This window comes from Chrysoperla carnea, chromosome 1 (genome assembly GCF_905475395.1).
Source record: "Chrysoperla carnea chromosome 1, inChrCarn1.1, whole genome shotgun sequence".
Taxonomy (NCBI): Eukaryota; Metazoa; Arthropoda; class Insecta; order Neuroptera; family Chrysopidae; genus Chrysoperla; species Chrysoperla carnea.
In genome coordinates, this window is record NC_058337.1 from 51,153,051 (window position 1) to 51,297,229 (window position 144,179).

The following is a 144,179-nucleotide window of genomic DNA, read 5'->3' on the forward strand; positions in this document are numbered from 1 at the left end:
TATAATATAACGCAGCAGAGTTGTTTGTAAAAAATGTCTATTCTAGTTATGTTTATTTTCTATTACTAGGTTTGCAGTTATATAAATTTTTTATGTACAGTACACGCCATAAAAGTTTTTTACATTGTGGGGTTGTTAAATTTTAACCATCAACCTTCGAGCTTATGTACCCTGAAAATTGTTATTCCACTATGTTCTTATTAGCAGTGCCGGGGGGCCTTGCTCGGCGATATGAAAATCAAACGGCGCCGTTTTTTTTTAAGTCATCATAAATCATTCTGCCCCCTTGTTTGTGGCCCTTCTCATAAAAGTTTGCCTTCTTTCTTTCTTTATTTTTCGTAAATCAACTTGGCGACCCTTTTTGTGCGGCCTTTCTAATAAAAGTTTTTTTTTTTTTTTCTAAAAGGAGCCGCTCAATTTAAAATATCAAAGATGATTCGGAGCGCCTTAAGCTTTTACTAATAGATTAGTAGGAATACATCAAAGGAAAAATAATTTTTTACTTTTTAGTACAATGAAAGCTTGCTTGTTTAACGAAAAAAATTATTTTTTAAGGAACAAGCTTTGATTGTACTAAAAAGTAAAAAATTAGTTTTCTTTTGATTCACTCATACTTTAATATATGTAAAAGCTTGAGTGGTTTTTATATAAAAATTAATTTTATCATCAATTCATTGATTTAGAACGTAGGGCTTTTAGAATTGTCCGTGTAACTAACTGGCTGAATTGACGGTCAGAATAACTGACAGATACGAATAGTAGGTATCTTACTTTAAAAATTTTTTTTAAAGGTATAATAAATTTAAAAGTTAAAATTGAAATTAGATAAACACATAAAATAATAAAAATCGTCATTATATTGGCTTCATTGGAGTGTTAATTTTATATTATTTCCGTGAATATAATTAATGCGAAGTGTAATCTGTAATTCGTAATCGTGACAACATTCTAACGAGATAAAATTTAAATAAAAATTAAATACATAAATTTGATATGATTTGTGTTTAATTATGACTTTAATTATGACTCGCACATGATGCATAATTTTCGACCTTATTATCAAGGAATATCACGGTCAATGTGATTATACACAAAATTTCTGCAGAAGGAATAGTTTTCAAAATATTTAGTTAACTGAAAAAAGTTAGAGTAAGTCGCTTACTCTACTACACAAAAAAAATCCAAAACATTTTATAAATTATAAATATTAAAAATAATAATAATAATAAAATTTAAAAAAATACCTATATATATTTTTTTTATACTTTTCTTAATATTATGTCAGCCAAATATCTTGACAACTATTGCTTCCATGGATATTTTGTAAAGAACCTTTTATATGTAAAATTAACTCCCAAACAAATTTTATAAAAGCTAAAACTGCCAAAAACTTAATAGTTTCCGAGATATTTAAAAAAAAACTATTTTCACGACCTTTGATCTTGAATAATTTTTTTGCGCACATGATTCTGCAATGGGCTTTTCATAGGCCATTTCTTGCATCGAATTAAAGAAAATCTCGGTGAAAAAACTTCACTTGAATTTTTTAAGCAGCAATAATGTAGTTATTTTACAAGCGCTCCCACCATATTTTCAAATTATTTTATTATGTAAGATAGATAGAATATCAATGGTGTATTATAACCTGAATTACTTATACATAAAAACAATCAAAATATTCAAATCGATACGTAGTTGGTGAGCAATTATTTAGAATTTTTGGATTAGATTATAAATACTATATTTGATTACCCTCCAAGCAATCAGACATGACTCACCAAATATTGTGACAGAAAATAATTGTCTGGTGAAACTGCTTTTTCCTTATATTTTGTGACTACATGACCCGGTGAACTTCGTCGTCATCTAGTAACCGTTTAGTACTTCGTTTCAATAATTAATTGTGACTATTGATGAGGGATTATTAATCTTAATTAACCTGCAGCTCCAAGCTCTCCCAATGCTTAACCCCAACCGTTAGACCCAAATTTTCCTTCGGACTGGCTAAAGTCTTCGGCAGTGGAGATCTTTGCGCTCGATATAGCTCTAATAAATACCTATTCACAATACTTGAAAAATAATAAATAATATTTTAATACTATTCAAATACTTATTCACAATTCTAGATAAATATGGTGGAAGCGCAAATAAATACATGGAAGATAGAAAGATGTAATGTAATTAATCATTTTTATGCGTTTCCACCATTTAATTTATTACATTTAATATTTTTTCTTAAATTTTCTAATATTTCCGTTCAACTTCCTTAATTTTTTTCTTTCATGTAAACCTTTTCCTGGCAATAATTAACACAATAAAAAAAAATTATTAGCGAAATTGTTCCATCCGTTCTCAAGTTATAGCGTGACCTACAAAAATAGTTTTATATATATAGATAAATGACTATGATTGATCTTGTCACATCTGATATTTTTGATGAACAAATATTATTTTTTGTAGTAATTTTGAGTTTTGATAGACTTATGGTCCACAGCCACTTTTTTACACAATTTTCAACTTTTTTTTTTCAAATGATTAAATTCTAAATAAAAATGTAAATAGACAATATGATGAGTTAATAATAAAATTTTACATAGTTTTTACATTTTTTATATGTTATTATTTTACTCACAGCAATTTTTCGAAAAAGTTTTATTTAGAGATTTTATGGCGTTTTGAAGGTAAGCAGATCTTACATGGTTCCTGTACCTTATTTACAATTGCAGTGAATAAAAAGAAAGTGGTTAGTGTTATTTACGCATCGCCATTACAAAATGGCTTTTTTGATGCACTTTTATCATTAATGCAATAACTAGTTTGTTGATGTATGAGGTAAAAAAGAGCGGGGTATGAGGAGATATCTGTGTGTATATGAACGGAATTCCAATGTCATTATTACAGATCCATTCAATTGCATGTGTAAATGTGTAAAAACCTAAGTACACGAGTGTACATAAACAATACACGCATTAAACAAAGACAAATTATAATATGTTAAATAAAGATAGAATGATATATTGTATAATATACTTTATATTATATTTATTTATACCTACAATTCAAATTATTTTATAGGTATGCATTTACCAATAACTTATTACATGAATTTACTATATGTAGGGGAACATGAGGTAATTGGCACCATATAAGGAATATTATTAATAAAACTCATAATTTCTATAACTTAAATTTTTATTTGGTATGAACGTAAGGTGTACTTATCTGGTTACCAGAAAATCATAGAAAAATCTTAACAATAAGTGACATTTGGCGAAAATTTTAAAAATTCTTGATTGACTGTCTTTCGCTCCAATTACCCGAACGGTCGGGAAATAGGAGCCAATATCTTCGATTTCAGTCAGTCTCAAATAAATCTAATCTTATACATCAAATAATTAAAAAACAAAAGCAACACTTGGTGACAAAAGTGCGTCGTTTGTCCAACCATTATGGGAGCAGGTGCCATACAGCTCTCATTACCCGCTTAACCTTCAATCGAACAAATAAAATTTCAAAATTACATCTCGCAAACTATCAAAATGTCAATAGTCATACCTTAAATTAAAAACATTTAGAGATATAATTAACATAAATACAATATTAAACGTATGTATTTTAATGCTGACCTGGGACGTTTTTCTTTTGTATTTTTTATAACAGTGCAGCAATAAACAAACAATCGTCTCTTACAACTGAATGAGTGTAACTAAGTCACTGTGCGCTTTAGGCTAGCTCTATCAAACATAAACAAAGACACTCGAATTTACATAATTACGGGTATTGGGGCAGACCATTTTGGACTCGCTCCCATTACTCGCGGGCTCTTATTACCCCATGTTCCCCTACATACAGGGGGAGACATAAGTATACATACGGTTGTATAAGGCATTTATTTCGATTGTTTTAGGTTGTTTTATTATAATTGTTAATGCCCACCAATTTCTATTAAAAAATTTAATTACTTTAATAAATAATAGTTAAAAAAACACGCTTTTGTAACGGATAATCGGACAAAATTATTAAATTATTGTATTGTGATCGGTCCTTAATAATTATGCGAAGTTTCAATTCAATACGACGTTTTGAAGTGAGTGAATACAACGTACAAAGAATCTCTTACATAGATATACAATTCTGTTACACACATTCCAAGCTTATAAAAGCGTGTTTAAAAACATTTTCTTAAAAAACTTACCTTAAGGGGTTTTTTCAGTTTTTAGAAAATAATAGTTTTTTGGATTTTATTTGGAGAAATTTTATAATTTATGACAAAAAAATTACATAATGCAAGTTTATTAAAAGAGTACCAATAAAAAATTTTTTCGTCAAAACAGTTTTTTTGGTCAAAAATTGATTTAAAAATGACATTAATTACAAATAATTTGCTTATTTTTTTAAACAATTTTGGAAATTTGCGGACGGGTTTTAGCTATTTTAAACAAGTTGCACAAAGATTTATGTCACTTGGCATCAAGTACTTTGTTTTTACATAATCGTGAGAACCGTTTTGTATAACCACATTTCCAGGAAAATATTAAGTTATATTAGTATACAGGGTGGGCCATTTTAATCTATGTATCTAAATATGTCGCCAGAGATTCATCTATTAACAAATGACCTCAATAAAAATTGTAGAGTTTAATGGGGTACACCATATTCTGGTATCAAATTGGATCTAGTTCTTCGGGTGGATTTAATAACTAATTTATGTTCTAAACGGTAAGAGATAGAATAACACTTTAAATTAGAAAGTTGATCTTTACAAATAAACTTATAATTTTTGTTGTTGGTGGAAATGTAACTTAAAAATATGCAATTATTGAAGTTAATCGATTTCTGCCAAAAGTATTCTTTTTTTGAATAAATGATTCCAACAGAAATTTACTACTATTTTATAGACAATAACTGTCTAATTTAAAGTGGACCTCTAAGTCTTTCAGTAAAATGAGCCTGACAAAGTCATTTCTGTTTGGACCCGGAAGCTAAAAGTGAAACATATTCAATTGATGTACATGTTGTACAAGTGCATTTTTTGGATTTTAGTGATGGGACTTGGTCAGGCGAGTGGTCTTGGTCTTTTTTGGGAAACAAAACAAAATTATGTTGGGAAATTTTCGGTGATTTAATTTTAATTTTAATTTTGCTTTTCACTTAATTTATGCAATACATATTACGCGTCTGATATGACATTTGTATAGAAACTCAAAATATAATGTACAGTCAGATTTTTGTTTTTATTGTTCTCTTGGTTATAGAGCAGGCGCTGGCTGGAGTTGAGTGTTCAAAATCCGAGGACCACAGTTTTTCAATTGATTCTTGTTCTGGCCAGAAAAGCTTATATATTAATATTTCGGATGTTGCCAGAACCCCTATTGGTAAATTTTTGTATATCCGTCTCCCACAAAAACTCAAAAAATAAGGATTTAACAGAAAAACTCAAAAAATAAGGATAACAATTTTTAACACTTAAAAATTGAAGCTTTAGAATCAAGCAATCTGTAATTACTCTTCAGAACTTTATAAAAGCTGTTCAAAGATGATTTTAAGATTTTGAAAAGCTAAAAAATTTAATTTATTTGCACTATTTTTCATGTTTGAAAATAACTTTTTTGGAGCTTTTCCAAACTTTAAACTATAATAACTCAAAAACGGTAAACTTTAGGAAAAAATCACACGGCAGAAAATTGACATTTGACTGTTTCTGTGGAGGAGGGGATATACAAAAATTGGGCCAATAGAGTTTCTGACAACTTCCGGAATATTAATTCTTTAAACTTTTCTGAACAAGAATCAATTGACAAAATGCGGTCCTCGGATTTTGCACACTCAACTCCATCTAGCTCCTGCTCTATTATATGTATTCAAAATCAGTTTTTATTAAAAGGGGTTCTTCATATATACCTTGAACTTCTTTTACTTGATTTTAGATTACCAAAATCTATATTTATTTTATGTATCTACAAACTATCACAAATATTGTCAAGTTTTTTTGCAGTTTTTCAATAAGGGCAGTTCGACAAAGTAAGGGGTTTTCGGCGCTTCAGTTGAAATATCATTCTTAGAAACCTGTAGTTTTCCACGCACAAAATCTAGTCAAATGTGAAGTTTATTATTATTTTTTGTCTGGGAGATGTCCAAAAATATTTTAAAAAATCCCTTCTCCGAATTCGTCCATACGGTTTTATATTTGGATCATGTTCAAAGTAATAAAAAGAGAACATTCAGTACCCTATACGCCGAGCGACGTTGCCGTTTAGCTGAGTCAATTGTACATACGACAGAGACATAGAATTCTATATATCTTTTTTCATCCAGCGGAAATCGTGTCGTAATTAGTCAAGTTCTCAGAATCCTGGTAAGATATTTACTGGAAATTTTATCGTTTTTATATAAGTTGCTTACACGAAGGATTAGTTTTGCTTTATTTTTGTTAAATGTTCTAAATCGATATTTTTTTTTTAAATATTATTTAAGAATTCTCAGTATTCTGGTTTCATGATTCTGTCAGATTATATTTGATACCGCTAAGATCCAGCAACCAGATAAGTTTATATTAAAATATTTTTTGAGTGTGTGTACACAATTAGGCTGAAATAGCTGAATGGATGCAACTTCGTACACATACCTAGAATTCTTTATTTCTTTCTGAACCCAATTCTAAGCCTATGCAAGCAGATACTCTGCTCCTGGTATTGATTTCTTTTAAATAAACTTAATTTCGGAAGTAGAATGTACCCAAAATATTGAGATTGTAGAACAGCCCGTATAAAAGCTAAAATTTTAGAAAAACGTAGGTTCTCATTTTTTTCCTTGGAGATTTTACGAACGTTACAGTTCGATGACCTTTTATTAATAATTATATAATGTATGAATATTTTTGATTCGTATTGTAATATTTTTCATAATCTTTCCCAAAATTCTGGATTGTACGATTTATTTCAAATCTTTTTAATTGAAAGGGGTACTGAGAAATAATTAGAAAAGGTATCCTTTCTATTCCATGTCCAGTCAGTCAGGAGCGGTTAAATCCTGTGAATATATTCGCCAAAATTACTCGTTAACAGAATCATCAAATATCTTTATAGTACATACTGAACCCTGCAGTGTATGGTGTGACATAAGAAAGTGGCCTTTTGGTTCTAGGTTTAAAAAAATTGGAACCAAACGGTTTGTTAACCGTAAGATTATTACTCGTTGTCCATTTAAATATTCGTTATCAATTCATGTTAATTACCGAAATTCAACTGGGTCATTTTATAATACATATATAACGTTAGATATGACGTATCGTATAAAAAATATTTATTTTATATGAAAATGCTCACTAATTTTTATTCGATATATAAAATTAACATAACTTAAATGAATTATCCCGCTTCTAAGTATCGAATTACTTAAGAATTGGATACCTATAATAAAGTAGGTATGTGTGGAATTACAGTGTCCAACAGTGTCCAGAAGCTCCTACTATAACAACTTTGTCTACCTTCGTATGTACTAAACAAAGTCACTTCAACGTTTAAGCCCATATCTTGCAAACTACTGAACCAATTTTGTACTGTTCTCTAAGTATTGCAGTAACTTTGTACATTACAGTCTGCGTCAAATCCGGTAGTTCTGATTTTTCGCAGACTACTTTGTCAAAAATCAAAAAAAGATTTTGTCGATTATAATTCTAAGGGGCTAATATTTTTGAAGTATTTTTTAAGATTGTTTAAAACAGGCTGAATTTGCTACAATATGAGATTAGAATCGTTCCAGTAGACCGAATAGTTTTCGAGATAAATTCTTTCTAAGTTTATCATTTTTTCGAACATCGCAATTTTTTGAAATATTATTTCGTTCTGAAATTTTTACGGTTTTTATTCATTGGGCCAACATCATAAACAAGTAAAAATCAGAGCTACCGGATTTGACGTAATCTCTGATATAAAGATATCAATCGTAATCTCTGATATCAAAGTTTATCAAAGTTACGTTGATAAACTTTGAAAGGTTTTATCTCGGAAACTATTGGGTCTACAGAGACGATTCTTGTCTGATATTGTAGCATTCATGGAAAAAATTATAATAGGCTTATTTAAAAAAAAAAATTGCACATCCCTATGAAAATTGCAACAATGTGACCCAAGATGTAAAAAATTTTCTTATAAAATGTCATTATAAAGGTTAAACTCACAAACTACTTAACCAATTATTAAAATTCTTTCACATATAAAAAGCTACATTATTAACATAAATTATGTCTAAACTAAAACCCAAGTGTGAACAAGAGGGGGATAAGTGAGAGCAAGGGAATTGAAGACTATAAGGAGAGGTTTTTTGTTTTTGCTTTATCATTATTTCTAATCCAAAGATGTATGTATGAACCCTGGAACATTCTGTGTATAATATAAATTAGGTCAATGATAAAGTACATTGAATAATGTACTGAGAACTATATTACTCACATAAATACATATACCGTACAACAAATACACCGTCCGTTCAATCTATCCGTTTGTTCGTCCAGATTTCGTATCCTCAATAAACACACTTTAATGATAATAAAACCAGTTTCTTTTTTTTTTTTCAAATAATATTTGGGGTTCCTTTAGGTAGTTTTCTATACAACTTATTTATCACAATTCGTTTGCATTCAAAAATAGGTACAGCCAAAAAAAATAATTGACATATGTTACCTGATTTAATTCACAATTTCTTGTTCGCTTTTTTGCATGATTACATAATTTCATAACTGTTTATACATATATTACTATTTCCTATATTAAAAGAGTCAATATGTAAAAATTTGCGTGTTTTTTAGAGTTAGCTCTATCAAAAGTAAACTTACCAAAAATCGGATAATCGCAATGACATTTTTCGACCCTTTAATATAAAGAAAACTTTACATAAAGAAAACTGCATAATATCGATTGTCTCCAGTGATGGATTTAGCAGCTAGGCTGATGAGAGTCATGTCGCTCTAGAAACACCAATATTTGATAAAGCAGTTTTCTAATGATTGTATTGAAAATGATAGAAGAAGGACAAATATTTCAAGTTATCTTTCCTTCTATACTTAACCTTCAGATGAACGATTATGGTATTTTTGAATTTTGTTCACTTTTTTCTGGCCTTGCTTTTGTTTGTGTTTGTTTTTTTTAGTCAGCTCTACCTTTACTTACTCCTAGACAATTGTACTAGTTTTCCAAATTATTAATTAGCTATCCCATCTCTTTTTCAATTCTTCAAACGATATAAGCTAGGGGGAGTTCAAGTATTACGTCAACAAACTTTCGCGTCTTTGATACAAAACTCGGCTTACTTCAACCTCAACCCCTCCAAAACCACCAAAAAGTTTTGCCTGCCACTATTTTTATCGGTTATAAAAAAATGTATGCTGACTTATCGTTTCTTCCAGGCAGTTAATGTCCACATTTTTTCCCAAATTTCTACACGCTTCTCTATCTCAAAACGGACGATTTGCCACATATATGCCCTAGGAGAGAAAATGCTCCATATCGACTCAGGAGCTTATTTACTCTGCGGCAGAAAGTTAGGGTTCATGGATTTTTTACATGCTATTTCCTGGAATAATACTGCAGTCTGTTCACAATTTTTGGTAACTGTAAAAATTCCATTTGTATGACGTTTTGACGTCGCATGAAATTCGATTTTCAAAATATGAAAAGTATCGATGAGCGTATTTTCTAAAAATTTCAAATTTTTAACCCCTTGTGGTGCGTGCGTACGGGATACAACTTACCTTTTTTTAAATGATACTCCTATTATTTTTTTACAGATTTGAATCGATTATTAATTTTAAAATATGTTTTGTACCTATAAGAAAATTTTTATGTAAATACAGAATTGACAAAGTTAGAGCTAGTTGAACTTTGAAATAACGTATGATCAGGATCTAAACGAAATCGAATGATATTAAATTTAGGAGCCAAGCTGGCTGGCTATGAATCTGTCAAAATTTTGCATTAAAATGAATAACAGTTAAAAAGTGGACCTTTCTTAATTTTCGATGAATGCCACCTTAATTCTCGACAAACAGCTCGAGCTTGCGCAGTTCAGTATCCTGATAGAAATCACCCACATCATAATTATGTGGTTGGACTTGTAAATGAATTAACTGAGTACGGTCAATTTCCTGGACATGAACAGCGACACCTTGTGCAAAATGCCACACGTTCTTCTATAGGACATATCCCAAGAATTTGGTAAATCTGTTGTGTAGTGGCATTGTGTAGTGCAGATTTTGACGAAGTACAAAATGCATCAGTACAAGCCTGATTTTGTCCAGCATTTACAAATTGGAGATACTGAATGTCGGTTGCAATTTTTGGCATGGTTTGATTTTTAATACCTACTATACTGTAGTATAACAAAATATATTTAAAGAAATAAAAAATTTGAAAAAAACAAAAACAAATAAGTGAAAACAAACAATTGACTGAGTTAATTGTTGAAATATCCTGTATGTAAAGTGTTGAATTTCAGTTCTTGTATTATTTTTTTTATAAATTTGAGTTTAAGGTAGTACCAGCATGAAATCACTTTTCGACAGATTTGGCCGAATTTTGTTTCTCGGGTTTATAATAGCTTTATTTATGAATTCCTAAAATTTCATAATTTTTGACCGTTTAGATCGCGAGATATTTAAAGACAAAGTTCGCGATTTTGAGGGTCATGTCCCATTTAAAGCATGTAAAATGTCCGGTCTCTCCAACTATTTTTTATGATATTATTATATAATGAAGAAAAAGTAGAAAAAAATGTTTATACAATACAATTCTAAAAAAAAAATTTAGAAATTAATTTTCACTTTCGAGATATTAATTTTGACGTAAATTGATCGAAATTGGGACGTTGGCATAATTATTTCCCATTTTAAACGGTCAAAATTTCTGAAACTTTGGGAATTAATAGTAAGCATTATTAAATTCTTAAATTTAATTTTTCGTTAAATTCTGTCGAAAAAAAAATTGTACCATTGCTTTAACATATATTAGAAACTGCAAATACCATGCTGGAACATCCTTAAGTATTTTCTAGAATTTTTTTCGTTTTTCGATAATGTTTCACAAGATCACTAGTTGAGGCTACCTTGCAAGAAAATCTACTCTGTATCTTGTACAGTTTGGAGAAAATGAACATCAAAATTTTGTCCTACTTTGCGCCGTCACGGATAAACAGTGACGTTTACGATAAAATGTTTCAATCAAAAATTGTTTAATTTCTTAAAGGAACTTCTTTTTTTACATTTAAACTATTGTACTAATTCTAACGGTTTACAACGCGATATAAAAATATCAGTTTGATATCTCTTTTCGTTTTTGAGTTATCGTGTCCACAGACGGACAGATAGGCCCGCAACCAGAAAATGGGCTAATTAGGTGATTTTACGAACATCTATATCAAAATTTTGTTCGTATCATCAATATTTTTAGGCGTTACAAACTTGAGACTAAACTTAGTATACCTTGATATATTTTACATATTTACAGGGTATGAAGAATATATTTTATACATAGACTGTATTATCTCTATGATTTTATATGGACACCACATGACTCCCTTGAACGATAATAAGCTGGTCAAAATGGATTCAAGGAGAGGCTATTAAAACATGAAAATCGAAAATTTACGATAACGCAACGAACAAATATATATTTAAGGAGAGATCCACAATTCGATATTACCTACAATTTTCTTTAACCTAAATTTTTAACATTCTGGGGCTAATGATTTTTGATCTATTACATTATTGAAAATGTAGAAGGGTTTTGATATGTACAAGAAAGTATAAAAAGGAGGTGTATAACTAGATATTACAGCAGTACTAAACTGAAAATTTTAACAACCAATATATACTTTTCGATTTATGAGACAAACATACAGCCATCAACTGGTCAAATGGATTCAGAGATGCTCAAAGCTCAGATGCTCAAAGCTCAGATGCTCATTTCTTTAATTTGTACAATAAAGAAAAAAGAATGGAAATTTGAGCTCAATTTTATGAATTGCGTGTTAGGGAATTATACAGTGTGTCCCCGGATAAAGGTAACTATACTTGTAAATTTTCTTATTTTGCATTTTAAGAAAAAAACTCATTCTTTATAAGAATTTTTGCTTATTCTGAAAAGTATGTAGGTACATTTAACTTCTTAATAATGTATAGGGTAGCCAAAAATTTAGTATCACTATTTTTTTTTTTTTTGGTAAACTACCCTTGCCTTTTCTAAGTTGACAAAATGTTACTAAAAAAACTATGACTCTATAAAAACTTCAAGAAGAACTTTCCAACTTTGACAATTCCATTCTTAGTGAATGTTTATCCGAGAAAATAAATTTGCATTTTAATTTTCTAGCCTAGTCCACAAAAAATACACTCTCGAATAGTACATGTTCATTGATTTATTACTATTTTCTTTGTTACGATTTTTTATAATTACAGCTTTTGTTCAAATAAAAATGATGCTATAATTAAAGTACACGGATTTTCTTGATGTATAGAGTCATAACTGTTAATTGCGAGTAACTTTTCTTAGTAACATTTCTCCAATTTATAAAAAAGAAGGGTAGTTTACCAAAAATAAAAATAATGATTCCAAATTTTTGGCTACCCTGTACATTATTAAAAAGTTTTAAATATACCTACATACTTTTCAGAATAAGCAAAACTTCTTATAAAGAATGAGTTTTTTTCTTAAAATGCAAAATAAGAAAATTTACAAGTATAGTTACTACTATCCGAGGACACACTATATATCTAGGCATCTAACAGAAAAAATAAAAGAAACGTAGAATAAACGTTATTTTAAAAATCTAGTAGCCAGAAAAGTTTTAAGACTTCTGTTTTATGGTCTTTTTTCATTTGAGCAATGATTATATTAATAAATGTACGTTTTATGTAGTAAAGCTAACGATGTTTGTTTAGCATAAGCAAGTGCAGCTGCCTTACCTTACTAGTTGCCAGGTACGCAATGTATTATAGAATTATAGATATATGGATGGATACCAACTGTTTTGATAACTATTATGAGGGAGGTATTATTATTATTACTAAGCCCAAAAACAGTGAGCAACTAAAAAAGCATTAGATCAACTAACAATCAGTCTTCTTTTGACGTACATCGTTAAATGTTGTTTACTAGATATCTGGTGCAAGACTACTAATAACTGCAAGTAAACCCTTTAAAAATAACACTATAACAATTTCTTATACGAAGTTAGTGGAGATTTGCATAATTTTCCGTTGAACTTGATATTTTTTAATTAAAATTTTATATTCTATACGTATAAAAGAAGAAACTGGCAGATCGATCAACTCACAGCTAAAACCGCTGGGCCTAGAAGCGTGAAATTTTGCACAAACGTTCTTTAAATGACGTAACTGAGCACTTTGGAAGTGCTGAAAATGCTGAAAAAGAGAAAGCAATTTTGTATATGGAAACCCCATGTAAATCTATATATATAAAAAGAGAGTGTTTGTTTGTATGTCCCCGATTTTCCCTAAAACTAACTATTGACCTTCGGTAGGGGATTATGTCATTGGGTAGCCCTTAGGCTCCCATTGTGAATAAGGGAGTTTGGTGGGGGTGGAATTAAAAATGATCTAGAAATTCATAGAAAATAGATTAAAAAAATAGTTCTAATAGTACAATAGGCCCCACTGTCAATAGTACAATTTTCACTAGATGGCGCTACTGGCGCAAATGTTTTTCGATTTTTCTCGAAAATTCTGTAATGTTCCATGAATTTCTATCAAATTTTCTAGAATTTTCTCGAACATTCTGGAATGTTCTATGGATTTCTATCGAATTTTCTAGAACTTTCTCGAATATTCTCGAATGTTGTGTGGATTTTTATTGAATTTTATCAAACTTTCTCGAACAATCTGGAATGTTCCATGGGTTTCTGTCGAATTTTCTAAAATTTTCTCGAACATTCTGGAATGTTCCATGGGTTTCTGTCGAATTTTCTAGAATTTTCTCGAACATTCTGGAATGTTCTATGGATTTCTATCGAATTTTCTAGAACTTTCTCGAATATTCTGGAATGTTCCATGGGTTTCTATCGATCTTTCCCTTACTTTTCCGTACACACAGAGAGTGTAGACATAATATTGGGATCGGCCAAAAAAATCTTACTGTTCCGTACACACAGAGAGAATTAAAAAAAAAAGTCTTTCATTTAACAATTTTGATATTTAAATGTGCAAAAACAACCCAGCGAAGCGGGTTTAACAGCTAGTAATTTTATAAACAAATATAGATTATCGTTTGGTATAATGTCATTGTTACTAAGGTTTATTTAACTTCTTTGTGGTTTACAATATTTACAAAAAAGAGAGTTTTTATTATTCTGCTCACAAGCGGTATATTAGCAATGCTTCTTTATAAATCGAAAATCTGAAACTATATTTTATCGTTGTGTGTACGAAATATTTATTTAAAACAATAAAGCTATATACTTAAAGTTCAAACCGGCAGAAAAGTAGAGGGCAAAGTCATTTGTCAATTCAAACTTGGATTTAGAAAAACATTCTATACTTTTCGATAAAGTTTAGAGATAGAGTTATTATAGATATACTGTTGTGCTGAAGCTTGTTTCATACATGATTTATCATCAAAAATAACGGTATAAAATAGCACATGCTTATCAAAGACGGTTGGCGCATGTGTGGAAAGTTTTAAACTAGGAGTTCTGATATTGTTAATGTTCATTTAACATCATCAAAAAAAAAATTATTGTGAGTAACCTCGAAGTTTGCTTGCTGGCTTCTGGGGCTGATTGCACCTTTCTTTTCAATGCTTAGGCGAAGGCTGTTTTATAATGCTTTTTCTTTTGAACATTGAGGCCCTGGTGCACTGCAACTGTTGGTCCTATGATAGCTACACCACTGTATCGATATGGTATGAAACATTTATTCGAAAATTAAAGCTATTAAATTTCATATCAAAAACTTTAAACTTTATAATTGGAAGAGATTAATAAAATAAAAATAAAAATCAGTACTTTAAAGATTTTGAGCGAGTTTCAGAACTGACAATTTAGTCATTATTATGTATAATAAAACTATCCCAAATAAATAGAGAAGTGTCTTCATTGCCATCGTGGGCATAATATTTCATACTGTGGGTTATAACTAAATTGTATTTATAGCTGGTGCATGAAGCTATTTGCTTGAAAATATTAACTATTTTAACGAATCAGTAAGGTCAAAGTTCATGCGATCAAAGTAGGCATTTTAATTAATAATTTCATAGAAAAAATATAGCAATTTTATGCACCATTTTTGCCCTAGCACTAAATGATTTTTTTAATAGTTACAGTAAGTAGTATCATTTAAAAATACTTAATCCGGTAAGTCGATAGACCAGGTTTTTTGCAATGAGCTCTTGCTTTAATTGTTCAAATAAAGCTGCATTGCAAATGTAAACTGAGAATCATTACTATGTTCAATATATATTAAAAATCGGAATCGCTCAAAGTACGCTGCCCCTTAGAAGCTGCGGAGACTTCTTCAACTTCGCTTTATCTGAGAAATGACGATATTTAGGAAAAAAAAAGTGTAAGAGCAAAATTTGTAGATAATTACATGACCTACAATTTTTGTTTGATCTATATTTCTTACAAATAGTACCTACCATTTGCCAGAAAGAGCCGATAATTTCGACCCGTTACCTAGAATAAATAGTTAAGGCGATGTAGGACCGATAAGGATTGTTCAAATTTTATTTGCAATAGTGTTCCCAATATCGCATAGAGCTGAAAATTGATACATGTATCAATTTTCAGCTCTATGCGAAGCCCGCAAAATGAGCCAATCTCTCCGACTAATAGTGTTTAGAGTAAAGAAGTAATATGGAGTAATATACAGAGTGATTTTTTAAAACTTTTACATCCCAATATTTCGAAAACATAATGGATAAAAGCACAGTAAGTATTAGTATATCTACTTAATATTTTTATAGCGGGATGTCAAGATCAAACAGAAGTTAAATGGGATTTTTTTAAATGGTATTCCATATTTTTTTAACAGATTCTCATTCTTTGTCCCGATTAATAGAATTTGTTTTAAAAGTTTTCCCAACAGGTTCTTATTCTTTGTCAAAAAACGAATTACTTTTGCCTGCACAATTTTTAGCCATATTCACCATAAAATCAGCTGCTGAAAATTGAGATCTAGTAAATAATTTTACAAAAAAAAGTTGCTTTTTTGCGACAGGGAATAAGAATCTGTTGAAAGAGTTGACTTTTTTTTACCCCATTTTCAAAATAATAAACATCACTATAGAACTAAAAGTTTGCTTTTAACTCAAATTGCAGAAAATTTCAACTAACTCCTTATCGTTAATTTGTTAATTTCTTACCACTCTTGAGTCTTATCAAAGACTTGTGCCTGGTCATACTTTCTCGATAAGAAGGGAGTTAACTTTATGCTGTAAAATTAAATAAAATACCTACTTCTGTTCAGTGTTCCATAGTAGACAAATAGTCTACATATTCGATACACCTAACACAGAATACGACTCACAAATACCATAAAATAAAAAAACATTACATATGTATCTTAATTTAATACAACTAAGGCAAAGTCTGTTTTTTTTAGTATGGTGTTGTCCAATAACTTCTGATAATAATAATTAAGTAAAATCATATAATAACAGTCAACAAGACTATCTCATTTATGTACTTATGTTACTATACTAAACCGAGCTAAATAGAAAATAAAATATTTAGAACATTTCCGGTTCAATAATATTTAGTTGTTTTTGTTTTTAACGAACCTTGCTAACATTTAATAAAATAAATAATAAACGATTAGACGCTGGTAGCAGAAAAAGAAAAAAAAGTTTTACACATAGGCCCCGGCGAGATTCGAACTCGCGATCTCCTGTTTACTAGACAGGCGCTTTAACCAACTAAGCCACGGCGCCTTCTGCTTACTTCACAAATAAGCCAATATATAAATTATACACCATAAAGACGATAAAATCTTTTTTTTTTCTATTCGTTTCAATTAGTTAAAACTATTTATTTCTTCAATGTGGCAGCATTTTTAAACTAAGATGAACTGTTGTATTATATATTTTATAATAATAATTGAATTTAAATCTGTTACTAAGTAACTAAATATTGTTTCTTGTTAACAAGAATATTCATTAGAAATGTTTTAGTATTATTTAAAAATAGAGAAATAAGATTGAATTAGTGCTTAGATAAAAAAAAAACTTAAATTTTTATCAATTTTAATTTGAAAAATAATCCACCCTCATGTTTTGATTATTCCATACTATTACAATTTGCCAATCAGGAACAGAGGTGGGCGAATTCTATCACGTGGTGAGTCCATAGCCAACCCCGAGCTGGTTATTGTTTTTCAATCTTCCCGGTGAACTCTGTGTATTGAGTGCGCATGTTGGCCATGCTTGTATATGTTGTGCTGTGAGCTGTAAGCCTGGCGGGCTGTTCTGTGAAATAAAAAAAAATTAAGATTTAATATTGTTTTTGTTGATTTAGTGATTATTTTTTATTAAAAATATAAAAAAGTGTTCTATGAATACGTCGGAGCCGAAAAATCCACCGATCACCATGAGCAAATTATATATTGGTAATTTGCCATCAGAAACAAATGAATCGGGTTTACGACAATTATTCCTTGACCAAAATTTGTCCTGCACAAATATTTTAGTGAAGCGTGGTGGATATGCTTTTGTGGATTGCCCTGATCAATCATCAGCTGATAAAGCAATTGATAAATTAAATGGTAAGTACCGTAAATTGTCAGTTATTCTTATCAGTCAGGTAATGTACCGGCTTTTACATGCTAATTAGAAAAATGTGTGGGAACCAAATCAATGAATGATTTTTTCAAAAATTGTGCTGATATCTTTCTTCTACTTTGAAATTAATAAATAAAATGCCTTAAAAAAATATTTTTTGCATAAAAATCTTAATTATTATTACTATGTATAAAAATATTTTTCATTAATATAATTTGGAGGTTATGCCGGGAGAAGTGAGATAGATATATATATTTTTTGGGGAATTCATTTTTGTTGGCCCGGGTGTACTCATAGTATTTGCAGCTGCATTCCGATTATTTCTTTATACTATACTCCTCTCTACTTTTTTATCTTCTTTGTTCAATAGACATCTGCGCTACCAACATTGTCAAATTTTTTTTTTTGGTACTATCTGCTAATTTTTTAATTTAAATAAAGTAAAAAATTTTTAACTTTTTAAGATACTTTTTTTTAGAAAGTACTTGTCAAAATTTATCCTTGATACATGAAATAAAATGAAATTTGTACGCACTTTCAAACATAAAATTTGAAGTTTATAAATTTATAGATATATCCAAATTATTATGCCCTTGAAGGATTCTTATTTATATAAGTCCTAATAAACTTGATAAAAATTCTAGCTTTTTACATTGCCTTAAACAGTATAAATAATTTTTCATTAGAAACATTCATCTCCTGATTTCAAAATATTTTTATTTACAGGGTTTAACTATCAAGGAGCAACACTTGTAGTTGAACCTTCTGTTGCATCAGGAAAGAAAAGGTGAGTTATTTTTAAAATTATTCCCTTGCATTAAGTTTAAATTAAGTTATTATTACTATGAATATGTAAGAGATTCTCTGATCTGATTTGATCCTTTAAATACTTCACTAGGGCCAGTCCTGTTTTCCAAAAATTTTCCATGTTACGTTTTACATTCTTTGTTTATAGCAACCATAGTATCAACCATAATTACGTCATGCAATTGACCCCTTCCACCTGATTGATATAGAATTGATGTCAACAAAATTTGATGCCGAAACAATTTTCATTATTAAACATTTCAAAATTATACCTAATGTGAAGTCAGGGTAATTAAAGAGACAGTTCTATTTGATTGCTCCCCCCACCTCTTTTTGAGTACGTACTTTAAGCAAATTTGATTAATCTCTATCTGCTCCAATCTCATGAACAAAAATTTGGCTAGCTCCAAAAAAGGTCCCCTTCACACTCCCGCCATATGAAATTCATACCTTCCATCTTCTGTGTAGTCTTAAGAACCAACCAATCGATCGATTACATTTTTTTATCATAGTTGAAGAGACAATATCCTTTCAAATGAAGTATCACAAGGTAGGGGATGCCATATGAAACATAAAGTTGGGATGGCTGGGTTGAAGGGTTGAAACCTGAAATTCTTCTCTAGGTACCATTTTTTAACTTTCTTCTCGATATCTAAATCGACGTCTTTTCACTCAAAACAATAATATCAAGAGCTCTTAAGAGTGGACACCACCTGAGGTGGCTAGAGGAGAAGGGGTGAAACATAAAATTATCTAGGTACTATTTTTGACCCTTCCCACTCGATATATCTAAATCGACGTGTTTTCACTCAAAACAATTATCACATCAGTTGCAAGAGTTATTAAGGGTGGGTACTTTGAAACACACTGTATAAAACCTATGATATAAGAGCGCATAATAGAAAAAGGCACCCATCAAACACCTTAAAATTATATAGAGAAAATGGCTGAAAAACATGTTCAGCCAGCCAGATTATTAAAAATTTATTATTGTTATTTTTTATAACGTTTTAAATTTACCCAAAAGAAAAAAGATTTTATTTCCAAAATATCTGCTTAAAATTTACACAACTTATAGTAAATAATGAACCATTTTTGAAAAAATTTGTCTGGCTGTCAATTTTTGTTAATTAACTTCTGATAGACCTTTTGTGATAAATTATTTGTTTATAAAAATACACTTCATAACAACTCCTTGGTTTATAAAAAAAATAATTTTAAGATATCTTTTATCTGTTACAATTTGTCTGGCTGATAATTTTTGTAATAAATTTGTCAGACTTAAAGCTTAAATAAATTTGTCAGAAAATGAAGCGTAAAAAATGAAGTCTGTTATAGTAAAAAATATTTTTTCGCTTACAAACCAACTTTTATGCATACAATAGATGCCATATCTTCTTGTAGAAAAAAATTAAGGTGGTATTTTGACATGACCCCCTTATAAAAGCTTCTTTTTTTTTTAATCAGCTAAATTCTTGTGAACAGCCTAGAGGTTTGCTAGCTTCGGGAGTTTTCCTTTCTTTTCTCCGCTCCTTTCTTTTCAATACTTAGACAGCCCTCTGAGCTTCGAGACTCTGGTGCATTGCACCACTTAGCCCTATGATAGCCACGTCACTGCTCGCTGACTGAACAGGTAAATGAAACTGCCATTCCAGTTGAAGGACCGTTCTTTGGAAAATTTTATAACAGATCTTCCGACTGCAATGATAATTTATTTTATCTGTTCAGTCAGCGAGTCAAATAAGTGACCTTTCGCTTGGTACATACAGATTAACTGATAAAACTTTCTTTTCTTTTTTCCATGAATCCAAATCTGTTCAGGTATTTAGAAGTTAGGGTGGTACAAAGAAAGTCAAATATACACATGAAACATAAACACTCATACTTACAACTCATTTTTTTTTTGCCACTTTTGTAATAAATATGAATAAACAGGGCTTAGGCAAGTATTGTTTGCCTAGATTCAATTTATTGGCCTTGGCCAAGGAATTGACAAAAACTAAGAATAATATATGCATATAGAAGCATCCTTTTCAACATGATTCCTGGTGAGTCATTTCACCCGAAAATTTTTAGCATGGACGAGTAGTCTATTTGGACCCATATTCGTACGTAATATACAAAGTCACTATTAGTCTATTTCTAACAGCCTCTGTCACGTATTAGTCTATATCTTAAAAACTACTTAACCGATTTTGATGAAACAATTATGGGACAATCTGGAGAGTAAAGCACCCTTTCAAAAATTTCAAATTCGGTCCTCAGTTGGCGAAGAAATCGATCAACAAACATAAGAATCGGTTCACAGATGAAAACCATTTATAACAACAATCAATCACTGTCTATTTTTCTACTCTTAATGGGGAAATATCCGATCTGAAAAATAACTAATATCAATACCAACATGATGTGAATATGATTAACTTTCATCAGAGAAGAAAATTAGCTTTTGTGAATTGGGTTGAGTGAGGGAAGGAGGGGGTAGCGAAGGCCGTGTCTCAAAAGTTGGTGATTGCAACAAAAACCATAATTACACTTTATCAATAATAGGGTATAACAGAAGAAATAAAATTAAATTCTGCATTTTTTAGGGGATTTCAAGCCCAAATCCCTATTGATATCTGACTCATGCGGTAAAAAATTTCCTCGATCGCTCATTGAGCAATAAATTTCATGGTCTAAAAGACTGTATAAGGTCGATCTTCACCCATCGGATAACCAGATGACATATTTTTATGAAAAATATCTATCGAAAAATGTTCATGGCTATGTCTAATTAAATTTTTTTAATCAATTTTTTCCATGAATCCATTATTTTCGTAATGAAATTATCTTTCTTCGAATACCAATTACGATTGGTTAACAGATTGGCGTGGTTACCTATATTGACGGAACTGATATGGTATGAACAGATCTACACCGATCTATTAATCAATCGAAATTGGTATCAGAAGAAAGATAATTTAATTACGAAAATATAAGCTTGCCTGAAAAAACCGTTCATGGAAAAAATGGATTAAATTAAATTTAGTTTAAAATAGCCATGAACACTTTTCGATAGAAAAACTATGATAGGAGTGTTTATAAATCAATAAAGTTTCATGAGATATATGCATCATCTGGTTATCAGATGGGTGAAGATCGACCTTATAATCGTCTCACAGTGGAGTGTGGAGTATTTATATCAAACTGGTCAAAAGTCAGAAAACTCAAACTATTTTTTTTTCATTGAAAATCGTTCTTTTGGTGTAGTTAGATAACCACTCCATCACAAACAGACCTCGCTCGATTTACCTTATTGCCGCGCTCGATTTACCGTGTCATTCAATTTATGTTTACTCGTGTTTGTTAGTGCATTTATGTAAAGATATATATTGGATATTGACGAGGAAGGTTTGTGCTAGTATTTAATTTGAATGTTTTTATTAACATAATTAAATATTTGTGATTCATATTTGCAGTTAAAAAAAGGTAATTTTTATACCATGTATATATGAAATATTATATTAAGTTTCGTCCCAAGTTTGTAACGCTTAAAAATATTGATGGTACGAAAAAAATTTTGGTATAGGTGTTCATAGAATCACCTAATTAATCCATTTCCGGTTGTCCGTCCGTCCGTCTGTAGACACGATAACTCAAAAACGAAAAAAGATATCGAGCTGAAATTTTTACAGCGTACTCAGGACGTAAAAAGTGAGGTGAAGTTCGTAAATGAGCATCATAGGTCAATTGGATCTTCAAACCGTTAGAGATAGAACAAAAGTTTAAATGTAAAAAATGTTCCTTATAAAAAATAAAATACTTTTGTTTGAAACATTTTTTTGTAAACATCACTGTTTACCCACGAGGGCGTTAATTAGGTGCAAATTTTATAGTATGTATTAATATAGGAATATCAGTTGTTTGTGTGTCTATTTAAAAGTGAATATCTTTTGTTATTTATGTGACGTCAAAAAAACGATTGCGCATCAACACTGTCTATATATATAGACAGTATATATATAGACAGTGTTGCACACAAACATGGTATTTCAACAATTAACTCAGTCAATTGTTTGTTTTCACTTGTTTTCATTAAATTTATCCTATTCAAAGCTTTTTATATCGTGTATATATGAAATATATCATAGTATATTAAGTTTAGTCCCAAGTTTGTAACGCTTGAAAATATTGATGCTACCAACAAAACTTTGGTATAGGTGTTCATAAAATCACCCAAAGAGTCCATTTCCGGTTGTCTGTCCGTCTGTGTACACTATAACTCAAAAACGAAAAAAAGATATCAAGTTGAAATTTTTATAGCGTGTTCAGGACATTAGAAGTGAGGTCGAGTTCGTAAATGAGCAACTTACGTCAATTGGGTCTTGGGTCCATAGGACCCATCTTGTAAACCGTTAGAGATAGAACAAAAGCTTAAATGTAAAAATTGTTTTTCATAAAAAAATAAACAACTTTTGTTTTAAACATTTATTTTTTTTTGTAAACCTCAATGTTTACCCACGAAGCGAAGGCGCAAATTAAGTGCAAATTTTATAGTATATACTATATGGGAATATCAGTTATGAATGTGTGGCTATCTGGATATATTTCTTTACTTAAGTGACGTCAAAAAACAAACGATTGCGTCATTAGCACAGTCAATTATTTGTTTTCACTTGTTGTTTGTGTCAGATTTTGTTGGGCAAAATTTTTTGTAAAGCAAAGTTTAATTATTCTATAATAGGTTTATGAAAGAAAATTTTACGCGAACTTGCGCCTTTTCTTTTAAGACTAAAATGAGAATATATTAAGACAGCTTAAGGCAAAAGTCCAAAAATAGGAGCAAGCAGTTTCTTAGTGAAACTTTACAAGTAATATTTCCAGAATCACGTTAAGTGGAAACAAAATCAAGCACGGATAAGATAAAAAGTGGCTCAAGTGACTTTTCTTTGTAGGATGTTTTCCGTTGGGAATTCAATGAATTTCTCATTTTATTCTGCCTTTACTTATCTGGGACATCCTGTATATGCAGCCCGTATGAAAAAAACTAAAACGCAATTGCTCAGAATCCAAAAATTTTTAAAATTTAAGATTTGGTGCTAGTTCTGAAGAAGAATCCCTCTTTACAATTAACTTGTTAAAATATTTTAATCTCTTTATTTTCATAGTTCTCATCATTACAAACGCCTTTGTTTTCACTTAAGTTAATGCAATCTTATTGCCTTCTCCTGTCATCATCAAATATCCTATTATGCAAACCGCACTAGCCTTGCCAAAAAAGTAAACTTGATCCAATTGTTATACTGGAATAGTAGCTTACTGTCCTGCTTAAAAAATTTGCCTTGTGTATAGTCTATAATCAAAGTTTCGTAAATAGGTTAATTTTTACTGAAGATTCCAGTGAAATATCTTAGGCTGCGAAAATACAGCACGAATTTCTTATATGCAATTCTTATTAGAAAGAATTGCTCTGCCAGTCTGCGGTAGACATCTATAGATGTTTTGATCATAGAAAATGATCTATATTTTGATATGGTGAGCAGTGTATATTGCGTCTCCCTCTGAATTTCTTATACAAATTACTTATGGTGTGCGCATGAGCAAACGCAGGTTTTTCAACAACGGGGGGGGGGGTATGCCTAAACCAAAATTTTAGTCTAACAGTTTTTTGGGTATAAACATATACTTAGACAAGTTGCAAACCATCCCCCCTGGAGCGAGGGGGTTTGTTGCTCTGCCCTGACAAGACCAGGATTATAAGAATTTCGTATCAGTTATTCTTATCGATTGTTCGCAGCTATTATCGCAAACAAATTTGGTTATTATTTTAAACGAATTTACTATCTTAGCTAAGGTTAGTTTAGGTTGGCGAGATTTTTTAATGCTGTCATTCACCCGGAGACTGGAGGTTCATTGTATTCTTGTTTCTCTTAAACCTTTGCTTCGAAACATTTCCAGTCCGTAGCAAAGCTCATTATTTTCTTCATACCACTTTTGTTACTTCCTCCAGACAATTTACATATTTGTAAGGTAATTATATGTATTAAACTGGTGACCTGCGGGTTCGCTTAACTGCTGCTTCATTTTGTCACTTCTTAAAAAAATGTTATTGTCTAAGTTAATTAAGGTATGATATCGTGAATTTGTGGGACCCTAACACTACTCAAGGGCTTGCCTAATTACTCAACTAATTGTCATTTTTTCAAAAAACGGTTTTCTATAGTAATGTAGATATACGATGTAGGAAAAAATAAGACAATACAATATTTTAATTTGACTAAGTGTTATAACAGCAACTTTATGACATTTATTTCAAAATAAATGACAGGTTATATGTATATAGTTATCCCTATGTATTATAAATGTGAAAGTAAGGATGTTGGTTTGTTTCGCTTTCACGCAAAAACTAATGAATGGATTTGAATGAAACTGAACAATAATGTATCTCATACCTCAGAATAACACATGAGCTATAATTTATAAAGATATATTTAAAAAAAAATTAATTTAATGACATTTTACTGCTCCATGTTGGGTCATCATTTTGAACCATAAATTTAAAATTGTAAATGCCAAAAAATTCATGGCCATCTTTTTGATATACTCAATGAATTATGACTATTTTACACTTTAAAAAATTGAAAACTGCATATATTTAAGCTGCGTAAAACAATCCTTTTGAGTGTTATGAAAAGGGAATAAGTGAGAGATAAGTGGAGGCTATAAAGGTTTTTACTAAGCCCAGTGAGGCGGGTGGGTATCAAGCTAGTGAAATATAAGTTAAAATGCAACCTTTCTGCATTTTTGTGCTGCAAATTTCTTTATTTCTCTAGTCGCAATTTATGGAAAGAACTTATAAATGATTTAGTCGATAGTTTGACATTGTTTTCTTATATTTGTTTCCTATATATGACATCCTGGAGAAGCTCCGCTTTACACCTAGTGATTGGCAACATAAAAAAATCTTTAAGAATGGTATTAGACCGTGGCACAGAAAAGATGCTTTGTTAAATGATTAATACCTACTTGAAATTTTGTGAGAGGCTTCCTTTTGGCGAGCTATCAAACTTCTCTCTACGGCTTTTTTCGGAAGTGTTCCGTTTTCAAATGAGCATGATAACAGTATATTTAAGATATCTGTCTGAAAAAACGTGGCATGGAATTTCGCAGACAATATAACCACTTGATAACATTAATAATTTCTAAACAATTCAGCAAAAGTGAACCATGTTTGTATTCAAAACCAAAAAAACGGCATAAGTACGGCATGTTCGAGGTGGTAGGCAAACTCATCGGTGTAGTATTTTTGTTGGACAAAATATTTTATTGTTGAAAACACAAAACTTTCGAAAAAAGTTGTAGAGAAGTTGAATCGCCAAAAGGAAAGCTTCTCACGAAGATTCAAGTATGTATTAATCATTAAACAAAGCACTCTTTCTGTCCCACGAACTACATAGCAATATTAAAAATTATTGGGAAAACATCAACAAGTTTCTTTCTTTACACCAACATCAATATCGTTCTCAGAGGGATCAGTTTGCCAACCTTATGATAGGTTTTTTTTTATACCATGCATATATGTAATATGCAAAGTATATTAAGTTTAGTCCCAAGTTTGTAACGCTTAAAAATATTGATGCTATGAACATAATTTTGGTATAGGTGTTCATAAAATCAGCTCAAAAAGCCCTTAAGTAGATCCTCTTTTGATGATTAGAATCAGCAAATAAAACAGCGATAAAATCTCACACCTCATCGAAATTTCTGATTATTCTATTGATGTTAGATACTTGTTAGTTGAACTGTGAATAACGTTAGAAAAAGTTTGAATGCATGAAATGAATATGTTGCATGTTTAAAAAAAAAAATATTTCCTGTCCCTGCCTCCATCTCTCCTATATATTAGATATAATCGTCGCCATTTTCGAATAAGTTGATTTTATTTTAATATATAAATATACATATATTTAAGAGGGTGAGGGTCCCGATCTTTTTTTTGTTGTTGTATTGAAATGAAACAGTAAGGTATGGGGCGAGGTTAAGGTGAACTGCTTTTATTCTTCTTAGAAGTACTTGACAGAAACAGAAAAAAAATCTATTTTTAATTTAAAATTTTTATTAAAAAAGCTAACTGTTTAATTTTATAAAATAAAATATCTTGAATTTCGACGAAAGTAATTATTTCGAAATATTTCTGTTACAGAAGCTCCACCGGTGTGCTTCCGGATTCACCAGGTGATCAAGTCCAGGGTAATGGATGGTCGTAAGTATTTTTTCTGATTTTGTTCATGAATTTTTATTTTTCATGGCTTTTCCTTTTTTTTTTTTAAATATTTTCAGCTAATTGTAAGTCAAGTGTAGCTATTTACGAAGTTTTTGAAATTTTGTCGGTTTTTATATTAAATTATTGGTCTCTATTTCTAAATAAAAGGTATTGCGGTAAATATCTTTATTTTCTTTACCCAATGTTCGTTTTTTTAAATATTTTTTTATTGCAATAGGATTGTAAAAAATTAATTATATGAAAATGGTTTCCTACCAACAGAAAATATTCCAACTTATCGTAGAAACAATGTACAATGAAACTGAATATCGAAAGGGAAAAAAGTGTTGCATCTTTAAAATTATCCACAGTTGTTTAATTAGGTTGTAAAAACTTCGTACCAAAAATCAGCCACTCAGGGGGGGGGGTGCTTAACCATCTTTTGAGGGGGAGAGTAGCTGAGAAAGTGGTTAATATTTTTTTTTACAAATTACTAAAAAGAAATCTACTATCAAATAAAAAAAGGTCAAATAAAAGTTTTAGGTGATTTTAATTGTGAAATTTTCGAAGGTATTTTCTAGAATTGTTTTTCGTTTTTCGAGAATGTTTCAAGAGGCCACTAGTTGAAGTTACATACAAATTTTCAATTCCCTATCTTTTATAGTTTTGGATCTCTAACGGTTTACAAGATAGATACTTTTTCATTTGATAGAATGAGCAAAAAAAAATCAACATATTTACTTAGACAACTGGATTTATAGTCGAGCTCCGGGCCAGGAGGAGGGGTGATTGGTCCGCCCTGATAGAACCTCATAAGAATTTCGTATAAGTTATTCTTATCGCTTGTTCCTAGTCATTATCGCAAACAAATTTGCTTATTATTTTAAAATAATTAACTAGGCTAGTTTAGGTTCGCGAGATTTTTCAGTGCTGTCATTCACCTGGAGACCTGAGACTTATTTTATTCTTGTCTCTTAAACTTTTGCTTCGAAACATGAGTCCGTGGCAAAGCTCATTATTTCCTCCAGGCTACTTTCGTTACTTCCTCCAGACAATTTACATATTTGTAAGGTAATTACGTGTATTAAACTGGCGACCTGTGGGTCGTATTCGCTTAACTGCTGCTTTATTTTAAGACTTCTTACAAAATATTTTGGTTTTTATAAGTTAATTTAGGTATGATATCGTGAATTTGTGGGACCCTAATACTTCTTAGGGGCTTGCCTTGCATTTTGACTAGAAATTCGTGATCAGCGACCCCAAAAACTCTTGTATACGTCATTAAAATTATTATTTTGCAAAAAAAAAGGCCTTTTCATTTTGCGAGCCTTTCAGACCTTCGAAAGGGGAGAGGGAGCATAAAGGAGGAAAGGTGCATAAAGGAGGAGTTTATTTATAAAAATATCTTTAATTTCGGGTTACTTTAGCATTTTGACCTTTTAAAAGTTATTTTATTCTGATTTACTTTATTACGTAATAAACATTTTTTTCAATGGGGATTTAAATCATATAGACTTTTTTTAGGATAATTTTCTGAAGCCAATGCAAAAAATCGCAAGTCGATTTTTTCGTAGGAATCAAAAAATTATAGGTTCGTTTATTTTACCATTTAAGCAAGTGTCATTTGAAATAATTTTCCCCAAGAAATTCCAACCTCTTACTTGTATGTAGAATTGATTTTTATTTTGTAAAAACGTTAAAAAATCAAACTAGAATATGTATCACAAAATCAGAAAATTTAACTCACGTAGTTTGAATGATATATGCTCAGGATAAAGGAGTATTAGCCTGTGAATTCTTTAATTTAGAAATGCCTACTTTGCTTTAAGTAAATGTTCAAAAACTGAGTATGAAGTTTTGTATTTGTAAATTGAATTTTAGGTTTAAATTTACTTTTTTTTTTAATTTAAAATAATATTTACAAACGTGTATCATTGTTAAATAGAAAAAGGGTCGTATACTCATAAAAACATCACAGAGTTTTAAAATAGCAGGTAGTAAGTAATACAATAATTGCAAGCTATATATATTGTGCACAAAAACCTTTATTAGTTCCGTGTATTGAAAAGTCCATGTTTTTATCAACCACCTAAAAAGTACTGTTTTGACAAAAATATTTTTATTTTAATGGTAGTAATCTCTATAAACTAAAAATATTCCAAATTAGTGCAATGTTTAGATTCTTTTTCGAAAGCAATATTTATTGCGGTCAGCAGCAACATATTGAGCTGAAATTTTTTTAAATACTGATTAGCCACAAACCGATAAGAATCGAGAATTTATAGAAATTTTTTATCAGCCGGTCAATAATCATGGAAATATAAGGGAAATTTAAGAAATATTGGATGAATCACCAACGTATGACAAAAGACTAAGTGAATACAATTTTGGAGAATCGAAAAAAAGTGTGTGTACAACAATTCTTTATCATTCAAAAATTTATTTTTTTTCATTCATTCTAAGCATCATTTTCGCATCTTTTAACTCTCTAAAAATTTTGCATATAACAAATTTCCATTCAATGGATCAAGATTGAATCATAAGTTCTTTAAAGGATTTAATATTGTATATTTCAATTAGATCTAGGCCAATCTCCAGTGTCGTTTTGAGCGTTTTTGACTAAAAGTCGATTTCGGTATTCTAGTTTCTTGATTTTTAACTCCGGCTAAAAAGAAATGAGTTTAAGGTATTTGTGTAACTCCTAAACGGATGAACAGATTTTTTTTAAAAATATGAGAGTGGTTTTAGTTATGTTTTAAGTGCGAGTTTAGGATTCCGTATCCGATAATGACTAGAATACCTTCCAAACAAAACTAAAATCGGTTCATCCGTTTAAGATCAGACCGGATTTTATTGCATAGTTCCTAAACAGATAAATAGTTTTTGTTATATTACTGGAGTAAATCTAAGCAAAAAAAGGCTGTTATATGGATTAAAAGTTCGAGCAGCGAAACTTTGGGGTTTTTCTTTTCACATCAAAATAAGTATTTTTTGAAATTTTTTACTTTCCCGGAGTGGTGCAACATGTTTAAAAAACAAAATGGCGTCAAAAATGGAATTTTTTTCAGAAATTTTATCATTTTTATTTTATATTCGCAAAAGGGGACATCGGTGGATATCCAAATTTGGTAGGTTTGCAGTCAATGTTAAGAACTACTCCTCATATTTTTTTGGGGTGGTTTCATCCCTTCCCCTCCCAGTTATATATATATGTATACATACATATGGTAAAACAGTTCATTTGACTGTAACTTGAAAAATATTTGATTGATTTTAATGAAACTAATATCAATAGTAGGTTTCATTACTTAAAACTTTCGGTTAAAATTTTAGCGAAATCCGTTACATAGTTCGGCCAAAATTTCCAATTTAGTAAATTGTTTAAAATGGCTGCCATTTTATGCCATTTTGTCCTACGAGGTTAAATTTTTTTTTAAATTGTAGCATTTTTTATTATTTTTCGATTTTATAATAAGTGGCTTACCCGTAAAATGACTCGTTGATCCATATTTTTGCGAAAAACGGAAAATTTAACACTTTCTGGAAATAATTGTTTGGGGGGTGTATGGACTGGCTTTGGGGAGTATTTTTTGCTTTGGCTTCAGAAAACTATTTTTAAAAGAGGTCTATATGGTTTAAAGCAAAATTTTTAAGTTTTAACCCCCGCGCTGTTAGGGGGAAGGGGTGTATGGAATAAATGTATCTTAAAAGATTTTAAAAAGAGGTCAAAATAGTTTAAAATGCTAAAGTAACCCAAAACTAGATATTTTTATTAATATAGCCCTTTTTTCAACATCCACCCCTCCCCGTCTCGCTTTCATATTTTTGCAAATTCAAAATTTTTATGACGTATAAAGGGGTTTTTGGGGTCGCTGATCTCGATTTTTTGGCCCAAATAAGTACACCCCCTAAAATATTACTATTTTTTCTTGATAACCTAGTGCAAAATTCGAGATCAGCGACCCCAAAAACCCCTTTATACGTCATAAAAATTTTGAATTTGCAAAAATATGAAAGCGAGACGGGGAGGGGTGGATGTTGAAAAAAGGGCTATATTAATAAAAATATCTAAAGTTTTGGGTTACTTTAGCATTTTAAACTATTTTGACCTCTTTTTAAAATCTTTTAAGATACATTTATTCCATACACCCCTTCCCCCTAACAGCGCGGGGGTTAAAACTTAAAAATTTTGCTTTAAACCATATAGACCTCTTTTAAAAATAGTTTTCTGAAGCCAAAGCAAAAAATACTCCCCAAAGCCAGTCCATACACCCCCCAAACAATTATTTCCAGAAAGTGTTAAATTTTCCGTTTTTCGCAAAAATATGGATCAACGAGTCATTTTACGGGTAAGCCACTTATTATAAAATCGAAAAATAATAAAAAATGCTACAATTTAAAAAAAAATTTAACCTCGTAGGACAAAATGGCATAAAATGGCAGCCATTTTAAACAATTTACTAAATTGGAAATTTTGGCCGAACTATGTAACGGATTTCGCTAAAATTTTAACCGAAAGTTTTAAGTAATGAAACCTACTATTGATATTAGTTTCATTAAAATCAATCAAATATTTTTCAAGTTACAGTCAAATGAACTGTTTTACCATATGTATGTATACATATATATATAACTGGGAGGGGAAGGGATGAAACCACCCCAAAAAATTATGAGGAGTAGTTCTTAACATTGACTGCAAACCTACCAAATTTGGATATCCACCGATGTCCCCTTTTGCGAATATAAAATAAAAATGATAAAATTTCTGAAAAAAATTCCATTTTTGACGCCATTTTGTTTTTTAAACATGTTGCACCACTCCGGGAAAGTAAAAAATTTCAAAAAATACTTATTTTGATGTGAAAAGAAAAACCCCAAAGTTTCGCTGCTCGAACTTTTAATCCATACACAAGGCGTAATTTCACTCTACTATATCTTGTTTGTTTGTTTAAAAGGTAATTTAAACGAGAGTGTTTTACACTACGATATTAAGGCCATAAATTAAACTAAGTTTTTTTTTCTTGCCTAGGAGACATTATCTTATTTTACCAAAATTTTATTATAAAAATCATTCCCAGAATTAGTCCTCGGGGTTTTACATCAGGATCAAACGACGTTGTCGTTCAGCTGAGTCAATTTTACATACGAAAAAGACAAAGAATACGACCTATATTTTTTTACTTAGTGTTGTAAAATCAGACCGGCACAATCAGTGCAGGAAAACGCGTTAAATCCAATCGATCTCTCAAAACCCTGACAAGATATAAACTTGCTAAATAAAAATATGGATAATTTTAGTGTTTTGATATGTAAGTTTCTTACAGGAAGGCTTAGTGCTGCTTAATTTTTGTTTGAATGTTCTAAATCGATGTTTATATAAATTCTCAGGATCCGACTCAACCATGCGCAATTATTGCCCAAACTATCTGTATTTTGTAGTAGCAGTTACGAAACACATAAATTGATTATGAAATAAATTTTAAAAATTTCCTTATGAAGTTATTTTTTTCTGGTTTAATATTGAAATTTTGAAAAATCACTACCATTAAGGCCTTCCACTTGCTAGAGAGAGTTATCTATTTCAAGTTATTGATCACTGGTATCAATATCTTTAAATAGTATCACTAATTATGAAGTAACGGGTTCTTACACCAACGAATAATGGAAATATACTCCATCGGAGTTTGTCCGGAATTTTTAATCATCTTGAAGAAACTAAATTCAGGGCTTTATTATCAAAATATAAGTTAGTCTCAATAAGAGTCACAAAAAGAGTTCTTTAGAAAAAAATTCAGGAAGTCGCTTTTTAGAAAATTTGAAAAAATTCAAACATTATTGTTAATCCATTTAAATGCGTCTCTTTTCCCCTCAAATATTTTCTAGGTTCGCCTATATAGGGTATCACATTTAACGAATAATTTCTTGTAATTTGCCTGCTACCAAATTATAGTATTAGTATATAGGCATGTTCTTTTGATATTCCAGTTGTACACTGGAAAAATATGCAATATTTTTGAAAAAGTGTACTACTTTGTATGGATATTCAACATTCACGTTGATATAACTACAATAAACTTTTCAGTGTATTAATTTTACACTCAGTGTATTACACCAGGATAAAAGAAACAAACTTTATGAATAAATTTATATGAGAGTTCGTTTTGTACAAAAAAAAAATAGTGGGGCTGTTGAAGGTCATTTAAATTTCGTTTTGTGAACCACCAGACCTTCATAAAATACATAGGTGTACATTTGTATATATATGTGTATTAAAATGTTTGATAGGTATATTATAATAGATTAAGAGCTACTATATGCACTTGAAAATCGACCTATCGCATAAATGGGAGCTAAATGAACTTTAAATTCTTATAAGAAATATATACAAAAACCTTCTTAATCGTAATTCCAATGTTGTTGAACTCTGAAAATCAATTAGTTTTATTATTTGAATTGAAAATTTCAAGGTTAAATTTTCTAAGGTCAATCAATTATCTGTTTCCAGATTGTTGAAAACTTTTTTACTTTTTAAGGTGTATTTTAAAGCTTAGTGCATTACTTTTTAAACTAATGTAAAAATAGGTCATTTGTTACCTTATTGTTTATGTCTAATATTTATAACGCTTTCAAATATTGATGAGAACTGTCGTCCGCGAATGAGCGAAATCTAGTTAAAGATTTATTGGACACACAAAAATCTATCTAAATTGAAAAATTATATTGGTTTTAAAAAAAAATTATGTTTGTAAAATCTTTTCATAAACTCTTAAGGACGCTCCTCGGAAATGACCAAAAATATATATGCATTATTTTTAATTCCCTTTATATACAGATAAATTTTTTAATATCCCGTAAAAAGGCAAACTAATATTCATTTTTTAAAAGCATGGCAAATATTTTCCTATAAAGAAAGTTATAGCAAGCGGCACTTTTTTTCCATAAAATTCATTTAAAGTGATGAAATTGCATGCATTTGTGGGCTATTTTTCTTCTATAAATGATCTTTTCTAATGATCTATAATATTTAAGTTCGTTTAATTTTTTCAAGTTCTAATAGAATCCATCCTCAAAAGAAACAGAAGTTTCAAGTATGATCATACATTCACTTTTTGAGGAATCACTTTAAGCTTTAAGTTATAAAATCGATTTAGTCCAATCAAAAGATATAGCCTGTAAATGTTTTCGTACAAGAGAATCGTCACGAAAAAGTTGACTTGAAGACGGCTAGATTTTTGATATTTTTTATTGAAATTACGTAAGAATGACACATCTGGCACCCCAGAGCGATTTAACTAAAACTTTACGTTTTCTGTGTTTACTAGAGCCCATTCCCATGAAAAGGTGCGAAAATTGCTGATTTTAAAATAATTTTTTAATCATTTTTGCTATCACCGCGGCAGGTATTAATAAATTGAATAATTGAAGTTATTAAACTTGCCAGATACAAATAAGGGTGCTTAACAAACGCGCATCCTATACGCGTTTAAAAATTCCCTTTACGATGCACAAATATTAACAACAGTTTATACATGGGCGCCGCCAGGATTACATTTAGAAGTGTGGGTCAAAACAATCATCTTTTTTTAAACTTTGGATACGGAAAAATTGATTGCTATGCATCTCTAGAAAATTATCTCCAAATATGAGCTTTTAATTTTAATAGGAATGTCCTATACATATTAAAGTTTTCCGTTTATAATTCAGTTCCATATGAAAAAATTTCTTATATTGGCATTAATTGAATCTTAACACATATTTTTGTATGAAATTGAACGCTCTACAAAAAAGTCTCTTAACTTTTCTGCTAATCTAACCATTTAAAAGAACTTGTTAATTTAATAAAAATAAATTTTGTTAAGTCATGATCTACAAAAATAGTCTCTAATAATAGTAATATTTTGTTTCGTAACCAATGCTCGAAAAAGTATACCGATTTTCGAAGTTTTTATTAATTAATTTAGAAAATATGATTTTAACTCATCTATTTTTTATTTAAAAGCCCTACAGTTCCTTTGAATAAATGTAAGCCTTCTTTTGTAGTAGGTACAATATAATATAGTGGTGACAAATTAACCTATTATCATATAATTTTTGCGACAAGCAAAAGGATTCATTAAAAGCTGGATCAGATTCGATTTTGAAGTTCATTTGTTAAGCAGTTTCAACCTCATTATGTCGAGATCTATGGAGAATTCGATTTTTAGAAATCGAATTGAAACCAATATAACTTTCTTTTCCTTTTCTGTTTATTCGCCCAACAGTTTAAAGTTACGTTTTTAAAGAAATTAATGGTAATTTTCATGAGTTTAATTTTCAAGAATATAATTTAATTTTAAAATATGACAAATATTTTAATTTTTTTCCCCAATTTCATAGATCAATTTTGTATTCTAAAATACGTATTTCGACTATCAATGTCGCACATCAATGACTAGAAAATAATTACACGATCTGAATATAAAAATGAAGGATTAGGCGTAGTTTTTGTGAGCAAAATTTTTTTTAACAGATTTAAGATTCTAATACGTTCGCTATTAACCAATCATAATAATTTTCTGAAAAAATAAATATAATTGCTTCTAAAATTATATATTTAAACAAAACTTAAAATTGCCTCTGTAATATGTTAAAAAATATTGCAATTATACTACACGCAATAACTTACAAATCGGTTCGCCATTTTGTGTATTACGTTAAGTGACTTTTTGCAAACAAGTAAGGCAGTATAGAGGGGAGAAACACAATTATAAGTATATACAATTTGTTATGTGCACCGTGGACAGTGTAATATTATATTCAAGTACTTACATCAGTAAGATATTATATCAGCGAAGGAAGGAAAAGCTATGAATAATCATAAAAACTCCTTCATCTTATTTAGTTAGCATCGAAAATAAAAAAGGAATTCATATTTTATTGTTGTAGGTCATGGGTTAAACGTAGGAATAAAAATTGGAAAAGTGGTGTAACCCATACTCAATTTCAAGAATTAAAAGGAAAAAAGGGCATTATTAGTGGAAATATTTAAATTATAATTGTTTTTTTAATTTTTTTTTTTATTAAATATATTAATTTTTTTTTTATATTTTTAATTTTGAAAAAAATATATATTATTAAATAATCTTAAAAAAAGTCATATAATTTTCATTAATTAGTTTATCGATCAATCAATCGTTTTGTTGATTAATAGGTATAAACCACTTTTAACCAATTTATATTCCTAAAATTTATTAGTCTGACATTTTGTGTATAAAAGTCGTATCATGTACCTACTCAATTATTTCTACAAAACGTACAAGGAATAATTTCTTGTGTACTTATTAATGTTAATTTTAATTAATTTAGCTAGCAGCTATGTATTAGACTAGTAAAATCTTACAAAAAAACCACTAAAATCGCAAAACGCGATGTAAAGCAGCTTTTTTTAATGTTATTTGGTTACCTGCTATACCTACCAACGTAATCAGTGGAAAAATACTTTCACGTTACGCAGGTGACTTTTTTTGCTTGCTAGACGTAGTTTCACAAGATTTGAGTTGTTTTTTTGTAAGATTTTACTCATTTAGCTACTAGTTAAATGAATTAAAATTGACATTAGAACACTGGAAAATGATTAGAATAATGACAACCTCATCCCGAAGTTGGTCGTTTCATATTGAAATGAAGTAAAAATACTTTCAAACAATTGCCTAACGATTGGAACAAGTACACCTAATTATTTGTATTTACAATGGAATGGGAATGATTTTAAAATATGAATTCAATGATACAAAATCACTGAAGTTAAATAAACGAAATCATTACTTCTATGAAAGAGATTGATTTTAGTTGTAAAGTCATACATTTTATTGATGGAAAATAAAATTGTACTTAGTTGGAATATATAATCGTGTAACTAAAGTAAATAAAGCGAACCGAAGAGTTAAAAGAAAATTTCTTTGCGTTTGCTTTAATTAGAGGATTTGGTTATGATGATCGCATATCTATTATGCTTAGTCCATATGTGATTGAGCCAACTACATGAATATTCTTATTGATCATTTTTATAATATATAAAGAGAAAAAAGATGAGAGAAAACAATAATGTTTACAAAAAAATGTTTCAAACAAAAGTTGTTTATTTTTTTTATAAGGAACATTTTTTTACATTTAAACTTTTGTTCTCTACCGGTTTAATTCAAATTAAACCGAATAAATAATAAGTAAATAAGCAATAAGTAAAATTCAAACTTTTAATTTAACACTTATAGTTTTTGAATTGATTGTAAAAACTTAAAAAAAAAGTCAATTTGCAGTTTTTCACGGATTACGCAGATAGCACAACTTTTTTTTTTTGCTTTCAAAACATAATTTCACACTCCTACGAGGGGTCAAAATAACATACCAAAAAAGCAACTTTACAATGCGTTTTGCGGTGTTAATGTAGAATTTGACTGGCGTAGCTAGTAGGTATGTTTTATGCTAAACAATTTACAGTTCAATAATAATTATTTTGCAATTCCAAGCAATGCAATATATATCAAAAACTAAAGTGAATTTTTAATTTTTTTTGTAAATTATACATTCAATTTTCGTCAAATATTTCTATCCACCATTATTTTTTATAAAATATTAATAATTATATGATGAGTTCTGATGGGGGAATTCTTTGTCAATAAAGTCGACTATTTTCTAAATATTTTCAATTTTTGTCGAAATTTTGTAGCCACTAAATTTTTTAAAAAATTTTATGTTTATATAGTATGATAAGGTGTTTGACAAGACACCAAGGGTGCTCCAGGGGAATAATTGGGAAACTTTCTTTTATGAAAAAATGAACTAAAGTGTTTAATTAATAGTTGTAAATCTTATAAGTTTATCTAAGTTTGGAATAAAGTCGCAGTATACGTGGATACGCGTGTATACGTAGATATTGAACGTATTTATTTGGCAACTAGCTTGATACCCTCCGCTTCACTTGGCTTAAAAGTAAAAAGCAACCTCTTTATAGCCTCTACCTCTCTTGATTCTGCTTATTCCCATTCTGTAGCATTCGAAGGAATGCTTTCAACAGCTAAAATATTTGCACAATTTTCAATTTTCTTAAGTGTAAAATAGTTATAATTGATTGAGTATATCAGAAAAGATGCCCATGGATTGTTTGACATTTACTATTATAAATTATTTCAGATTAATTTATGGTTTAAAATGATTATCAAAGATGGAGCTGTAAAATGTCAGAATAAATTTAATTTTTTTATATATATCTTTATAAATTATAGCTCATGTGTTATTCTGGTGTATGAGCTATATTGCTTTTCAGTTTCATTTAAATCCATTTGCTAGTGATTGCGTGAAAGCGTAACAAACAAACACACAAATATCCTTAATTTCACATCTATAATATAATTGGGATTCAATTTGAAAGGATCATTTAATTTTACTACAAGAACGCATTATTTTTATTATTTCCGCATCTTCTGGAAGTTGTTGCAATTCATTCTTCCGTATGTTAGTTCATATTCCTTATTCATTAAAAAATCAAGGATTCGTTTATACCTGCATTCAGAGATCCATTTACTTCAAAACACTTAAGCATACAATATGAATTGTTCATAATTAATTCTTCAAATACACGCTAGTAAAGTCAGTTCAAAATCTTTTACGGATTATCATGCACATGACTCATCGTTCACTATAATGGTCATGTGAAAGTAATACTTCGTATTAGGTATTACTCACCCTTAAAAACTTCGATTGCTCGTGTAGATTGGCTTACCTTACTATATTCAAAATTTCAGTTGTATTACCAATACCTTAAATATAAAATATTTGATTTTTTGAGAAATTTCACATTAAAAAAGCTTTGTGATTTTTAATGTAAAAATTTTGTTAAATTTACTTCTGATCTCCTCTTAAAATTACACCTAAGTTACAAATAAATTGAGAAGTTTAATTTTTGCAATTTTTTACTTAAATATTTGTATCGTATAACAAAAAAACAAGTTTCTTGCACATTTTACATAAAAGTAAAAAAAAAAATTTTGCGAGAAACTTCTTCAGGGTCAAAAACCTGTATTTGTCATCCAGATTCGGTACCTTTTCTCACTCCAACAATAGTTTTCAAAATATGTACCTAATAACTTACTTTTTTTTTTTAAAAGCCTGTTCTACAACGCATGTGCGATGTAAGTCATTTTTTACACTTATATGATATTTATTGTAGAAAACGTTGAAAGTTCGTCACACGGCTCCAATTGTAGAATAGGCTTAATGAGACCTTTCTTACAAAAATCACCAATGATAGAAGATAGACGACATTTAAGTGTAAGATTCTCACATTATGAGCTACACTGTTTAAATTTTAGTGTAGGTATTATTGACTTTGTGCGTAGTCATGGTAGGGAGAATTAGATCGACACCAGCGCTTTCAGTGGATAATTTTGGCGATAAAGTAGGCCATTATATTTCAGTTGTTTACTAGTAAATGGTATAGTAAATGTCAAATTAAAATTATTGAAAAATAACAATTCAACTTGTTGCATTATAGACCACGAGCCACCAATATGAACTATGACCTCCTCCCCCACCCCCCGGAAATTTATTATTTAAACTTTTTTTGTTGGTATTACCGACCAGGTGAAGAATTCAATTATTTGCCCTTTTTAAATTACAGCATACTCTGGAAAATAAAATATAAAACTGAAAAATTAAAAAAATTTCGTGTTTTTTCGGATATACTGTAATTGGCAAGTAGCAAACACCTAAAACCTTAAAGTACATGTCAAAAAAAAAATGGCATTAATAGTGTGTCGTTTCTATAGTAACTGCCTGAAATGGTTTTATTCAAAGCACTTAAGGATGTCCATGTGCCACCAATAGTAGGTATAGTAAAGAGTGACTGTATTTAAATCTTAAATGGATAGAAAAATTTTTAATTTTTTTCAAATTTTTGAAAAATTAGATCATTTTTCTGTGAGTTACGTATTTACCAAAGTAACTGAATTTTAGGTTGTTAGGATAAAATAAATGTTACTTTACTTGTCCAATGAACACAAAAAATTGCTAAATATGAAAGTTATTGATATAGTTTTCAAAGATTATATTCACCACTGCCTTTTTTTTTATGAACATCGTTACCAAAAAACAGCGATATTTAAAAGAATACACTCAAAAATTGACTAAACTAAAAGTACAGTTTTGTAAGTTAAATGGTTGAACGGTTGGGACCTACACCAATACACACAAAGTTAAGATGTAAAATGATGTTTTTTTTTTTTTTTTTTACAACGTTAGAAGAAGACGAAAAGAAAGAGATATCTAAAAATATTAACCCCCAAATATAAGATATAGATGGCAGGATTATATATAATTTAAAATTTGTTTAAAGTTAGATACACTTGGAGGGTTGTTGCTTGCTTAGAATATTCTCTTCGCACGCACATTACAAGGATTTTTTAGCTAGCTAACATGAGGATATACTTGGCTTGTCTTTTACTTTACATTCAAGCATATACAATACGATACGACCGATTATCTACGGTTTCAAATGGCGGGGTTTTTCATTGTTTAGTTGTATAAAAGGGGAACGGAAAGAGTATGGATAGAGGAACGCCGCAGCAATGTATAAGTCGTAGTGAATTTGGCTCTTAAGAATCAGACCAATAGTTTTCTGATAAACTATTAAATTTTAATAAAAATTATTTTCTACAACTTAACTTAAATATTTCCATTTTTCTGCTATTAACTGAAAGATTCCAAGTTTTATATTTTGCTGCATTAAAATCTCCAATATCCCCACATATTATAAATGTGAAAGTAAGGATGTTTGTTTGTTACGCTTTCACGCAAAAACTAGCAAATGGATTTGAATGAAACTGTACAACAGCTAATACATCAGAATAACACATGAGGAATAATTTATAACAATATATTTAAAAAAAAAAAAAAAAAAAAACTAAATTTATTCTGACATATTGCTGCTCCGTCTATGATCATCATTTTGAACCATAAATTAAAGATTTCTGTAAAAATTTAAAATAGTAAAACAATTTAAAAAAATACTCAATGAATTATTAATTTCGTCCACGAATACAAAAATCATAAGACTAATAAAATCTTAAGACCTCTAGATATGATCAGATAATAAATTGAATTGTTCCACTTTTTGCAATTTATGTAGCCGAAACGATTACGCTGCTTGTGAAGTCAAGGATCAGTTTATTAATGCACCATGTACTAAAATTTTGATTAGGCTAAGATTCGGTTGGAGAACTTATTCGACAATTTCGACACTCACTTAGACCCCTGATGTTCTAACTACAATACTAAATTTTGATTGACTATGGAGAAAGTCAATCAACAATATTCAAATGTACTTGCTGAATTTCCTAAAAAAGAAAAAAAAAGACTTCCGTGTTAAAAAAACAGTTCGTGATTCTTATTATGTCAACATACGGATTTCTCCAATTTATTGTGATTATTATTATGCTTACATAGTAATTATTCCGTGGAAAAACTAAGGAGTGGAAGCAATGTTTTCATATTTTTTATTACTGATTTTGTGTCGATTACGGATCCATTTATGAGTCATCTCTCAACCTAGTTAGTTTCTTCATATCTTTTTTTTATTGCCTTCAAATTGTCAGTTATAGTGGCGTTAATCGATAAAATCAACCATATATTCCATTATTTAACTAAACAGGACAAACATTAAAAAACAGTAAAAAGTAATTATAGAGCGATCATATTGTCAGTCCCCGGCTAATCTTTGTATGCTCTTTTCTCTCATTAATACTTCTTTGAATTATTCCTATGTCTTAAGAAAAACATACTTAGACTAAAATTAATATTTTTGCTACGGAACACCAAATGGCTTTTACATCACCATAAGTCTTTGTTCAACGATTAATTTGATCACGTAAAAGATATCTAGCGATAATGAGAAATAGTGATAAGCGAGACCAAGACCATAGTTATCTTAGTATTGGTCTTGCTCTTGACGATTGAATCTTGGAATGTTTCTTGCATTATTAGTTTTAATCTTGGTCTTGGTCTTAGTCAATCGAGTCTTGTTTTTGACATTGCATCAACTATGTTTTGAACTATCAAGTTTCGATTGAATCTTATTGTATTATTTCAGAATTTTTGAAGTCTATTACAAAATTAATCAATTATCTACATATACATCCTAGTTATATAAAATGATGAGAACAGATAATTAAAATCTGTCATCCAACTTGTGTTATACCGAAAGATGGGAGATTAGTTGTTGTTTTTTTATTTATTTCTCTGGTTTTACATAAAATGCGAAAAAAAAAAATTTACTCAGGTGTAATAAAAAAGCACACTGATAAATACTCTAGGGAGTTCATTAATTATTTTCAACAATAAATTTAGTATCTTGATCTAAAAAAGTCTTGGTGTAGCGCAAATAATGCTTTGTCTTGCAGGGTTAGGCCTTGGTCTTGCAGAGTTAAATCTTGGTCTTGATCTTGATTCATATAGATCGGGTTTTGGTATTGATCTTACCGAAGTGGTACTATATTTGCCAGGTCTTCAATTTGCAAGATCAAGACCAAAACTGCAAGATGTAAATAATTTTGCTCATCACTAATGAGAATTTCTAAATTTTGTACGAATTTATTTTATTAACTTAAAAAGTATTAGACTTCTAGAAAAAGTAATCTGATAAATTATTGAAAATTGATTTTCCACAGCTTTTAGCCAATGTAAGTGGAAATCTAAGGAATCAATTTCAAACAGATTACCCAAATCGGATCTTATAAAAAACGTACTAATTTACTATAACCTTACCTACAAAAATAAAAAAAACGCAATTTCAAAAATGTGTCTGAAATTTTGTTAATTAGCTAATAATTATTTTGATATAGTTTATTGTGGTTAATTATTAGCTAATTTATAAAAATGTGTGCACACTATCGCAATCGCACAGTTTTTTCTTATGTCTCTTTTTTTTTAGATGAGAATTTTGTAAAATAGCATCTTTTACAAAACGCAAATATTGATTGATTTCGATTTTCGAGGTGAAAACGATAATTTTGTATTAGAAAATTAAAAACGTGATCATGATGAAATACCATTGATTGTATGTATGGATATTACGATTATTATGATGATGATATTGAAGGGGAGAGATTTTCTAAGAGAGAGTGTGGATATATATATGTGGTGGGGATCCGACAATAGGCGTGTCAACTATATGACTTGAATGCTCTTGCCGTGATCGCGTTCCGGCTATATGAGAGAGCGGGGTATACTTTAGTACGGATTTACCTCGTATTTTGAAAGTATATGTTATAATTTTTGTTATGTAATTTTTCCATGGATTTTTACTGTTACACACTTTTTGGACCAAAAATCTTTTAAAAATATTTTTTTCTTTTGATTTTCCAAAATACTAAAAAAAAATTTTTTTTTTATTTAAAAAAATTTCCGCTGAGTGTGTTACTAAATTCGGTTTTTAATGATAATTCGAGTGTGTTGGAATATTAATGGATTGTTCATATTCGTTTTGGATAAGGATTTTATCAAAAATTACATTTTGTGATATATACACGAGTGATTTATTGTGTGATTTTTTTATTTGAGTGTGAATGATTGGGTTTTTTCGTCTACTTTTTATCCTCGAAATGCTATATTTTTAATTTATTGGAGTTTTTATTTTTAATATATTTATTGTTGTGAATTATATAAAAAAATTTTCCTTGTGTGGATAATTTATTTTTTGGTTTTGTGACACATAAATTTAAAGTGGTTGTAAAATTTTTACTTATTTAAAAAAAAAAAAAACATATTTTCGCACCAAAAAATGGATTCCAATAATCAGTTTGCAAGTCTTGGACTTACTCAAGAAGATAAAGAACAAATTTTTGAAAATCCTGAAGAAATTACTGAAACGCCAAGGTAAATATCTACAAATAATACTTTTTGAAATGTTAAAAGAGGCGTTTAATCTTATAGTCAAAAGCAGCAATCAAATGAAACTAAAAGTAATTTGTTACTACTATTGCACTCTTGTGTGTATGAAATGTACTAAAATATTTAATGTACAGAGTGGTGGGGGACTTTAATATCAATTCAATTCAGATAATTTTTAAAACTATATCTTTGTTATGACAGCTAGTGAACTCTAGTGACTATTTTTATATAGAATGCGCGCCATTTCATTTCGTTGACTGTTGAGTTATTTTCAGTTATGCGTGTGTGCGTAGGTTTCTTAGACGCGCACAAGTATTCGTATACAATATAGTAATTTGGGTATTAATTTTTTCATGGTCGAGAAAATTCAGCTTATCAATATAGAAATTATGTTTTCTATCTTATGCGTTTTAGATAGGGCATTCTACCCAGGTTGTACATATAATGAAATTTTCTAATTTGAATAGCTTACTTAATGAGCAATCTAAAGTACAGGATCTACATCGAAGGAACGTATTTCAATATTTAAATTTAATTAATTTTATTTATCGCACATTCACAGTGATTTCTTAAAAATATTTATTAATTTGCTATCTGCTAGAAATATTTCCCTTTGTGACCGATGGATATTTACGACGACGTGTGAACACTTAATCAAATTTATATCATGTAGAAGTTCTAGTTTATCTAAATTACATCGACACTCTAATGAAAAAGGAAATCTTATATTATTCCTCTGAAAGATGAAAGGAGAAGGCTGAATGAGAATAGCCTTCGAGAGAGTTTAGTTTAACTCTTCGAGGGAGGAAGAGTTAAACTAAAATAGCTCCATTAAAAAAAGGACAAGATACCTGATAGACTCTTGTTTATAATTCAAGCAAACTTAAAACAAGAGACTGAGCACAGATTAAAAATATTAACATTTTTACCTATAAAACATAAAAATTTTAATTAATCCCTCTATAATTCATTTTAATCTAAAATAAAATCTTAAAAATTGAATTAGTTTCCTATTAAAACATATAAATAATTAAATGATTCCCTCAGTTTTATTTAAAATAGTCTTAAAATTAAATTCGTTTTCAAATTAAATTTTCTTGCAACTAATACTTTATTTCCTGTGTAGATTTGCATAAACAGTTTGACTCGGGTTTCGTCTAATCTTATTCTTGTTCTTTTCATTTATTTGTATTTTATTGTACTTTTCGGTACCACAATAAGGGTCTTGGACCGTTTAGTAAAGTTCTTGCATTCAATTTGGCTTAATAAACAGGTTTTTCGTCTCTCTAGATTGCTAAATATACATTCTAATAATTTTCTTTGAGAATATTGATATCCAAATTAAATATTTTGGGTAACGAATCACTTAAACCATACGCTCTGAATTACAATTTGGATAACTCCTGAATTGCATCACTTTTAGTATATTGTGTCCACTCGCATAATGGAACTCTTTTTGAATCACTGATGTGTTCCCCCAAACATGTTTGTATTGTTAATCACTTGTTTGCGTGATTTGAAAATTTTTAATATTTATTGAAAAAACTTTTTTTTATTGGTAAAACTTTTTCCACAAAACTACATTTCCCTAAATAATAATGATCATACAATCAAAAAGATATTTATGCGATAATTTCATATACTTAATGTATTTGATGAATCATCCTGTATATAATATCTGTTTCCTGAGGAAACACCAAATATTCGAAATAATATGTCATTTGAAAAAAATTAAATGTTAATTCATTTTTGTAAATTATGTTTTTGTATTTTACGGATGTTAACAGATGTTTGTGTAAATAATTATATTTAAATCGCCTTATTTTAGAGGAATTTGGGATAAAATTGTTCATATATACAGAACATCGTGACTGGATGGCCATAGTTTAAGAGCGTATATTATTTTGACAATTTTTAGTCTAAAGTGTCTTATATACTTTTGCCCAAAACTCCTATGTGCCCTATTAAATTTAACCAATAAATTAAAGACATTATTTGGTAAAGTAGTTTAATATTTTTTATTAATTAAAAATTTGTATTGATAACACAAATGCAATTAAAATTTTGATTCAAAAAATTCCCCTGCTGCCTCTCAAAACATGATTGTTCTCATTAATTGAAGACATAAGTAGCATTCTGAAAAGTATCTAAGTTGTGGGTTTTATAAAGTTACAGCCAAAACCTGAAACTAATTTACTCAACACTAACTTTACTTTATAGGTTAAATTAAATAGTGCAAATAACTCCTTAACTATTGAGTTTTAGACAGAAAGTATGTAATGCACTTTCAACTTAAAATTATCAAAAAATACGCTCTTACACTATGAGCACCGGGACACGAGACACCCTGTATATGAAATTAAAATTTTTTTAGACTTCTTCGTCTAAATATTAAAGCTAGGACTTGATACTTTTGTGAGGATGAAATGCTTTATTATGTAGCTTGATTCTCTTATAAGCTTTAAATCAATGCACTAAGCTACTTTCCGTAGCCAATCTGTGACTAACTATTAAACATGTTAAAATATTTCTCCGAAATTACTAACACATATTCCAAGTTCAATTTTATTATTAGGATCAGTTTTCACACAATGATTTCATCATTTATGTAATAATATTGCCTGTATTTTAAAATAAATAATATTTAATATTATGAATAAACATTGATCAAACTAAATGAATAGATTAAATTAAATTAAGAGACATTAATTTTTATATGATGAGTAGACACTAAACTATGCTTCCACGATCAATTCGGCTTTGCATACAATGTTTACTACGTGTCAGATCTCTATTTCATATTTATGTCGGTAGTATTCGTTATTGATTAACAACTAATTAAAAATTAGTGAATTATGAGTATATTAAAATATATGGTTTTTTACGAGATTCCCCTATAATGTAATATTCACATCACTAGGAAATAATTTTTAGTGATGATAAAAATATGAATGAATGAATATGTGTATATTTGTCGGTGAATCATTCATAAAATTAAACATATTAAAAAAAAAAAATCTGGCGTGAATGCCACGCAACATGGCAAGTTCACACCAGATGTTTTAAAATCTGTACACAAACAAAATAATATGGTTGGTTTATGTACATAGAAGTAATATGAAAATTTTAGATAATACAAATTTTGGTGGAAGAATTCACTCCCATTAAATCGTCGTAATTATTTTCTCAAATTTTAAAACAATTAAAAAATGAGTAAAAGTATTTAAAATTAGTTGGTCTTTGGTGCAGGAAATGGCGGGAAAATGAAGTTGAGTGAGGAGTTTTATTTAATGTCCAATAATAATTAATGCATCCTTAAATCAACAAAAATAATCTGTAAAATACATTTTTTTTTATGAAAGGATGGTCACCGAATTTCAACAATTATTTTATAATTTTTAGGAAAAGGATAGAAGGATAGAGTATTTTTACAAATTATATTTAAAATAGAAATTGTACAAAAAGAAAGACACATTTGATACATGTGTAATATTATTTATTCTCTTAGTTTGTGACAATAATAATAAACATAATTAAGAAATATTTTCAATTTTATTCAATGAAATGAGAAGGTCTGCACGTCTAATCAAAACTTGGAACGGTCAGGAACAATTTGGAGCTCATTATTTTTGTGGTTTGATAAAAAGATATATTATTGTAGATGTGACGTTGTCGTTTTTGTTATTTAATTTTAGGAAATATAATATATTTTTATCCCGTAACCTTGTAGCGTTAAATTTCTATATTAATTTTATGTAGATTGCATTATTCAAAAATTATATTTAGACAATAAATAATTATTTAGATTTGTAAGTTGCCTATGCATAAAAGCCTACTCATTATAGAATACCATAAATTTATAACTAAACTATTTTCTATTTAAAATACTTAACATTTTTGTCTAAAAAACTAAAAGAAAATTGAAAGATCATTTTCATTCAAAATTAATATTATTTAATTATTCCATATCTCGATATATTTTTGACGAACGAACAAATTCTAAGTAGTGGAATTAAACTTATCTTCGACGCTCGACGACGATAATCGTACCCAACCCTTAAACTGCGGTGACATATAGGATTGATCATTTTAATCTATAATGGCTAATAGCTCAATAGTAGTTAACCAAAATGACTTAAACAAAGGTCTGATGGGTGGCATCATGTTCTGACATCAGATCCTATTTACCAATTTAGATCCTAAACGGTAAGAGATAGAACACTTCAAATTAGAAAGTTAATCCTCATAAAATAACTTTTTTCATCCAAGCCATTTTCGTCTGCTTTCGGAGGAATTGCGACTAAAAATATCGATTCGATTAAATGCAATAATGACATATGTTTTAGTCGCATTGCCTCCAAAAGCTAACGTTTTTCGAAAAAATGTTTTAAACAAAAATTGTGAGTTTTTTGATGAGGATCAACTTTCTAATTTAGTGTTGTTCTATTTCTTACTGTTTAAAATCAAAACTGGCTATTAAAGCAACCCGAAGAACTAGGTTCAATCTGATGTCAGAATATGATGCCCACCATCAAATTCTACAATTTTTGTTTAAAATAATCTTTGATTGGTTAACTACAAAACAAGATATTTGCCATTTTAGATTAAAATGACCCACTCTGTTTATTATGCGATTTTAAAAACAACGGATATTTGTGCAATTATGTTTTTTGAATTTTTTTTACCGCTTTTCAAAAAACTCAATGAATATTGTGTAGTTGCAGTAAAAATATTTCCTCTCCACTCCTCTGTTTTACCTTTCCTTTCTACTATAGTTGTAATTTAAAATGATGGCGGTGCGTATAATACGTCATCATTTACACATGCATTTACAGCTCATGACAATGCATTGAATGCAACAACATTACACAGGTAAAGTGCAATCACTTGTGAAATGACATCAACATATCATATATCTGTGTGCATTATATATACCGTTTGTATTATACAATGTGAATGCAATTGTAATATTATTACGCATGCAGTTACTGATTTGTAGTGAATATTGCAATTACGTCAACCCACAGCTTGTCGATTGCGTTATATAATAATGGACATGGTATATGGTGCAAATCCCATAACTAGAAATGCTTTTAAGGGAGGAGTTTCAAATGTAAATTGCTCTTTTAATACGAATTAAACAGTTCTATGTTTTAACTGTAGTTAAATGAAAATCTGCAGCGGGGCTATACTCAAATTGACCATACATAAATTGGAAAAATTATTGAAATTTACTAATCAAATTAATAAAGAACATTTAGATATTACGTATTTAAAATTTACTCATGATGGGAAAGAACTAAATTATAGCAGTATTTATAGTTTAGATTTGACGATTCATATCTGAACGACATTTTTATCACTGTCGTCAATACCACTGAAGTAAATAGTAACTTGTACATCGATACAATAAATTTTTTAAAGGATAAGCTTTTATTCTGCTGATAAGTAGAAAAGAATTATTTTTATTAATTATTCATATTATCTCTATCAGGTGAAGTCGTTCAATTTAAAATATTAAAGACTATTCGCAGCGCCTCAGATTTTTAGAAATAATCAAGTATGAGTGACTCATAGAAATAATTATTTTCTATTTTTCAATTCATTAAAAGCTTGTCCTTTAAAAACTTTTTTTTTTTTCAATTAACAAATTGAAACTAAAAAAGGGGTATGTATAAAATATGGTGGAAGCAGAATGAAAATCAGGTCATGCTAATCATAAAAATGCATTTTCATCAAATTTAAATATTTTATTCGTATTCTTCTAAGCGAATCCTTTCATTTGATACTCATATCATAAGAGTGCATAAAATATAACTAATTAGCTATCTTTCGCGGTACGCCATATTTGTGTATGCAAAATTCCAGCTTAATCAATTGAGGATAATTGATTAAAATTGAAAATCCAAATGCAAGATTTAATCCAACACGAAAACATTTCAAGTTAAATACAAGTTTGTAAAAAAAAAAAAAAAACAAAACAAAACAAAACAGTGGCTATGTAAATAAATGGAAACTTTTTCGCAAACCTTTTTTTATCGTATTAGACTTAATTTCAATTTTTTAAAAAATCATTTCAAAATTTTAATTTCATTGTTGAAACAAATAATACCTACTAGTTTTTTTTGGGACAAAATCTCGAATATTTTTTGAGGAGAGAGATGCCACAATTGACGTAAAGTTTGCGTGGTAATTCACCGCGACTAACAATGATGTGGAAGAAAATAAGAGAAATGAATTGGATTAACTCAAATTAATTGATTTTTTCGAGTATTTGTTCATTCGATTTAAATAAATACGAAGCTAATTTACTGTTTGTCCATTTGACACAACAATTATGTGATTTTATCAAATTTACTTGTCTTTTTTTTACTCCCTTTTTTTTGACTCGTAGTGTCTGCTTATCGTCTACTTCCAATCCAAAATAATTTTAGTTAAAAAAATTTTAAGCCAGTCGTTCTTAGCAACAACAATTGGATCATCGGGTGTGTAAATATATCAATAGTCTCTTTTTATGAACTTCAGCGATAAAAATGTCGGCTAGACAAAATACCCTAGCGTGTGTTTTAATCCATATAAAAAAAAAAGTTCCACTAACCCTGAATGAACCCCTGTCTTGTGAATTCAGCTCTGCTTATAACAAAATTCTAATAAAATACATTTATAAGAAAATTCTACACATCAAACACTGCACGTTTATCTCAATATTTTGAGAAGTGAAAATAATTTCAGTAACTTCAGATATATTATTATTTTTCAAATTTTCGTCCCGATCGGAAGGGGGTGTTCCGACCATTTAAGCGTAATGTGGTTCCAGTTATTACTTAAGGACTTCATAAGAAATCAACTTAACTCAAAAATTTTGATTTCATATTCAATGTATACCTTGCTAATTAAAACATTTTCAAAGTGACCTGTAGGGATGTTTCGTCCACTCAAACGTCCTATGCTTTTAATTATTAAATAAGGACATCATAAGAAAAGAAATCTTTTTATCCCAAAATTAGCGGGTTTTTTGAAATTTAAAAAAAAATTATTTATAGTTAATAACCAGTCGGAACTTCAGTTACATGATAATATTAGTAAATATTAAATTCAAATCTAAAAGATGGAATAAACATTAGTTTTATTTGTTGTGTATTTAGTATTGAGGGCACTGACCAATGATCAGTATAATAATCATTCATTATCACAAAATAAATACCACGTCATAACATAGCATTACCACGTTGTTGCCACACCCCACCACCGTATCACATGCAGGAGGCATCACATAATAATTACCAAGAATGCCGGTTAATTCACAACATATTTAATCAATTTTTTCCCTCAATATTCTATCCATGTAGCAAATCATTACCATCAAATCTACTGTTACCGAGACCGTATATCTTCGAAAATCTAGACATGCCGTAATACACATACTTGAAATAAAATTTATTCAAATATATTGCATTTCGGTGTATAGAAGAAACTAAAAACTGACATTTTAATTCGTAATCTTAAACCGCCTTCACCCCTTGATGTATTCACACTATTCGGAAAATAATTTTGCCTCACAATCAGTTTCTTAGGCACACATACATACCTGTCAGGTAAATTTGCAAATTTAAGTCGGAAGCTTTTAACTCAGTTAACAAATAAGCAGACAAATAAGAAGGCAACCCTATCGCTTTAGTCAGGTTATTTGTGGTTATGATGCGTAAAAAGAAATGATAACAAAACGGTTGGCTGAAAAAAAATAATTAATATCGCTCATACCAAATTACTAAAAGAGTTAAGATCAAATTCTACAGATTACAGTAATTTTTTGTGTGTGAATAAAAAAGTCTTGCCGCTGTAACTCCTCTTATATAAAAGAAAAACGTAGCTCTCTACTCAAGGTACTAGCCACAACTTATCTAAAAACTGCACGGAGTGACACACACACGCCCATGTATACACTGCCCTTGTGCCTGCAGCTAATGACACACATGCTCCGGCTTTCTTGTACAGTAACTTACAACAAAACTATTCAAATGAATTGATGAACTGTCTTATGGCCCACTATTTTAATGAGTCAGTCATACTATAGACCTTTTTTTTTATATTTAAAACTATTTATGACTTTCATATTGACTGCTTACTGTCATTAGTGACTTTTCCAATAAGCTTTGCTCTATAGTTCTTAATCCGAGCACCTTTTCTACAAGCTGTAAATAACTTGCTAATTTTGTGTGAGAAGCTTCAGTTTACCGATACGTGCGACTTCTACAAAAATTCTTGAAAAGGGGATGTTCTCAGTCACTGGGAACTCTCACCCACAAACTTAATTTTAACGTATATTACTAAGCTAATTAAATTAGGTGACTTCTTGAGCACAGTTAAGAAAGTTGGTGGGACACTTGACTGGACACTGTCGATTGTTTGTCGGTTAGATCACTGGTACTGTCGATCAGTACCAGTGCTCTAACCTTTAGCTGTAAAGTTCTTAGTACAATTGAGAAGCCAGGTGGAATAAGAGTGTAATTGTATTAACGCCATTTTTGCTCCGATTGGTTTTGTTAAATTCTTGATTTTTTGTCAACCTTTTTCAGAGCTTAAAGCTCAGGGTTCATATAAAATTTTTTGTCAAATGTCTTAGCTGTTTGTTATCGAGTATCTAATAAAAACCATATTCAAAAATTAAAAATAATTTTGAGAATAGATTTTGAGCAAACGGGGGCTAAGATACATATTAAAACGAATAACTTATGCCCTATGTCATGGGTGGAGAACTTTTAGGTACCTACGTGCCATTTTTTCTAAAGAATTATTTAATGAGGACCATAGGCGTGTCATCAAATAACTTTGACTTCGTGATTATTGGGAAAATAATAACACTAAACACTATTAACATAAAACTATTATGCTATGCGTAAACAACACATGTGACTATATTAATAACAAACGAGCGAACTTATAACATAGAGAACTTTGTGATTTGGTAGTGTGCCCAAAATATCTAGTCGCCATCTCTACCCTATGTAATAGAATTTCCAGGTATAGACACACATTTTTTTGATGCATCACAATCATAAAATTGATTTTACTTATGTATTGGTAATTTATGAAGAAACGTTTAGAAAAAAAAGTCTAGCTGTGGTTCTTAGCTGACTGTAATTGTATTTTAGCTAGCCAATATAAACATTCTTTAAACTTTAAAATTCATTCAAGTTTTTAAAAACGTTGATACTATATGTATGTGTAAGCGCATGTTATTGTAGTCTGCAGAGTGCAGAGCACTAGCTCTCATGAAGATGGTCGATACTATGGTTATAGTATGTCGAATGTTTGTTGTCTGTATGTATTCTATGAATGTGCATCATCATCACATGTTGTTGACCTTAACATTATCAATTTGTAATTATTGTTATGTCTATTTAACCAATACAACGCAACAATTTCTGTGCATGTGTTTACGTTTGGAATGTTTACTAATTCTTCTTGTAAAGTAGTGGGTTTATATTGTTTGTGATAGTGTGTAGTACATTATTTTTACTATGTTTTAATAAAATCAATTGGATTTCTCCTCCAGTTTTATTCTGTTAGTACAGTCATGCAAGATTTTTAAATCGCATTTTTTGGGGAAAGTCCGACTTTTCGGTTACGGTAGCTAACCCTTGGGGGAAGACCGTCATCTTGGCTTAAAGAGATGAGTTTGTTTGCAATAACTCCTACACTATTGATTTTAGCAAAAAAAGTACCGAAATAATTTTTGTAGAGAATAAAATTAGGAAATAAAAAGGTCCTATGCATTTCTTGGCACATACTAAACAATATACTGGAAAGTTAGTGTAGAATGTGAAACAAATAATTTTGAAATTTTACGATGCTCACATTGCAATAATTCCGTAACAGCAACATATATATGGGTATTTTATAGGCGCATACGCGGTTTTGAAAGAGCTTTTTATGCGCTTTGTGCGGATCTTTGGCGACCTCTGGCGCAAGAATAACGAGTCATAATAAACATTTGTTTAGACAAATGTTATTGCTTTTTATATGCTGTAACTTTCATTAATACTTTTTTTTTTCGCCGAAAATGCTTAAATCGCAAAAAAGAAAATTATTTCTCTTAAATTTTGCACAAACCTTTCAGTAGATTGTTTGATATGTGACGCAAAAAACGCATGGAACTTTTTTTTTGTAGAGCATGTTATTCTTTACAAAAATGTTTTCGGCACTTTTTCCCTAAAATCAATAGTGTAGCAGTTATTGAAAAAAAACTCACCCCTACAAAACAAAATGGCGGTACCGCAAAGGGTAGCATTCCGTCCTTTCAAATTTAAACTTATCTTTGACAATCCTAACCGTAACAAAAAGTAGGATCTCTATGGGGACACTCAATAATGACGTCAGTTTTAAAGTATCTTCGTCTTTGTTTAATTAGTAGTTTTAAACGTTCGTTTGTTGCATACTACTATAGATTTAAAAAAAAAAAAAAAAAAAAAACCAACTTCAATTTTCTGTTCGAGCAGTGAGAATTCTTCTCCTGAAGTAATAAAAAAATTTAGTCATCATCCCCAATCCATCAGATTGTCAAAAACACCCTTCACCCGTCTCAAAAAAGTGATGGGCTGACGAAGTAGAAAAATCTGATTCCGTGGGTCAAAAACCTTAAGAAATTATCTACATGTTGAGTATACCTTTCAGTGTTCATAGAACCCATTCCAGCGTCTGCACTAAACATTCCAATCGTGCTTGCATGTATATAAATGTGCTGTTGAATGTTCAATTATTACCACACGGTCTCTAGTGGTAAATGGAATCAAGGTATTACTATAAAATTGCGCGTCTACTACGTGCTTTTGCATTTATAGTAGCAAGCTTGAATCATTTCACCCACAAATTCCACCGTGCAAAGTGCTCTATCGATTATAGGTGGATAATTTTATACTTTTCGTTCGGTTAAGCAATCAATTTGAAAGTGATAAGCAAGCTTAAATTGTAAAATATAGCAGTGGTATCGTAGCTCTTTTTACTTTCTTTTGTTCGTAGTGTCTGCTTGTCTAATGAAAGAACTTCGGATCGATTTTTAACTCTTTTCCTGTGATCCAATTGAGCTGAAATTGGAACTGGCTCGAAAAAAATTTTTTTTTTTAAATTTATTATAATAATAACTTGGTTTTTAGGGATTATTTTTTTAAGCCACCGATTGTTGCATGGCAAAATGGTTTCAATTTGTGAATCAAATTGTGAGGTAATCCATCGAAACTTTTTCTTGTCGCAAAACTGAAGTTTGTTTTCTATCTCTTTTCTGTAAAAACGGCAATAAGAAGCTAGTGAAACTCACAAAAGGAATTTTGAATACCCTCTCCCTTCATAATCAAAGATTTTGAGTTTCAAAGTACCAAGAATTTGAAAATGCAAAAACTTTTCTTCTGCGTGCACCTTACGCTGAACTATCTCGATCTTTTACATGGACTTATACATGAAATAGAGCAACATATTAGACTAATTTTATATGAAACTGATTCCCTTCGGTTTTTTCATTTTATTAAATCTTATATTCGGCAACATTCAATGATTCAATTTTGTTTTTTGAGGACGCAAGAGATTTTTCCCGAAACTATAAAAGATTTAATGTTTCTCATAATTGGCGGTATAAAATACAGTAACCAAATATGATGGGGTCTCGTAGAGTTAGTTTGGCAAACCAAAAAATTTTCCAGAAACAAAATGGCTGGTAGGCGAAGTATTGAAAAACAGATTTCATACTTTCGTTTTCGAAACTCGAATCTGGATAAAAACAAGTTTTAAGCAAAAATTGTAAACGTTTAAAATCATCGATTAGTTATATTAGTGAATTAGCTGCGAACTACCCTCCTTGCTGGCCAACATCCCCACTTTCACCCGCTCCTCCCATATCTCCTTGTGTACGAGTTACTGTTTTGTAATGTCATGCTCTTTTATTTGATACCTCACTTGGTATATTTGAAAATATTCGATTATTCATCCCCAATTTGTCGCTACACTTTTACACTCTTTTCCGCCTCCCCCGAAGGTTAAAAATAGACAAAAACAATCCTTGAAGCTGGATGCATATCTTATCAATATTTGAGCTTAATCGATGCACAACTTTTTAAGTTTTTGAAGCACATCCCTTTCACCCTCTATTTCAACCCCTTACTCTACTATATTATGCATGTATTATACATAAAAACGTTCGTCTTGAATCACTATCTAAAACCGCATCAAAATCCAATGCGTAGTTTTAAAGATCTAAGCATACATATGGACATTATAGGTATTAGGTATAGACAGCGGGAAGCTACTTTGTTGTATACTATGTATTGATATCGCATCGAAATGTATTCTTGTGCAAACGTAAGATAGAACAATTTGATTGAGACGTCTTATTATTTTAGTCATTAGTTGGTATGAAACAGAATGCAATTTTCTACACAAAATATAATAAATATTTGTTGAACTGCTCTCCGTTTTTAGTAAAATAATTTCATGAATTTTAAATCTGCATTTTTTCAATAACCGTTAATTTTTGAAACGCCTCCTCCCCCTCCAACACTTATGTAGTTAAAATTATTGCACAAATCTTTAATATAATAACTTGTGCGCTACTGTGCGTTCATATCAGATTTTAAATATATTACGCCACTGATTAAACTCATCAAGATATTTGTTATGTCTACACAATTGAAAATGCTGCAAATATATTATTGAACATAATTCCGTAAACGTTATTCCCATAAAAATATTTTAACACAATAAAATGTTTATAAAAATATGTAGCATAACAACGAAAATAAATAATATTGAATTTCGTTAATTCAGACAAATAAAAAAAAATTATTACTTGTATAATATTTTTTGATCTCTTGTTTCTGCTTACGTTAGCAACAATGTTATCTTGGTGATAAGTTAAGCCCAGAATTAGAGCTCCAGTTATTCTAGAAATCTAATAAAAGTTGAGATTAAAACAAATAACTTGTATCCCCTAATGGGACAAAGTTGATAAATTTTCAAAACGAATCATATTTGACAATTTCTATGAATAAATTTGAGCAACAAAAATTTATTGAGCTTATTTGCTATAAAAGTGTGTAATTGATCAAATATAGATATCCCAACTGAGTAACAGTTAACAAACTCGGTGGAGCCAATGTGATATTGAGAAAGTCATGTGAAAGTCGAGGTTTGCAAGGAGGATCTAACATTTTTAACTTTAATATAAGACCGACCATCTCACGTTCTACAAAAATGCGTATTTCTATTTCATTCGATTTTGACAATGTAATTTTTTAGGGTCTTAGCAACGAAAATTCTTTTGAGCGTGAATCGAACAAAATAATTTCTTAATATTACCTCAAATGCTTCTGGCTTGTTGCAAATGGTTCGAAAAAATATAATCTCGCTACCTTTTTACCTATTACTATTAGTACATACAAAGTACAGCATTTAATTAGCTTCATAAATTTATAAAATTATTGATTAATAAATTTAAGTTTCGATAAAATACTGATAATCAATTTCGTAATTATAAACTAAAACAAATAAATTAGTTTTTAACAAGATAATTGCCAGCGTCTAAAAATAGACATTCGATAAGAGTATGACACCTTGATTAATTGGGGTAATTCTACAAACATTTCGCCGTCTAGCTAAAATATTCCAGCTAAAATATAAAGAATGATCTGTCTCCTATGTAATATTTATTTGTATCTAGTACAATAAAACTAAATATCTAAAAGGAAAAGTGTTGCATCTTTGAAATTTTCCACAGTTGTTTATTAGGTTGTAAAAACTACTAAAAATTGGCCCGCAGGGGGGAAATAATAACTTTCTTTTTAAGGGGGTTGTTGGAGGTTTTAATCAGTTTTTAACAAATTAGAAAAAAACTATCAAATTCAAAAAAAAGTTCAAATAAAAGAGAATTAATTGCTGATTTAATTGTGCACATTTTTTGTTTTTTTTTATCGACTTTCTAGCATCAAAATTTAATACCAGTTGAATTCTCAGAATCTTGATAAGATACTTACTTGCGAAATAAATAAATAAAATAGTAGAACTTCGCAACCAGAATGTAAAAAAAATGTCGGAGCAAAATCAGAAGAATATTTCCGTCCTTAATTTGTAGAACAACCCATTTAATAATTCGTATAGTATTATATTATTTTAAAGGTAATTGAATATCCTACGATTGTCAAATTATGAGTTATAATAAACTTATGCATAATGTATTCATATGCATGGAAAGTTCCAAATTGTTTAACTAGAATAGATTCCAATTAACAAGCCTTGATTTAAATGGTATTTATTTACAAAAAATATATAGACTACTCCGATCTAATTACTCATATTTATTTGCAACAAAATATTTTAATTCGCTTATATTATATATCGGGTTTTTAACTACGTAACTGTCTGTCTTCAATATATCAGCAAAATTGAAATTAATAATTTAAACAATTAGTCAAATATTTGAAAATATTTTATAATATGTAGCTTCTATTATTGTAAGAACTTACTAATCCAATCATTTTACGATAAAAAATGTCTATTCTGCGAAAAAAAAATGTCGAAAAAATCTTTACCCTTCAATTGGTCAGAAAATAATCAAATGTTTGAATGTATGAAATTGTGTATGTTAACAAAATAACGTTATGGAGTTAGCACGGCACGCGCGTATGAAAAACCGTTTCGGCATAAATTCTTTTTACCCGATAACGGCGAGGGTTATGTGTTTAACAGGTATGCATGTACGTATGTGAATATGTATGTATATAAGTACTCTGATAACTTCTAAACTACTTATCATATTTTGATAAATGAGATATCATTGATCGACCACTGATTAAAGACTTAAAAAATTATATATAATTTATTACGACAGTAAATAAATTTGAAATGAAATACTGTTCAATTGATAAATGGAAACGAACCTGGTCCAAATCCTGTTTTAATTAATAATAATCCTCCGTCTCTCTGACATATACGCCTATAACAGAAGCCACCCGTAGACAAACGATCAAAGTCTTAACGCCTTAGACCACTCGGCCACTTAGACCCTTCCTGTTTTAATTAGTACGGATTATTATCGCTTTTTGTCGATTTAAGTATTGCCATCTGGTAGTCCAAACTAGAACTACTGAAAACGGGTCCACTTTTTGTTTCAATTAGTACGAATTATTATCGCCAGTTGGCGGAGTGCAACTCCCAGCTATCAATAGACACATGTTTTCTCCATGGTACTTCGATTTACGTACAGTCTTACATTATTTGTAATTACTCCAGTCATTTTAGGATTTCACCTCGGAATCTAACGGAATAAGCTGAATTTTTCTACAAACTTTAATTTTGATAGTAAAAGTATCGTCACATAAGTTCGCGCGTGCGCGTCCTTAGATATTCAAGGTCAAAGGTTGCGAAAATCAGTTTTTTGTGAATATCTCTTTTCTTTTTCTTTTAATCGTATTAATTACTATAAAAGTTGTAGAATATAAAGGCTTCAAGACAAAATTTGTAGCAAATTTTATCCTCTCCTACTTTTATAGTATATGTCAATACGATTGAAGGCAAAAGAAACGGGATATTCAAAACTCGTGCTCAAAAGTGGTATGGAAAGGGTAACGGCTTTTTTGGGGAAAAAGTAACCGTTTTTTAGGAAACTTGATGAATTACGAAATTGATCTCTAACATTTTTGTAAAAAGTAAAACTACCTAGTTAGAAAGATATTCTATAAAACTCTTTTTTGTGATCTTTCACCTCGCGTATAATTATTATTCAGAATTATCTCGAAGTTTTTTTCGTACGAAAAATAGAAAAAACAAGAAATCAAAATTAAAAAAATTCAATACATTTAAAATAAGATTTAAATATTGTTGCTAGTTGCTTTCATTTTTTGTTATATTTCTCAATACGAGTGACAGATAGACGGACAGATAGACAGACTTATGCAGAATAAGCAACCAACCAAAAATGTGTATTTACAATGAGCGAACGTAAGTTTGCGAATACCATGGTGCGTCGTATAATATGTGTGTAGGTAGGAATATCGTATATATGTACTCTATAGTGCAGCATGTATCGGCGCAAGTGTGCGGAAAATTATCCAAAATTTTCTTGTGGGTGTTCTTAAGGCCTTAATGAAGTATACGAAAGTAAGGTCTCTCTCTCCATCTTCTTCTGATCAACTCTATTTCTAAACTCAAAAGTTCTCAAAGTTTCTTGCCTAAATTAATATGTTGTATGTAATGTAGAGGCAATAATAAATTCAAGATCACGGCAAATGACCGGGTCATTCTCAAAAATAATAAAAAGAACTCAAAAATTTTGACCTTATTTCAGTTTTTATCGATGTTAAGCCGGCTTTTTCATCAAAGAATGTCTCTTGGTTGAGGGAGATCACTTCGGAGTCCCCTGGGATCTCAAGAGAGCCAACTGAGAGGAAGAAATACCAACTCTTCAGAAACTTGAACGGTACTGAAGATGATGAAATTTTGCTTAGTTGCTAAATTATATTGAAATAAAAACATATGTATTACATCAATTTTGATAATGTAATGATTTTAATCAAACTTTGTCCTTTTAAATGAACCTAGTTGGTCCAAAACGTCGTATTTTGAAATGTCAACAGGGTTCACAAGAGTATCCAGACGGACACCGACAAATCTTCGTTTATTTCGCCGTCGTATGGTATGTCATCTGTGGAAGAGTAATCGTGTTACTTGAAAAATTGGCTAAATTTTGAAAAACTGTATCTCCGAAACTGTCGGTCTTATAAAAACTGTTCTGACCTCAAATTGTTGCCAAGGACACCGGAGGACACAATACATTGATTTTTAGTTTCAGTTAAAATTTTTCAAAAATTATGAATTAAGGTAGTTATGATCATGCTGATCAAAAGTCTGCCTATAAAAGTTTTGAGCCTTTAAATTAAACATTGTGGCCATGCTCATACATCCTTAAGAAGATACATGGAAAAAATTTTCGTCCAAAAATTAAGTGAATTTTTCGCCGCTGTATGCTGCACTACTTTGAGAATTTTATTATATTATGTGTATATATGTTGGTTGGGTGCGTATTGATTTTTTTGGAGAGGTACCCTCTCATCCCTATATTTTAATTTTAGTGACTAAGGCCTTGAATTTTGTATGTGGTCCTCTCTCGTCGATCTAGGCTGGTTCGCTTTTACTTGTTTTATTCCACTGTTTGCTTGCTATAGCAGCAGTAAACACAACTCACTACTGATTGTAGTATTTTATAATTCTAGTACACCGTTTAACTTCTATTCAAGAATATATTAAAAAGGCACCCCTATCTGCTTTTGTAAGGTTAGCCAAAAAATGAAAATATTTTACTTGTTGCTTTCTTCATACTTTTAAACTTTTTAATATTTTATTACAAAATAAAATTTTTTGAAAGTTTAAAGCTCAATATTAAAACAAAAATTTCTGCTCCAAGAAATTTTCCTTGCCACAAGTGATTTTTTTCTCGCTGCAAGTTTTTTTTTTCTTTTAAATTCTTCTTTCAAGAATAAATATTCTTCAAGCAAATATTTTTTTAATTTAATTTTTCCTGTACACTGAAAAAAAAATTATTAATATCAACCGATATGAAGTTGTCTCAACCTCATCGCGAGATCAAATATGGCGAATGGGGCGACGAATGTGATACAACTACCGTACTATTATTTGCGGTTTTGGAAACACCAATTTCTCCCCTTAATGAAAAAAAAAAAAAAAAAATTAATAAAAATTGCTACAGAAAAACAAATATTGTTGAAGTGTAATTGGCTGTAAAAATTTTATGATTTGAATAGTTATTATAATATTGATTATATTATCTAAAATATTATTAATATTTATCAACTCACTATTAAACTATTTGAATCTTCTTTGATACGGTACGAAAAATTATTTGTTTAAATATTTAAAATTTGTTTATATAGAAGACTCATGTAAAAATTGATTGAGAATTTAAAATTTATTTTTTGTAATAAAAAAACAATTCAAAAAGATGACAGTAACATGAAAATATTTTACACAATTATTTTCCTCTAGCAATCGAAGACCAAAATTAGCTATTCTCAAATTGAATAATTTTTTACGTTTCTATTTTACTCATTTGTCACAAGAATTGCCTATATAATCTTCAAAGTAGAAAAAAGGGATTTGTTTATATTCTATTTAGCAGAGATCCGTAAGGTGTAAATATGTTAAAAGCTCTGAATCCAGAGATAGTCAATGAATCTTTATAAAAACTGTTCGACTGCATTGTTTAAAGCTTACTTAAAGAAGTTAACAACAAAAATTTGTGCGATCTTACCCAGAGCAAGATTTCTTGAAATCGATAGAAGGATGAATTCTAAGCAAAAAAAGTCAGTTGTATATTTCGAAAAATCAATACTTTCCGAGTTATTGGCGATTGAAATTCGGAGTATTTAACGTCAATTAACTGAAAAAATTGTAGTTTTTTTGAGAACCCTTTACTCGCATAGCTAAGAACACTCCATTAAATTACCTTTCAAACAAAACCAAAAAAATCAATCGGTTCATCCGTTTAGGCGCTACGATGCCACAAACAGACAGACACATACATATAGCGGTCAAACTTATAACACCACTTTTTTTAGTTCGGGGATAGATGTTCTCATGACTGCATTTTTCTTTATTATTAGCGGAGTTGCAAATCACTTCATTCATCCGCAAATAATTACGATAATTTGTAGGCTCTACTCTATCTCTTTGTAAGCCAATCTTTACACCCAAATTTACGTTTTCGGTTCTTTTTACAAAACATGACCACTAACAAACCGAATAAAGCGATCGCGTCGTTGTCTTGTTTGGCTCGCTATCTCTCAACTAAGTTAAAACCTTCCGATTTACGCCTGACAGGTGCCCTGAAACATGTATACTAGTAAATTTTGAAATTTTAAATAGTGCGTTTGAATTTATCTTTATATATTGGAAGAATTTTTCTCGATAAAACCTATTATTCGAATTTCAACCGTATGTGAAGTTAAAAAAGGCACCCTATAGCATTTGCATGATTTAAAAAGGAAAACAAGATATTGTTAAAATAGCGTGACTAACAGTTACTTTTACTACTGTAGTATATCAACCAGATAATAATTTGAGTAATCGAAGAGATTAACTGGTATTATTTATTTAGTACTAAATAGCATTTTTGAAAAATAAATCATAAATATTTTCCAATAATAGTTACTGCTAAAGTTTACATAAAATATTGAATAATTTAACGGCTAAGAAATCTGTTGTAGACGCCACACAACCTCTATATATTTCGTTTAAAAGAACAGATTCTCAGATCAGCATTTGTATTACAAAATTTAGTTTTCGAGTCTTCGATTCAATAACATTGTTAATTTTTATTGTTAAAGAAAATTATTTCTAAACTTAACAAGAGTTAACAAGAGTAAGAGTAAGTTTTCGCCAAAGATATTGAAAAGATAAAATAGATCGACAATGCTGTTGTGAAAAACGGATATAGTGTGTTGATCACCATACTCTTACCATTCTATATGTTTATAAAACTAAACGATGAAGTAATAGAGTGTTATATTATGATAGATTTTTAGACAACAGAATAACTTTTGAAACTTGATCCTATAGGTAGTGTATTGTATGTAATTTCTGTGGCTCTGGTACAAAAGTTTTCTTGATTTTCACGCCATAGAAGGGTAAAAGTGCACGTAAGAAATGTGTAACAATGTTGGTATGGATCTGACGCCCATACTGTAATGACCATAGAATATTATACATAGAGAACGGGAGGGATCTGCTAGCCTGTAAGTGGTTGCGATATTATGAATGAGAGAGAAGACTACCAGTAGGTTCCCCTGCGTCCTTGTCTAATACATATACATATACTTATTATATGTATTAGTTAGTAAGTTTGGCTATGGCAAGAACACAGAGGAGCTCGCGAACAGTCTTCTCTCTCATTCATCATATCGCAAGTTTAGAGACATGGCGTTCTCCAGTTTAATATTGATAATGACTTGTCCGCCATAAGTATTGCTAATGTTACTATTCCCTCAATACAGTACACAGTATGGCGTTCACAACGATACTGTCATAGTGACATCCGCAAAAAATTTCTTACCGCGTAGTTTTTTAGTGTATCCATTATAGTTTACATCCCTCTTTTCACCAGCTTCACGAGCCTAAAGACTTTGGACTGCGTGTTGATATACCAGTCAAATAGTCAGTTATTCTTTTATATTTACAGAAATGCAATTCTAAGAAGAAATTTCATTGACGATAATCTAAACCAATGTACACTTTTAATATCTGGCAAGCAGTCAGTTATTCCTTTATATTTATAGAAATGCAATTCTAAGAAGAAATTTCATTGACGATTTTTTAAACCAAAGTACACTTTTAGGTCAAAATAAACGCAAATGTTAAACCATTCTAAGTGATATTACTATAATAGTGCATGTAATTCACATATAATGTTATAGCTAAACATTTAGAATGGTAAAAACATGCGCAGTCGGGTAAAAATGGAGGAAATTTTTTTTTAATTTAATTTAATTTTTAGTGACTGGTAAAAATGGCACGATTTTCGAAAGATGTTACAGAATCCATGTAATTTGACATCGGATTCGTAATCAGCAACCAAAAATACTACCTAGAGCACATTTTAGATGATAAAAACTTAATTTGCCGTTTTTGTGCCAAAAACTCCAAATTGGGCCACATTTGCCCCCCGCTAGAGTTTTATGTTTCTCTATGACTAGGTTAAGGTTCCTTAGAGAATGGTTACTCTTTAGAGTAACTCAGCTCTGCAGATAGAAGCAGATACTCTCAAGGAGTATCATCCATCACACTTCGGAACATACCTCTCTTGCTAAAAGTCACTCAGAGCACAACAAAGTCAAAGTCTGTCCAGCAGTGCTATAAACACTACAAAAAGTTTCATTAAAATCAGTGCTGTTTCCCAACTTTTCCAATGCCTCCCGACTTATTAATTGTACTATGAGTTTATCATTATTTATAAAGTTATTTACGTAGCACAAATTGCACGTTACGTAGTGTGTCTCATATATAGAGGTAAAATTAAATAACATGATTTTATAATATTTGAGTAAATAAAATTATCTATTTAGAGCTAAACATATTCAAGGCAATGATACTGGTATGTATTTACAGATTACAATGTTGTATAATATGGATATAATCCAGATATTATATTCATGGGATTCCAAAATCGTTCAATTCATCGCGTGTAGGCGGTGTTGTATAAGATACTTCTTTTTCAGTATCTAGATATAGATACAAAATGAAAATTCATCTAGATATAAAGTATCGAAATACAACTTTTGAGCTCAAAAATTTTAACAACGCTCTGAAAAAAACAAATTAGTTTAAAGGCAAAGAAAAGGAAAAATGAAAATAAACAGAGTTACGTCACTTTTACATTTATAACTGTTTTCAGTTAATGTAAATCTTTCAAATTGATGAAGGAAAGGTTTTTAAATAAAAACTGCACGTGACAGCAATTTTGATGTTACTTTAAATCCTATTTACTATCCATAAGCAAATTTTCGGCGAATTACTAAAAGGTTTGAGGTAAGAGCCAATTAATATCTTCCTTGCTTATGCTTACAGATACATCATCAATAATGTATCTAGATACAAACAAAAAGATACAAGGATAAAGTTAGCATTTCATAAATAACGAGCAATATTTCTCAGGCGATATTAAAAAAAAAAAGAAATGGAAGTACGAAGATGAAAAAGAACCATATGCTCAGCCATGTTCTTGGTTGTAACAAACCTACTGAAAAAGTAGAACGCCTTATATTTTAGGTTATTCTTTCTTTAATCCATGTCACGAATGAAAATATATTTCTCCAAATAATTCAATTCTGTGTTTTTAAGGGTTAAACATTTTAAAGTATCTAGATCAGGCATGGGTAAACGTGGCTTAGAGAAGTCCCTAGAGACTTTTGTATCTAAAATGCGAGTAAGACAGTGACAATCTAATCAGTGACAACCAAAAATACGAGTAAGCCAGAGAGACAACATTTTTTTTCTACCTATCTCATTACTATAAGAGAAATTGAGATAGGTAGAAGAGTCGTATACCCGTCTCGCTTCTTCCTCTATAAGCAATGCGGACTTGCATAAAGATACACGCAATAAAGTATATGGTACACAATAACCTTATAACAATGGTGACTTCGACTTAAAATAACTCGCCCATGCCTGTTATAAATGTTTATGTAAAGTACCGCTTAGTTTGTTTGACATGAATAGACGAACAGCTAGGTTGTAAATAGGGTCTGTTGCTTCGAGGAGTTAAAAAAACATTTAATAAATCTTGTCTTATCACGTGTGGATAAGTTTAAACTTATATTTATAGTAACGCTTTAATTTTACACGATGAGATTTTTCTCCAAATGACAGCTTGATTACGAAGCAAATGCATGTATTTTGGAGACTACTTACTTTTTCTGTATTATTTTATTTAAAATCTCATTACACACGTTTCCGTAACGAAAAGGAACTTTGTTTAACTTGACATCCCCTGTAGATCGATAAGAAATTTTATTAAACAATCATCATTATTTTTTGTAGTATCAATATCGCTTATTATCAATAACGCATTATCCATATGTATTTTGTTTATTAATGATAAAAGATGATTTATTTGTACATTCAATATTTCTAAACTAATAAGATTCCGGAATTTTATTATTAATACAAAAAATTATTCGACCTAAATATTTCTTTTCGATTTTTTTAGATGTGTCATTGAATTAAAAACGAATGTAATCAAAGTTGATTACCAGGAATATTTGAACAGTCTCTCATTAAAATTCCTTGTAAATAACGGGTACAGTAGTCTTTAACCTATGCTAAGTTAACCGGTGGTTCTGATTCTTCTTCGGCTGGTAACAAGTGTCAAAATGAGTTCTACCTGATACACGATCGGTTATAGCGATTTTAACAGTCGCACAAATTAACTCGAACTGACAACCATTGCTATTATCATCCCATGATATAGCATTATTTAAAGGATTCTTAACCCAAACGAATGAAGGTCAGATTCACTTTGATTAATAATTCAGCAGCCAATTAATTATTTATTAAAAACAAATCGAGATACAATGGTTTTGAGAATCAAAAAGATCTAAAACCTTGCCACGCCAAATATCTATGAAAAAGATACCTACTTAAAAAATATATATTTATCATGAATTATTTTTTTCAGATATTTTTATACATCTTCATTCTAGGATATGCTCTAAATTCATACAACTTCAAAATGCTAGATAACTTTAAAAAAATGAAAATTTCTCAATACACTTAAAGCCGAGAAAGCATCCTTTTCTAAATACAGAAAAAGTATTGTTGAAATTTCAGGAAAAAGGATATTATTATGAATATTTCAAAACGGCTGCCTAGAAAAATTGTAAATTTGCCACAGAAGGGTCCAAGCATGGGGCATCGCATAATGTTATTGTATTTGCAATAGTCAACGGTGCTAGATATTTTTAATTCATCGAAAGGGGGTGATGGCACTCCCATATTTCTACCGCAAGTTTCCTTAATATGTAACCATAATACTTAAACCATGAATCTCTTATTATCAAATATTCAAAATTAACGTTAAATCCCGACGTTATCTACAATTGGATGAAAACCTGCTGTTACAACTTGCACCACCTTGTATAAATGATAGCCACCTGAAACACTCAGTACATACATTGAAGTGTGATGATTTTTTGATGGAGTTTGTTGTTTGGTGCCAACGTATAATATTTAATGTTTATTTAACATGTTTTGTTAGAATATCTTTGGAAATTCAATATTATCAGCATAATATTTTATTTATCTGACGCGACATATAGTTTTCATAGCGTCGTCCTCATGATAAAATTTTATTATTGAATTTCGTAGTATTTAATGATGTTTGTGGAATATTTAATAAAATTAAATCTTTTTATAATTTTTAATAATTTAAATTCACCTGTTTGATCCAATACAAATAAATTATAAATTAGGTCTCGCTAAGCGATCATTAACTGAGTGGACACTTTCTGGAAACAAATTCAGGCGTAGTTGTGGAAAGTCGTAAAAAATGTGCCAAATATTGTAGTAATTATTTGGACTAGAAATATATTTTATACTATTTCACGTAATCAATCCTTGTCCCTAAAGTCGAAAAGTACCAAATAGAATTTTTGACAAAATTAAGTAGTTTTCGAGATATTCACAACGAGGTTTATAAAACCGAATTTTTGTTTTTCAAAATCTAAAATCTATGGGTCTCCATTATTTGTTTTGATTTATACACGGTGTTCTGTTATTGACTGCAGATCGTTGGCCTACAGAATAAGCTCATAAAGATGAAGGAAAAAGTTATTTACCAATATTGGATCTGATACCTAATTTGGGCGCTACAAGTATGACAAAAATTGATTTTAGATTTTGAAAAAATTGTTCCTACTAATGCCTATTTCTCACTAACCAGACAAACAAAAACAAAACAAAAACTTGTGTCGAAAAAAACAAAACTGCATTAGGTGGAAAACCGGCATTAATTATAGAAGAATTTTCAAATTGAAAAGAATGTATGAAACAAATTCGATTTATTTATTTTTTTATTTTTGCGAAAAATATTATATTTTGATAAAAAGTTTTAATATAATTGATGCCTAAAACGAATTCGACTAAAAACCAGTAATTTAAAAGATGTAAATTTTTTTTACACACTTTACAGTTTTTATTTCATATTTGTTTAAATAATTTAAGATAATTCAAAAATATTTTTATTTAAAAAAGTTGCTTTTATTTTTGGGAGGAAATTTATGTTTGGATTTTTAAATAAATATTTTATTAAATGATAAAAAAAAGTATTTTAGTTCACTGACCTGATAAAAAAAATAACCTAGAAAAAATGATGAAATTATTCAATATAATTATTTTTTATACAATTTTATTTTGTGATTTTTCATGTTCTGATAATTTATTTGGGCTTTGTATGACCTCTTTCAGCATATCTTTAAGGGTCCTAAGCTCCCAGAGAACACTCAAATAATTTCAGGTTCGAATTTATTAAATTTTCGAAAAATATTAATTAAGAAAAGAAGAAAACCAAAAATTGCATCTCTTTATAAAAATTATTATATTATTGTTTTTAAAATACCGGGTGTATCAGAATAAGTGGTAATGGGATACCTATGTCAAAACAAGCATTTTAGTATAATAAGCATGTGCCTGGAAGTCTTTCGAAGCTACAGATCTCAGAAATTTTTAGATTTTTGTACTGAGTCTGTTTCATTTTCAAAAAAAATATTTCGGTTTTTTAAAAAATTCATTAATTTGTTTTTTTATTATGATCATTTTTACACCTTTTATATAGAAAATATATAACTAAATTTTATCCCAAGTTTGTAACGCTTAAAAATATTGATGCTAAGAACAAAATTTTAGTAAAAGTGTTCGTAAAATCACTTCTTTAGTCCGTTTCCGGCTGCCCTTTCGTAAAATGATGGGTCAAAAGCTCCACTCATAATTTCAGAAATTATGGATTCGCATAATTCTTGTTAACCGAATCAAAAGTCTCCTAAATATAATAATTACACGCTTTGGGACTGTTTATTATGCTGTTTATTATTCGTTTGAAGGGAAAAATCACTGAAAATTAAGTACCTTTAAGAATAGGTTTTGGCATTTACGTTTATGGCAAGAAATTAAACAACGCTCATTTTCTTCTCCTTATGTCTCAAGGCGGGAATATCATTCCTTGTAAGACAATCGTAGGATAAAACTGACGCGTAGTTAATAATTCTTTTGCATTCTTAAGCGTTAAAACCCCTTAAACGTACGCGATAAATCTCTCTAAAATAAAATTATCGGTCGTGGAATGATGACATAATTGCAAATTAATTATCTGCTAATCTGACAGCTTAGCGATTTGATGCAACACATTCTTTGCAGTAGGACAGCGTGATGAAATGACATTAATGCAAGGAAGCAATTAACGGCGCACATTTTCTTTGGTGTATCTCGCAAAACAAGATTAATAAACAAATGACAGCTTATTCATGAAATGTCGCGACATATCACAATATGCCAGATTCTCAATTGGCCTTCGACATATATGATATTAATAATGCCTATTATGTTTTAATTATTCGCATTCGTATGATCGGCAAAATCCGGCAAAATTACAAACATCATATAGCAAAAGCAACTCAGTCAACTAAACTCAACTAACTAAAGAGTGGTGTATATGTGTATGATACTAACAAAAACTCACTAAGTTGTGCTGTAGTTCGCATTGAGCCATTGTATGGTTATGTTTTCTACATTTACGTCATATATTTTTATATGCAACAGTGAATGTGCAAAATAATTATTAATTTTGGCCGATAATCTTAAAATAACTCTTCATTCATAAAACAAACATTTTTATTTTAAAAATACACATAATTTTGTTTCTATGAAAAGTTCAACTCATAGTTTAATAATTAATAACTGAGTGTTTGAATGTTATTAAACTCATATTTTTAATAACTTAGTGCCGAGTGTTGTTATTGTACCTACATTGTAAGTTACTTCAACAACAACGTTGTCGGTCGTGCGGTGTTTATATGTGTATGTTAAACTGTTGGTTGATTCGGAGAAAAATAATATTAATATTGTATTTTTCATATAATTTGAATATTAAAATCTACGATTATTTGATTATTTCATTCTAAAAGTTCATCATCTTATTGTTGTGAACTTATTGTTCGAGTTCGTTATCAAAATCAATTGCATAGTTTAAGTTATCTTATTTCCATTTCATTCACAACAAATTTTGATGTATACGTAAATGTTCAATTTAATTGGAATGCAACCTTATCAAAGTTAAACAACACTTAAGTTCTTTTCCATTACTCTGTTCTTAAATTATTAATTCACACTAAATTGAATATGAAATATTATCACGATTGTTAAAAAGTAAAATCATATTTTACTTTTTAAGAAATAAACAATATGTTTTCAAATACGCATGCGTCTATAATCATGTGCACGTGTTAAATTTGGGTATTATATATATTAGGAATTACCAGACGGAAAACTTGTTGAAAAATTAACAATATCCATTTAAAATATGTAGAATTTACCATTAAAAACGCACAAACTTGAAATTAAATTTAACAAGTGAAAACAACAATTGAAGGATTTAATTGTTGAAATACCATGTACCTACAGACAGTGCTGATTACGCAATCGTTTGTTTTTTTTTACGTTATATAAGTAAAGAAAAATGCCCATTCTTACAAAGTAATAAGAGAATTTCTCCTCTCACTTCCCTATTGGCTATAGTATTTACAAACACATACATAATATATGTTCTCAGTTTTTCGTAAATCGAATAGATTAAGCAACAAGTGAAAACATACAATTGACTGAATTAATTGTTAAAATATCATGTATAGACAGTGTTGATTACTCAATCGTTTGTTTTTCTTACGTAAAGAAAGATAGTCCCTCTTACACACAAAGTAATAAGAATATCTTTCTTCTCACTTTCTGAGTGGAAATAGCTATAAAAAACAAACACATACATGATATATGTAACGTATAAATTAAAAATATATACAATACGTTTATACATACTATACAGAGTGTTCTATAATTGACAAGAGAAAATTATACCAGTAAATTAAGCTTATAAAGACAAATGGAAAAGATTTTACCAAATTTCGATCCAATGCGTACTCTGATGTAATTGACCCAACACATTTAATCAAATATCAATAAAATTGTCCAATACAGAGTCACTTAGTTGTAGGAGGGACTACTTTGTGTATAAAGTGGCTATCTTCCTTTACTTACATGACGTAAAAAAAAAAACGATTGCATTATCAAAACTATCTATACATGGTATATCAACAATTAATTTAGTCAATTGTTTGTTTTCCAATCAAATCTATTCGATTTACGAAAAACTGTTACAAAACAAAAGATGTACTTCTAAAGGATTTAGTTTGTTCTACAACTAGCCGTTAACTGTGCCCGCTTCGATGAGTTATTTATTCAATTTCTTTAACATTGTCCTGTATTAAATCTCGATAACGCGATATTTCTAAAATTTGCACCTGCACGACGACGACAATTTCATATAAATTTATTACAAAAGTGTAATAATGATAAGAGGTTCATTAATTTCAAGTGTTCTATTTTGCAGTGATTAATTCATCGAGGATAGTTATTTTCGTCAAAAATGGAAGTACTGTTTACTTTTAATTTATTATTTAATAGTTATGTTATTTGTTGTTGTTCATTTGTGTTGTGATTGGCTAAAATAAATCAACACATTCTGGACAATGTTTCAATTAAATTAATTTCTTAGGAAATTTTATAAATTTTTGTGCCATTTGTTTTTTTTTTGCGAATTATCATGATGCCACGGTAGGTATTTTTAATCATTTCATTACATTTAATTATTTTTATAATAAGCTTATGGGCCGAATGACTTAAACAGAAAGAATGGAACTGCTAAATACTGTCTGCCCTCTGTCATAGTATAACTCTGTGTATTTTTTCTGGTTAAAGATAAAGTTAAACTATTAGATCGTTATCTTTTATAAAAAACAAACAACTTTTGTTCGAAACATTTTTTCATGTTTTAATAAATTCGATATAATTGGTTAAGTTTAATTTTTGGAAAATTCTTTCGAATTATGTTTTTTTTTTTTATACACAATAACATTGCTATAAGAATTTTCCTCTATCTTTTACCACTGGCAAACAGTTTTAAGCTTCCTGCGTTATGCAACACCTACTACAATCACAAAAAATTTCGAATTCCGCGTTAGGAACTTATTCAAATGACCTTTTGTATATGACAAACTAGCTGTGAACTACCCTTTTGCGGGGAGTGATCACTCTTTAGAAAAGATGGTACGTTGATACATAAAGATTCGCCCTCTCTGATCTAGCGAGTTATAGGGTGCACCAAAAAAAAATTTTGGTATTAGATATGCGTCTGATGACGCTCTCTCTCGGAGCTACTGGCGTTTGAAACATTGTATATCGTGAAATTTTTAAGTTTGCTGTATCTAACAGATATTGAAAGAGATACAGCAAAACTGTTGAAGAAAGAACAAAACTAGCTCTAAATGTAACAAACCATTACATTTAAAATCGAGATAGAGCGAAAACTTAAATAGCAAAGAATAAGCATGACGTGTACATTAAAAAACTGTAACCCCAACGCAAGGGGATATGAGGGGAGGGGTGAAAGTGGGGATGAACCATCGAATATTTCCAAATATACCCAAGTCTGATATCAAATAAAAGGGCAAGTTGCATGAAAGTCAGTTCAGCCGTTTAAAAGTTGTTAACTCTTTTATCAGAGGTTTATCAAATTTCATAAAATTTACGAGATATTTCTATGCAACTATACTGAGATATAGCTTAGGTTTTTCCTCTAAAATTAGGGTTCCACACCAAAATCTATTGGAAATTGCAGCTTGTCAATAAAAGTTCTGTAATTATATTGATAATAATAAATTCTTTAGTGTTTATTTTCCTTCTAAATTTGGCCAGGTAAGACGAAATTGCTGTTATTCTATGGATCAGTATGATATCCCCCAAGTAACCTATCAGTATTTTTAGCTAACAAATTTTTTTAATGTTTGAGCTTTCAATCCATATAAGCCAATTATAAAGGTGCATATACACTGTCGCTACAATAGATCTGGTTAAATTCAAAGGCTGCATCTACAGATATCTCTATTCAACATAAATATACACTATTGCTAGATTTGCACTAAATTAATCGAAAAAATCCAACTATATTCCATAGTCGCTGGATATCCGTTTTCGAAGGCTATTAACTCAGAAGTGGTAATTTTTATTTGAAAAATTTTCGTTATAGTTTCTTTCAAAGTAATTAAATAATTTTGTAATGGAATTTTTGAATGATTTAACTGGAAAATCTAGAAAATTCAGGGAATTTCATTTTGTAAATACAGTGTTATTTATAGGCGTAGAACAGAAAAATGTTTTTAATATCTATGAAAATATCTTTATTATAACTTTATGGTATTAATATTTTTTTCGGGCATGCAGCTATCCCGACAAATAAATGGTGTTAAAGGAGGTCTAATTTTCACAAACTCTTCGCATTAAATCTAGCTGTACTGACACGTCGTATGTTGGTTTCAAATGCATAATTGTTTCTGATTTATCGGCATAGATATGTGAAATTCATGAAGAAGTAATTACTGTATAAACCCATTTTAATTCCGTTGAAGCAAAAAAATTACTTAACAACGACTCACGCTTACAACTTTGACGTGTATGCATATTTAAACTGATAATAAAGTACATTAGAACTTCATTCAGAGACCAAGAAAACTGAATTCTGAAAAGTCAGCCGCCTATAAGAAGTTAAATCAAAGAAGTAAATAAAGATAAATGCCATTATATTAAACTTTTCTTTCAATTTGGAGGACGCATATCCGAACGGCTTGTATGCCTATGCATAATTAAAATAAACTAATTAAGAACCATGATTGTTTCACATAAGTGTCATTATAATAAAGAATTCAATGAATGTGTGGATTGAATTAGCTTGAATCCAATGGAATTTAATGTATACTATCTTGTAAAGTTTGTTATACGTTGTACGATACTTTTTAAAGTGAACGCAAGCGCCGCAACCAGTGGCGTATTTAAGAGAATATTATGAGAGTAATTATTATTGGTTTAACTTTTTTTAATGGTAAAAATGAAAGGATAGCTTTGTTAAAACTACGTTATAATCTCTGCGACTGTAAAACCGATTGTTTTTAACATTGTTTCCAGCTAATACATAAGAAGCATTCGTTAAAAGTATTTTTGCCAGTGCGGCAAATTAATACTTAAACACAACTCTAAAACGAAAATGGGATAAGAGTTCTGGAGAGAGTATTTGACACAGTATTTGTCGATTATATAAAAGTATATATATCTAATATTATCAAGGCTGCACTAAAACGCAGCTAACTGGATAAATAAGATCTGAACACCTTTTTCAACTACTGCATCCTAGACACATTTAATTAAACACTTTTGATCTGATATTGTTTTTCTAAAAACAAGATTCGAACAATTTTCTCAACTACATCCTAAACACATTTAACTGAGCCCTTTTGAAGTTCCAATGATCACTTTGAGCTAATTTCAACCACTCTTTAATTTGAAACCTCACTATTATAAGCATTCTTTAACCTGAAACCTCGACATATGCGATAAGGGATTTGGAAAGAACGTTTGAGATAACCAATCTTATGCTAACGATTTTTCTGCTTCATTTTCCTCCAAGTTTTATACTAAAATGACCCGATTTGGCAAGAAATGGCCATATCTACCTTAATGAAGGAAATAACATTTATAAACACATGTTTCAGTTTTCCAAAGCTAATCTTCGACTGGCAACTTCTGAGAATAGGAATGTCACACGCTTTGGTGTCTCAGCCCTGCACCAACAAATATTTACGGCGTTGCTGGGTATTAACTCTGCATAAGTATTCGAAGTTAATTACATAAAAGTTGTTCTCCTTCCCATTAAAATTATATTTTTCGATTAAACTTGAAGGATTAAATCTTCATCCGAAGACAAGTATCACAAACCGCAGACTCGGAATAAAACTCATAAAACTGGCAGCCCTGGTCAATCACATTTTCGTAAATTTCCAATTTTGTATATTAAAAATGCGTGATAATTAAAATTTTCCCAAATTCTTGCATAAAGAAGAATTCATTTGGAATCATAAGTGAGAGAGTGTAAGTGAATTAAAATACATGTGATGTATGGTAAGAAGGAGAATAATGTTTCTATGTATGAGTAATGTGTGGCCCGGGCCGACGTCGTGCACGATTTATGTTTCATGTATATTATAGCGAGGAGTAGCAATAACAACACCAGCAGCAACAAAGCAAACACAGTCAGCGGTCGGCAGCTCAACGGGGTCGTTCAACTTACGTACTACACACCGCCACGACCGACGGTAGACGCGACGCGGTGGTCACACAAATGTTTCAATTCTACTCTACAATATATATAATATACTCATTTTCATCATAATCGCCACGAATAATATGCTATTCTTCTTTCTTCGAAGAGTACATAACGTGGTCGCGCACACAAAAACATGTCTATCGAACACAGACAGTTATTATAAACTTTGTGCAACAAAACAAACGTAAAACCACTATCGTAGATACGAAACTATTTCGATATAGTATTTGTTTGTATGTGATATCTCTTCTGTACTTTGAACCATTCATACGAACAAATTCCCGTGCATGTATGGGTTGTTTTTTTGAGTTGTGTTTTACCTCTTCTACATTTTATAATGCTTGCAGTTTTTTTTTTGTCTTAAATGTTTAAATATTTACTGAGATAAGTTGATTGAACGATTGGTCGTACTGTTTCATTTAGTTTTTTTTAAATAATACAATTTGTATATATACAGTATCGACTACCGACCTGGCTAAGTAGTTTGCGCCAAATGATAAATCTTTTTGAGGGAGCTTTGGTAATAGCTGCAATTCTGTGAAGGGTAGACTATTTCTAGAGACCGGCTCACTGGCCGTGTGATTTAAAGCGCTATCGACTTGATTCGTTTGGCTACTGATTGGAAGGTTGTGGATTCGAATCCAGGCAGCGGCAGGCTGATCAATTATAGTTATAATTAATAGAGCGGTAAATTGATCACACTGTCATCGCTTGGACAAGAATGAAGTAACCGACTCCACCCACATCATAAAGTTAATTGGATATATGGACGTAGTTTAAAATTAAATAAAGATTTAAAAAAAAAAGGAGGTTAAACCCTATTATTATTATCTCTAGAAAGTAGACAGGATTTCCACTCTCTGTCATGCTTGGTTCGTATCTTCTAACCCTTTGATTACAATGTTCGTTCAGCTCGCATGGAGAGGCATTATTTTATTAGGAACAACCTTTTAATTTAAATTACTCTTTTATCTCTTACCGGCTAAGTACTTCAAACTTAATTATTTAATAAGTGCATATGCGTTTTCTATTTTATTTGTACTACTAGATGGCGGGCATGACCACTTAATATGGTAAATAATTTAAATGTAGGTCTTTTTTTTAAATTCTTGATTTGAAAATTTCAAAACAACTTGAAATGTCTTCAAGTTGTGTAAAGATATCAGTAAAACTGCCCGCCATCTAGTGGTGAAAATAATAACGAAAACGTGTATGCATTATAAGAATATGTTATTTTCCAATTAGTGATTTTTTGTCAAGCTGCAATATTTACATTCAACCACAAGTCATATCTAAAATAAGTGAAAACAAACAATTGACTGATTTAACTGTTGAAATACCATGTATAGACAATGTTGATTGCGCATTCGTTTGTTTTTTTACGTCATGTAAGTAAAGTAAGATAAACAAACAAACACATACATAATATATGCAACGTATAAATTTAAAATATAAACAATAGATTCCTGAATATAAATAATATATAATGTTTCTAGCCTAATTTAATCCCTCACGGGTAAACAGTGATGTTTACGAAAAAATGTTTCAAACAAAAGTTGTTATTTTTTTATAAGAAACATTTTTTACATTTAAACTATTGTTTACTATAACGGTTTACAAGATGAGTTCTACGGATCCAAGACCTCGCCTTATGTTGCTGATTTACGAACTCGGCCTCACTTTTTACGTCCTAAGCACGCTATAAAAATTTCAGCTTGATGATACCTCTTCGTTTTTGAGTTATCCTAAAGCAATCTTTAAGCCTTACGAAACAAAATCCTGAAAAAAAATATTTTTAGTTTTTAATTTGCATCTTAATTTTTATTCTTCTCTTCAAAGGTAAAAATTTCAGAAAATTTGAAAGGGACAAAATTTTCCATAGTATACTTCTAAAAGTTTGAAATCGAAATGCATTTTCCTTATTATTATTTTTTTAATGTTTGATATTTAATGGAATGAGATTTAACCTCGACTATAAATCGAGCTAAATATTTACCCCACTGATTTTTGGCTCATAAAATCGTTCTAAAAGCTGTAAGTTCTAGGATTGTTTTTATTTCTTTCATGCCAAAGATAATAGTTATTAAATTTTAGAGCAAATTAAATTTTATTAAGGTTTATTGGTAAAAAATCGATTTAAATAGCAGTCTAATAATGTTACTGAAATTAACGGTAGTTCAAAATTTACTTGTGGTAGATATCACCCCGGTTTGTATTCTAAGGTTAATGACGCGATTGGATTATTTTATTCGCAATCACAAAACTGAGTTACTAAAAGCGTTGACATAAGTGCGCTTACACTTTAACGTAGGTACTTGGATGGAAATGTGAAACACCAAAGGAGATGTACCAATTTTTTTTCTAATTGAGTTACAATGGTTAGGTTAGGTTAGATTGGCTGTCCTGGGGTGGGACACACTTAGACCATACTGTACGTTGTGATACCGAAAAAACGGATTGGCCCATCCCCGGCCACTACTCCATGAACCATTTGGAGCTGTTTAAAACCAGTAGGAGAGCTTTAACGTCGACGAACTTTAGGTCGGAGAGGTCGTCAAAAAGAGAGGCTGAGGCTAAGAGGCTTCGGAACGCCTGCAATTGTACTCAGACCATAATATGTCTTGTAGTACCACAAATACGTTCCTCCCTCCATCTAAGATTGGCCCTTTTTAAGATATCCTCTTTGAGGAGTAACTTGCAGTTCGCAAATGGAACCCCCGGATAATTATTGATGCTTGTGTCCGGCAGCATTGTGCCATTTCTTGCAAGCTCATCGGCTTCCGAATTTTCTGGAATGTCCCTATGTCCCGGTACCCATACCAGGTTTACATTCATTTGTTCCGCCAGCTCATTTAAGGACAACTGAGTTACAATAGTTTATTTAAATTTTTGTAAAAAAAAAATTAGGATCTTAGCGAGGGTTGGTCAGGACTATTATTCCATTTTAAATAAATTAAAATTATCTTAAAATATTATATTCTTCAAAAACTAATACTCTGATACCCATTGAATGTATTATAAAATTTGAATGATAAAAAATATTCGTTACGATAAAAAACAGGAAACGTTTCGTTTTTTTTTTTTTTTTTTTTTTTGTTATTTGAATAGAATTTGTGTTTGTGATTTTCAAACTGTTCTTCAAATTTAATTTATGCATAACCTTCGAATTATAAAATAAATTTAGGTTCTGTATCATGGACTCCAAATACCTATATAGGTATAATACCTGAAATAAATTTGAAAAAATATTTTTTTTGTTATACAATTTTTGACCATTCCCGCCAATTTTTGTTTTATTTTGTTTAGTTTTGTGTATTGTGAATTTATGATATTGAAAATTTTATATTAAGAAGTCCACAAGTGCTAGAAGTCTCCTAATTATTCCTACAGTAAGTCCTTATCCTATTTTTTATTTAATCCTATTATTTCATAGACATAAAACAAACTAGGGTTAGCGATAAGGTTTTTTCTCCTAAAATCTTCTTTTTTTTTAAATTACAATGATTGTAGAAGGTGAATATTAATTTCTTTTACGCAGTTCGAATTCTTACATTCGATAAAGGTAGATTATATTTCTTTCAACCAAATATGTCCTTGACATAAATGTAACAATAAAAATCGCTTGTTTTCATAAATTTTATTTAATTTGCGAGTTGAGAGTTCCAGGAACTGGTTTAAATGATGTAGCTTCCACGATTCTCATTGTTACTGTTATAGTATATTATGGTTAATTTAACAAAATCTAATCCAATTGCAGAGGATGCTCAATTCAATTCGAGAAACACATCATATATTTTAATGGCCATTTGATATTTAAAAAGAAGAACCTTGTCGCCAACCCTCCTTTTTTCTTGGTAAATTTATCCATTTGTATAAAAAAAATCTATTTCTGTTAGATTAGGATTTTTTTTGTAAATATTACGCGTATTCATAAACAATGTAAATCACGATAACTTTTTATACGGGGAAAGACCATAAAGATAATACCATAGAGCTGTATAGACATAAGAAACGCAATAATTAAATTCTTGACCGCAGTGAGAGAGGTAGAAAGAGACTGAAATTGTAAGTGTATAAGAGAGACGAAGGCAGCTATTTGCGCCTAATTTATCAGTCTCTCTACTGCCATCAATCGTTTGGCGGCGACTTTCCAGCTAAATGGTAGATATTATTTCTATGGGAAAGATTGATTTCAACCAAAAAATTGTCTAAATTTGTTGGCTATTACAAAATCGCTATAAACTAGAAATGTGCGATTTTGAAAACGCTGTAAAATAAAATATCGCCAATTTTTTCAAATGATATTTTACTATCTTAAACTTTTTTTTTTACTTTTAAATGTAAAAAGCAAATAATTCAGAAATTAATTGTTCTTTAGTAAATTTGTTGTAAAACTAAATTATATTGGAAATCAATTAGCTAATCAAAATTATCGGTTGATACCCTAGCACTGCGCTTATGTTGTGAAAGCGTTTTATTAAAACAATATTAAGCACAAGAAGTGGTTCAGATCTCACTTACAAATATATTTAATTTTCTTTTATGCAGCTTAAAAAACTAAAAGAATGACAAAATCAAAGAAATAATTTGGAAGGAGATTTTTGAAGATTTCTTTTTACAGTTGTTTCTAAATCGCACACTTCTCTGCTCCACTCATCATAACAAAAATCAGGGGGAGACATACGCTAATCGTTCTTTAATATCAAATTATGTTCTATCCCCTCCATGCAATCATATTTGTATATTTCTACAATTTTGAAAGGTAAATCAAAAATGATACTTTCCCAAATTTCCTTTAGTATCAAGTTTTTGAAGACAATAGACCTGTATAATTTTTGTTATATCAATATGTTAGAAGTCGCTTTAAATTATTTCAAATCTTCCAAAAACTGCTTTGACGACTTTTCTTCCATTAGGTTTTTGGCTAAAAATCGTGTATTTAAAATTACATCAAACCATTACAAAATAGAAAAAAATAAAATAAATCAACGAAGCACGAATGACAAGTTTTTGTTGATAATAATATAAAATTATTAAATTATTCACACCAATTTTTATTATTATGGGATTCCCCTGCGTATTAACATTACTATGCAGTATACCTTCTCTCGTTCGAATGTTCTCGACAATTCTCATAACATAATGCACAAATAATAGATTTGCCAAGTAAAAATGCGAAGGATTAATTATCTAGAGTCATTGATATTATAAAAATTAATGTATTATGATACCTATTAGTTAGTACAGTTAATCGTAGTAAATCTTCCCTAATAACACTCAAGTTCAATTTTTAAGGGGGGTGACTCGCCAGTAATAGGAAAAAATAAAATAGTAGATAATGATCCGAATTTTGAGTATGTTATAGTTAAGGAAACATTATATAAATCAAAAATTTGGGTTCTTTACCGATCAATTAAGAGAGAGTAATTATTAATTGATTGGTAAGACACTCAAATTTTTCCTCCGGGCTTACCTCTCATGTCTTTTGACTACACTAGCTTTAAAAAATTAAACTTTAAAGTGATCATGGGTATACTACTCATGCATGGGCGACTTTCTTAAACTATATTAAAGTCATAGACATAGACATATTTTAAAATAGTTAAAAGGTTAGATATTTGAATTTTAAAACATGAATATTTTATATTACAGTGGTTCAGCTAAAATAATAGTCTCACAACTACCTCTTCATGTACGATTTGAAGATTTGGAACCATTACTTACACCATATGGCTCAGTACAATCTTGTGAAAAGCTTACATCTAAAGATCCAAATACACAAACGGTCCAAATTACATTTGAAAATGCAGAACAAGCACAGCAGTAAGTTAAATCAGTTTTTAATTATTAATATTTTTTCTGTTTTTTATTCCAATTTTCTTAGATGTGTGTTTCTCAGTAGTGACTAGTGAGTAGTGTTTGTAATACTTATTTCTGTCTAGTTGTTATTGGATTAATTTGGAGTAGTGAGTACTACATTCATTATTTTAGAGCTGAAACCACGTCTGTTTTAAAGTCACTTCATTCACGAGTTTTGAATTGGGATAAATCGATTTCAAATAAAAACTACAATTAGTCTATGAACAAATCAATAAAGACATTTTCTTGGATATAATCTTTAAATAAAGCAGCACAGGGGTAAATCAGGAATTCGGGGCCCTGGGCTAATACTACTTAGAGACTTGTCTAGTTACTCAATTTATTGCGATTTTGACCAAAAACTATTTTCTTTACTGCTATAGGTATGCGGTATAGGAAAAAAGGGAATAAAATATTTTATTTCTATAATATAACTTAGTGTTCGTATATACAAACAGCAACTGTACGACATTGTTGCAAAATAAATTGACAGGTTATGTCAGATTGCAATTTATGGAAAGAACTAATATATGATTTAGTCGATATATCGACATTGTTGTCCTATACTTGTGTAAGACCCCTGGAAAAAGAGCTCTTAAGAGAAATTTGGAAAACATCAACAAGTTTCTGTTCATAAATTAGCAAAAAAATTCCAAGAGGTATAAGTCTCTTGGACTTAGAGTGTAGTAAGTAAGATCATTTTCCAGGTCAACGTGTTCCTTATTTATTTATGTCTTATATTATGTATTCAATGGAGGCTCTGTATCTAAGGGGCCCTGGGCTGCAGCCCAAAAAGCACTTGAGTAGGTCCGCCCCTGAAGAAGTAGAGCACGAATTTCAAATATATATTTTACTTATAACAATACCGATGCTACTAGTACCAATATAGCACGTTATTAATTGGTCTGGAAAACCTAATTCTTTATCAATATATTGGAATGAAGTGTACATTTTGCATCAATTTTAACTAAAAATCTATCTTCGGTTTTGGTCTAGCTCTAGATAGTTAGTTCATTTCGTTCATAAAACGGTAGATTCCGTTAGAAAGCATTAAAATTTCACAGTTTTACTTAAAAATTTCTTATTTTTTGTTAACTTCTCCGTATAGGGAAGTAATAGGAGATAATCCTGGTGTCGAATTGACCATATTACCCATCAAAATGTAAAATTAAACTTGATTCCATTACAAAATTTGAAAGTGAAATTAAAATTGATTAAAAACGAAGAAGTTATAAGCAATCAAAGATTGCATTCAAAGGTTGCACATCTCCTTTTAGCAAAACAATTTATTTTTTATATGTAATCTGGATGGCGATACCTACGTATGACATCACTAGTGGGTATCTTCCTCTTTGTTTAATTAGAAATTTTAAACGTTCATATATTGCATTCTAGTAAAGATTTTTAAGAATCAACTTCACTTTTGTATTCTTGAGGTGAGAATTCTTCATCTGAAGTGATTAGAAATATTTAGTCCGATCCCCTATTGTAATAGGTCTTTTAAATTGATGTGTGTGAACGCATGTGTGTTCGTTCGTTCACACATATTTTTTCGTTAACGAATTTTCGTGAGTGATAAGTGATAACGACCTTGAATTTGTATCAATCGTTGCGTTTTAAGATCAAGATGTGCTGAAGAAATTTGGGAATAGAGAAAAAAAACTTAATTTTTCTGTTAATATTAAGAATCTGGAAATTTTTGATCATTAGTAAAAATTTCCTAATAATTTTTTTCTTTAAAACTAATACATATTTACAATAATTGATTTTATGAATTTGTATAACATAAAACAAATATTTTTGCAAGTATTGGATATCGATTTTAGTTTAGTACTGCTGGCATAAAACGAACATTTTTAGCCTTTGAGCTACGGACCTTTTATACAGTTAAATAATTAATATTGAGGTGAATGGAATTTTTTTTTTTACTTTTCATATTCTGGGAAGTTAATATTGTGGCGTGTTGATATTGAAAGTCGGGTAAAAAGAGTTATAGAAAGAGTGTTAGTGGTAAATTTCTGTTTTGAGATTGAAATTTTAAAACTAGATCTGTTTTGCTTATTCTAAATTGAAATAGAGATAGTAATAATAATAATAATAATGAGGTTTAACCTCCGTTTCCCAGGCCACGTCTATAACAGAGGCTACCCACTAATCTTTATTTATTTGTTAAACTACATCCGAATATACAATTAATTTTATGATGTGGGTGGATTCGGTTACTTCGTTCTTTTCCAAGCGATGATAGTGTGACATTAACTTTTTTGTTCAAACTACCGCCACCTGGATTCACGCCTTAACAAGCTTGGTTACTAGCCGATTCAATTGAATAGAGATTATATCTTACACATAGTGACTATCGATTTCGTAATAATTTTGTTACTTATTTTAGAATCTTGGTAATAATTGTCATTCATAAAAATGCTTAAATTAGATACAAAGCCAGAATCAACTTACAGAAGTAAACCTTCAAAATAAGCGCGTTTTTAGGGCGCACAATTGAATTTAACTGGTTCGGACTGCTTTAAAATAATTTATGAACACTTGCCCCACCAAACTCTACAAATTTACCGCTGCACATCTGATAACAATTCCGGCAAATTTTGATGTTCTGAAAGTTCTTAGTAATATTTATCTTTACATTCTTTCTTCAAGATGCCTTAGGTAGGCAGTTGTCTAGTATGGCGATGATATTAAATACCATATCTAAATGAATAATGTTATAAAAACTTGCACTGGTATTGAGAATGTTAATTTTAAACTATTTTTTAATCGTTCAATTTTTTAAATTATTGCATGCAACCCCATTTTCATAATTGTAAACAATTAAAATTATCAGTATCAATAAAATAAAAAATATTAATAAAATAATGTTAATAATAATCACAACTCAATTCTTAATTGTATATTATTTATGTACAAACTAATTTTTTTTAAATAAACATTTTAAAAAGCGATTTCTTGAATGTTATTATTTTAAATTATCAATTCTTTAAAACTAAAAAATTTTAACAATATTTCTTTGTTATTTACAGAGCGGTAAATCAATTAAATGGAGTTGAATTGGAGGGAGCTACCCTTAAAATGGAGCTAGCATTAGAACGAAGAGCAACTGGACGCAGAAATCCACGGGGTCCAGGCAGTGGTCCATTTGGAGGATTACCTAGTCAGGGACGTCAAACAGATTTTCCTCTTCGTATCCTTGTGCAAAGTGATATGGTAAATAATAATATTAATGAATAAAAATTTTTATTAATATATATTTAATTTGAAATATTGAATAAAATAAATTAGGTTGGTGCGATTATCGGTAGACAAGGTTCAACAATACGACAAATAACACAGGCAACCAGAGCTCGAGTGGATGTACATCGAAAAGATAATGTTGGATCACTTGAAAAAGCTATTACAATTTATGGTAATCCAGAAAATTGTAGTAATGCATGTAAAAGAATTTTAGAAGTTATGCAAACAGAAGCTACCAACACTAATAAAGGGTATGTTATTTTTAAACTTTCAAAAATTCGCAACATGATAACACTCATACAGGACCCTGCAAAAATTAATGTAAAAATAAAACTGCCAATTTTCCTGATATTTTTTATATTTAGATTCGTTATTCTAAAGAATATTGATTTTTATCTTGGGACCAAGAAAACATGATATAGTTTCGATATCAAGACAAGATATTTTCTCCACAAAAACTATACATTTATGTAATATTAGTTGCCTATATAGATTGATATTAAAAAATGGAATAAATCAATTTAAGATTTTTATATCCTTGATATATGAAATATATATCAAGAATATCAAGATATATTAATTTTAGTCCCAAGTAGTTCATAAAATCACTTAATTAGTTCATCCGCCCGCCTGTCCGTCCATCAATACCTAAAAAGTTAGTTTGAGTGCGTAAATTGGGCCAATTTTATACTGGGTCCGTAAGACCCATCTTGTAAACCGTTAGAGACAGAACAAATGTTTAAATTTAAAAACTGTTCCTTATAAAACATTTTTACATTTTTACATATTTGTACCGTGAGGGTACAAATTAAAACAAAACTTTGGTGTCTATTTGGTCTCAAAACTATAAAAGATAGGCAGTTGAAAATTTTGCAGGTAGCTTCAACTAGTTGCCGTGTGATAGATTCTCGAAAAACAAAAAAAATCTGTAAAATACTTCGAAATTTCCGCAAACCAAACGTCATTAATCAATGCAAGCCATCATGGGCCAATGCAAGTTTTATATCACACATAATCTATCAACTCTGGCAGGTTTTAACGGATGTTCACATGCAAAAGTTGTAGTTTTTTTTATTTATCGACCATCTGAATTTTTTTCGAATGAACGCATGGTTTACCACAAACATCGAAGAAAATAAGGAGCCTTACTTAAAGCGTTGTCTTTAAGGCTCTTTGATCAATCTTTGAATACTCCGAAATGCGTGTTAACGCCCTGTATATGACAAAATTGATTTATAATACTCTACGCTTTATATTTATAACGTGTTGGTTCACGAAATTTATTAACAATTCGTGATTTTTTAAAATGAATAAACCTTCTTAGGTTATTTTTCCATAAATATAATTAAAAAAAAATACCCTTAGCATTATTTCTGTCGGATTTTCTCTGATTATTATCTATTAAAATTAATTCTTTAATAAAATACACTGCACGAAATTTCGTTCTGTGTGAAATGACAACAGTTATTTATATATAGGGAACCCACAAAATAGACACTTCTTTTGATATTTTTTTAAAATAAAAAATAACATATCTAAAAATCACACTTGAATTTTTAAATGATTCTAATGCACTAACCACCTTAATACGTTATTTATTATCTATTTTTCTATGACTGAAATAGCCGGATGATAGTGACAGATGTTTTTCAACGATTTTTTTGAAAGGCAGATGTTTTACAAAAACAGACGATAGTCTGCCCTTTTAACTATAATATTTTGTGTATTTTTTGGTAATAGAAATCCGCATACAAAATATAAATTCGGGTGTCGTTTATATGGAAGAAATGAATTATTTTGTATTTAAAATTTGTGATGCATAAAAATTCTATGGACTTTTCCAATGTTCATAATCAAAATTTTCATGTCAAAACTCGTTAATGATATGCATCTTTCACAAAATAAAATAATATAAAAGTAATAATATTACATAAAAACCTATAAGAAATTTGCCTCAAAATTGTATGGCTTAAATTCGAATAAAAATTATACGTTCTGTCCAATAAAATTATGAAATTGCCAGGAATACTGCATTGTTATAATTTTTATGGATTTTGTTTATCAATAAATTATTAGAATTAGCCCGAAAACTGAACGCCAAAGCAGACAAATTTTAAATGATCAAATAGTTACATTTTTTTGTTTTTCTAGAAATAGTCCAATGCACTTACGGATTAACCCAGAAGTTTTGACACCAGATTTTTCTATTCAATAGCGGGTTGTTTGTAGACCTTAAATCTGATTTTGGGTATTCGGGAAATTAACTCTTTCACCACCAACCTCGAAAATGACTTTTTTTACTTTTTGGCCCTTATCTTGCGTGTTCTATTCATTCAAATTTGATGATTTTGATTTCGTTGGATTTACCTACGTTTTACCTCTCATTTATGACAAAGTACACACTACGATTGATAAAAAAAATTATTCGTGTCAAATTCAAAAATTTTTTCATGAGTTTCTTTTTGTAACAGTTTTTTTGAAAATAGTTTTTTAATAGTGTATCTTTTTCAGCGTGTTCAGTGCGAAGATTCAACCATGTTTTAATAAACAGATTTACTTAACAATTCTTAAAAATTTACTCTTTGTAAAAATTGAAAATGTAAAAGGTTTTTTTTTTTCATTTTTGAAACTTGAAAAAGAAATTCTAAAATATTTTGAGTATTGTGGAAATGAATTTCAAACTAAAAAGTGAAAATAAACAATTATCTGAGTTAATTGCTGAAATATCCTGTATTTCTAGTGTCGAATACCAGACCTTGAATTGTTTAAAAAACGAAGACCTTTTGATCGGTCTTCCGAAATTTCGATAAATTTTCTATTTACCTCCCCCTCCCCCCTATATTATCCGACAAGTTTGGTTTGATACAAGAATCAATAGATTAATTATTTGAAGTTGCTTACAAATTTTTAACCTTCTAGCTTGTATAGTTTTTGAGAAAATGGAAATTTATTTTCTAGCCTAATTTGTGCCCTCACGAGTAAACAAAGATTTTACTTGTGAAAAAATGAGCACGCTATAAATATTTCGGCCCCATATCTTATTTTGTTTATGAGTTATTCTGTTGCCAGACAGATAGATGGACGGACAAAAAGAAACGGACTAATTAGGTGATTTTATGAATACTTATACCGAAATATTTATTCGTATCATCAATATTTCTAAGTGTTACAATCATAATCACAATAAAATTGATATATATTTCATATATGCACAAAGTTTTTTCTCGTAAATATATTAAAAATTTTGAGCGGAAATACTTGAACTAACCCAACCGCATTAAACCTTCATTATATTTTTTTATTTTTACCTTTATTTAATTCAACTAATTAAATTTTTTCCAGAGAGATAAGCTTAAAAATATTGGCACATAATAATTTAATTGGTCGTATTATTGGAAAAGGTGGTAATACAATAAAACGTATTATGCAGGACACAGAAACGAAAATCACTGTATCGAGTATTAATGATATAAATTCATTTAATTTGGAACGAATTATAACTGTTAAAGGATCTATTGAAAATATGAGCAGGTATGGATTATTTATTTATGATTTATATTATTTTTTTAACCTTGAATATGATACATTAGCTAAGTACACACCGAGACATTTTGTTGCGGAACACTACAAAAATTGAATTTCATCCATAGTATAATACTACGTACGAGAATACGTCTGAAAATCTTTTTTATAACACAAGAACGCGACAACTACAACTATACACGTCCTATTGTAGAAGGACGTGTATAGTTGACTATTTTATAATTCTCGTCACAGTTTTTTTCGAGAATATGGTGGGCCAAGATTGGCATTTTGTCTTAATCAAGTTCAGTTTCAAAATTAGTTTATTTATCATCAAATATATTACAAAACATCTTAAATTTATAGTTCCTAGCCTAAACTTTACCTATAATACATCATTTATTATAAAATACATCGAGATATATAAACATTCTACATTGGAAAATTTTATAAAAGCTATTGAAATCATAACTTAAACTAATTTGGATGGATAAGCCACCCCTAGAACTACACCTTAAATAAGTAAATAAAATTAAATTAAAGATAATATATACAATTAAGATTACACTGAATCAGTTGTAATCGACATCGTGTGGAATCAAGTATCTTTTCCTGAAAAGCAACGTACGTGAATAAAATTAGCCAAGTACGTTGATTTCCGGTAAAGGATTTTCGTAAGATGAAAGAAAAATCAATTTATAATACAATTTTAGATAGTTATGTATGGTCGGTAGAGGTAAGGAAGATCATTTTAGTGTATCAAAAAGTGTACACCGGTAAACATTAACTAAAGATGGCGTTTCTGTAGCAAAAGTGTACATTAAAAAAAAAAATCTTAAAAGAAGTGATCAAGGTAATAGATAAAAATGATCAGAAGAGTACGATAGAGAATTAAACAGGTTATTGAAGACGGATAGAGAAGTTTACGTCAAACGCTCTTTTGCTACACATGCACTTCTCTAGTCAATTCTAGAACTTTTATTTAATGTTTTCAGCTAGACACTTTTTTGCTTTGACCAATATTTAGGATGGTCCTCCTTACTTTTACCCAGGGATGGGATAAATTTATTCCAATAACGAATAAGAATAACCAAATTATTCGTTGAATTCTCGAAAAATAATAACTACACATAACTACCTGTTTGTTGTTTATACCAAAACATCAAAGCTATGAAACAACTATGGAATCACCACAAAACCTAAAATATTTTACGAGGGTTTAACCGAATAAAATAACATTGTGTCATTTGAAAAGTGGTCGAATGATTTATAAGCGGGGACTCTTTAGTGGTGTAAAAATATAAATAAAATGAAATTGATTACAAGAAACGAGTACATTCCTTATTTTATACAAAATTTTAACGTCCCAAAAACGTAAAATAAAGGAGGCTTCTAAACAATATTGTGCTTTTGATAAACTGCCTCGGTGTGTACTTGTCTTACAGATTGTAATTTTCTATCAACAAAATAATAACACACGTGTCGAGTAAATTCATTAAGAGAAATAGGATATTCACATAATATTCTCAAATACTTTTACTACGCTTGCAATCTTTCATACAGCATTTGAGAAATAAATTTTAATAACAGAAGAAACGGTAGCATTGCTTTCCTTATATGTGATATTTTTGCCGACTTACTCTTTACTTTTGTAATAGATAGGATTGAGTAATCAGCAAAAAGAGACGCATGTTTCTGATAAGAACGTTTGTTCGTTGTTTCAAATATTATTACATATTTATTATTGTTCATATAAGTATGTCGTCCATTACACTGCAAAAAATGAAGCATTTAAGTTTGCAATTCTATGGAACAATGATTTTTTATGGGACAAGCTCAAAAGAAGCTAAGAAGTTCGATAAAATTTTGTCATAAACAAAATTGGCAATTATCGTATGATTGTGATCAAATATTGATTTAAAAACGATCGAAATTTATATTTTGGACAAAAGTTCTAAACACTTTTTGAGCCTTGCAATTTTTCCTTACCGTTTTCGAGATATGTGCGTTAAAAAAAGCCTAAAGCGTTTAAATCTCCAAAAAAAGGCGAAAACGATGAGATAAAGTGAAAAATATATTCCAAAAATATAAACTTGTATCGTTTTTAAATCAATTATTGTAATGATTCTATCTCAAAAACGAGGTGAAAATTGAAAAGAGTCAAGAGACAAACATTGTTTAAAATTGCCCATATTATGTAATCCAACAAGCTTCAAGGCAAATATTTGATAGAAAGAATATCAGATCTAATGGTTGTTTCTATTCTACACACTCATACAAACCTTTTGAGTTGAATGCCTCAAAAACCTTTACCAGGCCTCATTCCTCATTTCTTAGACAAATATGTGTTTGAAAAAATGTGAGTTTCAAAAGCTAACGCACGGTTTCGTTTGGAAATTACCTATTTTGCTGATTATACAATGTTGATCTAAGAATAGAATTGAAATTCATAAAAAACTTGAGACCAAAGTTTCTAAAACCATGATTAAGATAATAAATCGTAGTCATTTGTAATCGTAATCAAAAGTTATAATCCAAAATTCCATTTTTCAGAGCTGAAGCTCAAATAAGTGCCAAATTACGTCAGAGCTATGAGAATGATTTACAAGCAATGGCTCCACAAAGTATGATGTTCCCTGGCTTACATCCAATGGCAATGATGTCTACCGCCGGTCAGTATCAATGTTTCCAGTTTTTTTTTTATTAGATGTATTTTAAGTATATTTTGTCGTAGTTTTTGCATGATATTTGTTTTAAGTTTGAATTTTTGCATGCTCCACCTGTTTTGTATCAATGAGTACTACATATTTCAGGTATTGGTTATTCAGGGCGTGGAGGTATGTACTCTGGCCAAGCACCATACCCAGGCATGTATCAAGTGGGTGGACCAGGTGGTCCACAAGGTGCTGGTGATGCACAGGAGACAACATTCTTGTATATACCAAATAATGCTGTTGGTGCTATAATTGGGACCAAAGGATCACACATTAGAAATATAATTAGATTTTCTGGTGCTTCGGTGAAAATCGCCCCACTAGATCAGGATAAACCTCAGGATACGCAAACTGAACGTAAAGTTACTATTGTTGGGTCACCCGAATCACAATGGAAGGTATGTTAAAATTTGAAACTCTTGAATAAGTTGATTGTGATTGATTTATAATTTAAAAAAATTTCTAGGCTCAGTATCTTATTTTTGAGAAAATGCGGGAAGAAGGTTTCGTCGCTGGTTCTGATGACGTACGATTAACTGTTGAAATATTAGTACCATCCGCACAAGTTGGACGTATTATTGGTAAAGGTGGTCAGAATGTTCGTGAATTGCAACGTGTTACTGGTTCGGTTATTAAATTACCAGAACAAGCTGCGGCGCAACCACAGCCAGAGGATGAAACTACTGTTCATATTATCGGTCCATTCTTTAGCGTACAAGTAAGTATCAGTCTTAAGACAAGATGATTATTTCAACGTAGATGTTTTTCTAAAATAATTTATTTATCGCCGCATCTAATTAATTTCCTAAACCAGTATCAAATCTATAAATTCTTCAAGGAATTGAATAATATTACATTGGAAACAGTCTGGCTAATGTGGATACAAAATTATTGTGAAGGGAAATTATCAATCTCATGGGATGCTTTGTTTTATTTCTAATAAGAAAGTCGTTAATGGCTAATTTTTACATAAGCACCGACTGCTAGACCATTCAACTTTTCTCAGATCAACAAAAAAGAACTTTCGATAGAACGGTCGAAAATAAACAATTTCTTTTATAAATCGGGATGTATCTTCCTATATAAATATCATCCTCCTATATACATCCGCCCGCTTATAATTTAAGCTTATTTTAATCCATTTGAGATAGTTTTCACTCTATATAGTCTACTAGTTTTTGAAGGATATCAGCTTCTTTTACCGCAGGAAAACATCTCTTACGTTTAGAGTTACATTGTATATCATTTCAGATTCTTGAAATCACCTTTCATAAATGTAATAGTATTTATCAGACTGCTTCTAAAAATAGACTCAATCTGATTTTCTATTATCAATTCAAATTCCAATTTTCTTTTATTTAAATGTTATTTCTTTCAGTCCGCCCAAAGACGAATTCGAGCGATGGTAATTCAGTCAGCTACACCACAGCAGGGTACACGTGGTGCGCGTCAACAGAGACGTGATCCCAGTCAACAATCACAACCTCAACAATAAAATTTAACAAAACAAAAAAACATCATTAAAATATAATTCACAACACCAAATATTCTTACAACCCCCTCCCCCATTTAAATAAATAGCCATCATATCCATAACATTTAAAATTCAAAAAATAAAGCGTGTGATGGTGACGGATTTGTTTTTAAAACCATTCGTCTCCCCAAAAAGTTCTTAACATTTTTCATCATTCAATAAAAATAATCACGTCGCGTCCATATTATATTTACATGTAGTTTTTACAATAACAATTAGAAAGTGGTGGTGAAATTTACGAATATTATTATTTTAAAAATATTACAAAAAACTCTAAAAGAAGAAAACACTGCCCATTACATATTATAATATACATACTTCTACTGTTGTTACATTACGAATCTTCTTAAAATCGAACGATAAAGAGAAGATGGAGGAATTTAAAAAAACCGCATCGAAGCCCTTTAAACACACACATACAAATACAGGAAAACAAAATCATAACAAATACATCAAATGAAATGCACCGTTTCTTTCATCAGGAGTTTCATATTAAGTAAAACTAATTTAAAACAATAATTTTTTTATTCAGTAATACAAATAAATAAACACACTACCTCATCAATAAAAAATGAATAATTATAGAATAGAAAAAGAAGAAATAACTAATTACAACAGATTCAAAAGAGATAACTATACTAAATAATTGTGAAATTTATTTTCAAAATTACCTCAAACTAAAATAAAGGATAAAAACTTACCTACTAATTAACTACAATAAAATATACCTCAATGATAAGTGAATTGCAAATAGAAAAAATATATATATGTATATATAAGTATGTTTATATATATGCAAATATATATATGTATATACAGGGTGTCGCGAAAAATGCAGTAGTTGTATGTTTTCGATTTTTTTATCTAAAATGGAACAAAAAATTTAAGAGTAATTTTTTGGAAATTTCGATCGGTTACTATTATATGCGAAATTTAGAACATACTTATTTCGTAATTTTTGTTACATTTTATTTGTAGAATTCGAAAGAGTGTACAGCCCAGTGCATTTGTATTTGTAACATCCTGTATACTGTTATATTATTACATTGTGTTATGTACGTTTGTTACACACACAAAAGTTTTCAGTTTTGTGTTTTTTTTATATATTCTCTTCATTCTATGTGCAAGTTAAAACAAATATTTACCTCAGATTTAAAAAAAAAATAAAAACAAATGAAATATCAACGAAATATTTATGTATATATATTTATATAGATAGAAAAGAGATAGCAACAATATACACAGATTTTGTTTTTTACCGATGATCAATATTAAAACAAAACACAATCCCAATAATTTTACAGTTGTTAAATTTTGCCTATATTTAAATAAATAATATATATTTAATATAAGATATATTTAAAAAGAAAAAATAATATTCTTAAACTATGCCACTGTTTTAAAACTGAATCTATACTACCTCATATTAATATTCAAAATCATCTGTGTAAAATATTTAAAAAATATTATTAAATGAAGAAATAATCTCATGTTACTATTACAATAACATTCTTATTATTGCTGACAACTCAGATATAACATATATACCACCTCCTAAACCTCCCTCATCTATTTCCTCATCTTCTCCATGTCACCTCTCTTCAAATATACAAATACCAATCACCACCACAACCTTATTTAAAAAAACTATTATTATTATTATGATTATTACTATTTCAATCATTTATCAATAATACCATTGTTTAAATAAAATATAAAATAATTATTACTAAATAATAAATAAATGTTTAATTTATATTTAAAAATTCAACACAAAAACAGACAAAAAAGTTTTTAATATTTAAAATATTTTAACATAAACGTTTTGCTACATTTACCGGCCAAGGAAGTAAACAAGTTTCATTTTTATTAAGTGTACCAAAGATCTTATAAAATATTTCCACAACACGTATGTTTTCAAATATGGATTCCATTACGAAACAAAATTTACACCTATTTATCGAACATCCTGTGCTAAGATGGAAATTAATAGTTTATACATCAATAGAGCCGGTTCTTTGGAACAATTAGGAGGAAATTTACTATTCAAAACTGTCTATACAACCGAATTTTGTAAGATTCAAAAACAAACAAATCATATCTTGTTCAAAATTTACAATAAAAGATTCAAGGAAAAAAAATTGAATTCACCACAGCACTAAAACAAAAAAGAATCAAAATCATAATAAATACGGAGATAGTTCCTCTGCTTATTCTAATATGAAATCCATTTCAACATACAAATCTGATGTAAAATGTCGTCCAAACAAGAATTTACCAAACCTAATGACATTTTACCAAAAAACAAAAGAATAAAGATTAAATATTTTTATAAAAATTACCAAACGTGATTTTAGATTAAATAAAATATCAAATAATATCATGAGTTAAAAAGTAAAAAGTGATTTTTATAAAAAAAAAAAAAAAACCAATAAACTTTTTTATAAAAAACAAATTCCAAAAAAAATTGTGTGTTGTGTGAACATAACATGGAAAAAAATTAATGCCTTTTTATATAACTTTGTATGACCGCGTGTAAACAACAATTATTACAGTGTGAATCAAAAAAATCATCCATAATTTAATGTGTAAAAATTTTCGAGAGTTTTGCTCACGCACCACTCTCTTCAATACATAAAATGGTTTATTATATAATACTTATCCTGCTGTGCTACTGTTTATTATTGCTATTATTCAACACGATCTACAACTATCCGGGAAGTGTGATGTGTGTGAATGCGTGCGAAAGAGAGTGAAGAAGCGAACGCGAGAGAGAGAAAGAAAGAGACATTTTTTAACTAATATTATAATTATTGTTAAGGAGTTTGTTAAAAAAATGTTTTGTGAAGTTACGAAAATGACTATTAAAAAGGTTACCATTTTTAGAAAGCTATTTATAATTCGTTAATTTTGAAAATTAAGGTGTTACATTATTTTTATAACTATTTTCCTGATTTTTGTAGTTGGCTTTCTGAAAATGTTAATTATAAAGAAACAATTTCACTTGAGATTTGTTGATTTAGGAGAAAAAATATTATACATGAAACAAATCTCAAGTATTTTGATCTGGGAATGGACTTATATTTATAAATTAATGTACCTACCCTTACTAGATTATACTATCCCCCATGATTTCATTTAGTATTAGGTGTGGGTACATTTTTTCGCGTCTTTGTTATATAAAGACTTCTTTTATAGCATTATTATGGAGGTTTTGTTTTGGTCAGAATGAATTTCTGTCCAAATATCTGATAAGTACAAACTCGGAAAGTATAAAATAAAAAAAAATAATAATATCAAGTATGTCCTGCCTACTCCACATGTTGTGAAGTAGTAGGGATGGTTGGTATACAAAAGTTTAGGAGAATTAGTGCCAGTGTTGTGTTAACCTCACACACATAACTATAGATCATAGATGTTTGTCGTCAACTTCCGTTCGGTCTTGATTTTTTAAACTAAGTATCGTTTATTTTGAATATTTTTAATGACCCGATTTGACAAGACGATGATTATGATAGTGTATTTTACCAAAAAGAATTGAAAAGCAATAATGCTCCTAAATTAGTCGAAAAAATATTTTTGATAAAAACTTGTTTGTTGGGGAGGATATTATTTGTTAGATTTTTTAATGAAAAAAAGAAAAAAATGGAAAAAAAAGAGAATTTTTTAAAATTTAAAAAATAGCGAATATGCTAGATTGCTATTTTGTGTTTATCTTTTTAAAGAAAAAAATCGTGAAAAAATGGATAATATATTTATATAAAGAAATATATATACATAGACATATATTTTGTTTGTGATTATTTAATATAACAATTACTACGAACATTCGTAACTAACAAAAAATATTACACTGTTGATGATCAACTAAACTTAATTGCAAATCAGAAGAATATGAACAATTGTCCATCTTAACAAATTTTATTACAGTTATATAGTATTATTTTAACTGTTGATGACAGTATATAGTACATGGCTTATGGCTTGGTATGGGCTTCCATAATGATTTACTATCGAATTTACTTTTAAACTTTACTTTTCAATTTTGGCCAACTTCAATCAATTGTTATATCCACCTCCTCTTTAATCACTATAGACTTCATTCAAAGGCAGCCTTGGTGATATTTCACTTAGCCTCCTCAGTACAAAGCCAATCTATTTCTATTTAATTTTGTTACTTTGGATTTCTATCGAGCCCTGATTGATGCGCCCCGAATATTCATTAGAAATAATATTCGACTATCTAACTCATATACTTCGCTTTATAAAAACTTGTAGATTTATTAGTAAAGTTCTTGTTTATATGTCATGTTTCATATGCATGACAGTGGTAGACTGACAGCTTGGCAGAGGTCCAAACTAACTGGAACAATGAAAACGTATATCATGCTTTGTAGGTATTTACAACAGTGAAAAATAATTATCAATCAATTCTCCCGTTCTCAAATAGTCTGCTACGTTAATAATTGGTGTATCAAATACTTTTATAACAATTTATATGTATGTGGATATATGTCTCGAGAGATAAAGATATGTATAAAAAAAGTTATTATTTGTACAAATTTTTTTACTATGGAAAAAGTGTGCCAAAGTGATGAGAGAGGATATAAAAGAAAAAATTTTATCTCGAGTGAAAAAATAATTTTTTTAATAGCTGCACATAATTTATTTAATAATAAAAAATGAAAAAAAAAAAAAGTTTAAAAAAATGTTATAATTAAAATTTTTTAATAAGGGTACATGTATTTATTATACGCGGGTGGTTCTGCACACTAAACTCTACAAATCAATAGAGGCAGGTGTTGAGACCACATGGAAACCCTCATATATAATCAAGGATATCACACACCTCAAAGCAGCATCATGTGCAAGCCTATAATCTGCTCCATGGAAAAACATTCACCTAAATACAATAACAACAATTTTACGATAAACAAACACTCCCCCACACTGTAACACACTGTACTCTGTACTACAGACTGTTAGATTTGTGTGGTCTGAATAATAAAACAAATTTTAAGTAGTAAACTATTTCTCTATAGAATCTAGACAGTCAACAAAATACTTTTTAAAATTTCGAAGTTGTACAAAATATATTAATAATACAAAAAAAAATTGAACTCATTAAATTTTTTCAAAAAAAATAACTGTACCATGGTTATATGTATTGAAGCTCAAGTTTATAACGATTGGTATACACAAAATTGGAACCAATGAAAGCTGAAATATAATTTTTTTGAATAAATTCAATGAAAAGTAAAAATTTTAAATCAATAACAAAACATAGCGAAAGAAAGTACAAATGTTACACTAGTTCAAAATTATATCAAAGAATTTTTTAATACGAAAAGGAGGCTAGTTAACACATTTATATAAAAAAAAATAGGCATGCGCCGAATTAATTGATCCATTTTTTACACACTTGACATGTAAATATAAAAAAATAAATATAAAAAGTACATCGCACCAAAAAAATAATGATCAACAAAATTTTCATGGATAAAAAAAAGTTTAAAAATGTTCGCTTCAAATTTTCTGCTTTGGTAAATTAAAAAAAAAAACTCGTCCAAAAAAATAAATAATATAATAATACGTCGTATAAAAATTTGTTAGTATTTTTGGCAAGTAAATAAAAATTATATTATAATCAAAACAATATTGATCCCCCTCAAAGCAATATAAGATCCCCCTATCATGATGGATTTTCTTTTTGTGTTTCTGATAATTATCCATCCTGCTGATTTTGGAAATTATGAAATTAAATCACATTTATTATGTTGAATTGATATAATTGTAAAAAAAATCCTCCATAATTTCAGAAATAATCGATATTTCAAAAATTAAATCAAAACTTTATATATTTATTGTAATATTTTCTTACAGAGTGTCTAGCTATCTAATAAATAGAATTGGAAAACCGTTCAGAAAATTGGATATTCATAAGATCAAAATTTATTCAAAACAAATTCATTACAGTATTCACGTTTAAAAGGAAAAATTCGAAATATTTGAAAATTTGCCAACGGTTTAGCACTCTGTATCAGAACTGAAATGATATTCACATGTCACTATGAATTTGTGACGTCATAAAATAAAAAAAATCTTAGAAATCAAATATTCGCATGAATCTCGTATTCTAAAAAAAAGAAGCATATACGGTGGATGACAATGTTATCGATGGTTCGTTACATTCGTCAACACCTTCCTCTAAAATGTTTTAATTTAAACAAAAAAAAACTGTATTATGTAAAAGAAAGCCACTATCCACTAATGCACCTAACCTAAATTTCTTTATCGTATTTTAAAAATAAAAAAATTAAATGTGTATTTTAGTCGAAAACTGTAGAAAATATAAAATAGTAATGTATGATAAAAATTATTGGAAGTATTTTCAAATTTACCAAAAAAAAAAATTATAAAAAAAATTTATAAAAAATTCAAAAAAAAAATATCTATATGTATAAAAAAAATTTTGTGGATAGTGGTTCAAAAAAGATGTTTTTTTATTTAACAAAAAAAAATAATCCAAACGTTTTTCTAAGTATAATGAATGTGCCAGAAAGTTTCTTCTCTGTATTTTACTTACAGTTTACTTTTTATTATAAAAAATATATTCAAATTTTAAGGTGGGATACAAATCCATACGTCCATAGTATTTATAATATTATATGATGGGATATATAACCGACCTTAAATCCAAATGATTAAAAAAGAAACAGTAAATCGAAAGATAATTAAATAAAATATCAATAGCTGTGGTGTTCAAAAATTCATCTTCGATTTACATAATTTTTTTTTTAAATTCATATCGAAACCATATATAGTAATAGTGCCTAAACGGATATAATTTTCTTATTTACTTTTTTTTCTAAATGCAAAAAGGCAACATTTTGTTCCATACAATTACAACTACAAAATCTTCGATGTGAAATGGCTCAAGGGTACAACGAATACAATACTACACAAAATGGGCATTACGTATTATTTTTTAACGTGTAGTATGTATGTAAAAATATTATTTTGAGACATTTCATTTACTAATTTGCATCACCATGTTTAAATTTTTTTAAATAAATTACGTAATCTATTTTAATTATTACAATTTGAAATTGAAAAAGTTGTAATTGTAGCTAACTAAAAACAAATGATGTCTTACAAATCATAAAAATTGCAGTATATTTAGTGGTAAAAAATTTACAAAAAAAAAAAAATACAAAAAAAAAACAGAATTTTCTATATAGTTGTTTTTCATTCATTAAGCTCATTTATATTTGTAATTAATAAATAATGTGTTGATCATTTTGTATGCATATTTCAAAAACCCGGTGTAGCATCGAAAAATAACATCAACACGGCGCACTATACATATTTTTTAGCGTGCCTTTTCTTTGAATTGAGCGCTTGCGCGTGTGTTTAGATTTTTCCTTCAGATTTTTTGTTACGATGGTTTTATAATTGGCATTGTCAAAAGGAAGAATTTATTATATACACGTAATGAACACGATGACAGTGCCACGAAAATTTTCTTTATTGCTTGATTGTTTTGATCATTATATCAGAGTGACTAAATCGGTATATCCGTTAATTCTGTTAGCTTTAATAAAATAATAACTATATGAAAATTGGATCGCAGAATTTTTTGTGTGTATGTATAAAGTTTGTTACATAATTTCGGATACAAAAGTCTACCGTCTCAATAAACGAAAATATTTCTTAGCCTGTCTTAGTGTAATTTTAGTATTATATTTGCAAATAGTTAATAGTTCGCTTTTAAAACGATTACAATTTATTCAAAACCTATTTTCATGAGAAGTATTTTTTTTTTTAAATTGATGTAACTTCATAACAGATATGTTTAAAAAAATTCAATTGTTTTTCTGTATACGGGATTTTTTGTGGGGTAAACACAAAAATTTTCTTACCTTTTGTAAGAATTTTGAAAATGGATTTCGTTTAATTACAATCGTCTTTAACACGATGCTGGACGGAGTCTGACTATGCATACCAGCTGTTTGTAGAACTTAGAACTCTTAGTACTGAATTTAAAAAATGTTTTATTTATTACAAATAATATTAAGGTGAAGAGAATGGTAATTATATCAATTATACTTTTATGTGCTCAGAACCAAGGGATAAATTTTATCTTTAAATTCAAATATTTGAAAATAAAAGCACAACGTAGATTGTAGATGTTTCTGGAGTAATATTTCATCCAAATGTAATTCATAGGACTTACCTTGAAAAGGGAGTTACTTTACCCTGGTTCTTTGTCATCTATATAATACACCATCAAATTTGTAACGAATTATTTTTAATATTCAGTGTCTAAGAATAAACTACCTCAATTATTATAATATTAATTTGTTGTTCATGTTTTTTTGGGATACAATAATAAGTTTTTTTTTTAATAATAAGGAATATAAAATAGGTAAAAAATATTGATTAAAAGGCTAGAATTTTGAATAAGGCTTCCCTTTCCAAACAATCTCACATTAAGTATAATCATTATTTGAGCTGCTTTTGAAATTTAAAATAAAAAGATTATTTATTTTAAACAGCTCATTAAGTTTTCGAAATAGTGAAAGAATTAATAAATCCTGTTGTAATTTTTCTTATAATTCACGGTTTTGCTACATCCATTGGATCTTCCAAATAATTTACATCCTAACATCTAATAATAATAATTTTGAAAATGGCTTTTAGGAAATTTCAATTGGAATAACGAAAAGGGAAAATACAAAATTTGAAGTTGGTTGGAAGAAGGACTTTTTTCGGAATTCCAGCCGATTAAAAATACTTGCGAATACTATTATTATTATTATTGATGACATTTTTAAGTTTTTCACTAAATTATTATTAATGATAGTAAAAAATGTGAAGAAAACAAAAAAATAAATACAAAAATTACAAAAAAAAAGCTTATGTGACAATTGGGTTTTGTAATAAGTGTGCCATTTCTGTTTTGTAAAAGAAACAAAAAAACCAAAAACCTGTGTGTGGACTAAAAAAAAACAAAAATAAATTTTGAACAATTTTAATATAAGCAAAACTGAGAAAGCCATTTAAAAAAAATATTTTTAAGTATATCCAAGAAATGAAGTATATTCGTAATAGTGTTGTTATTTGTTTCAAATAGTTGTATAACAAAATATAAACTAAATAGAAAAAAGCTTAGAGATTTGCGCAAAAAATTACATTTTGTCTTAAACTACTACTACTACAAATGCGTAATTTAAGTATCTAAATTTTATGAGACAATATTAAATCTTGGAACAAAAACAACAAAATTACTAAATATGTCATTAACACGAAATAACAATACAACTGCCGATTGAATTTTAACAGAGTAATGTTTTCTAAATGTAATATTAGTGTATATTATCCAGGAATGTGTTACGCGCAAATAATATCATGAAGGTTTATTCTCAGGAATTAGCTCAGGTTTTTTCTAATTACTAATCGTTCCCACAGTTCATTCATTTAAATAAATAAATAAAAACGCATATAACAGTATTATTTTAATAATCAGCCAATGTATATTTAAATAATATATAAAATGCCTTATTTCGTAAAATTAATGGCTGATAATTAGAGTTAACTAGTTATATATGACATAACATATTTATTATTAAATCACATGAAGATAAACGAAGCACAAAGTAAAATAAAAATTTATGTGAATAAAAAGAGCTTTCTACCAAATTATTTAAGAGACTATCAAATGAATAAAAATATAATTAAATTTATTTAAATTGAAATAAAGTTGTACATGCTTGAATGAATGATAGCGTTTTTATTTAAATAAATTTGATTGTACTTTTTATTAAATATAATAGAAAATAATATTTAAATGAGTATATAAATAAAATAGGAGTTGCTTCTTTTTTTACATTCAATTCAAGTCAGATTGGCATACATTTACATCTAAACAAAATTGTTCAAGTAATGTTGTCAACAATCAATGTTCAGTTTTAAAAATAAATAGTGTTCCCTTATTTCTGTGTTGTTTTTATTTTTTTTATTTTCTGCTTTATTTTACTTTTCAGTTTATTAATACGCTTTGCGATAGTGTACAATGAAATTGATTTGTAACAAATAAAATGATTTTTACTACAGGTAATAGAGAAGTCCATTACTCTTGTTCACAATGCATTTACGCACTTACACAATTATTACGATTTATTTATTAACTTTTTGACTGATATCTCTTCTAAACAAGTGAAAACAAACAATTGACTGAGTTAATTATTGAAATACCATGCATAGACAGTGTTGATTACTCTATCACATTACACATACATACATGGCACACATACGTAACTGATATCCCCATATATACAAATTATAGAATTTACGCCTAATTTGCACCCTCACGGGTAAACAGTGATGTTTACGAAAAAATGTTTGTTTACGAAAAAGTTGTTTATTTTTTGATAAGGAAGATTTTTTATATTTAAACTTTTGTTCTATCTCTAAAGGTTTACAAGATGGGTCCTACGGACCCATAGGTCAAGTCCCAATTGACCTATGTTGCTCATTTAGCCTCACTCGAACTTGGCCCCACTTTTTACGTCCTGAGTACGCTGTAAAAATTCCAGCTTGATATCTTTTTTCGTTTTTGAGTTGTCATACAGACGGACAGACAACCGAAAGTGGACTAATTAGGTGATTTTATAAACACCTATACCAAAATTTTGTTCATAGCATTAATATTTTTAAGCGTTACAAACTTGGGACTAAACTTAGTATACCTTGCATATTACATATATGCATGGTATAAAAATGTCTTAACAATAAAATGCTAATAACCTGACTATTAAATCTATAAATTTTTTATGCCTGATGCGCAGTCCAAACTACGGAACGGTCGAGGACTAGACCTCGCTAATATATATGTATAATATAATATATATGTATGTTCTTGTATAGAGATGTCTATACGACGATCATAATTATGCATGCGTTGAATGGTTTTATTTAGTTCCCAGCCACTCATTCTGAGGCGCTGTTATACGACATATAGAACCTCGATCCAGTTATAAAGGGGTCAGTGTTATTACCATTTTTGGTCGTAATTCCACCTTTACGGAGATCATAGAATATAACATATAGATAGAGGATCTATATGGCGTAAAATAAAATTTATGGCGTAAAACAGCGCCTCAGCGAGAGTGGCTGAGAACTAAATAAAGCCATTCAACGCATATGTTATATGTTATAATCAGTCATTTGGTGGTGCTATTATATATCTAAAATATATCACAAATTCAACTTCAAATTCAGACCAATTTCAATACATGGGATCCTCTATCTATATGTTATATATATCTATGTCAGAGATATTTGCTAAAACGGTTTTTCTCTTTACGGACCCAAGACCCAATTGACCTGTGTTGCTCACAGGACTCGAATTTACGAACTCAAACTCACTTTACGTCCTAAGTGCGCTATAAAAATTTCAGCTTTATATCTTTTTTCGTTTTTGAGTTATCGTGTCGACCCGGACGAATCTAAATTTTCAGGTTCAATTAAAACCTTACTCTGATTCACAACTGATAAACAGATATGAACGCTTTAAATTAGAAAGTTGTTCTTTATAAACAGGCAAACATTTTTTGTTTGAAACATTCTTTGTAAACCGAATAGTTAAGACAGTAATTGATTGCAAAAAGTAATTGTCCATTCAATTTGAACTAAAATGGTCTTTTACGAACCACTTTTATTGAAATTTTTTTCGAAAAGTGCCTTGATTTCGCAGAAACAATTATACGAAAAAACAATTTTGGGTAAAACTTTCCAGTCCGTTTTTGCCTAAACTGTTCGATTTGTGTAAGCTGTACGGAAGAATATTTCGGATAAAAATTGTTACTTTTTTAATCAATAACTACTTTCTAATTTAAAGTGTTCATGTATCGAATACCAATTATGTCTACGTAAGATGTGCGCCTACACATCCAACATTTTTCGTTTGAAGCATTTTTATCGATAAAAGTTATTTTTCGAGTTTCAAGCATAGGTCAATTTAAAAAAGACAGCCTGTATACGGGGTATATGTATTACATGTACAGTTTCGCTTAAATACATAGATTCCAATGGTGTTTTTTCAGTGCTTTATTTTATTTATAAATTATAATGAATTTTTCCGTTCAATCCCTGTTTTCGGAATAGTCCTGGTCTTATTGAGTCCCGATTATCGAGATTTCTGTACATAATATTTTAAGAATTTGCCGCTCCGGACTGTTGCCCGGCTCGCACCTCCCTGGTTCGAGCACTGTGTGTCTTTAAGACATTCATCCTTTTGTATTTATCCTACTACTTTTCTTTCTATACCATGCATATATGTAATGCGCAAGGTATACTAATTTTAGTCCCAAGTTTGTAACGCTTGAAAATATTGATGCTTGGAAAAAAATTTTGGTATAGATTTTCACAGAATCACCTAATTAGTCCATTTCCGGTTGTCTGTCCGTCTGTCTGCCAACATGATTACTCAAAAACGAAAATAGATATCAAGATGAAATCTTTACAGCGTATCCAGGACGTAAAAAGTGAGGTCAAGTTCATGAATGACCAACATAGGTCAATTGGGTCTTGAGTCCGTAAGACTCATCTTGTAAACCGTTAGAGATAGAACAAAAGTTTAAATGTAAAAAATGTTCCTTATCAAATAATAAACAACTTTTGTTTGAAACATTTTTTCGTAAACATCACTGTTTACCCGTGAGGGCGCAAATTAGGCGTAAATTGTATAGTATGTATTATATGGGAATATCAGCTATATTAGTTATGTATGTGTGACATATATGTATGTGTAATGTGATAGAGTAATCAACACTGTTTATGCATGGTATTTCAACAATTAACTCAGTCAATTGTTTGTTTTCACTTGTTTTGTAACACTTTTCATACTTGGATAGAGTAAATAACGGGTAAGATATTTTTTTTTTGTCCTGCTGACATACAATGAAACTATAAACGGATGATAGGAAATTTTGTTACATTTTAACAATGATTAACGCCAACAAGAAAAATTCTTGAAATTTGTAAAATATCATTGTAGAAAACTGAATAATGACAACATTTCTGATCTGTGACTATTTGAAGTATACGCGTTTAATAAGCAATTTCCACCCAATTCAGTTCGGTGGCTTGCCAACTTTTTTAGCACTTATCTTTTAGCACGTCTCTTCCAAAGCGGTGAATAAGGGCAAAAAAAAAAGTTTTAATTTATCTAAACTTTTGATACTACTTGTGTTTACGTGTGTGCGTTTATGAGTGCAAAATCACAAACGTAAAAACAGACACACAAAAAAAATTTTTAGACACCCGTAAACAGGAATATGTGATGTTTGATGGGATCAGTGGTCGTACAGATAATGTTATTCAGAAAGATGAGAAAAATAATTTCTTCAAATTAAATATCAAAAATTTAACCAATGTTAATTTCGATTTTTAAGTAAATTTTCGTTTATTTTTAAATATTCTTGAGCCAAGGTTACCATTTTTTCTGTGTAGGCCTACGCCCTCTTACCCAATTATTTATCCTAGACGTTTAGTTACTAAATTACTCGTCACTTGACTAAATCATTAGCCTAATTTGCACAAGGCTTTAGGTTGATCGAAAAAATAAAACATATATTACTTTCAAAATTTTTTTTTATTTTGGTGTTCACCTATCTCTTACAAATTTACAATTTGGAATACTTTTTTGCGATGGTGATAAAAACATTATGCTGATGTAATAAATCGTACAGGTTCAATGGATTCAACAGATGTTCAAAGCCTAAAAAACCGAGAAAATTCAAAATATTTCGAAATAAAAAGGGCGGAAAGAAGGCTGAAAAGTTGACACCTCCAAAAACACTTTCTTGACACTTACTCAATTTACATACCGATCTCCAACTCGCTACCTCAATTTGAGGGAACTGTACCCACTTTAATAACATCGATCCACCTAGTAGCAACGATACATATCAACTTTCAACTCATTTGAAATTATGGGGGCCGCTGGAGGTGACCAGAAGTAACAAAAACTACCTACATTGTTTTTAATAAAAAGAAAGAAACGAACAAATTACACAGAAGCCGGAACATATGTAGTTTTTTCGTCTCTTTCTATTTGTTTAAAACAATGTAGGTGGTTTTGGAGATGTTTGACATACATGTAATATGTAACTATTTGTTTTCCGCTACTTTTGGGCATCTTCAGCGACCCCCTTAAATTCAAATGAGTTGAAATTTGATATGTAGAGTTAATAAAGTGGAAATATATTTCAGAAATTTGAACGCTTTTTTCGACAACAATATATGAAGTTGAAACTGTACAAACACTGTACTTTTCAATGGATTAACGCACATTACACATTTTCGTACCTTTCTATTTATTTAATTTGGAGTGTACAGTCTCGCCATCATATGTTAGTGGTATAATGTATTAAGATGACAAAAGCTATTAAAAGTATCATGTATGAAGGATTTTGACTTATATAAAGTACACCAAATTTGAAAAAAAATTAAAAAATTTGGTTTCATAATAAAAACATACGCCTACATCGTGTCCTAAGGGTTACAAAACTGTTTTAAGATACACCCCCACTCCTAGCTGTCGACCTTCGATAGTGTATGAGAATAAATTTTCGGGGAAAATATGACTAATCATAATTTCATAGAATTCAGTGGACAACAAATCAATATTCGCTTGTCACCATTTTGCTGATAACCAAACTGCCTCTGTATTTTGACTTTCCTATAAACCTTCCTTCTCTTGCATACGCTTTTACTCAAAAAGGCTAAGGGGAGATGTGAACCACTAAATGTTTAACCAGACCCCTGTTTTCCAAGGACACTGTGGGCAGGTGCTTAGTGACGCGCCGCGCCGCCTATAGTAGGGAATTGTTGCCAAATCGCAAATAACGCAAAGGCTCATGTTCGAGAGTGGTAAAAAATAGAAACAAATTTATATTGTTATATTGTTATTATAAAATGACGAAACAACTTTTCGTAGAAGTAGAAACATTTTTTCGTAAAGTTAATAAATAAGGTGTGCTGTTTTTCGTAATTCAATTTCCATTGAATTTATTCAATTTATCCATTAATATTTCTAACAAAAGTTGTATCATTACTTCATAAAGAATAACGTTTTAATATAAATTTACCTCTACCAGGTTCTATCTTTTAACAATTATGAATGCGAGTTTTTGAAGCTACAAAAGTTACTCGGGGTCAGATGTCACAAAATACGGTTTTTTTGCAAATATTTCGTTAACGGTCACTGCTATCGAAAAAGTCACCAAATTTGTATATTATAAAATTTCCTACAAAAAACTTACAATTATTTTTTTTCGTAATACTAACGGTTTTTAAGAAAATTCGAATCAAAAATTAGTAATGTACCGTATGCACATTCGGTACAGTATCCTTAATGGCATCTATGTGTCGTATTCCATTTCCACTAGCGCTCTTCGATGAGAATGGAATTCTTAAAAATATGATTTGAATTTTCTTAAAAACCATTAGTTTTTAGAAAATTTCCTCATATACAAAATTGATAACCATTATTTTTTCGATAACAGTGACCATTAACGAAATATTCGTGAATAATCGTATTTTGTGACCTTTGACACCGGGTAACTTTGGTAGCGGCATTCGGATCGATGGGGACTTTTTGAATGAATTTTAGATCCACAAATAGAAGGTTTATGCAAAAATCCAGCTAACATGTTTTACCATGTTACCAATGTACAAAAAAGGTACTCTTCATAAAATCGATTAGTCTCATGGTTTACTCAAAATTTACAATTTTAATCATTAATAATGGTAAGTTTGAGAGAAAAATTTAATTTCGAAAAATTATTTACATTGGATTCCGGTTATTTTTTAGATAAAAATTAAACAACAGTAATTATTCATATCGGCGCTTTGTTTATCATTTTTGTGTGAGCTCTTTTTTGCATTTTAGATTTTTTTAAGTTTTCAGACACAATCTGTTACTCAATCCAAACTATTATGAAATTGTTTGAAGTACCCGCCATTCGCACACATACAAAGATTTATACGACGAATAATAATTAAATTGAATTCTCTGCATAATTTCTTCGCCACCTTTTAGAGTACTTTTAGCGTCTTTGATTCGTTCCCATAGTTGCCCCACATTGTCTAGTGGTATTCCGTAAACCACCAATTAAAGATGTCTCCATAATAATAATCCAATGGATTTAAATCAGGAGAATGTGGTGTCTAATTTACAGAGGCATCGTTACCTCTACCTATCTATTTATTTGGGTAGTTTTGATTCAAATAGTTTGCAGCTAATGAAACGTATGATGGTGCACCATCATGCACATTAACCACATATTTCTGCGAAGGTGTAGAAGTAAATTTTCTAGCAACCTTGCCAATGTATTTCTAAAATGTAAAACGGATTCAAATTATAAATTGGATAAAAATGATGTCAAATCTCTGTCAAAGTTAAACTGTCTTAAATGTGACAAGAGTTTAATTTAGTTGAAACTATAGCAACTAACAAAAATGCATATCGAAATAAGCTAATACACAAATTACTCGTTCTATGAAGTTGTTTGTAGTTTTTAACTCCCGACTAAAAAGAGGAGTGTATAGGTTTATCTTGTACCTGTATGTGTTTGTGAAACCGATTCTGATTTTCTTAAGGTAATTTGTTCGAGAGCGCTGTAACTAGGTTAAAAATTAACAAAAATTAAAAAAATTTTCGGAAAAATGTTCATAAACGTATTCTCTATAATATTGCTCTCACCTAAATTTATGATAAAATGACAAGAAAAAAAGTTATTAAGCAAAAAAAGAAATTTTTGATTTTGTTACTTTTTTGCTCATAACTTTTTAAATTTTAAGTTTATCGCAAAAAGTCACATAGACAAAATTGTAGCCACGACAATTTGCTACAAATTATGTCTTTGCAAATTTTTTGAGAAATCAATATTTTACGAGATACAGCAAAATGTTTTCACCCCTTTTTCAAGATGGCGGGCGGGGGACAAGGGCGCCAACCCCACAAACTTGGGGTTAAGGTTGTATGGACCTCCCCTACATGTCCCACAAATAAAATCGCGTCCTCCCCAAAAATGTTCAGTTTGGCCCTAAAATTGTAACATTTCAATGGACTAACTTTAATTTTATTAAACTGTTCCCAAAAAATATCGTTTCGATCATCAAACTTATATCTTCAATAATTAACGCACATTGAGCGTGTTCGAGCGAACAATTTTTAATAAGCTAAGTAAGACACACAGAATTTCTAACTCTTAGCTCGGGGAACCTTACAGATATTTTGCAAATTTATACATATTTCCAAGCTATTTTCTGTCATTTTTCAAAGTAAACGTGAATAAGAATTATCAGATGTTAGAAATTTTTTTTTAGAGAAATTCTAACAATTTATGTGAATAGCATTTGAACTACATGCTATGTTAGAAAAACTTATTTTTTATGCTGCTGACTACCTAACTTGGCTTTCTAGGAGTTTTATTTTTCTTAACTCACCCATTTATTATCTACAAAGTTATGCAAATTTGTTTAATATATCCTTGGTAAAAAACGTTTCCAAAAAAGTGATGCTAATTGGCTTGAATTATTTATTCAATTTTTTACATCATAAATTGTTAAAACTTTAAACAATTTCTTGCACAACGTAAACACGTATAGGAATATGTTTTTTTTTTTATTTATTGCACTTCAAATAAAAAATTGCACTGCATTTTTTAGTAACTAAGGAAATTATTGCACAGTATAATGCGACGTTATTTTCAAAACCATATGTGAACACATGTAAATTTTTGTTTTGAAGGTAATAACATCCTAATGAATGAGCAGCGAATGCAAAAATGGGAGGTTATCATAATTAATGAAATTTTTAGTTTAGCAATAATGGACTCTAGAGAAACAGAAAACGTAAACCGGCTTCATAATGTGAGAATGAGTTTGTTAGTTTCACTCACACGGAAGATTATCCTTGCACTTAAAGAGTATATTAGGTAATGTTTTCTGTATCTATGGGTTTTATAATATTAATGCAAAACCAAAAATATCCTTAAATCGATTATCATCTATTTTTACAATCCCCACTGTTCTACATTAGGAGTTTTTGAAAATCAACTTTTATGTTACACCTGAAATAAATGTTTATTGCACAATTAAAATTTGGGCTAAAAATAATTTTTTAATAATAAAAAGAATAATTTGACAAATATATTCTAGAAATGTAAACCGATAAAATTGATAGTCTTTCCAAATTATTCAACAGATAGTACGTGCGAATTTAAAAATAAATTATCTTAAAGATTGTGTTTAAAATTTCGACATTAAGAAAAAGTGAAAACAATTTCGCTATTATTTATGCATTCCCACAACCAAGAAATTTGGATTGGACAATAATCTAGGGGGTGATAAGGTATATCGAAAAAAGCATTTTGGTATAAGGAACATAAAAAAATGAGATGTTCCCCTCCAGAGATATAGAAGTTATAAATAATGTATACCATGTCGAATTTCTGCCTAATCCGTTGGGTTTTCGAACAAAAGTTGAAATATTTTTACAAGAAACATTTTTGATATTTAAAGTTGTTCATTTATAACAGATTGTGAAGGTTACCGCAAAACTGATTTAGAAATGTTGAAGATTTTCTAACGTCTGTGACTTCGAACGGGAATGTTTTTTGACACATGTTGCTAATATCAAAATGCTTATTTAGGTGTACCTATCATCTCCTAGGTTAATGACCATTTTCCTGATACATCCAGTGATGCAAAAAGCAGTCATAATTATGGTCGAACAATGGTTGAAATAAAAGTCACAATAATTATAGTCAAAATGACCAATAGGATCAGTATGGAAGTCAATTGCCACAGTCTGAATGGGCTGGAAGTCAAAGAAATTGTCAGAATTGTGTTTAAATGCACCGATTCAAATGTCCAACATTCGGTAAAGTCTGTCATAAAAAATATTAACGATGTAAGGTTGTTATCGAGGGATTTGAATAACGAGCAGATGTTAAAAAACACAATCAAAGCGAATGAAGAAGTTGACCAACTAGAAAAAGCAAATAACGAATTAATTGAGCTGAAGAAAAATTACGAAGACAAAATTATACGTTTAATGGCAACAATTAAAAAAAATTGGATTAAAGAATAATTCATTAAAATTAACTGTGAATAAGCGTATGAAAAAAGAATGTGAGGAATTATCCCGTATTTGTGATGATTTAATTGCGAAGGTTGGATGTTAAATTTTTTTAACGTTAAAATTTATAAAATTTAATAATAACATATTTAATTTATAACATATAATAAATAACATTTCTATTATGTGATTTTTATTTGATTTGTCCTGGTGCCATGGATTTCAGATTTCACAATTTGAATATTAAACTCAAATAATCTCCAGACGAAGTTGAAAATAAACCAATGAAACGTTGAGAATTTTGAAAATTAAATATTTTATTTTTTGTCCAAGTTCCCGATATTTAGTCTTACATTTTGTTAAAATTTATTTAGATATTATTTACGATTTAATAATTCAATTTTGAAATCGCAGTGACAAACTTAAATACATGTTTTCTCACAGTTTAATCAAGTGTCGTAACGCTTATTAATAAGACCTGGATTGAGGACCGACTTTTACTATTTAACTTTTTTGCATTAAAAAAAAGCTACATAAGATTCAATATTATTTATCAAACATTTCAACCTAGTTGTACCCATTGTAAACATTTTATTTCCACAAAAAGATGTAATAAGAAGTTTTGTATCGAAAAAAAAATATCCGATTTACTTTTCAATTTTTTTTAAACATGTCAAAAGACATAACATTACTAGATTGACTACCAGTATCCAACTGACAATCCACTAATGTATTCAAAGCTCCGACAAAAAATTCAAATATTACATTTTCCGAATCATTAACAGTAATGTTTTTGAATGACTTACAAAATCTTGCAAAATGGTTGGATTTAGTGCAAAAGTAGCAGATCTTACCGAATGTTGTACATATCGATGCATTTGACCACAATTCTGACAAATTCGTTGACTTCCAGTCAATCAGGACTCCCGACTATTGACTTTCATACTGCCCGTATGCTTATTTTGACTATAATTATTGTGACTTATATTCCGAATTTTCGCTAGGAATGTCATTGCTATGACTATAATTATGACTGCTTCCTGCATCACGATATTAGAAATTCCAATTGCATTAACTAGAAATATTTTCATATCACAACATAAATACTCTTGTGTTTCCTAAGAATTAAAGAATATCTGAATTTTCGATTACATAAATTAACCAAACCTACACTATTTCAGAACCATAAATGTATTAAAACCGTTTTCACTAGATTTGGTCACCAGCAATTTGCTACTTTTTGTCTTAAAGTTTCTCTCAGAGAACAAGATGCTAATTAATATTCGGGTGAATTAAAAATGGGAAAAGACAATTTTGTGTTTCTGAAAAGTTTGATAATAAATAGAATGTTGTCAAGATAAACTTATTCGACTAAGAAGCTGATATAATAAAACAGAATTTATTATTTATACTCCAATCATCTTAGGGTTTCACCTCGGAATCTAACGGAATAAGCTGAATTTTTGTACAATCCTTTATTTTGGTAGTACAAATGTTGTCTCAAAAGTAACATATGATATCGTGTGCGCATCCTTAGATATTCAAGGGGAAAGGTCGCGAAAATCAATTTTTTGAGAATAACTCGTTTCCTTCGCCTTCAATCGTATTTACATTTATTATACAAGTTATACAAGTCGGGTTATTAGAAAGAAAATCAGGACAGAAAGTATTCATTTTGACCATTTAAGCTGGAGGCGAGGGTCGATCATTTTCGCTTTAAATATTATATGTTAAAATGTTAATGATCAAAATATCATTCTAAACATATAAGGTCGTATTTATATTAATGTAATCCTAATTTAAAATTTCGTTGGTATCATATTTAAGCTCAGATTTTCTACTAACATACTGTTAGTTCATAGGTAAAGTACAAAAACCTTAAATGATAGCGTCAAAGTCGTAATTTTAGACACAATCATATCCTAAATAAAAATTTTCACTTATGAAAGTACATTTAATAATGATTTCTCATGTACTTTCATATGAATTTTCAATGCAATTTTTTGAATAAACGCTTTATCACATACATCGCACTGATATGGTCGTTCACCCGTATGTCGTCTCACATGATTCAATAAAATTTTCTTATCAAAAAATGCTTGTGAACAAAATGTACAAATAAAATTACGTTCATTTAAGTGAATTCGTGATACGTGCATTTTTAACATGAACTGAGTGCGGTAAGTTTTATCACATTTATCACATGCATACGGACGATCCTTAGTATGTGTTAGAAAATGTCGATGTAAATTACTAGAAGTATGAAATTTACGTCCACATATATTACATAAACATTTATATTCAGGTGGTTGATTTTCATGGACACGTTTCACATGACGTCGTAATGAATCTTTATACATAAATATCTTTGAACAACCTTCGCATGTATACTGTTTACGATCGCCATGTGTTGCCATATGATTTTGAAAATAACGTCGTATTATTGATTTACCACATACATCACAAGTACGATATTGTTTTATTTTTATTTGTGGATGCAATTCTTTCATATGTCGTTTCAATAATAATTTATTACGAAACGTTTCAGGACAATATTCACAATGCATTGTTTCTTTATGTACATTTATCATATGCCTACGTAATTCGTAATCACGTCGGAATGACGAATCACATTTTGGACATGCAACTGTACGATCACCATGTGTGTATTGGTGTTTTCTTAATAAAGCTAATTTTGAGAATGTTAAGTTACATGTTGGACATTGTAAATTCGTTGAAAAGTGTGACTTTTCATGTGCACGTAAATGTAATGGATGGTAACATATTACAGAACACTTTCTACATTGAGTACCCTCTGCGTTATGTTTTCTCTGCATATGTAAACCAAGTGCAATCGGTGTTTTGTATATGACATCACACTCATCGCATTTTATTATTGAAGATTTATCATCTTCATCATTGGATTCAAGATCACTTGGTTTTACGTCTTCATTATTCCAACTTGGATCCCAATCTGGATCTTCATCGTCTTCATTCTCACTACTAGAATCTTTCCAATCATGATTTTTCCTTTTTGTTGAACTTTTTATTCTTTTTGGTCTATCAATTTTGCTTCTAGTTAATCTCTTAGCTAAGCATACATCGTCATCATCATCATCAGCATCTTCATCGCTTTTAATGTTTTCACTTTCAATTTTAGATGTATCCTCTTCCTTAATATCTATTGAGAGGCTATTCAATAGAACATCATTATCATATTCAAAATTAAAATTATCTCTTTCAACTTTTACATTGGAAAAATCATTCTCATTTACAGCAAAATTATTGGAATGTTTGTCAACATTAATTTTATTTTGACCAAGAATTTGGCGAAAAGTGTTATCGGATTTCTCACACAATTGTTTGAAACTGATAGTATTTTGCAATTGAAGAAAACATGCATTACATATTTGATTTGGTAAATCATCATTTTCCCAAATCTACACGAATCGGATAGAAATTAAATACATTTAGAAAAAAATAACTATATTCTTTAATTACCTGTACCGAAGTACACTCTACTATCATTTCAATTATTTTAAATGTATTTATTGATAAAAATGATTTATCAAATTTCATACAAATACGGCAAACTTTCTCAAAATCAGACACTAGAATACACTTTGTATCCATTTTTAAACATTTCACGTTATAGAATTTATGTGAATAAATTGTTAATATCGTCTGTTTTAAAACAATTGTCCATTTTACTTGGGTTGATATGGTTATTTATTTTGTAGCGTTTTTGATCTTTTAGTTAGGATTGTACTTATTTTTATTGTTTTATACCATGCATATAAGTAATATGCAAGGCATACTAAGTTAGGTCCCAAGTTTGAAACGCTTAAAAATATTAATGCTATGAACAAAATTTAGTCCATTTTCGGTTGTCTGTCCGTCTGTCTGCCAACACGATAACTCAAAAATGAAAAAAGATATCAAGCTGAAATTTTTACAGCGTATTCAGGACGTAAAAAGTGGGGTCAAGTTCGTAAATGAGCAACATAGGTCAATTGGGCCTTGACCTATGGGTCCGTAGAACCCATCTTGTAAACCGTTAGAGATAGAACAAAAGTTTAAAAGTAAAAAAATCTTCCTTATAAAAAAATAAACAACTTTTGTTTGAAACATTTTTTCGTAAACATCACCGTTTACCTGTGAAGGCGCAAATTAGGCGTAAATTGTATAGTATGTATTATATGGGGATATCAGTTACGACATGTATGTATGTGTAATGCGATAGAATAATTAACACTGTCTATGCATGGTATTTCAACAATTAACTCAGTCAATTGTTTTCACTTTTTTTTATGTCTTGGATGTTTAATATAAACAAATGAGTAGTTAATTACCATAATTAATTATTTCTTTAATTTTGGGGATTTTGGGCGACCCAATTATTACAACTTGTGTAGATTCTCCACAGGGTCAAAGTTCGATATTATAATTTCGAATTTCCTATCTTTTCAAATTTAATTCAATGTACGTGGTAACTGTATATTAGTGGAGTGGTATCTGTTTTGATAGTAGTGTATTTGTGGCGTGAAAGCCAGAATGAACATCTTTTTTTTTTCAAAGACGAATTAGATCAAGTTTTGCCCTGGGCACATTCAAAATAATAGGAGATAATACGCGCTTAGTTAGCAATGAATGAAACTAAATGCTATCATTCACAATAAAATGAGAGCATCACATCTTATCACAAATAGCGGAGCGAAAGACTATATTAGTCCCTTCGTATCTGTTTCCTGAACACTAACTTAACTTCATTTGAGCAATTTACCTAAAATGTTTCGTTCATTCATAGGTTTAAAACGAAATTAAATTACTTCCCATTTGCTTAATTTATCATTTATTTTGGTACTTTTTTTATAAAATAAAATTTGAAATGGTAATAAGAAATATAGCAACCTTAGCAACAATAATTAAAATAAGAAATCTAAATTAAAAAACTTCTTCATAACTATATGGTAAAGTCATTTAAAAATTGAAGACCCACTGGAGATGACTAGATGCTTATAGAGACTAATTACTAGTGACTATCTAATAACTTAAAAGTTTGGATATAAGTCATCTCATAGCCCTCGTGTGTCGTTTGGCGACACTTACTATTATCCTATCGTAGATGACTATCAAATTAGCTTTAAGTGACAAATCAAGTCATTCGATATGTCGAAGTCATCAGAAGTCAACTCCGATGTGAATCGCATCTTGTGAATAGTGTAATCGTGATGAAGGTAGCCATGAGCGTTACGCGCTTAGTTATCATCGATATATAATCCGTTTTCTCTTTATATAACTAAGAAGTCAAACAAATTTTAGTCACCGATGGATGGTATTTTATTTACTGAAGACAATTTTCGAAGGTGCTTGGATATTAACATGTCAACAATTGTTATAAATGCTTTTTTTCCTTGTTGCTCTCTCCAAAGCGAACCGATTTTCTTAAGAACATGTATTCTTAAGAGCACTTTCCATTAAAATACCTTTCAACAAATCACAGACAAGCAGACACACACACACACATACATAACGGTCAAACTTATAATACTCCAAAAAATTAATTTTAATAGACCTTTGTCACATTTTGTTTCTTTTTTTAAATGAAAGTAAATGTCTTGATAAATGGGCTAATTTTTTTCCCCGATTTTTTTGAAGCCACATGACTGAGAAAACAGACAATGAAAATCATTAAAATTCAAATTGGTGAAAACGATCCGGAAACACACGATGTTACACGAAGGTTGGTTTGACGTCATTTAAAGTTGATAATAATGATATATTAAAACAACTGTTGACACTGTTTTATTGTCATTGTTTATCGGATTGACATCACAGATCACGTGTGCGGTGGAGCCAAAAAAAATCGTTTTAAAATATTTCAAATATTGTGACTTTTTAACAATTTTTTTCATAGTTTTTTTATTGTTAAAAATGCGTAATTTTTGAGTTACAGGCTCTACTCGACCTATATTTTCATAAAAAATTATCAAAAAGCATTTCTGTTTTTCATGAAAAAGGTCTATTCGTGGTATTTATGTATATGTTATATGGATAACAAAAAATGTGCCTTGTAACTTTTTTGGTAATATCCATAGTTGTGAAAAAAATTGAGACATCTTTTTTGTTTGATAAATCTAAACAAAATTTTTTCTAGACAAAATAATGAATTTTTCAATTTCAGCACTTAGGGTCAAGCATAGTTCGACTTCGAAGGATATTGGCTTTGCTCCTGCTTTAATGATTTAGTCTTTATTCTTTCACACTAATTAAGTATGTACAAAAATTAAAAAAAAAACAACTTATTTTCTATAACTGACTGACACTAGTGAATTTCATGTTCTCCTCTTTTTACTCTACTATCTGTTGCATCACTCTTATCGTTATACATCAGTCTTGCTCCAGAGTCCACCCTCATTAAAGTTATATTCGGCCGTTCCTGTATGTACTTTCATATGAACTTTTAAAGCAGTTTTTTGTATAAACCTTTTTTCGCACATATTACATTTAAATGGTTTTTCACCCGTATGTCGTCTCACATGATTCAATAAAATTTTCTTATCAAAAAATGCTTGTGAACAAAATGTACAAATAAAATTACGTTCATTCAAATGTGTACGTGATATATGCTGTTTTAACATAAAAGTTGTACGATACGTTTTATCACATTTATCACATGCATACGGCCGTTCTCCAGTATGTGTTATCAAATGGTTACTTAACTCAGCCTTTGAACGTAGCTTAAGACCACATTCACTACACAAGAACTTACAAACAGGTCCCGAATTCTTATGATAAATTTTCACATGTGTTTGTAATGTCTCTTGTGATATAAATATTTTTGGACAATATTCACAAGCCAACTTATTACGTTCTCCGTGGGTTGTCATATGTTTACTTAGATAACATCGTTTTAATGTTTTACCACAAATTTCGCAATTCACGATCTGATTTTTCTTATACTCTTTTTTTTCTTTTGGATGCGTTTTACGAATATGTCTTGCTAAAAGTCGTTTATTTGGAAATTTTTCATCGCACTTATCACATATTAACAATTTTTTTATTGAATTGCGATTGTGTATCATTTTCATGTGTCTGTATAAAGTGTCTCTACTTGAAAATATTGCTGGACATTCTTTACACTCCCATGAAGACTTGTTGATGACTACATCGTGAGTTAATTTATGTTCGGTTAGTTTCTTTTTTGAAGAAAATGTTAAATTACAAAATCTACATTTATTATGTGATTTTTCATGGACATTTAAATGTAATTTATGATAACATATTAATGAACATTTGTAACATTTGGTACCTTCTGCATTATGCTTTATTTTCATATGTAAACCAAGTGCCTCTACTCGTTTAAATATTGCAGAACACGTTTCACATTTGTATTCATTCGGCTGTGACTGATCTTTATCAGATTCTCTATCTTCACCTTCCCAATCGGAATCATTTTTTTCATTTATATCTTCATGGCTATCACTATCTTCTTCGAATTTAAATTGAATTATTTTTCTTCTTGTTTGCCTTCTATTATTTTCGAAACCATCTTCGTTTTTAATTTCCAACATTTCCCTATCTTCATTGTTAATACTTTCCGATTTTTTAACATTATCTTCATTGTAACCGAATTTAGGATTTTGATTTGTTATATTTTCCAAAATGTTTTCTTCTTTGATGGAGATTGACAGAGAATTATTATCATCGTAATCTATACTATCATATCCTTCCTCTTTTACGTTAGCACAATTATCTTCATTATTCGATAAATCAAATTTATTCTTTTTAATAATTTGACGAAATTCATTGTCTGAATTTTCACATAATTGTTTGAAACTTATGGTATTTTGCAATTGAACAAAGCATCCATTACATATTTGATTTGGCAGCTCATCATTTTCCCAAATCTACGGGTAGAAAAATTACATTGAAATTGAAACCATTTTTAAGAAAATATAAATATATTATACAAGGCTGCTGCCAGTGGTTTGTTAGCTCAGGGGATTTCTTACACACATAGGGTTAGGCATTTTATTATACCATGTATATATGAAATATACATAGTATTATAAGTTTAGTCCCAAGTTTGTAACGCCTAAAAATATTGATGCTACAAAAAAAAAATTGGTATAGGTGTTCATAAAATCACCTAATTAATCCATTTCCGGTTGTCCGTCCGTCCGTCCGGCTGTCCGGCCGTCCGTCTGTGGTCACGATTACTCAAAAACGAAAAGAGATATCAAGCTGAAATTTTTACAGCGTGCTTAGGACGTAAAAAGTGAGGTCAAGTTCGTAAATGAGCAACATGGGTCAATTGGGTCATGGGTCCGTAGTACCCATCTTGTAAACCGTTAGAGATAGAATAAAAGTTTAAATGTAAAAAATGTTCCTTACAAAAAAATAAACAACTTTTGTTTCAAACATTTTTTTGTAAACATCACTGTTTACCCACGAGGGCGTTAATTAGGTACAAATTTTATAGTATGTATTAATATAGGAATATCAAAGTGAATATCTTTTGTTATTTACATGACGTCAAAAAAAACAAACGATTGCGCATCAACACTTGCGCATTATATGAGAATATCAGTTAAATATGTCAGATATGTATGTATGTGAAATGTGACAGAGTTATCAACACTGCCTATGCATGGTATTTCAACAATTAACTCAGTCAATTGTTTGTTTTCACTTGTTTTATCATTCAAATTAATCAGTGGATATAATGCAGGACTTAACAAAAAAATGTTTTGGCGATAACCGATCTATTATGAAATGGCTTAATATGATGACATCCGATATTTATCCAATAAAGTCTTAACAAAGAAATACTAATGAGTATGAAGGTTTCACCGTGGCCGAGCTGTTAGACACGAAAAATCAAGCTGTTCGAAAACAGTTATAGATATAGGTCAAAACTCTTAAAAAAATTTCTAATTAGGCGAGCGAAGCGAGCCTCTACTAAGTTAAAATGTAACTTTTTGGTGGTAAACTTTACAAAAAAAAAAAAAAAAATACAAAAGATTTAGACATGAAATGAAATGTTGTAGTTCCATATTTATGTCTAGATGTGTTATCAATCATTATTTTTAGTAAAAATTGTATAAATAATAAAAAACAACAGTATTTTTTATTTATTACAATGTATATATCAATGTATATGCAGAGACAGTGGCACCATATATGAGCTACATCTAATACTAATATAAAATTGGCTACATTTAATATTAATTTTAATTGAGTGGCCATCTGTAGATTCTTTCAAGTATTAAAAAACGTCATAATGAAAAATACAAAAAACGTGATAACAAAATTAATTTTTGCAGTTCTACAGTAGAATAACTAATAAAATTAAGTGATATTAATTCAAGTAATGAAAAAAATTTTAATTATAGTAATTATAAACACGACGAAACGACGAAAACAAGATCAAAAAGAATTATATCTTTTTCGAGATGATATTAATTTTAAAATGTATGCAGAAAATTTTGAGATTGCTCAAAAGAATTTGAATTTTGAAGTATGTAATGTATGTCATGGTCGTTGGTTTGATTTACAAATTAATAAAGATGGGTTTTGTTGTATTTCTCATAAATTTAAAATAAAAAATGAATTGAATATTTTCAGAGCGGATAATAACATGGATCATGGTTTACAACCTGATGTTTTAAAGAAATAAACGTTTGTTGAGGAACAATTAAATAAAAAATATTTGTCAATAATTGAAGTATAATTTTATTTTATAAATATATATTTTATATGATACCATTCGCGAGCCATTACAAAGTTATACTTTTAGCTAGTAATAGTATTAACATCTTTTGTTCGAAATATTCTTTCGAAAACACAACGAATGCGACACAAATTTAAAATGATGCAAAAAGTTTTTGACGAATGTAGCTTTAACAAGGATTCTCTTCGGGCTCATGTTTGTATTAACTTTAGTAATGTTTTAATGTCAAGATTAAATCACTCAAGTTATGGACACATTTTATATTTACATCCTGTATTAATATTCAAATGCAGACTCTAAAGAACTCTCTATATAATAACACAGTTTGAATTAAAAATACGAAACTCAGAAAGAAATTTGCATGAAAATATATCTAAAAGGAGTGCATGTATCCCATATTTTATGCTGCATACATTTAGGGACAAAAATTTTACTTAAGCTTGTAGGTTAGCTTCAGTAAATTCGTTGTGGAGACCAGAATATTTAAGAAAAAAAAAACAGAAATCGATAATAAACTCTAACATTCATACATTTTTATAAAATCATATTTGAAGACGACATAACATTAAATTACCTGTACAGAAGCGCACGCTATTATCATATTAATTATTTCAAATGAATTAATTGATAAAAATGATTTGCCAAATTTCATACAAATACGACAAACCTTCTCAAAATCAGTTACTGATACACATTTAATGTCCATTTTTCAAACATTTCATGCAACATTTAAGTTCTATAGAACGTTTTTTGTTTATTATGAAAATTCTATCTCTAGGGCTCAGTGTCACGAATTTCTTTGCATGGTCCGTGCAAAAGGTAAAATTATTTCTTCTATGATTTCAAAAGTGAAAATACTCAATTTAAAGAGAAAGTCGTCTGATAATTTTAAGTAATTTGATCAGATAATCTAAAAAATTTTCACAATGAAGTCATATCTAATTTCGTTAAGAGTATTATATATATGCCTGTAAATGCAGTCAATTATGAAACGCATTTCCACTGCCTGTTAGCTGTTCAAGCTGTTTCGACATTTATTGATTTTTAATCTTGAGGCTGTTTACCATAGATTTTCGTTGCTTTTTTTGTAAAAAAAAAACCTGCATTAAAATTATTGAAAACGAAAATGTGAGTACAAGGACTCAACGCTCGAATGTGTCTCTGCGTCACAAAATGTGCACAGGTTTTACCATAGTAGAATTAGGCAACTATTAACTAGGGTTTAACCATTCTATTAAGTAATAAAGCTATAACATATCATACAGTAATATCACTTAGAATGGTAAAACCCTTAGATCATATATTTTAAATAGATGAGCCCAGCGTATACCAAGTATGTATATTTTGACTTCACAGAGTAGATTAACAAAGACAAAAATACAATATTCAAACAGCTGACGGAGAAACATTGATGAACAGAAATAATCCGCCGCCCCACTCCCCTTGAATGATTCCTGCGTGCGGATCTGAATAAATTCAACAAGGCCTACAGTCGTACCATATAATATCAATCACTTATTAAGTGATATTAAAAACTTTTCTTGAACGTTTTAAAAGCCTTAAATTAATGGCATAATTGGCAATTATAATTGGTTTTGGTAAACTCCATTTGAAATTTTGATTACTCTAAATTCATCAAATAGTATTTAGATTCCTTGGTATCATGAAGCCCTTTTGCCAAAATATCTTTTTTTCAATCTTAAAATTTAAGATGTTTTCCTTATTTTGTGATTGCAGAGGAAACCAAAAAATTGTCGCCTTTTAACACAGGTCTGCAAAAAAAAAATTTTTTGTCAGCTGCATGAGATATTTTTACTAAATTGTATGTTTTAGAATGCGCTGATTTCAGAAATGATGGCCTTTTTTTTCTATCACGTAAGGTTTTTTTGCAAATTCAAAAATAAAAAATTGGTAAAAGCACTCGTTTATTAAAAATTATACAGTAGCCTGCAAGCATAGTCACATCCCATGTTCCTTAGTACCGTCTCTCGATATCGCGGACATCCTGGTAAAACCACTCCTCCTGTTTTTCGCTGTAAGCTCTCAGGTTTTCAGAAAAATAGTCTATGTAGGAGTGAAAAAATGGACCTTCAGGCTTATCTTGCAGCCTTGAGCTTCGTATGTTGCTAGTTGAACAATGGTCTTGTAGTCAGAATCCTTAGTATTTCCCAAAAACTTTCACACTACATCCTTGAACGATACACAAGCTTATTTTTCCTTCTCATTCATACTTTCCACAAAGAGGGTGCCAGTTAAAAGCCTTCTGATGTCGAGGCCAGTGAAAACTCCCTCTTTCAACTTTGCTTCTGGCAGCTTCGGGAATTTTGTACATAGATATTTAAAATAGCCTCCACCCTCATGCAGGGGTTTTAAAAATTGTTTCATCAACCCCATATTGATATGGAGAGGTGGTAACAAAACTTTTTCTGGTGGCACCAAAGTAGAATTGATAACATTTTTCTCTCCAGGTTTTAAAGTTTCTCGGGGTGGCCAATCACGTTTAGTCCAATGCTGTTCTCTGGCTCTACTATCCCATAAGCATAAGAAGCAACGGTATTTAGTATAGCCTGCCTGCTGATCCAAAAGCATCGTCAGCTGCCTGCTGACCCAAAAATCCCCACAAACCATCCATTAATGGTCCTAGTATTTGATTCTTTCCAGTATAATGGCCAAATTATTTCAGTTAGTTTTCATCCATGTGCACAGAATACCCCATTGGAAGCGAAGCTAATTTATTTTCATCGTCCAATAATAATACTTTAAGACTAGTTTAATATAATATTACTATAAAATACTACATAATACTACTTAAAGACTAATTTATGTTGTTACTAATATCTATAAAAACCTATGTGATAGAATGTTTTGAATTTTTTTCCGGTTTTTGGGAGGTCAAAGTCTATAAGAAAATGTAAAAAAATCCTATGCAGTTTTTTAACCGCAGACCTGTGTAATTAGTCTATACTTGAGTTATTTTACCGAGGTCAATTTTTTGAATTTTAAAGTGCGTTTTCGAGCTTAACAGTACAATGTAATTGATTCGAATTTATATTTTTGCTAAATATAAGTGATTTTAAATCATAATTAAAAGATCGAACCACTTAAATTAAACTGTGTGCTTTAAAAACATACTTTGTTTTTTTTTTTTTTTAAATGTTGGTCTCGTCTATGATAAGTTTTTTATGCCTATGATGAATTATTTAATGACGTCACAATTTTTATATTAGTGTCTCAGTGCAAGTAAGTCATTAACAAAATAAAAACTTTACAATATAAAATATAAAAAAATATTTTTAGTTATTAAATTGATTACTTAAAACAATCAAAAATATTGTAAATAGATTCAGATTAAAAATGATTGAAGTAAACATGAAATGAGTTTTGATAGAATATGTCATTTTAAAAATCAGTACACGTAATTTTAAAAAAATCAAAATTGTAACGTAACAATGAATACCGAATGTGTATTAGTGACTGATTTTGAAAGGGTATGTCGTATTTGTATGGAATTCGCTGATAACCTTTTATCAATCACTTCATTTAAGATAATTGAAATGATTTCTTCGTGTACTTCTGTACAGGTAAAGTAATTTATATTAGTTTAAATTTTAAGATAGTCTAAGTTATTTGCAAACAAAAAAATAACAACTTACTTTTTAAAAATCAAGCTGGATTTTTGAATACTTATCAAATCCATATTTTAATCTCAGTTTATTTTGGAAAACATTGTATGTTGTTTTTAGATGCGCGGAAGAATATCCTAGTAGCCCACAATATCTCGAAAATTAATATTTCTTTTCTGTAGGTTGAGCCAAGCCAGGAATATTATACGCAATATTCCTGCAACATCCCTATGTTCTGTTCTTTATGTTTTTGGGATCAGTACCGCTATAGGGATATAAATGAATTTTCTCATTAGGTATCTAGAATTTATCAATCAGGTTAAATCGGAAATCTTATTAATTCCCATTGGAATGTCCCATTTCGTCTACTCAAACTGGGTTTTGATATTTGGAATTCTTTACGTAAAATTAACTTTTAATATAGAATACTTTCTTTTAAATACAGATTTGGGAAAATGATGAGCTTCCAAATCAAATTTGTAATACATGTTTTCTTCAGTTACAAAACACCGTGACTTTCAAACAATTATGTGAAAAATCTGATAGTACTTTCCGTCAAATCATCGAACAAACAAAAGTGAAAATCGAGAATAAAACAGAAAATTTTGAATTTGGATTAAAAACCGATGATTCAAATGACAATATAAGTAAAATTTTACAACCTGATTTTACTGATGTAAAAGTTGAGCATCATTCTGATGATTCTGATTTCGATTATAATAAAGATGATGATTTATCGAATCACAGTTTTAAATCAGATGTAAAACTTGAAAATACAAAAAGTGAGGAACATGACAGCGATAATGATTCAGAAGATGATGATAAAAATGGACCAAAACAAGTATACAAATGTGAAAAATGTAATCAAGAATTTAAAAAAGCATGTAATCTTGGAAATCATATGCATCGTCGTCATAGAGCAAAAGGCACTAAATGCAGTAAATGTTCTTTAGTATGTTACCATCCGTTACATTTAAGTGCTCATGAAAAAATTCATTCTCCTAGTAATTTCCCATGTAAAGTATGTAATAAATCATTTTCAAATACACATAAATTGAAACGACATAAATTTATCCATGGAGAACGCAATTTTGCATGTACAAAATGTGATCTATCGTTCAAAGATAAGTGGATACTCAAACGACATGTAAAAACAGTTCATTACGCTTCACAACAATATGAAGCATGTCATGTTTGTGGTAAATCATTTAAAAAACGACATTTTCAAAAGCATTTGGCCACACATGGTGATCGAGTTATTTTCAAATGTGAAATATGTTTAAAAGAATTTTTACATAAGCATAACTTAGATCAACATATTAAATATGTGCATGAGAATATTGAACGTGAACGTAACCATTTATGTAATATATGTGGACGTGGATTTCATAAAATGGACGATTTACGACGACATTTTCTAACACATACCAAGGAGAAACCTTATGCTTGTGATAAATGTGATAAAAAATACCGTACAAAGTATGCGTTAACTACACATATATCACGTACACACTTAAATGAACGTAATCATATTTGTACATTTTGTTCACGTGCATTTTATGATAAGAAAATTCTACGTAATCATGTACGTACACATACCGGTGAAAAACCATATCAGTGTCATGTGTGTGAAAAATCTTTCATACAAAAAGTTGCACTTACAATTCATATGAAAGTGCACACAAATTCAATATAAAATGGATTATTTATTTAGACTACTCACTTTTATGGAGGAATATTGTTTATAACGGCTTCATTTAAGGTTACACAAAATAAAATAAAATACATAAAGATAGTTAATTTTATGCCATTAATGTAAATGGTTATGAGTATATTGGCGCGCGCCAGTTATGGGTGGCTCGAACTTTGAAAATTTTCTAACTGGAATTGGCAACAGAGTGAGAACCATCTCTCCAAGATGATTGAGAATGATAATAAATGACGAAGCATGATTATTAATGCGAATGTCTTAATATATAATAATAATTGCCATTTAATAAATATTATTTAATCATTAAACTTTACTAATCTGTGATACATGCCCACTTTAAAATATTGCAAATAAAACGATATATAACCATTTTTTAGATCTTTTATACAGAATTAATTAAACAAACAGTAATTAATGAAGCAATTGATTTCCGTCAATACAACCATGCGCATTGAATATCATGCTTTGTTATTGTGTTTCTCTATCAGTTATTTGAATATTGTGTTGTTGTCTTTATTAATCTTCTCTGTGAAGCAAAAATGTAGATTCTTGGTACACGATGGGCCTATCTAGTAATAGATGACCTAAGGGCTCTAATTATACTCATTCCGTAAGGCCGTACGTCAGCAATAACGTGACGAATATTACGCATTGATAACTTCTAAGCCATCAATCATCCTTGATTTATTGGCGTAAATTAGCGATCATATTTATCCCCCCAAAAAATATTCCCATGGTGTTGTCACATAATTGACACACATTCAGATCAAATTTCAGTTTGATTGCTTAGAATTATGCGTTCATCAAATGTGCTCTTCACTAATGAACATATTGTGTCGATTTATTAAACCCAGAGCTCTTTCACGTATTATTATTCAATTTTGAAACTCAAAAAGTCAGTAATCTGATTGATCGTTTAATCATTGAACCTAAATTTCCATTCGATGGAAGAATGTCGGTTAAGAGTGGTTAAATAATTACATTTATTGAAAGAATATTTGTATTATAGAATTATATTAACAAATTTATTGTGTTGTCACATAATTGACACACATTCAGATCAAATTTCAGTTTGATTGCTTAGAATTATGCGTACATCAAATGTGCTCTTCACTAATGAACATATTGTGTCGATTTATTAAACCCAGAGCTCTTCCACGTATTATTATTCAATTTTGGAACTCAAAAAGTCAGTAATCTGATTGATCGTTTAATCATTGAACCTAAATTTCCATTCGATGGAAGAATGTCGGTTAAGAGTAGTTTAAATAATTACATTTATTGAAAGAATATTTGTATTATAGAATTATATTAACAAATTTATTATAATTATAATTGTAAATTTTATTTCATTTTTGACGAATAAATTTTTTTAAATTGTTTGTAATGAAATGAATGTAATTTGTTGAAAAGTTAATAACTTTAATAAATACGCAGATTTTATTTTTGATATTCAATGATAAGTCTTTGTAAATGAGTTTTAAACATTTTAATATCTTTAAATTTTGGAGTTTCTCATTTAAAAACACGTAGAATATAAAAATTAATTCCTTTAAACGATATTAATTTTTTGTTTTAAACTGTCTGATTTAGATGAAAGTTTGTCATTGGAAACTTTAATTAACTTTGCAGGATGCATAACAGTAACTTAGATGAGGTATGTGATTAATTCTACAAGTAAAACTATTCTTCTAGATGTCCTAAATCTAGACAGCATTATTTTTCTACCTTGCATTCTTTAATACCAGTAAGCTATCTAATATGTTAACGTTGTCGCTAATAATATTAGGTGAAAAGTAATGAAAATCAAACCGACGCGACGTGGACAGCATACTAGTATTAATGAAGGATAAAGAACATAAACATAGGCTTTAATTGTTCATTTGTTATACACATTTTTAAGCTTAATATTCTAGTTGAACAAAAGACGATCGTGATTAAAAGTTTGAAGATATATTTATCACGATCACGATCTTCTTTTGTTCAACTAGAATATTAAGCTTAACAAGTGAAAACAAACAATTGACTGAGTTAATTGTTGAAATAACATGCATAGACAGTGTTGATTACTCTATCAGATTATACATACGTGCATATCACACATTCATAACTAATATTCCCATATAATACATACTATACAATTTACGCCTAATCTGCGCCCTCGCGGGTAAACCGTGATGTTTATGAAAAAATGTTTCAAACAAAAGTTGTTTAATTTTTGATAAGGAAGATTTTTTACATTTAAACTGTTGTTCTATCTCTAACGGCTTACAAGATGGGTCCTACGAACCCATAGGTCCAGACCCAATTGACCTATGTTGCTCATTTACGAACTTGACCTCGTATTTTACGCTCTGAGCATGCTATGAAAATTTCAGCTTGATATCTTTTTTCGTTTTTGAGTTATCGTGTTGGCAGACAGACGGACAAACAACCGATAATGGACTAATTAGGTGATTTTATAAACACCTATACCAAAATTCAAAGCGTTACAAACTTGGGACTAAACTTAGTATACCTTGCATATTACATATATGCATGGTATAAAAATGTGTGTTACAAATGAACAATTAAAGCCTATATATGCATTTTCTGTGAAATGCTTTGAAAATTCATATGATCTATATAAAATATTTATATATTTTATAAATATATATAAAATATATGATCTAAGGTGAAATGTACATAAACGGTTGTCTTTTATGATTAAAATTTTATTCATGATCTTGATCTGGAGAATTAATCAATCGGAGAAAGGTATAAATATATCTTCAAATTCCAATTAAAAACTGGAGGGATGGCATACCACGACTATTTTGAATACTGCATGATTTTTAATAACAGTAAAATCATGCAAGTAATACTAATATAATACAAAGATATAATAGTAACACTAATATAAATAGTAATACAGAATATTAATGTTTCTGTATACATAATTTTCAAAACGTGAAATGCTTGAAAAATGGAAACAAAACGTGTTTTTGTAGATGACTTTGAGAAAGTTTGTCGTATCTGTATGAAATTTGACAAAGAATTTTTATCCATTAATAAATTTAAAATCATTGAAATGATAATAGCGTGTGCCTCTGTACAGGTAGGTAATGTTTAATGATAAACTTTATTTTAAAATTGGTTTAAGTTTAAAGTAAAATTTTCCATTTCTAGATTTGGGAAAATGATGATCTACCAAATCAAATATGTAATGAATGCTATCTCCAATTACAAAATACTATACATTTTAAACAATTATGCGTTCAATCAGATAATACATTTCGTGAAATTATTGAACAGAATAAAGTGAAAATAGAAAATCATTCTGATGATTTCTTTTTTGAAGATAATAGTATTCATGTAAAGATCGAAGAGGGTAGTTATGAATTAGATTACAAAAATGATGACAATCAATCGATTAATGTTAAGATTGAGGATATACCTAGCACAAACGAATATAGTGATGCAACAAGTACAGAGAAGAAAAAGAAAAGTTTGAAGGTATATAAATGTGAAAAGTGTCAACAGGAATTTCATACAACACATCGATTAGGTCACCATATGCATCAACGACATAAAGCAGTAGGAATCAAATGCAAAAAGTGTGAATTAATTTGTTATCATCCGTTACATTTAAGTGCTCATGAAAAAACACATTCTACGTCGAATTTATCTTGTGAAATTTGTAATAAATTGTTTTCAGATGCTCACAAATTAAAACGTCATAAATTTATACACGGAGAACGGACATTTGCATGTACAAAATGTGATTTATCTTTTAAAGAAAAATATGCTTTAAAAAGACATATTAAAACAGTGCATTCCGTTGACCAATATGAAGCATGTCATGTTTGTGGTAAATCATTTAAAAAAATACATTTTCAAAAACATTTAGACACACATGGTGATCGTGTTAAACTTTCTTGTGAAACGTGTTCAAAACAATTTTATTACAAATATAATTTAGAACAGCATGTGAAACATGTACATGAGAATGTTGCCCGTGAACGTAATCATTTATGTAATATTTGTGGTATGGGTTTTCAAAAAATGGACGATTTACGTCGACATTTTTTAACACATACTAAAGAGAAACCATACGCTTGTACTAAATGTGATAAAAAATATCGTCGAAAATATTCCTTAACAACACACATATCACGGACACACTTAAATGAACGTAAACATATTTGCTCGTTTTGTTCACAAGCTTTTTATAACAAAGATATGTTAAATAATCATGTACGACGACACACGGGTGAAAAACCATTTAAATGTAATTTGTGTGATAAAGCATTTATACAAAAAATTTCTCTTAATTTACACATGAAAGTACATGTAAATTCAATATAAGCTTGGTGTTTCATTCAATAATATACAAATCAATATTTATTAATAAAGTTGCTCACTAAGTAGAGTTTTGTATTTTATGAAGAGGATGTGTTCTTCATAAATTGCATTCACTTGATATAATGTCATCTTTTTCGGCTTTTCGTTACAATATGTTTTTTTCATCTTATAGAGAGGAAAGTATTCACACAAAAAAAAGACTTTATTATATTATAAAATTAATTCCCAAGGGTGTGGGCCTTCTCGAATTTTCCTGGTTACGTAGCCTATACCAATCCTAGGAACACGCTTAAGTTCTAGCCTTGTGTCGAGTTTAATCGAAATCGTTAGAGCCATTTTTGAGAAAACCTAAAAAAAGGTTTTCCCTAGGGTGTGGGCCTTCTCGAATTTTCCCGGATATGTGGGTTATACCAATCCTAGGAACCCCTTAAGGTCTAGCCTTGTGCCTAGTTTAATTGAAATCGTTTGAGCCGTTTTTGAGAAAACCCCAAAAAAAAATTTATGTCTAGTTTATTTTCTTCATGGTATGGACAAATATTGTATGTCGATAATAGAAATAGATTACATTATATTAAATTGATGCATTTCAAGAGTACATCTTCATGAAATGTATAATTTTATTAAGGCGTTCCTCAGGAAGAAAAAAAAATTTCCTTTTCTTAGGAAAGTTTTTAAATTGTGTATATTTATTCTCATTAATGCCCTTTATAAGCAGGTAATTTTTTGTAAGACCTTTTATGGTGTTAAATTTATAGATTTGGGATGTTAAAGTTTGCGTTGAATTGTTAAAAAGCTAATTTCCTTTATATATTTTCCTATAAAGAAAATTATAGCAAGTGGAACTCGTTTTTCAATGCATTTGTGTGTTATTTCTTCTATAAGTGATTTTCTCAAAATCTTTAGGCATCAATATTTCAAAAACTATATATCGAAAAACTTTAATCTTAATTTTCGTCCAATTTTCCCAAGTTATAACATAATTTATAAATTAAATTCGAAACAGAAGTTTCAAGTATGATCATACATTCAATTTTTGAGGAACTACCTTAAGCACGATATTATAGATAAATGTAACGTACCTACTAATGTATCATTATGTAGTTGTTACCAATTGTACCTAAAAATTTACTTTAAGAATTGATTAAATGTAAAGGCGAGATTGACTATTAATTGATTGACTATCGATATAGGAGTAACAATAACAAATTTTAGAACAAATTATGATAATGAAGAATGATATGACCATCAAATAAAATATCGTAAGGTTTAAGTAAATTAGCCAATCAAAGTCAAATATTTCTCTTCAAAAGAAGCAAAGTAAAAACTCAAACTATTAAAAACTATTTTGTGTTTTAATTACATAAATATCAATATATTTTTTAATGATAAAATTAAATCAAAATAAAATTGTTTTTCCCATGAATTACCAATCAATTGAATCACATCCAGACGTTCCATTTGTGAACTGCAAGGTTGAATGAAAATATAAAATGTAGGGAGACATTATTTTTACATACAATTTTTCACTGATTAAAACTGGTAGAAATTGGTTGTAAATGCAGATTATGCGACATTTACATATTCAAAATAATTATTCTTCAATTTCAATATGCAGCTTTATGAGCTTTGAGTTAAAATAAAGTATACTTACAACTTAAAGAATAAGTAAAAACGTCTAGTAAATACATTCGCTAATATTTAACTGTACAAATATAACATGATTATGTAAATAAAAGAAAATATTTAAAATAAATGAATAGACTTACCACTGTTTATTGTTGTGCCGATAATTATATTTTCTTAATGTTACATCCTGCATTGTTCCAATGAAGTGTATTAATAATGATATTGATATCACAAATTTTATATCAAAAGTAGCAAGTCATTTTAACGCAAAAATCCCTTCATTCTGCTTTTATTATTCTATTAAACAACTCTGAATAAGTCTTATTAACTTTTAATAAATTTGAAAGTTCAGTCACAGATAATATTTGACTTATTTTTATTTATTAGACTTATTCAAACTTTCTTTTAATTTTTCAGAGAAATATTTCCACCAGAGGAAGGCTGCAAACAAGCCAAACAAATGATAGCTGATTGTAATTATTTTGAACAGTCAACTTGGTTCATTGACAAGAACCGAAAAGACAAATCTTCTAGTTGAGGTGCTAACCGGTTATTGTAAATTCAACATATATATAAATTCCTCATAGAGTCGAAATCTTAGATCTACCAGGGAAATTATGGGCGCAAAGAAATGAAAGAATTAGAAATGAAGCTTAGTTTTGTGTGTTTGCAAAGAAGGTTATAGGTTCGAAACGGTCTTAGGGTTAGAAAAAATGAACCTGATCATGGTAAATAATAGAAATTGACTCAACAAGTCATTAGTATTCAGTGAAAAAGACTTTAATAAGCTTAATCGTCAAGCCAGTATTACTAGTACAACTGCTACTCATTAGCACTTAAAAGACAGGCATTTGAATTGCCATACTCCGTATTTAACTGACTTTTTCAAAAATGGCATTCCTCTTGGGTTCTAGGGTCCACATATAAGTTAAAAGAACTGACATATAAAATTTATAATTTTAGGGCCTTATAATAAAACGAGCAGTTATCCGCCCGCTTCGCTGAACAATTTCAACTTTGATTTCTAGTCAAAAAAAGACTACCGCGTTATAGCCTACACGTATCTTGTTTCTTATATCCCCTTTTGTTCATAATTGGATGGGTTTCATTATACCTTGTATATATGTAATATCAAGATATACTAAGTTTATTCCCAAGTTTGTAACGCCTAAAATATAAGCTAATAGCGTGCTGAGGACGTAAAAAGTGAGGTCGAGTTCGTAAATGAGCAACATAGGTCAATTGGGTCTTATAAACCGGACCCATCTTGTAAACCGTTGGAGATAGAACAAAAGTTTAAATGTAAAAAAAGTTTTTTATAAACAACTAAACAACTTTTGTTTGAAACATTTTTTCGTAAACGCCACTGTTTATCCGTGAGGGCTTAATAGGACAAAATTTTGCGTGTTCATTTTCTCCAAAATTATAATAGAGAGTTGAAAATTTGCAGATAGCTTCAACTAGTGGTCTTGTGGTAAAATTCTAGAAAATACATTCGAAAACCCAATAAATGGCGTCCGATACTTCCGAACTCTTCTAATTTATAAAAAAATAATGCAAGCACTGATATTCAACACTTTCTATACAAGGTAATTCAACAATTAACTCAGTCAACTGTTTGTTTTCACTTGTTTTAATCTAATTTTTAGAAAATAAAATACAGCCCATATATTTTACTCGCTGATAATGAAGCTTTTACCATAACTACAGTTAAATCATAATGAATACACAACGATGGATTTTCAAATTTCCATTCCCTTTTTCACCATCTTAAGAGATAAAATTCCTAAGATCCTTAGTTACTCTAATCATTTGGTTCAAAAAAGGGGGTTACCTGGAAAGTTTTTCGGGAGTTTTGAAAATGAGTGAATTTATAGATTTTGAGGACTGTTTTCTAATTTTCACTTTGACAAAACTCCCGGAAAACTTTCCAGGTAAAACTACCAGATGACTATACTAAGTTCTCACATTACAGCATCAAAGAAAGCTACATGAGAATTTTAACGGTCCTGTGCGTTGATATGTCGGTCAGTTATTCTTTTATACATATATAAGATAAGAGAAGATCTGTTTTTGCATGAAAATCTTTATGCTTATCTCTTACGTGTCGGCGATCATTTTATTCAATTATAATTTTCTTTACTATAAAAATTCATTTTGGTAGTTATGAAAAAGGATTTTTAACAACTATTGGTGGCACGTACAGTTTATTTTTTTATTATTATTTAGATTAATGATCCTAAAACTAAAAATAAAGATGCGTTTATCATGACATATTATCAAGTTATTATTTAATATGAAATAGATAAATATTTCCCAAAATATCACAGAAATGAATTTTTTTTTCTACGCACAAAGATTTATTACTCCGTCACTATACAAATCTATCCTTATATTATCAATTTCGCCATATTTGTGTATCAATTGGTAACAGGAATATTCAGATATGTCAATTCCTCTGTTACTTCCATATTCTAAGATAATTTAGTAAAATTGTCTATTCTAGATAAAGATATCGAATTTGGAATATTTTGAAATATTTTTAAAGAATTTAATAGTATATATACATTTATTATCTTTAAGAAGCTAAATAAGTGCTTACTTTTGGAGCTGACAGTCGTTAAATAAATACTCTTGTAAAATAATTAAATTGCTGAAATATATATATATATTTTCACTTTTTTTTAAATAAACAACAAAAATTTATAAAATATATGAATGTTCCCCATTACAATCACCAATTATCAGTATGTTCAAATGTCTACTCTATGTTTTGGATGAGTAATATTGTTGCACAGATCTTATCAAAGCCTAACTGCATGACTAACAATATTATGAACGATTTTTTTCACAATCCGTTAGGAATTTCTTTCTTGTTATATAGGACTTTTTTGGTGTACTAAAATACTTGTTTCATTCCATTTTATTCTTGCCTTAAAGGTACTTATCCACTGTAGCTGGAGTTACTCTAACTAGAACTGTAGCAAACTCTAGCTGGAGTCAAGAGTAATGTTCATCGCATATCGACGTCTCTAGCTAAAAAATACTATTATTTAGATTAAATTTGATAGAAATAAAACGTACAGATTTTGTTGAATTTGAATTTTTTAACACTTTGACGTTTCACATAAGCTCTGTAGCTAAAATTGATTTACCTAGATTTAAAAGCCACGTTTACACGGTACCTAAAGCATACTTCTAGATTTTCTCTAAAGCTATATCTGCCAGACGAGTAAGATACAGCTTTTTAGAGCTTTATCTTTCACATAAAGAGCACTGCGTAGAGAGTAGAGCGTTTCGAGCGCTCTCTGAAATTCTAGGCAGAACTTTTCAACAGATATAGCTCTAGACCAAAACCAGAAGTATTTTTAATAAATATAGCGTGTAAACCTGGACTTAGAATCTAGCTAGATCAACTTAACCTACATTATATAACATTTTTTATTTAGTATACTGAATGGGACTAAAATAGTTTAGCTAAAGCGTCTTGCTTCTGTGTACATTATATATAGACTGTGTACATCGTCATCTACTCCAGCTCGAACTCTCTACAGCTCTAGCTTAATGCTTTTTATACTGAATGTGTATGTACTTGCATATGAATTCTCAATGCTACTTTTTGTATAAATGCTTTATCACATATATTACATTTAAATGGTCGTTCACCCGTGTGCCGTCTCACATGATTCAATAAAATTTTCTTATCATAAAATGCTTGTGAGCAAAATGTACATACAAAATTACGCTCATCCAAATGCGCACGTGAAACATGCATTTTTAATGCTTCTGAACGTCGATATGTTTTATCACAATGATTGCAGGCATACGGTCTTTCCTTTGTATGTATTAATAAATGTCGACTTAATTCGGCTTGTGAACGTACTGCTCGCCCACAAACATTACACAAATAATTTCGTTCGGGCGCTTGATTCTCGTGTATATATTTTATATGATTTTCTAATGATTGTCGATGGAAAAACGTCTTTAAACATATTTCACAAGAGATTTTATCACGTTCTTTATGAGTTTGCATATGAATTGAAAGATTTTTTTTCAATATTGATTTACCACACACATGACATGCGGCATTCTTCTCAATAAGTGAATGCATCTCTTGATTATGCTTTTTCAATGACCATTTATCTTTGAACGATTTATCGCATCGTTGGCAATGATGTGATCGAGATGAGTGTGTGAACTTATGTCGTTGTAATTTATAGATGTCTTTAAATTGTCTATTACATGTATCACATGTATGATTTAACGGGTTATGGGCCAACTCCTCGTGTTCTTTTAAATGTAGTGGATGGTAACATTTCATTTCACATTTATTACATTTTAGTGGTTTTACTTTGTGTGCACGATGCATATGTTGACCCAATACCCAAGCTTTTTTAAATTCTTTGTTACATATCTCACAAGTTATAATTTTTATATCAATTTCATCATGATTTTCATTTTTCACTTTCCTTGACGATGAAGAAGATGATAAAGATGATAATGATTGATTATCATCAAAAAAAATTTCATTTTCTTCAGATTTAACTTGATTATCATTTATTTCATTTGAAAAATCATTTATTAATGAAGAGTTATTATTTAAATTTTCTTCATTTTTTCTAACTTGACTATCGCTTACTTTATTTGGAAAATCATTTATTAATGATGAAGTATAGTTTAAATTTTCTTCATTTTTTATAACAATATCATTTACATCACTTTCAACTTTGACTACATTTTGTTCGATAATTTGACGAAAAGTGTAATCGGACGTTTCACATAATTGTTTAAAATTAATGGTGTTTTGTAATTGTAGAAAGCATGTGTTACATATTTGATGTGGTAGATCATCATTTTCCCAAATCTAAAAAAATAATTTCGTTGTTAAAACTAAAGTACCCATGAGTTATTACGTGAGTTAAGGAGGTCCTTGTTTCCTCAAACTATTAACTACAATGTCTGGGTATATACAGATATTTCTTGAATATTTATATAAATTTACTTATTTGAGGATTAGGAATCTTATTTAAACATGCATGAGATATGATGAAACTTCTATTCGTGTTATTTGTATCTGTAGAAGCACACCGCGTACTAAGATTTAGGTACTGAATGATCCGAAACATTGGATAAATTTGCCTAGAGAGCAGTCACCATAGAGAAACTTTGGACCTCGTACATTACCTCTCACCTTCGCAGAATACTGTAGCATTATTTAGTTAAAATAAAACGTAATCCCCTGCGTTCAGGTGGCAGTTTGCTATCAAGAATACGGAATACCTACAAGTCTAGATGATAGAATTCCCTTTATTCCAAAGTTCAATGTAAACAATTAAAATGTTAGGTTTGTATTTTTAATTTAAAAAGGGTTTCAATTATCGCGCTAACGTAGTTTGAATGCTCGTATTTTTACTTAATGAGAATTTATAGGACCTTGCTGGAAGCAACTTTCCTTCATATGTGTTGAGTTACTCAAATCATACAGTTAAGTTATACTCTTTTTGTATTTTAAATAAAGAAGTAAAAGAAGGTTTTTATAGACTTGAAGATTTTAAAGTTAAATTTGTATTAATCTATTCTATAGGTAAAAAAAAAACCATTCATTTTAACCAGAGGTTAAAATATGGTAAATTTGCACTTTAGCAACACTTCTAAAAAATGCTCCTAGAATACCAGGAAAAAAACCAAATTAAAGCATTTAACTCAGTTTATTTATTTCATATTTTAGTTCCCAAAATATGTTTGCATAAAATAAACAATTAAAATGTTAGGTTTGTATTTTTAATTTAAAAAGGGTTTCAATAATCGCGCTAACGTGGTTTGAATGCTCGTATTTTTACTTAATAAGAATTTACAGGACCTTGCTGGAAGCAACTTTCCTTCATATGTGTTGAGTTACTCAAATCATACAGTTAAGTTATAATAATCTTTTCGTATTTTAAATAAAGAAGTAAAAGAAGAAGGTTTTTATAGACTTGAAGATTTTAAAGTTAAATTTGTATTAATCTATAGGTAAAGAAACCATTCATTTTGACCAGAGGTTAAAATATGGTAAATTTGCACTTTAGCAACTCTCCTTAAAAATGCTCCTAGAATACCAGGAAAAAAACCAAATTAAAGCATTTAACTCAGTTTATTTATTTTATTTTAGTTTCCAAAATATGTTTGCATAAAAAGTGAATAAAAATTTGGTATTGTACAAATCATTACTAAAAATTTAATTTTACCTGTACCGAAGAACATGAGGAAATCATTTCAATTATTTTAAATGAAGTGATTGCTAAAAAACTTTCAGCAAATTTCATACAAATACGACATACTTTTTCAAAATCGGACACTAACACACATTTAATATCCATATTTTCGTTATATTAATTATTTGAATGTAAATTAGAATCATTAATAACAATTTCAACTAATCAACGATGTAAATTATTAATTAAGAGTTATGCATACAAATCAAATAATTAAATCAAAATTATGTTAACGATATGACACTTTTGACAGATAAGACAATATATTTTGTAATTAGCAGGCAATTATTTTTCTATGGTAGGTTTAGTACATAGAATATATTGGTTTAGTACCAAACGTACCAAAGATCTTTGGTTACTATGTATAATTTTTGTTTTTATTTTTTTTACTAAAAAAAAAACCCCGTTGAAAAATTAATGTAAATTATAAAAGAGTTAGGATTTCAGTCTATTAAAATATAAAAAGTCTATTATATTTATATAAACAATATTTTGTAATTAGCAGATAACTATTTTTCTATGCATAGATAAAATTGTTTGTTTCTATGGTAGTCGCCAGTTTACAGTTGCAGTGAATAATTGCTACATCTTAAAATTATAGTACCTAGCATCTAGCCTAAACTTTACCTGTATTACATAGTCTTATAAATGAAATACTTCAAAATATTATAAAAATTGAAATACATCGTTAAAAAAATCTTATATAAAAAGCCATTGAATTGGGTGGATAAACCATCCCTAAAAACTAAAACTTAAGTAAATAAATAAAATATATTATACAAATAAGATTACAACAAAATTGGTTGTAATCGACATCGTGTGTGGCATGCGGTATCTCTTTCGTTGATCTCCGTGAACAGATTAGTACGGGATGATTGGAAGAATTGGCTTTGGCGGTTGTTTGGTTGTTCGGATTGTAGACTATCCAGTTTCTCGGTGGATATCGCAAGGAGATTTTCGAAATTGTCCAAAGACTACGATTTTGAAATTTTCACAAGTTGCGAAGGTGCAGCGTTCGACCAATTTGGAGAAGCGTACGTGAGAACGTACGTTCGCCTAACCTACTCCTAATGTTTAGTAGTGGGTAAAACCCAGCAAAGGATGTGTTTCCCAAGGCAAGACGTTTTTTAACGTTCTGCGTCCAATTCAACTACCTTTGAAGAGTTACTGCCAAGTAATCAACACTTTGATCTTCAATTCAAGTAGGTAAGAAGGAAATTTAGTCTTCTTTGTGAACGAGACGGGCTGAGTTTGCGTAAAATGATTTTCCATTTCATGAAATAGCGTTCAAGCGTGGATAAGTGAGACTGGAGGCAGTTCGAAATAAGTTTCGGCTGCCATTAAGTGCCGTAGATTGCTGTATTGTCAGCAAAGAGGGCCGGTTCGGTAGGTCGATATTTTGGGATATCGTTTATATAATATAACAAGTGAAAACAAACAATTGACTGAGTTAATTGTTGAAATACCATGTATAGATAGTGTTGATGAAGCAATCGTTTGTTTTTTGACGTCACGTTAATAAAAAAAGATATCCACTTTTAAATAGCTTCACACACACTGATATTCCCATATTAATGCATACTATAAAATTTGCACCTAATAAGCGCCCTCGTGGGTAAACAGTGATGTTTACAAAAAAATGTTTCAAACAAAAGTTGTTTATTTTTTTATAAAGAACATTTTTTAGAGGCGGGGCAAGGAGCCTTTAGGTACAACAGCCTTGACACGATATTAATTCGATGTACTTTGTTAGAGATTAATTCGGGATTTTCGACTAGTTAAAAACGAAATTTGAAATTTCCGAATGTAGGTAGATATGTTGAATTTGAAAAGTTTGTGGATCCATCGTGCTAAACCGTATTGAAAGCTTTTTCGATAAAACGATGTGATGTATTCAAATTATAAGATTTCGTTGCAATTAAATTATAAGATTATGTATTATAGATAAAGTTTAGGCTAGGAACTATATTTTTAAGATGTTTTGTATTTTATATACAATAAAATTGTAGATAATAAACTTATTTTGGGCTTAAATTTGAACAATTGAACCATTTACAATTTTTGAAAAGAATACAGGGACTACATTTTCTCTTTCATTCAAGGGCATAGCATGAAATATTATTTATAATTAAAAGTTAAGTTAATTATTTGACATCTGATATTTAAATCTGAAACTAGTAAGATATAGATGCATGTAAAAGTAAAAATATGAGTAACATCATTAAAACTTTATTTATTTATATCAATCTAAAAAATATATATTGAACTAGTTTTAAATTGAGCTCATTTTTTCTGCTTTAATATAACTAACTATTACATCATTACTCCGTACCAGGTTTTTATCGAGATGTATTCCTAAATATGTTACTGAGTCTTAAGTAATCTCTCTTCATTAAATTGAGCAGATTGGGTGTGTACAGATTTTGTTAGATTAGTTCTCATTGTCCATTTGTCTATCCATATTTTATTACCATTCAGTGCTTCTTGTACATTAGTTAACTGTTGGATCTTAATTGGTAGAAATTATCACTATGTGATGTAGCTAGCAACATTGCATTTCATTCCAGTAGATATGCGACATTATTTGTACATTATATTGGTCCAAGAACAGAACCTTGAGGAACTCCACCTATTTCTATTAGTGTCATTTTGAATTTTCATGTACTTTCATATGTGTTTTCAATACAATTTGATATCCAAATGCTTTATCACACACGTGACATTTAAATGGTTTTTCTCCAGTGTGTGTACGCATATGATTTTCTAAAATTTTTCTTTCATAAAAACCTTTCGAACAAATGGTACATATATGATTTCTTTCATCTAAATGTGCACGTAAGATATGAGTTTTTAACGCAGATTTTGTACGATAACGATTATCACATTTATCACATGAAAATGGTTTCTCTTTTGTGTGAGTTAATAAATGCATTTTTAATTCAGCCAAAGATCGTAAACCAACACCACAAATATTACATAAATGTTTGCATTCTTGGCGAACATTTTCATGAATGCATTTGATATGTTTTTCTAATGATTTTTGATGATAGAATTTTTTGGAACACAATTCGCATGAAACTGTTTCACGTTTACCATGTATTGTTAAATGTTGTGCTAAATGACTTTCCACCATTGATTTTTTACAAATATGACATGTTGCGTATTTTTGTGAAAGTATTGAATGCATTGTTTTTACATGCTTCTTAAGTACCCATTTATCTTTAAAAGAATTATCACACTGTAAACAATGGAATGATCGTTCAGTCACATGGGCTGATTTATGACGAATTAATTTATGTAAATTTGAAAACGTTTTCTTACATATTTCACATACATATTCATTCGATGGTGAATGAGATTTTTCATGAAAATTTAAGTGTAATGGATGATAACATATTATCGAGCATTTACTGCATTTAGTACCTTTCACGTTATGGGAACGATGCATATGATAACCAAGATACCATACTTTCTCAAATTCTTGTTTACATTCATCGCAAACATATACATTAGGCTTTCTAATTATTTCAGTTTTTTCGTTTTCATTTATTATATTATTGTCTTCGGATTCGTTATTTATATTTGGTAATTCATCAATTACAAAATTATCATCTGAATCAGTTTCTATTGTTTTCTTATTTTGTTCAATTATTTGGCGAAACAAATTATCCGATTTTTCACATAATTGTTTAAAATTTGTGATATTTTCTAATTGAAGAAAACATGCATTGCATATTTGATTTGGTAGATCATCATTTTCCCATATCTGTAGATATAAAAATTACAATTTTAAGTTAATAGAACCTGGGAAAAACTGTTGTGATTTAAAAGAATGCTAAACTTTTTCGATAACAACAAAGTAATATATTTTCTATGGTATCGAAACAAAAGAAAATTGAAGCTTAGGTACCTACACAATTTTGCACAATAAATGTTGTTCATAGGCTCAACTCTATCGTATAGCATATTACACATCTAGGGGGAAAAGTAAAGAATGTCTCAGAACTTTTATTGTGGGATCTCAGCTAATCACAAACATGAAATCAGAGACATTCTTTACTAGTTCCCGTGGTGTATATACTATTGCCTTTTCCGACGGAGGCGGAAAGCAGCAAATTCGTTTAGCACAGCGGGACAAAAATTATCACTTTCCGCACGGAGCTGGAGGGAAGAAAAAATAATTTTCAGAAATATAATTTCGTGTAATACAATATACAAACGTCAATTTTTTCCAAAATTATTTTGATTTAAAGTGATAATAAATTTATTTTATCTGTGATTATTAGTGTTTGTTTTGTTTTACCTGTACGGAAGAACACGAAGAAATCATTGCGATTATTTTGAATTTCGAAATTGACAAAAATGCATATTTTCTCAAAATCGGATAATAATATAGTTGTGGACTCCATTCTGTTTACATAATTCAATTTTTATTTTTTTATTGTGAATTTCTATTTAGATTGTCAGTGGTTGCATTCAGGCTAACACAGACAATTATATTTTTATTGTACTGCGTAATACATATAAGGTTCTCTTAGGGGCTGAGAGTGTGTGATTTTCCACTTATAAATAAAGGAATCAACAAATAAACAAAATCTTTTTAAAATCGCTGCGCCATCTGAACTAAAGGCTGCGTTTAGCTCATATGACCTTTCTGGTGTTGGATACTCACTTAAAATATCGATGATCCATTTTTTTTTCTTTATAATATATGAGGTGCCAGACTGCCAGTATTATCTTTCTGCTCATTATGGCTCACTTCGAATGGATGCAGCCAATATGAAGCCTTTATTAGTAAATACAATTCAGTTAAATACAACGATACTCGAAAATTAACGGCTTTTTATGGAATTTAATTGTCTTTTTTTTTATAAAGATCTTAAAAAATAAGTTATATAAGTTATTGCCTTTACCAAACAATACAGATATATAATAGAATACACATCTATATCTTTATTCTTTGGTTTTACTTACTTAAAAATAGTATGTGAAAACATCTTGTCAACTTGATATTGTCGTAAAAATGGCGAACGATATATCGAGCCGTAGTCAGAAGTAAACCAATTCAGCATCAAAAAT

At 29.6% G+C, this 144,179-nt stretch overlaps 7 protein-coding genes and 1 non-coding gene across 14 annotated transcripts; 3 read left to right on the plus strand and 5 right to left on the minus strand.

The window, feature by feature from the left end:
• Positions 1–16,863: 16,863 nt before the first annotated feature.
• Positions 16,864–16,937, minus strand: Trnat-agu. The gene has a single exon. It is a non-coding gene; the product is annotated as a tRNA-Thr (tRNA).
• Positions 16,938–17,250: 313 nt separating this feature from the next.
• LOC123305109 (insulin-like growth factor 2 mRNA-binding protein 1) lies at positions 17,251–93,379 on the plus strand. 5 transcript variants are annotated; one of them, XM_044886725.1, is made up of 11 exons: positions 17,251–17,767; positions 18,510–18,570; positions 26,776–26,835; positions 81,431–81,601; positions 84,673–84,856; positions 84,932–85,134; positions 88,226–88,414; positions 90,959–91,077; positions 91,219–91,517; positions 91,586–91,837; positions 92,498–93,379. In XM_044886725.1, exons 1-11 carry the CDS (start codon positions 17,557–17,559, stop codon positions 92,612–92,614), a joined length of 1,866 nt encoding a protein of 621 aa, XP_044742660.1. In that variant the 5' UTR covers positions 17,251–17,556; the 3' UTR covers positions 92,615–93,379. The 5 variants fall into 5 exon arrangements, with proteins under 5 accessions (XP_044742660.1, XP_044742663.1, XP_044742661.1 ...); XM_044886726.1 differs by having other exon boundaries at positions 17,253–17,767; positions 91,234–91,517; positions 92,498–93,378; XM_044886728.1 differs by lacking the exon at positions 81,431–81,601.
• A 20,367-nt stretch (positions 93,380–113,746) lies between these two features.
• On the minus strand, positions 113,747–115,439 carry LOC123305621 (zinc finger protein 652-B-like). The gene is made up of 3 exons (XM_044887392.1): positions 115,401–115,439; positions 113,960–115,246; positions 113,747–113,890 (listed from the first exon to the last, which is right to left on the minus strand). Exons 1-3 carry the CDS (start codon positions 115,437–115,439, stop codon positions 113,747–113,749), a joined length of 1,470 nt encoding a protein of 489 aa, XP_044743327.1.
• Positions 115,440–117,839: 2,400 nt separating this feature from the next.
• LOC123305189 (zinc finger protein 888-like) lies at positions 117,840–122,302 on the minus strand. Of its 2 annotated transcripts, none has more exons than XM_044886831.1 (2): positions 122,210–122,302; positions 117,840–119,716 (listed from the first exon to the last, which is right to left on the minus strand). In XM_044886831.1, exons 1-2 carry the CDS (start codon positions 122,246–122,248, stop codon positions 118,190–118,192), a joined length of 1,566 nt encoding a protein of 521 aa, XP_044742766.1. In that variant the 5' UTR covers positions 122,249–122,302; the 3' UTR covers positions 117,840–118,189. The 2 variants fall into 2 exon arrangements, with proteins under 2 accessions (XP_044742766.1, XP_044742765.1); XM_044886830.1 differs by having other exon boundaries at positions 122,117–122,302.
• A 2,679-nt stretch (positions 122,303–124,981) lies between these two features.
• Positions 124,982–128,123, plus strand: LOC123305763 (zinc finger protein OZF-like). Its single transcript, XM_044887579.1, has 2 exons — positions 124,982–125,123; positions 125,611–128,123. Exons 1-2 carry the CDS (start codon positions 124,992–124,994, stop codon positions 126,859–126,861), a joined length of 1,383 nt encoding a protein of 460 aa, XP_044743514.1. The 5' UTR covers positions 124,982–124,991; the 3' UTR covers positions 126,862–128,123.
• Positions 128,124–129,841: 1,718 nt separating this feature from the next.
• LOC123305629 (zinc finger protein 39-like) lies at positions 129,842–131,223 on the plus strand. The gene is made up of 2 exons (XM_044887403.1): positions 129,842–129,973; positions 130,045–131,223. The coding sequence occupies exons 1-2, from the start codon at positions 129,842–129,844 to the stop codon at positions 131,221–131,223; spliced, it is 1,311 nt and encodes a 436-aa protein (XP_044743338.1).
• Positions 131,224–136,417: 5,194 nt separating this feature from the next.
• On the minus strand, positions 136,418–138,058 carry LOC123305635 (zinc finger protein 84-like). The gene is made up of 3 exons (XM_044887414.1): positions 138,038–138,058; positions 137,561–137,710; positions 136,418–137,260 (listed from the first exon to the last, which is right to left on the minus strand). Exons 1-3 carry the CDS (start codon positions 138,056–138,058, stop codon positions 136,418–136,420), a joined length of 1,014 nt encoding a protein of 337 aa, XP_044743349.1.
• Positions 138,059–141,385: 3,327 nt separating this feature from the next.
• LOC123305767 (zinc finger protein 28-like) lies at positions 141,386–143,458 on the minus strand. Of its 2 annotated transcripts, XM_044887584.1 has the most exons (3): positions 143,404–143,458; positions 142,524–142,866; positions 141,386–142,319 (listed from the first exon to the last, which is right to left on the minus strand). In XM_044887584.1, exons 1-3 carry the CDS (start codon positions 143,428–143,430, stop codon positions 141,745–141,747), a joined length of 945 nt encoding a protein of 314 aa, XP_044743519.1. In that variant the 5' UTR covers positions 143,431–143,458; the 3' UTR covers positions 141,386–141,744. The 2 variants fall into 2 exon arrangements, with proteins under 2 accessions (XP_044743519.1, XP_044743518.1); XM_044887583.1 differs by having other exon boundaries at positions 141,386–142,866.
• Between the last annotated feature and the right edge of the window lie 721 nt (positions 143,459–144,179).

Coding starts and splice junctions, on each gene's coding strand:
- LOC123305109 (XM_044886725.1), top strand. CDS start 17,557: ATGAATACGTCGGAGCCGAAAAATCCACCGATCACCATGAGCAAATTA. Junction 18,571..26,775: donor GTTGCATCAGGAAAGAAAAG/GTGAGTTATTTT, acceptor TTTCTGTTACAG/AAGCTCCACCGGTGTGCTTC. Junction 26,836..81,430: donor GTCCAGGGTAATGGATGGTC/GTAAGTATTTTT, acceptor TTTATATTACAG/TGGTTCAGCTAAAATAATAG.
- LOC123305621 (XM_044887392.1), bottom strand. CDS start 115,439: ATGGATACAAAGTGTATTCTAGTGTCTGATTTTGAGAAA. Junction 115,247..115,400: donor TAGTGTCTGATTTTGAGAAA/GTTTGCCGTATT, acceptor CGATTCGTGTAG/ATTTGGGAAAATGATGATTT. Junction 113,891..113,959: donor AGTTCATGTTAAAAATGCAC/GTATCACGAATT, acceptor TTTTTTGATAAG/AAAATTTTATTGAATCATGT.
- LOC123305189 (XM_044886830.1), bottom strand. CDS start 122,248: ATGGACATTAAATGTGTATCAGTAACTGATTTTGAGAAGGTTTGTCGT. Junction 119,717..122,116: donor TAGCGTGCGCTTCTGTACAG/GTAATTTAATGT, acceptor TTCTACCCGTAG/ATTTGGGAAAATGATGAGCT.
- LOC123305763 (XM_044887579.1), top strand. CDS start 124,992: ATGAATACCGAATGTGTATTAGTGACTGATTTTGAAAGGGTATGTCGT. Junction 125,124..125,610: donor CTTCGTGTACTTCTGTACAG/GTAAAGTAATTT, acceptor TTTTAAATACAG/ATTTGGGAAAATGATGAGCT.
- LOC123305629 (XM_044887403.1), top strand. CDS start 129,842: ATGGAAACAAAACGTGTTTTTGTAGATGACTTTGAGAAAGTTTGTCGT. Junction 129,974..130,044: donor TAGCGTGTGCCTCTGTACAG/GTAGGTAATGTT, acceptor TTCCATTTCTAG/ATTTGGGAAAATGATGATCT.
- LOC123305635 (XM_044887414.1), bottom strand. CDS start 138,058: ATGCTACAGTATTCTGCGAAG. Junction 137,711..138,037: donor TGCTACAGTATTCTGCGAAG/GTGAGAGGTAAT, acceptor TTATTTTTTTAG/ATTTGGGAAAATGATGATCT. Junction 137,261..137,560: donor TAGTCAAAGTTGAAAGTGAT/GTAAATGATATT, acceptor ATAACTTGTGAG/ATATGTAACAAAGAATTTAA.
- LOC123305767 (XM_044887583.1), bottom strand. CDS start 143,430: ATGATTTCTTCGTGTTCTTCCGTACAG. Junction 142,867..143,403: donor CTTCGTGTTCTTCCGTACAG/GTAAAACAAAAC, acceptor TTATATCTACAG/ATATGGGAAAATGATGATCT.